The 125794-nt window shown below is 37.0% G+C and overlaps 7 protein-coding genes and 1 long non-coding RNA gene across 10 annotated transcripts in view; 5 read left to right on the top strand and 3 right to left on the bottom strand.

The window, feature by feature from the left end:
• The first annotated feature begins 12900 nt into the window (after positions 1-12900).
• On the top strand, positions 12901-42736 carry LOC145232154 (uncharacterized). Its single transcript, XM_080096676.1, has 19 exons — positions 12901-13671; positions 14272-14378; positions 14476-14552; positions 14901-15044; positions 22339-22398; positions 28107-28181; positions 28416-28554; positions 29069-31579; positions 32867-33517; positions 34013-34140; positions 34212-34268; positions 34767-34975; positions 35733-35976; positions 36702-36848; positions 37482-37634; positions 38505-38716; positions 39219-39870; positions 40561-40734; positions 40848-42736. Exons 1-19 carry the CDS (start codon positions 13130-13132, stop codon positions 41682-41684), a joined length of 7119 nt encoding a protein of 2372 aa, XP_079952802.1. The 5' UTR covers positions 12901-13129; the 3' UTR covers positions 41685-42736.
• Positions 42737-43669: 933 nt separating this feature from the next.
• LOC145232155 (DNA replication ATP-dependent helicase/nuclease DNA2-like) lies at positions 43670-65952 on the top strand. The gene is made up of 24 exons (XM_080096677.1): positions 43670-43978; positions 44097-44229; positions 45152-45760; positions 47760-47903; positions 49217-49415; positions 50160-50329; positions 50799-51012; positions 52616-52789; positions 52850-53008; positions 53576-53727; positions 54332-54526; positions 54584-54676; positions 55910-56056; positions 56508-56663; positions 57695-57837; positions 60067-60203; positions 60879-60995; positions 61332-61543; positions 62192-62281; positions 62711-62906; positions 63692-63781; positions 63850-63937; positions 65266-65378; positions 65517-65952. Exons 1-24 carry the CDS (start codon positions 43933-43935, stop codon positions 65676-65678), a joined length of 3939 nt encoding a protein of 1312 aa, XP_079952803.1. The 5' UTR covers positions 43670-43932; the 3' UTR covers positions 65679-65952.
• An 858-nt stretch (positions 65953-66810) lies between these two features.
• On the bottom strand, positions 66811-84883 carry LOC145234394 (BAI1-associated protein 3-like). The gene is made up of 19 exons (XM_080099131.1): positions 84255-84883; positions 82844-82979; positions 81663-81806; positions 78657-78803; positions 77948-78157; positions 76967-77213; positions 76283-76486; positions 75480-75632; positions 74475-74698; positions 72818-73021; positions 72401-72467; positions 72203-72330; positions 71408-71596; positions 70608-70720; positions 69806-69965; positions 69183-69349; positions 68187-68420; positions 67587-67671; positions 66811-67281 (listed from the first exon to the last, which is right to left on the bottom strand). The coding sequence occupies exons 1-19, from the start codon at positions 84845-84847 to the stop codon at positions 67066-67068; spliced, it is 3621 nt and encodes a 1206-aa protein (XP_079955257.1). The 5' UTR covers positions 84848-84883; the 3' UTR covers positions 66811-67065.
• Positions 84884-90331: 5448 nt separating this feature from the next.
• LOC145232006 (uncharacterized) lies at positions 90332-107585 on the top strand. The gene is made up of 14 exons (XM_080096491.1): positions 90332-90525; positions 90634-90724; positions 90879-90947; positions 91674-91733; positions 91842-91935; positions 92292-92396; positions 92933-93158; positions 96032-96179; positions 97491-97669; positions 101690-101864; positions 102355-102452; positions 104672-104851; positions 105464-105507; positions 106205-107585. Exons 1-14 carry the CDS (start codon positions 90505-90507, stop codon positions 106626-106628), a joined length of 1914 nt encoding a protein of 637 aa, XP_079952617.1. The 5' UTR covers positions 90332-90504; the 3' UTR covers positions 106629-107585.
• Positions 100120-101176, bottom strand: LOC145232009 (uncharacterized). 2 transcript variants are annotated; one of them, XR_013860806.1, is made up of 3 exons: positions 100843-101108; positions 100672-100783; positions 100120-100608 (listed from the first exon to the last, which is right to left on the bottom strand). It is a non-coding gene; the product is annotated as an uncharacterized LOC145232009 (long non-coding RNA). The 2 variants fall into 2 exon arrangements; XR_013860805.1 differs by having other exon boundaries at positions 100120-100783; positions 100843-101176.
• Positions 107586-108283: 698 nt separating the features above from the next.
• Positions 108284-119223, bottom strand: LOC145232005 (uncharacterized). 2 transcript variants are annotated; one of them, XM_080096489.1, is made up of 14 exons: positions 119114-119223; positions 118642-118835; positions 117950-118405; positions 117382-117617; positions 116866-117027; positions 116191-116312; positions 115518-115665; positions 113040-113218; positions 112618-112719; positions 111303-111444; positions 110403-110500; positions 109786-109941; positions 109174-109214; positions 108284-109107 (listed from the first exon to the last, which is right to left on the bottom strand). In XM_080096489.1, exons 1-14 carry the CDS (start codon positions 119117-119119, stop codon positions 109041-109043), a joined length of 2109 nt encoding a protein of 702 aa, XP_079952615.1. In that variant the 5' UTR covers positions 119120-119223; the 3' UTR covers positions 108284-109040. The 2 variants fall into 2 exon arrangements, with proteins under 2 accessions (XP_079952615.1, XP_079952616.1); XM_080096490.1 differs by lacking the exon at positions 119114-119223 and adding an exon at positions 118911-118957.
• A 491-nt stretch (positions 119224-119714) lies between these two features.
• LOC145232008 (large ribosomal subunit protein bL27m-like) lies at positions 119715-121684 on the top strand. The gene is made up of 4 exons (XM_080096493.1): positions 119715-119863; positions 120117-120251; positions 120455-120525; positions 121295-121684. Exons 1-4 carry the CDS (start codon positions 119788-119790, stop codon positions 121496-121498), a joined length of 486 nt encoding a protein of 161 aa, XP_079952619.1. The 5' UTR covers positions 119715-119787; the 3' UTR covers positions 121499-121684.
• Positions 121685-121755: 71 nt separating this feature from the next.
• Positions 121756-125794, top strand: part of LOC145232007 (rhodopsin, GQ-coupled-like) — a 4841-nt gene continuing 802 nt past the window's right edge. The window contains exons 1-6 of the mRNA XM_080096492.1: positions 121756-122813; positions 123677-123816; positions 123951-124113; positions 124176-124318; positions 125293-125525; positions 125791-125794. The exon at positions 125791-125794 is cut by the window's right edge and continues 150 nt beyond it. Of these exons, the coding sequence (XP_079952618.1) occupies positions 122599-122813; positions 123677-123816; positions 123951-124113; positions 124176-124318; positions 125293-125525; positions 125791-125794 (898 nt within the window). The 5' untranslated portion in view covers positions 121756-122598. The remainder of the gene's footprint in view (positions 122814-123676; positions 123817-123950; positions 124114-124175; positions 124319-125292; positions 125526-125790) is intronic.

Raw genomic sequence — 125794 nt, 5'->3', positions numbered from 1 at the left:
AATCTTTGTTTGATGGCAAGCGAAGTTAATTGATACATGCCGAAGCGCTAACAATGTTGCTTATCTCATTGCACAGGAAAACTCAGATATTAAAGATATTAAATTTTATGAAAAACCTCGTACCAGGCGGTTCTTGTCGCCACAAATACTAACCAGACCACCCACATTTCAGCATTTTACCTGTGTTTGTAGGTATTTAGATGATTGTAAAATTTTATTCGAAAACTAGCTTTCTCTGAGCAAGCCTAGTCAGAAAGATGACAATGCCTTTTCTGACGTCATAGGTGTGTGACGTCATCGGTTTGGATTGTCTCTTTAAATATTTGTCACCTGTTGGCACAGTTTAGTTATATTGGCTTGTTTGCGCATATATTTGCACAAAAACACATGTGCCGTGTAACAGCGTACAGTTTTCGTATCTTCGGGTGTTTGCAGTGTGATTGCGCAACAGAGCATGGATATTGACAGCGGTTATTGACGCGGCTTTGGGCCTTTTCAGCAAACAAAGGCGCGCGGCAAAGTCCCCACGTGAGTTAGTCATAGAGAAATCAAGTAAAAAGAGCCACAATAGTATGCGAATGAATGAGTCACATTCGAGGACATGAGGTTGCCTAATGAAAACTCTTGAAAAGCGACAAGTCGTTGTTTGGCGTTCTCTTAACCAGGTATTTACGATTTTGTGTGCTGATATGCCAAAACAGGCTGACAGGGTTGGTTTAGATAAGACTATTTAAACTTGCTAGGGCTAAATAAGGGATAGGCTATACTTTTTATGTTGTTGTGTCTGAGATCAGGTTGCAAGTAAACAGACCAAAAAAAAAATCAATTCGAATAGGTATAAAAAATAATGTCTTTGTTAGAATTGTTTTCACATGTCTTGTGCGAAATATAGATTCGATTTTTTAGAACTTTTTGGCCGAGTTGTTATGGAGTGGCGAGTTCAATGTGGACATGAGACAAACAATATATATTTACGATTTGATAGTAAACTTCTTATCCAAACGCAACGCTTCTTGTGGTCTTTTGGTTTTGCCAAGGGGGAGGTAATCACTGTGTAAGGCAGAAATACTGCTTCAAATGCGATTGAGGCTTTTGCTTTTAACGTTTCATGTTGTTTACCGCAGCTAAGCACGTGAAAACGTTTGATGCCACGCAAAACCCACCAGTAGTGACAAAGCAAATATTGTAACTTATGATTTTATGCACAAAGCTCTTGATGTAATAGTACAAGGAAAATTGTTTGTGCAGGAAAATAAGTACAAGTATGCGCCGATGTGTTGTTTGTGCATGTAAAGTTTTAAGTTTAGGCATTGAACTGTCGGGAATTAAAGGTATTAAAGATGAACTACCTTATGTTGAAGTAGGTAAAATATAATGATTTCTGGTTCAATAACGTGTGGCACGGATAACATGCACTCAAAAATGTTAAAAAGACGGATGCGGTTAAATTTGAGCATTTTTGAAACCACTACTGCACGAACTAGGCGCTAACATTTTTGTAAAGTTTCCGCCGCATCTTTGTTTATCCATAAATATTATTAAAGTTACCTTTTCAGGTAAAATTTTGAAGTGTTGTGTTTTCTGAGGAATGTCAAATTAGGAAATTTTGCTTTCCTCTGCGGGCTATTTGTACGTTCAAAACATATAACTTTTTGCTGATAAATTTAATCCGATTATAACTACACACTGTAATGTCACGGTCGAACTCAAGAGGTACAATTATAAGTGGTAAAATCAGAGGGTATTTCCCAACAAGTTCTGAATGCGCAACATGGTACGATCCTGCAATATGAAAATTACCAACTCCTGTAACAGACTACGTACTTTGTGTATTACATTGATGTTTGTTTATAAACTAAGACTGTTTACGAGAAAACTGACGACCGCATTTTTGTGTTAACATGTGTTTATCAGTACCAGCTGTCGGGTACAGCACTACGCGAAAATCGCCAGTGGTACATATACTTCCAATGCAAATTGAAGCAGTGCGTTGTTCAACTGAAAACATGATAATGTCTGCCCTTTCGCTGTATTTGCCTAACCTTTTTTGCGTGTATTTCGCATTCGATTCTGACATATCTTTACAACGCGTGGGTCAAAACATTTAGGTCTTGTCGGTAGTTGTTTGCATTCCAATGCTATAACTGCGCATATAATGTCAATTTAAACTACCAGTATTGTGTTTACTTTGCTTTGCAAAACTTTTTAGCTTTTGTTTATGGAAGGCAGACGACAACATGGTAAACGATAAGAATCGCATCTTTGGTTACATCAAAGACGTTTTCTTTATCATAACTCTTTTGTGTTGCATTACTTTATACACAACTTTTTGGCTGAAGCCACTGTTGCTCAAGCTTGAATTTACTGGTAAACTGCTTAAAATGTGTTTAGTGTTTGCTAAGCGCTGATGGCGAAAACTTTTAAATTGTCAAAAATGTATTAGATGATTTTTAAACTTGTTTAGCATACAGTTTTAGTGGATGTTAATTGGACGTTGGCTGGAATCTATAACAGTATTAAGAAATTGTATGGACTAAAACGCCCAATGTTGTAACCTTTCAATACATTAATTATTGTGGGAACGAAAAACTATTACATCTTACATCTTTTTTTCCAAAAAGCTCTTGTTCAGCATTTGACCCCTGCATCGCCGCCAATGACCCACCACGAAATACAAGCATATACAAAGTACAGACGCTTAATTTTACATAACTTGAAGTACTTAATAGCAGCAATTTAATTAGCAGATTGTCACGAGTTAAATTATAAGGCCATAGGCGTCCCATTGAAGTTTATAACGTCCATTTTTCGATTAGGATTTTGCATGGTTTTGTGTAATGTTTTTATGTTGGTTTATATTAAAATAAAATGAAATTAAAGCGTTGCTTTCACCTGTTTAAAGAGGAACGCCGTTTTAAATTCGTTTATTCAGTTGTTAAAATTTGCTGAATTATTGTTGGCATTGCGAAGTTTTTACTATTATGCATATTTATGTCCCCTCTTAAAAAGGCCGGAGAGGCAAACAAAAGGTATTTGCTCGGTCCCCTTATATTGGGCTATGTTAAAATAAATACCCTGTTATTTTGAATGACAAAAAGTATTTTATGTGCTGGGAATTGGAAATTATAGTTGGAAAAACAATTCTTTGAAAATGTAATGGTGTTGTTATTTTCCCAACCAATGATTTTAGTTTTTGCTGTGTATAATGCGTTTAATTAAATTGCCCTTTAACACAGAAAAGTTCAGGGAGGAACCCGACCACTATAGTCGTCTATGTGCACATGTTTGCATTTCCTAATATTTTGTTTTGTAAACCATCGTAAATCAACACGCACTGAAACTCTGTGAAATCTGAACAAACATTTATGACATGCGGTTTCACCTCATGATTTGACTGCAAACGTATGTTTAGAGCCCGATGCTGAAAAATTTTCGTTTTCACACAGCGCAGAGCACATGAACCGTTGTGTGAATTTGGCTCACCACACGTTTATTGTCAATGAAATGTACATCCGAAAATACACAAAGATTGCATGACCATATATACACTGGCGCCAAATGAAAATCCAAGATTTGTGAAATTAAGTCGTTTGAGCGGATATAAAGATCGATTGTTTGTTCGGAAAACACACGAAACACCTGCGCAAATGCCAGCTCTATGTCATTTCACAACCAACAAGACATCACTCAACATAGGCATGATTGCTCGTGTATAGCAATATGTATGTGGCCCTTTTTCGCCCAAACTTGCTGGGTTGTTTCTTTCCCAGCCTGGGCGACATGTCATTAAGGGCCATTAAATAAATAGCCCTCGGGCATGAAAGAGAATTTTCCCTTTGTGATAACGCCATGTTAACATTAGTCACAATCTTATCGCTTTTAATGCGTTTTTATGGCTTTTTTGCTGGATATGCGTCAGTGGCTCAAGTGATGAAAGACTTCCTTTCTGACAAGTGTACGCTTTTTCACCTGTGATTAAATATTTAGGTCAGCGAAACGTATTTGTTTTTGTAGTAGCTGTTTAAATGACAGTTTGGACTGAATATTTTGATTGGTCTAATGTTTATCGTATTGATAGTGGCATTTTTTGCAATGGAGTTAATTCACTTATGTGAGATATTGCAGATCAAGGAAACAGGTAAAGTAGATGCTGGAATGCATACACTGAACAACATTAATATAACGTTGCGTTCATAGTTTGATGTTGTATGTCATTTTGCGAAAAGCGGTTTTCTTAAAGTTGCTTTTAAATGTAAACAATCGATTTTAGGTATGATCTGTTTTGGATTTAGTTTTTATCGAATGAAGATTGTTATTTCGGTGTACACAAACTAATGCATTTTTTCAGCATGTAAAAAGATCGTTGTCAAAACGAGAAATTGTGATACAACTTGTTTCAATTTCTTTGTTGAAATGTCAGATTACTAACGCCGTTTAAATCTGTGCATCACCACAATAAACGATACATCAATTTTGCCGTTATAAGACACATTTTTTCTCAATGTTAATAGAAATGCATGTAATAGATGATTTCACAATTGACACAAGCTTTTGTAGCTTTGACTAAAAATGCATTTTCAGGCCGTCTTTAAGTAAGGTTATTAAAAACAGGGATTTTGGGACTTTTTAACCTTCAATGAGAAATGTTTATTTTGAGAAGTTATTAGTTTTAAACAGTTGTTCACAAAGTAAGCGCAGATTTTGGTGATTTAGCATTAGTTGTTTTGTTTTAAACATGCCTAATAAGCGTTATGTACATGAGGTCGTTTGCGGAAAATTGTGCATGGCTAGTTTGATCTGGCAAATTTGTGACAAGTATATTTTTCACATAATCCTTTTCAAATCTGACATAATTATAGCATTGCAATCGTTTACCATTGGCGCCTTTGCAGAAACAAATAGCGAATGTCTAACCACACACTCACACAGCAGGTTCCTTGACCACGAAAACGTTTGAATTTGTGGCGTTATGTAATGAAAGAAATTAGCAAGCACATACATTTGCTTTCAGTCTTCAAACACCTTCAAACACCTTCAAACACCTTCAAACGAGGCTGGTATATTTTCTCGCCTTTTGATTGACAGACGGTGCTCGACGTGGCCGCGGCAAGATCTATTGAAAAAATGACAAAGCAACATTCACTTTTTGATCGTTATCCGGCAACACTTCGCCTGCAGAGGCTCCTGCTAATTATAGTAGCTGGCCAATTTTCATTAGATTTCAATTGCCTACAGGCCCGAGGGGCTGAATTCCGCTGTAATGGATACCTTATTATCGTAAAATGGCATCTGAGGAAAATATCCCATCACTTGTCACTCTCACACGAGCGGGTCGCCGTTACTAATCTGGATGAGTTTGTCATTAAATTGCCTTGCAAGGTGCACAATTGCAACATGCACAGGTGTCTTCATATATCCACTGGGCAACTCCAATAGTTTGTTTCCTTTCTTGTTAGTTGCCTACATACAGCCGTATTGGACTCAAATTCATTGTAATACAAACTATATAAATTAAAACGACATGGAGTTTAGTAAATGCAGTTATGTGTAAACTGAATACAAAATATATATTTTTGGCAATACAAGAACCTGGTATTATTTTGTTATCATACATCGCATTGCCTGCATGCGCAAATCCAAAGTCACTGCCAACGGCTGGTATGAAAATCACCTTATTTGCATATTGTGCGACCTTTTACTTTGTTTGAAAGGTCGGAGCTATTGAAATGACTGAGCCACCCTCAGTGACAAGTTTTACAATACTGCAGGTTTGAATGATAATAAACAAAACACATACTTAAATCTTATCAGGACATGAATCTTTCATAGCCCTGTCGCTCTTTAGCAACGAAATCTCCAATTTCGCTAGTGTTCTGTTTGACTGTGACCGAATTACTGTGATGAAAACATATCAAATATGGTGGCACTCGCACCAGTGGAATCAATTCCCACGCTGCCCAGAATCAAATTTGCGAATTCCGATCTTTCTGGCTCGCTATTTCTATGGCCCGTGCTTGGCCGACTGAGTGGCGAGCCGCACCAGCAAAGCGTCTTGTTAATTGCTCCAATATTTTCCTGTGATGCGTTTCCTGTATTGTGTATGCAATGCGCTCTACATTTGCACTATGGCTTGGCCAGTATGCAGTGATGTGACTCGTCTAAGTAAGGTTTGAGGACGCAAAATGCTAAGAACAAAGCAAATTGAATCCTATAGTACCTATACGCGGCCTGTTTTATGCCAGTCATACTGTATAAACATTCGGTGTGCTTAGGTTACAGATGTGACAGTACGCGTTATGAAAGCTAATCACTTTGTATGAGTCACCAGGACCGGTAGTGCACTGGGCAGTGTTTGCAAGTGACAGGATATTACACACCACTTCAAACGATGCAGCAACAATTACTGCAAACTGTTGTAAGTACATGTCCCGTGCAGAGCAGTTAAGGTGTGGGAAAAAACAAAAGAAAAAGCGTTAGTCAACAGCCAAATATACCAACAGGGAATGGATGACTTTTTGATTTTGGCAACGTTTGGCAGTTTTTCAGATCGTGCTATGTAGAGCACTGGGAGACCAAAAAATGCCAAACAAAGGTGAGTTGCAGTTATTGCAGTCATTTTAGAATGAAGCATTGTATGATTATATTCATTTCCGTGAATATGTCAATCTAGCGAGCATTGATTAGGAAGGTATTTAAAAAAAAAGTTTTTGCTAAACATTTTTAGTGGATTTGGTTTGGTCATCAAACACTTTAAAAGTTTAATAAACGTAAACTATGTTGTTTATTATTTTAAAAAAAGGTGACATTTAAAGGTTTTTTTGAATAGGTAATCGGGCCACGTTTCTTTATTTATCAGCAGAATTGTTTCAACAAATCGATTTGTGGACTTTAACATAGTAACAACAACAAACTGCAGCAAACTTAGCTTAAGAAATGACGTCTTACGAGGTCCCAGTCATTCATCTTCGCTAGCAAGGAAATTGCATGACAAACTAACGCAATTAGCAAATGTCTTGGTGTGGATGCCATCGGTTTTGTTTCCATTATGTCAAGAATTTGCATTGATTTTTTGGAGCCATTCCCACATTACGATAATTCATGCTTCGCAATGAGGGTGTAATCCCGACATTTAGTTATTTCCAGACAAAAACAGACAAATCGATTGTCTTTTTCCCACAGAGCGCGTGAAAATCAATCTTACTATACAGGGCGCGCTAAAATCAAATGTAATCAAACGTTTTACCTGTTTGCTAAGGTTGGGCCATGCGCGATAACGAAGATAGTCGTCTTATGTATGTTACCGCTTGAACTATGACCCTAAACATGTTTAAGGTGACGTTTTTTTGTAAAAAAATGCTTTTTATTTTTTATTTTTTTAAAAAGTTATTCCGTTTTGTAAAACCTGCATGTTGAAAACATTCTTGTAGCGCTTCTAGCACTGAAAGATTTGGTGTGCCGTTTTTACTTTTTGCTTAAATTAAATCAAAGTTTAAAAAGATGTGCATTTTGTTGCGTCAATCTCCGCATGGGGGATATTAGCTTAGCATTTTTTTCGATTATGTCGATAGGGATGTATAAAGCTAGTATCGATTTCATGTATGATAATGAACAACCGATAATGAAAAATAATCTCCGCGAAACACAATCAGTCAGTAAAGATAATTAAAAGATATAAATTTTGCCTAAATGACATCTTCGATTACTTATTCAAATAGATTCTATTTGTTTGAAATTTTATCATAGGCTTTGTAACCGCTAACAGAAACCGCTATTATTTTATCCCACATTGTATCTCAAACGTTTGTAGTTCCGTCTCACTATTTCACACAGCCACAGACGTCACAACACTTCGCATCGCCGTTTATTTTTCAGCCAATATTTGACCGCTAGTTTGGTAAATTCGGTATACTGTAAAACGAATACCTCCTTGTTGGTAGGCTATAATTTTGCGACATCAGCAAAACTTATTCTTTTTTATCATACAGCATCAGCAGAAATTAAATGCTCTTTGTAATTTCGTAACTGATTGTGCGTTATCACAGATGACATAGAGCAGAAGGTCTTGTCCGTTTCTGTAAAAAACGACAGTCAAGTTTATGGTGCTTGCAATTCTGTGTGTCATATTTTCAAAGCTGGTATGCAACGTTTTGAATCGATATTTCTAAATAAAAAAAGATAAAAACAACTGAGATAATGTAAGTATTGTGTTGAAATTAACGTTCTTGCAAACAAAACAACTTCATGATGTCACATGGATTTCAAAAAAGAGTTTATTTATCGGTATTCGGCTGTATGCTAAATCAAATGCTAATTTGCGGTGTCTGTTGATGTACTGTCAGTCAGTCAAAATACATCTTGTGAATTTGTTTACGTTTGCATTTTGTCGTGTTGTGCACAAGCACAAGGACTAAAATGTTAAGCTCGAATTGAACTACTCTTGAGATAATGAGAAACGTCAATTTCGTGGAAAACAGTGAAACGACTTTCTGCACTTCGGAAATCGTTCTTTCGCCGAAGAGCTGTCAGTGAGATGTGGTAAACCTCTGGTTATGAAATCTTGTACAATAACTGGCCTTGCCCTCATTCTTTTGATTTGTGTCAGACTTCTCTCAGAGTGGTAATATTTAAGTTTTTTTGCTCTTCCTGGAAATAAAATACGAAAATTCTATCCTTGCTATTTCTTGTTTTCAATTTAAATAAAGTTGTTTAATTGACTTGATTGAGTTTAATTATACGTTTTCGCAAACGGATTAATTAAAAATCGTTGCTCAGCGGTCACTTAAAAGTAGAGTTGTACCGAATATTCGGTTTGCGAATCGGCCACTTTTCCAAAGATTCGGTTTCGGCCGAATAATTTGTTGCGATTCGGCCGAAACCGAATCTTTTACAAACCCACATTTAAAGCGTTAAACGTGTTTTTTTGGGGGCATTACCAACGAAAATTGCCTCAATTACTATATTTTTAACACAGTAACGTTTTTGCCACTGCAGGCAAAAATCAGTAATTCATTGTCTGTTTGGAAATCATGCTTGAGGCAATGTTAAACCCCACAGAACTAAAATTAGGACGAAACACAACCATTCTACACTAATTGCCTGGTGGAAAAACTTATGTTTTCATGTCAAATGCGCAGCGTTCGACTTCGCGTGACGTCATAAATGATTCGGTTGATTCGGCCGAATTTATTCGGCAAAACCGCCGAATATTCGGTTTCGGCCGAATCGAAATTTCGCCGATTCGGTACATCACTACTTAAAAGTTCTTTCTGATTAAAATTACACACTGTCCCTAAAAATGTTTTGTAAGTGAAAGAGAACTTTTATGTATGTTGTTCTTTGTACGTTGCTTGATATACACCTGGCATTGGGAGTTTTATAAAACCTACAGTTGACATCAGTGATACAGTAGGACTTACAGATACGCAGAAATGTCATACCAAACAATCCCAAAAATTGAAATCATCTATGCAAACCAACTGTAGTGTTTGAAGGCATCAATTTCTATGTTATTTGTATTTTTCAGTTGTAAAAGTCTTGAGAGGAATACACAGGTTGTTTACCAATAACAGGACATTTATGGACGCATTTCCGTTTGCCTGTGCACGTATGTCCATTGGCGCACTTAGTTTGTCGGAAGTATCTGGCTCGGTATCACTGCACGCTATCCAGGCTATTTCCATGACTTGTGTTTATGTTTCGAAGTGACCCGGATGTGAGCGATGTGAATACGACAAACGGTACAATATGTCAAAACCTACGGTGTAACTTCTTACTGGTTTGACAAGATCTTGTGGGCTTAGGTTTGTTGTTCTAGCCGATGTAAATGGATTTGTGCATTTTTTAACTTCAAGAAACGTCAAAAATATCTGCTACAATTGTTCTAAATTCTCTGATGGCTTTATTTGCGGAAATTATCCAGCAATATATCCTGTGAAAAAGGCTTGATGAGGATATGATCCAAAATACATGTCTTTAATCATACTATGTAGCTTAATGTTATACATCACACAAGCGTGTACGAAACGTGTGTTTGTTTCATATACTGTGCTATGTTTCGTATGACGGAAACGTGCTGACTCATCAGATTTTCTGTTCCAGATGGCAAATGGGTTCAAACCTATTGAGGTTTTTATTAAATCCGATTAGCATATTTTCGAAAATATTTAGACAAAAAGTAGGTGCGCGGTATATACGTGTACATATTTTGTTTTTGTAAATATTTTTCGCACTTCCTTTGCACACAAACAACAACATAACAATCTTGTTGTTTTCCATTTGCATTGCCTTTTTCGCTGTAGCCTTCGGCGAGAGTCTGCCATTGTTTCGTCAAAATGGCTGCAGTGCCTCTCGATTGGGTGTTCAAATTCTCTATTGTGTCTATTGTGCAGTCAATTGCCAAATAGTAGTTGCATGCCATTGTTAGTACTCGATAACTGGGTCACGGCATGTCAACACAATGGCTACAGAAAATGGCTAACTGCGCCCCGGGGGCAAATGCTTGAGCATAGATGTAGCCCCCAGCGGGAAGCGGTTATGGAGACCTGGTTTTCATGTTGACCCTATTGTAAGTGAGTGTGCTCATTTGAGATTTCAAGCATAGATTTGGATGTGAAGGCCGCAATTAGTGGTCAAAAAAGCTAGTGTTGCAAGTTTGGAAAAAGTACCTGAGCGAGCAGTCGTGCTGCTTGATAAGAAAACAAAACAGGTATGTCATTAGACGAAAACGGCAAGGCAGAGAATGCAAGTAGAATCTTAGTTCAAGGGCTTGGTATTCTTAAAATAAACAGTTCTAAGTTTCAGACCATTCAGTGTTAAGGAATTCGGCTTTAAACTGAAATTGTATATATCAGTATGAATCAGCATAAAATAACGTTTTGATATTTATGACCATTCAAATTTTCCCGAATAGAGCCCAGTTCCTGATAATTTGGTATGTTTGTACATGTCTTATGACTTACCTTCTGCGCAGTTGCTTTCTCAGTGAGTCAGGGCCGCCAATCTGTGTTGGCAACTGCTTATTTCCGTACGTGTCCAATTCGGTCACGCAGCGGAAGATACTTGATGACGAACGTGATTGCGTCAGAGAGTTGGGGGACGCCACTGATATAACTCACGCGGCATCCAAAATGCGTATTGCGTCGTTTTCACAGTATTTTGCGTGCTCTATATAGGATTACGCCATGTGATAGAGGATATATTTAGCACTTTTTTGGTTTATAAATATACAGTTAGTATTTAGACTTGTTTAGTTTGTTTCTATAGTGACGCTGCGTAAAAATTGGCCAAGAATACTACAGTGTAAGTTAAAATACCGTTTGTTTACTAGAAACGTAGTGATCTTTGAACCCTTCGAAATTGGAAAGAAATGTATCAAACTACGTCGCCTAATTAGGATTGGCAACGACATTTAAAACCACAATGTTGCGTAGCTCGTAGCTGCAGTGTATAGATCATGTCGCAATCGATTGTCCGTGGGAAAAAGCAGACTTGCAGGGCAGGGAGAGGAACCCCATTCAATGGAGCTATGTGATGTGACATATGGCACATGCTGTTTTCTAGGGATGATTAACTGCAAATGTCCATCGCTTTTCTGTCAACACAATGAGGTTTTTGCGTGTCAGACATTTTCCGCATTAAGGCATCAGTGTTGTAGTGAGTTGAATTGCCTTTTTGCTAGAGCTCGACCTTTTCTTCTAGGCCTGTTTTAAGTGCTTTTTGTCACAAAGGCGCAGTGAGTGCTGTGTACACAGAGAGCTTGTGAAAAACAACAGCAAAATCAATAAAGGTTTGATTCGCAACTCAATCTCGCGTTTTCTCTTTTGCCTGTTCACGTATAAGCATTAACCAGTGATTAGGTTTCACTGTAAAGCTTTGCTCAAAGGAGTGGCCCACTGTTTATAATCTTATTCATTGCGGCCGTGTTACAGAACAGTTGTATGGTTAAGAGCAAACGAGCCAGTTCTACAATCATTTATTTGCTCGTGTCATTAAAAGATTGGCCTCTTTGCTGAGTTGTGGGCTTGAAACAAGTCTAAGACCCGATTGTTTGTTGTAGCATCATTGATCTGTGTGGCTTTATTGCCTTTTCGGTTAGTTGCATGGCAAAAGTCAACATTGCTAAACACGAAATATAAAGAACGAGTTTTGTTTGTAGCTGGACCCAGTTAAACATTAACCAAAAGCGCGCAATTTTGTTAGTTTGTTTTGGTGTATGCTAAAGGTTGCGTTAAGCTATTATTGTCATCTTCGATTTTTTCCCCCACTGTCCAATCGTGCCACACCGCTGGCACTTTCGCCGAACTTGTCGTCATTGAGAAAAGTTGTCGAGTTATCTTATTTGCTCTGTGGCAGGGATAATCAGATTTAGAAGGTTGACTGACAACAAACTTGGCCAATGTTTTGTTTGGCCAAGCGGTTCGCTGTGCTCATTGAATGACCAACTTGGCAAATCATTGGAGTATCGGCGATTGGGTGACGTTTGACATTGTTTTGTTGTTATAACTGACTTGTGCCTGTTGAAATTGAGATGGTCGCACGTTAGGAACTACAATGCGATGTTAACACTAAAACAAGCGCGCAACGGATAGGTGTGGTTATGATGGGAACTTTTCCCCGCTTTTACCGTTACCTGTATTGGCAGCCCAGAACAGTTTGTATTGTGAGGTGTCACTGGAAGTGAGCTAAATGAAGTCAATGGAAAAGGACAGTAATTTGTTGAAAAGCCTGACAAGCACGTGAGAAAACAAGTACTCATTGCAAATAGCACAGAAGCATTAAACATGCATTAGCTCTAGTTCGCTGCAGTGTGTTTCTCTCTGTAACAGATGTTTTGTGGTGCAAACACAAGTACGAAATTCAAAGTAAAACGTAAAGATAAGGTTTTATTCTGGTAATCTTATTGATATTTATTTTACTTATTAAAGGTTAGGGGTTTTATTTATTTTTCTGAACACTGTAGCTCGTGCACAATGAATTGTCAGTTTGTGATCGTAACTGATGGATTACGTTGCTGACAGCCCGTCATACACGTATTATTATCGACGTCAAGGCACCAGAATCGCTTCACTGATTTTCAACAGTAGACGGTCAAAACAAGCGCTTCAAATATTTTCGTAAACGATGAAAGCACATGAACTTAAATAACAATGTATCTGTAATGAAAGACGCAGGTCGTAAGTTATCCGACCATTTATCTGGTACCATGCAAAGTGTACCACCTGTACCAGCTGTTGGTTACTCGCCATCCACGCATGGTGCTGATCCCGGCTCTGCAGCCACGCAATCTTTGTACCCACAGTCCTATGTGCCACCTTACGATGGCAGTTCAGGCCTCGGAAACCCCTACAATCGTGACAGTATGTTCCCAAATCCAACAAGTAGTGCATCGTCCCTTCCGTTTGGCGGGATCAACGATATCGGCCAGTCTCTCTTTGGATCAGGCATGCTAGGGTCGCATCCCTACCATGCTGCAACCCACCCTTTGCACATAACACCAAGGACGAATCCCGGCCTTTTGAACTACGGGCAATCCGGCATTCAACCCCAGACGCAGTCTCCTCTATTCCCGTCGCCTTCCTATCCTGGATTTTCCAACCCTTTGCCCATGCATTTACCACCAAGCCAATCCATGACCGACAGAAACCTTCTATTTAATCCACACATGATGACAAGGTAAACTTTTGTACAGCACAAACAATGTTTTGTTACACTTTATACGTTACCTAGTAACACTCAAATACTTCGGTGTCAATTTTATGCTCATGCATGGACAATTGGAATGAATGCCCTTGTTTGCATTACAAAATGTAGTTGTGTGTTCTGCAAAAGCTTTGATGCCATAATGCATTGTGCTTTAAAGCTATAGAAGCCCTCATGTGTTATAACTAGATTTGCTTTCCCATTTCAGTGGCTCACAACTGACAATCTTATCAATTATTCAAAACCAACTGGACTAAAAGTATTCTATAAAATGTTAAGTGTTGCTTTCTCAGCTGTAATGACATTCTGCTTACAGTGCCATTTGTTGTGTACTCTCAACTACTTAAAATACTTTTTAACCCTTGATGTACAATTTTGTTTCCAAGCATTCTGGTCTTCTTACTTGGCATTACATTTCAATTGTGTTTCCTTAATGAGGCATGATGTTTGACTAGATTTCCTTGTGATTAATTTTCGGGCTGTTAATACGCCTGTTGAATTCAAATGTCAATTGCCTTGTAAAACTGTTTTTTGCTGTGAACTTTTGTGACCAAACTTTGGTTTGTCATGTAGGTTTCCGGGATTGCATCATCGTGGAAGTTCACCACTTGCTGGGTACGGCATGGGTTCTGATGCGTCGTTAAGGCCACCATTTCCATCGCTATTGTCAGGGCACACAGGTAATACTTCTTCAATATACTAACTTTGTTGAAAAATACAGTATTTTATGTAAAATACAGTATTTTAACTTAGTTAATTAATTCATGTTATTTACAGATCGAAAAGGTCTTGTCCCATCTCCAGCCACTAATCCAAGCAATGGATCAGACATGGACCCTCGTGGAGATATAAATGTACGTGTTTTCTTAAATTGGTAACATCCAAAACATTTTTATTCTATTTTTAGCATTATTATGTTCGGTAAATTTTCCTTGCTGTCAAACTAAAGAGGCACCATAACTAATTGATGTGTCAAGCTTCTGTGTGATGCTAATATATGTGATGTTCAGTGGTAATGTTATCAGATTTATCTGCACTTTTATATTTAGTTCAGTGTGCAAACATTCAGGGAGTTTAATAGAATGTTGCTTATGAATAATTAATGTTTTATAAAGGATAAAAAGTAAGTTCATCTCAGATGGTGATGTACATAAATTTAATATTAAGTCATTTCTTATGAAAATATATTCAATATTTTGCAGAACTCTCGAAAGAAGCGAAAAGCATGTGGGCATTGTGGACCATGTCAGCGTAAGGAGAATTGTGGATCATGTATGAACTGCATCAATCGTGCCAAAGGAAAGCAAATATGCATTCACCGAAAATGTGAAATTTTGAAAAAGAAGGTAATTGTCTACGCTCCATGTCTTGTTTGGCTAAGGCAAACATTGTCACTTAAAGCGAGATTTACAAGTACTGTTAACATCAAATTTGTTCCCAAATGAATTTCATGGTTGTTAATTTATATATATATTGCACAAAACAATACTACTAGGGTTATTTTGCACTTCACTCGCAAATAACAGTTTTTTTGTTTGACTAAGTTTTGACCTAGTAACCGTGTCCCAATTTTGAAAGGCAAGAGCTAAACTAGTGATTACAATCATGATTATCCACTGACATTTGTTGCTAAGCAGAGGATTAATGACCTGTGCAGAGTAGAAGATTACAAGTGTAGATGGGTGGATGGCCCTTTAATCACTGTCAAATTATGGTGGGCTACTCCACTATGCTATTATCCAAAAGTATACCTGTAACTAAGATACATTTCTGGGTAATTTAAAAAAAGTAACTTGTTTTGTTTCAAACAAAATGTTCTGTTTAGTTTTTTGAAAAGATTTTCCTCTATCTTTATTGTGATAAAAAGGACTTAACCGAATTCTGATCCTTTGTGTGGAAAAACAACCTTTATGACAAAAGAGTCTGTGCCATTTATCTGTTGATGGCTTCTTTGTTTAACACAGGAAGTCAAGTAATAAAGGTTGTTGTTGAATTCGGGGCATTATTGCTTTGCCATGCTGTGTGCCGCAAAGCTCTATTATGTTGACAGATTGAGTTCTTGTATATCAATAGATTTGTTTTCACTGTCCCTTTCTTGCCCATCCAAGAATAATCAAACGTTTATCTGTGGTCTTTTGCAAACATAGTCTTACTTGTTTGTTGTGTTAAGCTTCCTTGTTGTTCCAAATGCTCCCCATATCAATACAACATTTTAAAGTTGTAAATAGGTCAATGTTGTGCTGTTAATTTAAATGTTTGTCGGAAAATGTTTGAAGTAATGTTTTTTTCATTAAAATTTGGTTAAAAGTTTACTCAAAAAATTCAGCAAAACAAATTTTGTCTTCAAAATTATAGTTTAAAAACAAATTGTGCCAAATACATCCAACTCAAAAGTCATGACATTTTTAAAAGAAAGCAACTTGGGCATGTAATTGGAATTTCCTGGTCTACTGTTTCTATGCTTGAGGGCAAGAAAGGTCAACTTACGGGTCATAGTCAGTAAATATGAGTCCACCAAAAAAATAACAGGCATCAATCAAAATGTTGTCAGATGGCATTTTTCTTTGCCAAAACATTATGGGTCAAATAGTAATCTTAGCTTTCTGAATAAAAATAGAATTTTAGCCTTCTATGTGACAAATTGCTTTGTTACATTTTTGCAATTATTTTTTGTCACTGATTGCTTTTGGACATATCTAAATGCAATTACATCATGGGAATTCCCCTCACCTGTCCTAGGGAGCCTTTTTATGTGATTGATTTTAATCATTTTAATCCTTTTCAATTTGTTCGATGCTGTGGCAGCATTTCGACATTGCCAGTTGACCTAGACAGCAGGACAAAATCAATACTCGGTTTGTTTTGTGTTTATTGGTCATGAGGTTTTGATTGATTTGTCGGTGTTTCGTTTTAGGTCAACTCAGCAAAGTATTGTCAATTGCCTTGTAAAACGATAACGTTAAAACTTCTGAAATATATTAGTTTTTTTGTAATTTTTTTGCGTTATTTAAATGAAGTAGAAAAGCGATTCAGTTTTCAGTCATAATGTGTGTTTTAATGTTTGGACGGCAGTCACTTAGTTCGTTGACAAAACTACAATATCGATTAAAAGTTTGACATTGTTAGGCAATTCCAAAACTGACGTAGCTCTAATGTTGACATTCAAAATTCCAGTCAAATATTGCACGCATAACTACAAACTGCTTTTATTGTAATAACCCCGCTGGAAAATTATCTTTCGCTTTGTGGGGCGCCAGTGTAGCTCTAATACACCACGATTCAGTTGAAGTAGCCCATTCACGTCGAGTACCCTATTTGACCCCATTAGCTTTTATGGAAAAACAGTGTTGTTGCACCAAAAACAGTCGAATCGGTCTGCTTTCTCACGGCCACTTAGAGCATGTTGTGTTGTTTGCTTTGTCTCTTTTGCCAACATTACCACATTCACTTCAGCGAGGGATAGAATTTCAACACTTAATGTTACTTGGCTTTTCTCGCCTTTACAACGCATGTTTGAGCATATAGGATAGCTGCTGTTTCCATTTTACGTTAATTAATTACCGACTGGACCCCCTTTCTTGCAAGCCGATTACGTTTTCGCGGAAACAAGGTGATAAGTTTATGCAAGTGGACCGCTTTATTTGCGTGTAAACACAATTCATATTGGAATTAGTTTATGTTGGTTATATTGTGAATGTGTCTATTGCCCGAAGGCACGATCAGTTTGATCAATTGTGTGTTAATATTACCTGAACGCACCACATACACTCGCTTTTCATTTCCGTGTCTGGATATAGATGAACGTCTAGTAAAACCAGCTTGAAATGGACAAAAATTTCCCTTGACCGACCTGTTATCATGCGTAATATTACTAGGTTGTCGGTAAAAATAGCGCCGTCGTTAAAATGTCCAGCAATTAAAATTCGTTGAAAGTGGCACGCGGCATCAGTGATGAATAAGTTCCTCGGCCATTTTCACAGGCCACACAATTTTGTGGTGACTTTGATGGCCCTGCCACGAGCTGGTTGTGGTCAATACAAAAACCAACCTTACAATTTGGGCCACAATTAAGTGCTAGGCCGCGTGATTATTCTGCGTACATTTCAATTAATTACCGCCGTACGCGCCATGCTCAGCACGCGTCGCGTTTAGCTGTTGAAAATGGAGATGTGACGCCTTTTTTCGTGCCATGACAACAGTTTTTGGACATTGAATTATGCTTGCAGTTTAATTATTACCCAAATTAACATTTCACTTGCGGGTGGACTTTGGGATTTGGGGTAACCTCAGTACGCAGTAGTTTAGGATTTTATTTTAGGTAATTTTTTAAAATTTTGTACAACAGCAGATTTACTTAAGTTCTTGCGAAAGTGGCGTAGTACAAGACCAAGAAATGTGTCCTACCGGTTTTGGTGTGCATGCCCTTACATCGAATAAACGCGGTTTCAAATTAAGACTGGGAAAATGTTCTTTAAGTGGGCTATGAGCGCGCCACTTCGACATAAAAGCCCATATTTATCCCTTTGAAAAAACAATACTGTAATGATAAATCGTTTTGGAACGCCGAATCGTTGGCTCCTTGCTTGTGAATGTTGGGAGGAGTGGGAGGAAAACGAGAAAGGGCGCTCCTCCTGAGAGATAGAGCCGTGCAAACAACACTCCAAGCCACTCGGTCCAATTGAAATTTGTGTCAGCGAACAACAGGAAATTTATTTTGTGTAAATAGAGCCTTATTTCAATGGTTCTCTCATCAGCCACTCACCCAGTCGTGCAGCCTTCATGATTAATTTATCTGCCCATGCTGTTGTGGCGAGTTTGCGTGAATGTGTATGTGTGTAAGTGTGCGTATGTGTAATTCCAACCGCAGTGATGTATTGTTTTGTGGCGAATTGGTTTGTGTACACTGGACTTTCGAGCGTTGAAGTTGTATTGTAAAAAAATCCATCATAGTAGTGCCTTGCTCCACGCCCTGGAAAAACAGCCGTTAGCATAATTGACTTGTTCTTATGTAAAGTTTACCTTACTAATGTTTTTATCCATGTAACGACCAAAATGGACCAATTAATGCGGTTTGAATATAAAATAATGGTAGGAATCATTATCTTAACTGTTGGAAAATAATACTTTTGGTATTTAAAATCTATGTAGCGATTAAAAAACTGTGCAATGTTCAATTAATCAGACAAGACTAAAGTGTTGTTTTAATTTAGTTGAAATATCGATGTGGCAAAACATTGGGTAAAATAATGATTTGACGTCTACATGTCCACCAAAAAAATATAAGTTATAACATTTCAAGTATATTCTAGCGATATGGAATTGACCCGTTAATCAGGTCTAATGCAGCGCCCCTGGTGAGATTTCTAGAAACTTCTTTTTAGCGATGCTGCAGTCATTTAACAAGACTGGTATCATGTGTCACTCGTTTGCAAGATTTCGGTCATCTGATATAGATGCTATCATTGCGGCCTTTTTGGTTTGGTCGCAGCATATATAGGTCGCTAACGTATTCGAATGCACAATGCCTGAACTTGATAACAGGCCGCTGGATTTAAATCACAGTGGCTGTTGTTACCCCTTGGGAACGCCTGCAATTAGTCCTTGCATGTTCTAATTTCTCCTACTAGGTCACAGTATGTAGTTTAAATATGCCATTGCGAAATAGCTATGATGCTTACTGGGAGCATGTCAAGGGTAAAAAACGTCAACTATATCAAAATCGATAAAAATGACAAGCGATTTCCTTTACTTTTTTGTGGTCAAATTGACAAGGTATCGATGTTACGAATCAGTAAAAGCGTGTTATTAATGCGCCCCGGGAGTTGAGGCATACCGAATGCGGTTGTTTTAATTACACGCCTCAATTGCGAGGTACATAGACCAAAGCCATGTTTTTGTTTCCCTGTAGACCGGACAAGCCGTGTCTGACCGGCTCTGAAACTTTCAGACACTTTCTGGTTTGCGACCGAACATGTATTTCACATTGCCACGAGACCCATTGTAACTAAAAACCGATCTGTCACTGTATAATGGGCCTTTGAATTTTTCTCAGGTGGGCCCGTTTCGGGTTACTGGGCTTCTCGCTTCATTCGCAATTTGAAAGTGTAACGAATCCAAGCCGACTTTTGTATCGTTTGTGCTGTTGTCTGTTGATAGTATAGGGTCTGAATCTGAATCATTTGCGGACAAACTCTTACACCCTTTCTGCCAATTTTGTTTGTACTTTTGTGTGTTGATGAAAACGTTGATTTGGGCGGTTCTTTGAAATCGTACGTTACACGGGCAATTTCGAATTCTCGAATAAACGTGACGATTACGGTATATCTAGGCAGGCAATCTTAAACTGTGACTAGCCGTTAACATTTTGATTTAAGTTTCGTGTTTTGAACTGAAATGCGGTCATTTTACTTCGGTATCTTGCATTCATTTACGGCGTTAACATGTTTTGTTTTCGAAAAGGTTCAATTTTCTCCTTTTAAAACAACGTGTATCAGTAAACAATAAATGTTTTTGTTGCCTATGTTAAACATTTTCTATGTGTATTTATGGGTCCCCTTCTATGAAGGGGACGCATATTGTTTTTGTCCGTATTTTTTTTTTCTTTTTTTCTTTTTTCTGTCTAACGCTAGTTTGTTAAACGCGTTTGGTCAAGAAAGGGTGCTCCAAATTTATTAAAATTTGGACTGATGTTACATATTAATCCAAATTTGATCCTCCTGGAGTTTGACCCCGAATGACCCAGCAGTTCACCCGCAGGCCCCCAAAACGTAAAAATTTGAAAACGGCTGTACTGACTAAAGTACATCATCTAGGAGTTATGTGCTCTGTTGGTTGGTGCAATGTGAGGTTTTCTAAAGAATTGTCTAACTTTTAACAGAATTTACCCATTTTTACCCCTTAAACCCCGAAATATTCTCCTTTTAAAACAACGTGTATCAGTAAACAATAAATGTTTTTGTTGCCCATGTTAAACATTTTCTATGTGTATTTGTAAAATGTAGTAGCCTTAATATGTATTTGTTTGATTTTCCTGTGTTTATACAGCATATATGATTTTGGGACACATAAAATGTCTGCATCAGGCCGTTTTGACCACGCCCTGAGCCCAGTCGTTTCGCTTAGTTCCCTCTTTGGTGTTTAAACACCGTTTGCCAGTTTTGTAATTGTAACATTTGTCCGTTATTTATTGCGCTACGGGCGAATAACGTTGATTCAAATGAGAGCAAGTCTTCTATTCAGCCTTTCGAGATGACTGTTTACCTTTCCATTCACTCTGGGTGTGATTGACACGCGAGCACACAAAAGGCATAATGGCCGGCGGGTTAGAGATTTTTAATTAAACCAGTCAGCGCCTTGTGTGTGCTGAGATTTTTTCTCATGAAATTTTACCATTTTTTCGTCAAATAAACTTACACAACCTAATTTCACCGCAAAATTGTGTACAACTGTGGCATCAGGCGTATGTGACTTGCTGTTGACTTTGTTATCATGCCGCGAGATCCTATCTTGCCGTTGCATTGCAGACTAAAATGTAAATTAGGCAAACCACCACCTTTTTTTCGATCAAGAGGAGATTATACTTGCGAAAGAGCGATATTTTAGGCATCCGGCCTTCAAAACCGTTGACCTTTTGAAACCAGTCTGGTGGTTCTAAGACTTTGAAAATGGCATTTTTTAGGTTCCATAAATCTTGTATGCTTTTAAATACTAAAGTACTCATCTTTCAACAAAATATGTCACTTTTGCATTTTTATTGCTGTTGTATCAACGTAACGGGAAACTTGACTCAGCGTGACTTTGCACTTTTATTGTTGCCTCCCAAAATGACTTGATTGGACCCTTTTTAACGTTACAGTTGGCTTCCCAGCTCTTTGTGGTAGACTTGCAAAAGAAACTTTTAACAATACCCACCGCTTTTACAAAGTGTTGAAGTAGGCTAAATGCTAAATACAGAATTTTCAATGTATCAGCCATTTTACGATTTTGACTTCGCATTTTTTAAGCTGGTTTACAAAAACGCATTGATCCGCAAAACAGGCCATACGTACTTTTGTGTTTTAACTATTGTAAAAATACTTTGGGACTAACTTTTACCAAAACAATGAGGTGTAGAGGTATGAGGCGTTGAAGCATTGTCAGTGCAATAAAGTACCTAATAAATTCAGCGCTCCTTACAAACGCAAATTTCTGCTTTCATCTGTCATAAATATTTCAACGAAATATCTATCGATTCTTAAAACTCCCATTGCCCGCAAATACTGATCACAGGCTCCTGTATTGGGCTAATCCCATTGCAGTAATTATTTAAAAATCGACCATCGTGAGTCAGTTTTATGAGGCACATATTAATTTTTAATGGCCTGCGCGACCACATACGGTAAAAGTGGTGTTCAAATTGCCTTGGTAAGGTTTCATCATGTCAAATCGAAACATATATCTTCGTGTGGCTCGTTAATGGTGTTTGGTCGCATACAATGTTGGAACTAAGTAACTGTATGTGTTTTTATTCTTAATTTATATGCCCTGCTTGACCACATACGATTAAAGAGCTGTTCAACTCGCCTTGGTCATCATGTCAAATCTTCATATTGGGCGCATATAGTTTTGCAACTAATTAACTGTTTGTGTTTTTGTCAACAGCCTGGAACAACCCCTTACATCCCATCAGCGGAACCCGCTCCGAAGCAAGAAAAACGAAAGGTAGGTGTTTGTGGTTTATATTCGACAAGGACTTTCGATCCTAAACGGCCGTTTGCGGACCGATTTTGTTTTTCCTTAATTGTGACAGCGCATTTGGCTCAAGGCGCGTTTTTATATTTACACAACAAACACTCATGTCAATTACCGCGCTCAGTTCTATTTGGAGGTCAAAACAAAACGTAAGTCATTACCTTTCTGACGTAACCTGATATGATTGATAGGCAAGCGGCTTTCAAAGCACACTTTGAAAACAAACTTAACTACAACTTGACCCGGGCAATTTTGCGTTGTTTTTCCAAGAAAACCACATGGTATTGGGCTTACATCAGGCCAGCGGAAATTAAACTAGTCTGTCACTTCCATTTGAAAGTCAAGGGATTTTTAATCAGTCACCAAAAATTTTCGTACACATTCACGCCCTGAAACTATATCTATTAATAGTATTATATTTGTGTATGGTTTAGCCAGGTAGGGACTACAGTATAGCTTGAATCCTATTTTTTTTTCAATCTGTCTGTAACTTTTATGCTACTCGTTGTTTTGTGCACAAATCACGTCCAAACACAGTATCTATTATTAGTACCATATTTTTGCATTGTTTATCCTGTTTAGGACTACAGCATAGCTCGAATCTTGTTGGTGAAATCTTGGAACGCTTTTTCGGCAATTAAGAGTCTGTACGCAAATGATTGTCTCAAATTAAGCATGTTATTCTGCGTAGCGTCGTCTCGCTGCATGTGGAGTTATAAACTTCATGCAAAACCACTGTATGCAAAAAGCTCTCGGTCGAATTCACAAACAAAAACACGAACTTAATGCTAAACTCCAACGGTCTTTAAAAGTTTTGTAAATGCATAGATAGGACGTGCTTGCTTTGTTATAAATGAATTTGCCTAAAAAGGTGCATATGTAGCTCTTACAGCAGTTTTTTGTTATAATAAGCCGACGTTTCGACGTCCCATACATCTGGGTAATGACATAAATTAAAACACGAAGTTGTTATAAAGCAATAAAGGCGATAAAATACACTCAAAAACGCAGTGATAAACGGCTTATTTATGGTAGTTCTTTTAGTGCTGTTTGTTTTCGACAAAACTAAGTGTTTGAAATTTAGTTTATAAAAAGTACAATATGGCAATTTTGTCTTCCAACGTAAATATATATATATTTTGTTGCTACAAACAAAAAGGTACCATATACGTAGCCATTTAGCACTGTGGTTTCGACAAATTCAAGTGTTGGGATTTAGTTGACAAAATTACCACTTTTTTAGCTACGTTATGTCAATTTTGTTGTCAATATATACATTGGTTTGTTGTTACAAATAAATTTGCCAGTAAGGTGCCACAAACGTAGTCATTTGGTACTGTTAAGTTTCGACAAAACTATAAGTGTTTAAAGTTTAGGTTAAAAAATAACCACATTTTTACCTACAATATTGGTTGTTTTTAATTGTTTTTTAATTGCCTGTATGTACCCTGTACTAGCAAAACCCCACGCATTGTCGAATTGCTTTAATAGGCGTTCTTCAGTACCCGCATCTCTTATCTGTCACATCAACACTCATGTACAAAGGAATATGGCTTAACGCTGTAATTTTTGCCCACTGTTTACGGCCTCAATCTAATTTCGGCGTTCAACGTCTAAACATGCACACAGCCGGGCGTTGTAAATGCAAACACATTGCCATGGACTGTACGAGGCACGAAAAGCGCCGATTTGTATACGGATTAGAAAGACACTGCATCAAGATAATTCCTTGCCCGTCTGTCAATTACGCAATACGAGATTTTTGAGTTTTTTTGACCGTGTTGGATATTTTACGAGTTTAGGCAACGGCGCTTGTGACAGTTGTAACTTATGTGTTTTCATAATAGAGGGGTTTTATTGTGATAAATAGTGGCTTGAGTAAGGAAAACACTTCCACTAAACCTTATTCGAATAGAATAATTCAATAGAATTACGTTTTATTTCAAAAATCAAGAAGGGTCTTTTTTAGTAGGCTAATACATTTTGGGCAGTTGAAACTTCCCTGTTATATATCGGCCTGTTTTTAGTCTACCTTAAAAAAAACATAATTTAAATTTTTGAGTGTAAAATTAGATCAAAACCTCGTTAAATGCATTTTTTGTATTTTTTTTCGGTTATCAAGCTATCTGACAAGATATCATGTTGATTTAGATAATAGTGCCCTAACCTCGGTTATGGTTCACCCGTTGCAAATATTTGCCGATGGGGTTAAGTCATGTCAAAGTGTTTGACCTATAGTGCCCTTAATCCCAGTTGATGGTCATAACGAGAGTTAAATTTAAAATTCCCAGCTTCAAGTTTCTCTTGTCAAAATAGGTCATCTCTAAAGTACATGTTAATATTGCAATGTCACGCAATGTATTATTTTGCGTCGCCAAGTCTGACATGCTATTTCTACGCCTTTTTATTTTTGCTTCGGGTCTATAGTAGGAAATATTGCATGCAAATTAGCGTTATGAGTAACATAGAAATAGCTAATGGTGTTTTCCCATTAGTCCGTGATGTTTTGTGTACGCGGGATATTAAATCAATTAATTACTTCCTTGGAAAAGTTAAGCGTAGTGATATTTATATCTCAGTCGCGATATAGTGGCAGCATTGACTGTGTTTCTTTAACCGCGAGGTGGCGCCATAGAGTCGATTAATTAGACGCATGTCAACTTGGTATTTATTCGTCTTGGGAGATAAGATATTTGTGTACTGGCAATCGATATTAAAAGTGTAGCTTTCTTTGTTATCGATACGCAAAAAGTCAATATTTTTTTCACGAATTAAAAATAATTTTGAGCCCTTAAATTACCTTATGTTTTCTAATATTATTATGTCGATGTAATTTTTGTCGCAGTGTATGTCAAATGTATCGAAACATCCGATGTACCTGTATTTATTCAGTAACACTAACAAGAGCGGTAACAAAAACCATGACATTATGTGGGTCACGCAAACAAATCGAAGCGTTATTCGGACGTTGTTCAAATACTTGGCAGGGCCGAGAACCGTTACGCTACACCAACACCAACCCATTGTAACTTGGCATGGTTGATACGCCTGTTTGAACACAGACCTGTCGTAATACTCCAACGAACACAAAAACGAGTTCTCCCTCGTAACTGTACGTGCATGACGCTCAGCAACGTCCTTCTTCGCGTATAGCTCTCTCGTTTCACTTCCTGGGAGTAGAGGCTATCGATTGTATGTCGCCATAGGACAGATGCCTCGTTCGCATCTGCGGTTTAGTTTCCCGGTGTATGCTGTTAGCCGAAACGGTAAAGGGGCTTGAATAACGAGACTTTTTTGTGTGCGTGCGCTCTCAGTACTAGCCTTAGCTTATAGAGTTTGTACGTTGTAGTCATAGCCCTAGGCTAGTTTTTTGTTGAACGCAGTTTGCTGGGATTATCAAAACCAGTTCTATGGCAAATGGAAATATTGTCCTATATGCAGTACAAGTGTAGAGTTAATGCTGTGCGCGGACCGTGCATCGATTGTTGCAATATACATGCTAAGTACGGGCAGTCATGCTAGTAGAAGAAGAACGCGTTTGCATGAACAAACCAGCTTGCCGTGCACTGTTGTTGCGCTTAGTGGATGTGTGTTGCCAGAAGGATATCCTGCCAAATGCATAGTACTGACGCTAAGCTGCACAACACACTTCGCGGCTTTAAAACATTACTTGCTATGCTTTTTACCAGTCACTGATTTTTTTTACCAGTCACTGAGCTTCATGAACAGTCAGACATACATGAGTTGCTCGCACTTGTTGTCAGATACATGTTGGTCGCTAAAAGGTGGTGTGTGTTTATAAAACATTTACCCTTATGAGTAATGTGACATTTTTTTAAAGGTGTGGACTTTTCTTTAGGTTTTTATATATTTGTTTAGTTTGCTTATGCTTTGTACCCAACTCAGCGACAGTCAGGCTTTTGTTTGATGCAGCATATCAAATTTATTTGTTCAAATGTGCCTCAAAGACTTCTTGAGATTATTTTACTTTGTTAATTTGTTGTAATGTCAGGTAGGTTTTTGAAAATTATTTAATGACATTACTTTTATAGTTTTTTGTTTGTTTGAATTTTGCAGATAGTTGGTTCTTTACTTCTTTGTGATATTGTGTCTATCTTTTGTTATGAGTATTTATGCAAAAAGTTTATTGCCTAAATGCTAAATGTATCCACTTGTTAAGTTACATAAAAACAGATATTTGAAAACAAAAATGAAAACATTTAAAATGATCAAAATTTAAACAAATACAATTTTTAATGCTATTTTTACCCGGTATTTAAAAATTACATGATTTTATTTGTCTCACAAACGCGTATAGTATTTCATTTTAAATTTGTTTATGTGGACTAAAGAGAATGGCGTCGCAGAAAAAAATCCCCTTCGATGGTTGTAATTACTGATTAGTTGTAATCAGCTGTGGAGGTCTTATAACCGTCCGCTCCATAGAAACAATAAATAGTAAATCATAAAATATAATTTCAGTAAATACATGCAAATTAAAAATTTACTCATGCGCAATGTAAATTTAAGATTTCTTTTTACAAAAATACTGAAACTGAAAGTTCTGTAAAAAAAATTAAAATGACAAGTTTGAAATAAGTGTAAGAACTAATTACAAACTCACATCACATTTTAAGGTTGAACTTTAACCTCAGAAATAAAAAAAACATACTAATTTCCTACCTTAACTATTTTCATAAAATCCCACTAAAACCAAATTCAACATTGGTAACTGAAAGTGCTCACTTCGTGGCGTGGCTTTGTTATGGAGCCCTCGTGTTACACAAGGTCCGTTGAAGTTTGCATGGGAACGCCCAGTCAAAGCGCACAATTCAAGCACAGCTAACGGAGCGTACCCTTTGTTCGGTTTCCTACGTCAGTCGTGTTGAAGCGGCTCACGTGACACCCGTCATCGATTATCAGCGGGCGGCAGCTGTGTCGGTTACTAGTAGTACCTGGTATTTGCGTACGCTAAACCTGTAACAACCCTGTGTAATTTGAACAATAATGTAGCTTCTACTGTAAATGCTTACATACAGAACATTAAGTGCGATTTACTCTAATTTAAAGCTGAACTAATCTTGCAATTTTGTTTATTTCTATGTATTGTTTTTTGGTGGAAATGCTTATAGAAACGACTTTGCACGATTAAGGCGAGGCGGCTTTTTCAACGAGATTAGTGCAGTAAATCGCCGTGAATGAGTTTAAATTAAGCAAAACAAACAACCGAATTTTTCAGAATGTATGTCAAATGTTACCAAAAATGCATTTTACACTGCCATAACAATTACAGTTGTTCAACTTACATCAAAAGTATTGTGTGCAACAAATAACATAATGCGTGCTTTCAAAATCATCCTGTTTCCAAATGTGTTCTTGTCAAATATTAACTACGAAGGTGAAAAGGTCGAACGACGCACATTTGCAGCGCAGGGTAGTTGACTTTCTCTTGTTGTTGCCATAACAACCGACACTACAAGGTTCTGTTTCCAGCGGTTCTCGCGTTTGTTGCAACAGATTTCCGTGTTGTAACGGATCAAAATACGATTTGAACTGTTGTGCTGTTGCTTTAAAATTATTGAATTTGTTTTTTTTTCTGATTTGCTACTTTTTTTCTTGTTTTGTATTAAATTGCCTGCTGAGATTTCGTTTTTAAAAACTTTACATATTTTTTGCAGGACGTTGATGAACTTGCACCAAGCGAGTCAAAACGAAGCAAAACCGACGACTCGTTACCAACCGATCTACCTCAGGTAAAACATTGACTTGCTAAAAACTGTTGTTGTGGTGCACAGTAAATTTCCTTTTTTTCATCCTTTCACAATTTTATGTAAAGTATTTGAAAAATATTAAAATGTAAAAATTCTAAAATGTAGAAGCATAAAAAAGCCAACTCAAAGATGCAGAAGCATAAACGGCTAATCTATGATGTAGAAGTACCGGGCATCATGTCTTGACATGACTTCTAATGTATCGTTTTTCTGCAGGGACTTGTACACCCAACTTTGCACCCAAATTTCGCCGAGTTTGGAGATTTGGGCCACGGACCGGGTCAACCCATTTCCAGAAACCCACCAAGACCCGAAAACAGACTTCCAAGTGCCAATTCCTCGGCCAATCGTCCAGGTACAACCTTGTTTTACTAGGCCAGTGGTTCTCAACCTTTTTCGGTGAATTCCTCACTTAACAACTCAAAACTTTCTCATTCCTCCCCAATAGACTACAAAGTAAATACTAAACCATACAAATGTCCATTAAAATTGGGTCTTTTACCAACTTTACAGGTTATATTTCCAAAGCTAAAGTGTCTATTTACAAACCACATGTAAAATTTGAAGTAAATTCTTTACCTCAGGTTTTAAAATTCTTCCCTTGCTTAGAATTACTCCCTGGTTGGGAACAACTGTAGGCTAATGCAAAATCTATTACAATGAGGTCCCGTATACAATTGGCAAAAAAGTATAATAAAACTGAACTCAAATGAACTGATAAACAGATTTGTGTATAGTTTGTGCACAAAACACTTTTGCTAAAACAAACTGTGAAGTTTAAAGCAATTTAATACACTAGCTAATAAGAGGCATTTTTGCTGCCTTAGTGGTGAAAATGTAAGCTAATCTAACAAAAATTACCTTTTTAGGAAATCCTCCATTTTATCCGAACGAACCAAATTCAAACCCACAACAGCCGCCCTATCACCAATCCAACTTTCCTGCCACTGAGCAAAACCCGCGCACTGAAGCAAGTGTCCCAAGTGGCGACCCTCCTGGTCCAAACGAGGAGACTGACTTTATTAACCAAGCACTGCAAGCAATTGAGAGCAACATCAGTGCCAACCAACCAAGCGCCGCTGGTCCAAGCTCGAACAGTTCGCTAAATGATACTTCAAGTTCGGCTATCGGGGCACCATTACACAACCAAGGAACCCCTTCTGGTCAACCACAGTTGCAACAGCTACAGAGTCCACAACAACGTCGGGTGTCACAGCATGATAGCAACTACTGGGGTTCGTCCGTCCTCGAAAAACCGGCAACATCATTAAGTACTGACCAAACACAACTTCCAGGCCGACCACCACCGCCGCCTACTGGACCAGGACCGGGACCACCAGGGCAAGGGACAGTTGAAAGCCAGGCCTTACCAGACCAATTGTTAAATAATCTTCGGAAATTTAACTCCTCCACGCCTTTTCACGGTCAAAGCAGTCCGGTTAAGGATCCTTCAAAGACAGCGCAATATTCGAACAACAATTTACCAGCACAGCACCAGAAAGGTTATGCGCCGAACCATCCTACACACGGCGCACCAACTGAAACCAGCAAGCTAGGCACGCAAATAGCCCGGCCATTCGACCACCACAACAGACCATTTCCAGCCACACAAAGTACGGAAAATCCATCCTCGGCGCACCAACAGCCGCGTCAAGTCAATCCCAACGAAGCCAATATGTTTCAACGCGAAAACAACCAGTACCAAAACGACACCATGCCTTCCGAAACGAACGTTCGTATGATGCCAAACTCGTTTAACTCCACCAATGGTGGTTTTCCGGGAAATACCCCACCTTTTCCGCCTCCCAGTGGTGCTGATCCGGTCAGGCCATATGGCAGACCCACATACCCCGGTGGCATAGAGTACAACCCATCTGGTGGCGAACAGCAATTTTCGCCTTACCCGAGCAATGCTGATCCAAACGCACAAGGTAATTTTAACCCTAAACCACCTGGCCACCCTCCGTACCAGTTTAACCACCCAACCAGTAAAGCATCGTACCCGCACCAACCAAACCAATATGGTGCACCTTTTAACCAACATTTCGAACAATTTGGTGATCAGCGCTTTCCGAACCAGCAACCAACGAGACACGCTCACCCTCAGACTGGTGACATGGGTCATTCCATGCCGAACGGCAACAGCTGGAATTTCAGGATGCCGTCCACTGGCCAAATACCACAGCAGTCGCCGCACGATGCGACCACACCTAACGACCAGCCGATGCCTCAACCTCCGCCTTCTTACCCTGCCGCTAACCGGAGGGTGAGCAGGAACACTTCAAGCGAGTGTTTCCCGGCTCCACGACACATATCGGAGCAACCATCCAGCAACGGAAGTACCAGCCGTAGTCCCATGGTGCAGAGCTCTCCTGCTGGACCAGGAGTGGTTTCACACAGTCCCTTTGCGGGCTCAGCTGGAAGCAGCCTGCGCAGCCCGTTGATGACTGAATCTCCTGTGTCCCAGTATCAAGGAGCCACGTCGAGTCCATCCGTGGTCAGTATGCCTCACCTCTCGTCGTCGCCGAACATCGGGCACTGCGGCGCAAATGCTCCCGGAGATACCCAACCGATTCCCGCCAACGTTCAGACCTACCGCCCGTGGCACGAACACCACCAGCAACAAGGCAACGCAGTGCCGAGAACAATGCCAATGCACACAGAACAAGCAAACAGTGAAATGGCGCGCAAACCTGAATCCCATTCCTCCGCTACAAGCGCCGCGGATCATTTTTTAGCCCGACCTGGCAGCAGTCTTGACAAACGACCCCACCCGCAACCAAGCACCGCCCTGCCGTACACCCGTGCGAACATTGCCAACAGACACCCTTCCATGGAGGGGCGATATGTGGGCAATGCTTCGTTCGCTGCTGCCAGGTTATCTGTTCCAGACAATCAGCAGGCGAGCACGACAACCAACAGCAACCAGCTTGGCCACCATCACAACCAGCACCACCCTCAGGGATACGAGAGCTCGGACAAGCACTTTGCCGAAACAATGACTACAGTGCTATACGGCAAAGCCCCTGAGCACCACCAAGGCTTTCTGCCTAACAAGGACCGCCATATGGGGCATGAGGCCGCACAAAAATCCGCCTCTTCGCCAACGGACGTTCACTCGACAATATCGCCTGGTGAAAGCGGGTACGACTCCGCCGAGTTGTCTTCGGTCCTAAGCGAGAACTCACACCATCACCACCAGGCGGCGCAGTCGCTGAGCGTGGAGGGTATTATACTGCCCCATGCGGACAAAATCAATCCAAGCGAGCAGCCAAAAAACTTGCATGCGGCCTCGGTGGGATCCGAAAACCAGCGGACGCTCGAGTTTAACGCAAATGGCTCTTCGGTGGGAACTACGATCTTATCCCAACCGGTTGAAGGTGAGAGAAATTAAGTTTTCTTTTCACCGCTGCTTATTTTTTTCTGTCAAGTGTTTTTGTTTTTTTGTGATCGACGCTTTTTACTCCATAGTTCGCCGGTTTAAATTATTCTCCCTCGCTAGACAAGGCAATAATAAATATGTGAAAAACGAAAACTTGTGTGATGGATTTCAAATTCTGGTATCAGTGGCGGATCTAGTTTTCAGCCCACCACAATCGCCAGTGTGTTAGTTTTTTGAGGCCAATTCTGCAGTAAACGTTTTTCTGAAAAAAGTAATGGTTGATACCAAGGTGTTATGTCAGTTTCTCCACAAAGAAACTAAAAATAAAATTTTGTATGACAATTTCAAAAATGTTGATATAAACAGAAAATGTTTTGGGTTTCGATGAAGTTATAGTATGGATAGAATTAAATTTGACAAAATATCTACCAGACCTCTCCACAGGGATTTTACAGTAGATCCGCCACTGGGTATAGAATTTGTAATCATCTAAATCAGTGCTCTTCAACCGTTTTCTTTTATGGTCGATAGTGCGATTTCATGCACCCTTGTGGGTAATATAACATTTACGGACAGTTTTGACCTTTTAGAGACCCTGAATAAAATGTCATGCTTAAAAAGCCTAATTATAAATAAATAATCCATAAGAGAACTGTTTTAAAGTAGTTGCACACACACACTGCAAATACTTACACTTATACAACTTTTTTACATACTTGATGCCTCTGTACCTCTGTGACTGTTAAAGTTACCCCATGCATCCAAGGTTGAAGATCGCTGATGTAAATCACAGATAAAACTTCCAAATTGCACAATATACAGTAAACCTCGGTTAATCCGGACCCGTTAGACCACAAAAAATTGTCCGTATTAGGCGAAGATCTGGATAAACCAATGTCGATTAGTTTAAGTGATGCCACATTACAAATAATTTGTACCTCATTTTTTCTCCAAATTAGGCGAAGATCTGGATAAACCAATGTCGATTAGTTTAAGTGATGCCACATTACAAATAATTTGTACCTCATTTTTTCTCCAAATTAGGCGAAGATCCGGATTAACCAATGTCGATTAGTAAAGTCTTACCACATAACAAATCATTTATACCTCGAGCTTTGTCCGAATTAGATGAAGATCTGGACTAACTGAGGTTTACCATACCTACAATGAGACTCCGGCCCAAAATAAACATGTTTAGCATTGAATTTAAGCCTATAAAGTATTACAAAATCTCCCGTAGTAGTAACAATAGTGCAACGTATTCTGAACTGACTGATTTGTTCAGAGCCGAGCCGTTCAAACTCTCGTCCACTGCCCGCTGAGGCCGCTTCCTCTGTGGTGAACAACACCGCACCTGCTACTAGTCTTTCAACCTTTCTACTCACCGCACTACCTCAAAAAGTCAACTTAGCTTCAAACGCATTGAGTTGCACCTCGGTGACGACCACGTGCTCTCTGACGTCACCCACCGTGGGAATCAAGCCCAGAAGCCAGTCACTTGATCTGGACGAGCCGATAAGTAATAAATACCCGAAAGTGATTTTACGACGGTACAGCTTTCAAGGGGTATCGAGTTCTGAGACTGGAACTCATAAAGTCGCGAGTTCCACAAAAGTCGCTACTATTCATCACACAACAGCACCTTCAGAAAATCTTTGTTTTACTCCGGCGTTTCGGGGTCAACATCAAAAGTGTACCGTTTTGGATACACCACCGCAAACCCCTTTGAGTTACTTGCATAGAAAACCCAGTGATGAGTCTCTACCATATTACGGAAAAAACAGTGCCCTACCAACACCCCCTCATAAGCCCGAAGAGTTTTTGAAGACTCCGTCGATGGGCTCCGATGATCTCCGCGGTCGTGTGATAACGTGCAAGGGACCTAATAACACTGTGGTTCGGAAATCGGTCTTCCCACCTTGCGCTTGTATACCAGGTAAGGAAAACGTTGTAGTATTACTTTTACATTGAAATTTAATTTTGTGCAACTTTTCAAACCCAAATACCATTCTAGGTTTCTTGTTTAGGAAAAAGTTATGATTCATTCTGTTTTTTTTTTGGTTTTTCTGTGGCGTATTTATGAGTTTTAGCCTAAGATGTTTGATGCATATTAATGAAACTTTTGTGCCTAGATATATACATGCATTTAGCTTTGGCGATTCTGTCGAAAGAGCAAGCGTTTTTCATACTGCAACGCACCACAAACGAATTTTTTATGAATATCCCAGGTTCAAAGTGCTGCCGCATTAATAATTTCTGATCAAATTTTTGGTCAGCATTCAGCTCAAAAGATATAATCTAAGATATAAATAGGATATATGAATGTAAAACCTATTTAGAAACCAACTTTTTGTACAAATACAACTACCTTGTAGCGGGCATAGTGTATTGTTAAATATTATGTGTAAAATAAAGATTTTTTTTGCATCAGATTCAGACGGTACAGATGATGACGCTCCTTACTACACACACCTGGGTGCCGCGTCGTCTATTCCCGAAATTAGAAAACTTTTTGAAGAAAGATGTGGCCATACTGGGAAAGCTCTTCGCATAGAAAAGGTATGCAAATAAATGTTTATCCTATTTGATTTTTGGTTTGTCAAGTCTTTATACAATTTTTGTCCTTTAAGGTCCAGTACACTGGCAAGGAAGGCAAAACTGCTCATGGATGCCCAATCGCTAAATGGGTAAGAAATATTCGTTTTCAGGTTGTTATGAGACGCACTTTATACTGTCCATATCTTTTGAAAATTCATGTAAAGAGTTTGGTTAAAAAAATCGTTTTATTTTTTGTAAGATGTACTGCACACCTTTATGTTTTTCAAAAGCCAGTTGAAATAGATGATTAGAATATCGTTTTTTATTTTGTATGATGCACTGCATACTTCAATTTCTTGGGCTATTTAAAACGTTTGATTAAAAAATCAGTTTTATATTGTTCTTGTTGGACCTACGTTCATTTATTAAAAAAACACATTTGAAACAGTTCGGTCAAAGAAATCGTTTGTATATTTTTGTAAGATGTGCTGCATATCCCTTTTTTGATAAGCCATTTAAAACATAGGTCGAAACATCGTACACTGTCTGCAGCTTACTTGTCTTTTATTGGCTTGATGCACTTTCGTTTATACCAGTTGGGTTGAAAAATATTTTGTCTTTTGCTGTATATCACAAATACTTTTTAGGTTCTGCGAAGATCTGGAATAGAAGAAAAAGTTTTGGTTGTCTGTAGAAAACGGTCAAAGCATCATTGCCCTACAGCAGTGGTTGCATTAGTTATCATGTTATGGGAAGGTGTGGAACGACCCATGGCTGACTACGTCTACAGCAAGTTTACTGAATTAATTCCTACAAACGGTGAAGCTACAGAAAGAAGATGTGCCACCAATGAAGAGTAAGTTTACGTTTAATTGTAAAAGTGCTTTAAAATGGGGATAAAGTGTAGGCTCACTTATAAACTAACCCCTAAAACAATAAAAAACTATGAAACAAAACTAACAGTTTTGCTAAATTTGCAAACCGTTGCAAGGACGCATAAATTTTAAAAGCGGAAAAGCGAATTCTTTATCTCCTATATTTAAAAAAAACTGAAGCATTTGGCCTTGAAACCTTAACAAAGTACCTCATATATACATAAGCTTGATGTGGTTTGTAGGTTTTCCTTATTAAAATGTGTTACTTGCTTGATGTTACAGTTTCACTTTCTTCATATCACTGAATAGGATAACGTTTTGATTTAAATATTTTTTTTTGGGGGGGACATTATTTTACTTGATTGCACATTTAAAAACTGTTGAAATGATCACAAATGCATTTTTGGTTTGTTTTGCGTTTATTCTCCGTGTTGCAAGTTTTCCTAACACACTTTTAATGACTAACAGCCGGCATATAGTTTTTTACACAATCGTTGTGTATGATGACTCAGTTGCGTCAAGAAAAAATAAAAACAAACATATCTTTAAAATATGTTTTGTTTTATGCCTAACATTAACAATAAACAGACCTTCCATTTTCCATGGTACAATTCTTATGACCTCAAATCACAAGGAAAAGCCAATACCTGTTCGAAGCTATAAATAACAAAAATCGATGAATACAAAATTACATTTTGCATTTCTAACGTTGCGTGTAACCGTTTTTTTTTCTTTTAGGAGAACCTGTGCTTGTCAAGGCTTCGATGATGCTTCGGGCGGGGCCTCCTTTTCTTTCGGTTGTTCCTGGTCGATGTTCTACAACGGCTGCAAATACGCGAGGTCCGTGAACCCGAACAAGTTCAAGTTGAATGGCACCAAGGACAACGCCGCCGAAAAGTTTGTGGAAAACATCTGTCAACGATTAGCGACTGACATGAGTTCAAAATACAAGATGGCCGCCCCTGATGCCCATAAAAACCAGGTGTGTTACGAAAAATCGTGCAGGTCACAAAATTTAAGAAAATCGAGTTATATGAATATTAAAATAGGTTAAAATACAGTAAACCTCGGTAAAACCCGAATCGGTTATAGTCCAGATCTTCGCCTAATTCGGACAAAACTTGAGGTACAAATGATTTGTAATGTGGTCAGACTTAAAATATCCGACATCGGTTAAACCAGATTTTCGCCTAATTGGGACAATTTTGTTGGTCCAAACGGATTCGGATTAACCGCGGTTTACTGTAAATATGTTCAGAGGTTGTCTTTGTTCAGCTTTCAGAGGTTCTAAACTGTTTTTGTCTCATTTCCCCTTGGCCATGTTGATAGATAAAATTTACACCGTTTCTTCCTTTCTACTGATATTTAAAGTTCACATAAATGGAGAAATTTAATAAGGAAATAACGGCCAAATGTAAAGTAAAAAGCGTCATGCTCTATTATTCAAACGTTTCGGCAAATGCTTATGACATCATCAGTAATACGTTTAAGTTCTAAAACACATCGCCGTTTACGTATATTTGTGCCGTTATATTCCTAATTAAACTTATGAAGATATTTCTTTATGCAAACTAGCTATAAAATTCCGGGGCTGTCACTGTGAAATGTTTGTTACATCAGAACCTGTCTTTGTTTTCACGATGACTCAGCGTTTTCGTGTAATTTAATTGCCACCTCGTTTAAATACGATTTGTTTATCACGCACAGACCGAACACGAGTCAAAGGGCACAGAATGCAGATTAGGTGAAAATTCCGAGCTCGAAGGAAGACCTTTCAGTGGAGTAACTCTATGCATGGATTTCTGCGCACATTCACACAAAGACCAAAACAATATGGACAATGGCTCAACTGTGGTAAGCTTCCAATACAAGACATTTTATATGTGATTGATTAAAAATGAGTTTTTTCTTGTTTAAAACAGGTTAAAAAATATTTACTCATTTGGTATAACGCCCTTGGTAGGCCTGGCCTACTATAAAGTTTGAAATGAACATATTTGGTCTAGATTGATATAACATTTTTATTTATTTCTACCTAGGGTATTTAAAAGCCTTGTTTGGCTTTTGTATTTCTTTTCTAATGTTGACAATAGTTTTTGTAACTTTTTGATTTCAATTTGACAAAGTTTTATAACACTTCAACGGCTTCAATTTTTCTCAGTTTTTCGTTAACAATCTTATCTAATAAATATGTATTTAACATTGAATAAATCTGCCCAAAACAGTGTAAAGGAGTAATATGAAAAAGTTTGGTCAACGAAGACAACACATTTTTCCTCGCTCAAAGTTTAACACAAAGTAAACCTCGCTTAAACCTTCACCTAATTCGGATAAAAGTCGAAGTGCAAATGATTTGTAATTTGTTAAAACTTGAACTAATCGACATTGGTTAATCTAAAAGTTCGCATAATCCGAATAAATATTTTGGTCCAAATAGGCCCGGATTCACCGAGGTTTAGTGTATATTTATATTTTTACTATGTATAGGTTTTGACACTGACGAAGCCTGAAATGCGGGAACTTGGAAAAAAGCCGGCCGACGAACAGCTTCATGTTTTACCCTTGTATAAACTTGACCTTTCAAATGAACAGGGAACTTATGATGGAGTCCTGGACAAAATCAACAGCGGTGCCATTGAGGTGTGTATATTTGACTTAGGCAACTTATAGCATGTCCATCTTGCTTCAGAGAGCATACAAACAACGACCAAATGCGCCCAATCTTTTTTAACGTTCAGTTATATCTTGGTATAGACTGGCAAGCAGAAAATTTGTTTTGAGTATAAATATAAAAGTTACATATTACTTTTAATCATCTGTGATCTGTCATATATGACGAGTCAAAAAAATTGAAGTACTGATTTTTGATCAGTTTATTTTACCACTTCAATTCTCTCTGTTGTTCTTACATATCGGTCCTTAAACACTTTTTTTCCTTAAACACCCCACAAAATGTTTGACTCGGGTATATTATATTTGCTGTTTGAGCATAGATTTGTGAAAAAAACAACGAACAGATGACTATTGGATATTTGATATCAGTGTCAATAACTCTAAAAAAACTAAGATACACAATTGTTCAAATAAGTCCAAATATTAAATGCATAAAACAAGGGCCATCATCGCAGCTTATCCAAGAAAAAAAACAGCCATTGTAGTCTGGGTTGTGAAGTCGGTGAAGTCAAACTTTTCATGGTGAAATCGGAGTCGTGATACTTTTGGCGAGTGCAACTATTGCAAACATGTTAAAAACAGAAGTTTAGTCTAGGTAGGATTTTTTTTGTAAAGATTTAAATCGGAGTCGGAAATTTTTTAATGAGTTGAATCAGAGTCAAAAAATGTGTAACCAAATCTACGATTCTGAATATAGTAATCATCTTATAGTTCATGAGCACCCATCCGAGATCTTTGCTAAGAGCCTACGAGTTCAAATAGTTCATCGTTAGTGGAGTAACTAAAAGATATTTGTGTTTTGTAAGTTCTAATGTCAACTCATCTTTTCTCAAACAGATTCTGTCAAGCTTCCCAAGACAGATTCGACTCCGTGACAAACCGCTTGGAACTTGCAAACAGCGCAAGGACAAGAAGCGTCGTGGTGAAACGTATACGACTCCGCCCAAGAAGAAACGCGGAAAATTTCCGAATCGTTCGATGTCTGTGGAAGACACCGCGTCCATGGATAAGCAACCTCAAGTTAAAATTCAAAGACTCGAAAATACTTGGTTAGTTGGCTGATTGTTTTAATACTAACGGGACGTTTTACTACTTGAAGCATGATAGGGCACTTGTTTTCTGTATATTTGATATGTGTTTTTTTTTTAACAAAATTGCTGAAATAAACTCATTATATATTTTGGCCCAAACTTTCTCGCGGATGTGTACCACTTTTTTTCGTTTTCGAGATTTTTATATATTTTATAAACTATATATTTTCAAATTCCACATTATTGTAGCAACATTTGCTGCATTTCGATTAAATGGTTTGAAAGGTACTCCTATGAAAGTATTCTCAGTAAATTGCAGTGTTTTTGTGTTTTCTATGTGGTTAATAATAGTAGCAACGTGTCTAAATTGATTTTGTTATTTCAACAAAAACGTCAATAAAGAGAAATAAATTAAATTAAAATTTCACCAACACTGAAAAAGAACGTATACAGAACCCAGTGAACGCAGCTATTGAAATTAGTGTAAAATTTATAGATAAATTTTATTCATATTTTGTAGGTTTAACCAACAACAGCAACAACATGCTTCACCCATGTATTCATCTTTCAACAAAACCATGCACATCAACCCCCAAGCCCCACAAATGGACCCCATATATTCACCCCCTCCGAGATGGCCCTACAGACGCCACCCATCTTTCTCACCCGCCCCCTCATTGGATCACAACCTTCCATCAATCGGCAGCATTTTCAGCCCCGGTGGGACCCAAATTCATTCCAAAAGCCCCTTGCCCCCATGTGGCTTTACCCCACCTCTTACCCCAAGGCAACAGGCCCCATCTCCCATGCAGGCCTCCTTCCAATTTGGCCGAAGACTTTCCACCACTTCACCCTCTTTACCCCCTAATTCACCCCACGTGGGAGCGTTACCCCATATGGGGTCCGGTCAAAATTTTCCACCCATGACCCAACCTGTACACATGGTAAAGAGTGAGCCTTATACGGAAGAGTTGAATTACCCTGGTCATAAGATAAATTTGAAGAGCTACGCTGCGAATTCGTCAATGTCTCCGAATACAGCTTCTCTGCATAGTAATGTGCAGGTAAAAACCGAAGACCCTAAACCACAAACGAGGTTCTTTTCGGATGCAACGGAAAGTTTTGGAGACGAGGAAGTGGGTGGTGTTGCCATCGCACCAATGCACGGATCGGTAAGAACTTTGTCACAAGTATATGCTTTCTGTTTTTCATAGATTTTAGTTCATGCAAATACGTATATTTTGCTTTAACAGCATCGTAAGTACCTTATTTTAATACAAGCTCTTTCGTAGAAATGTAAAAATGAAAAAAAAATCTATTTGAAAAGTTACTGACGACGCTGTTAAGCGAAATACATATGTCTAAAATTTAAAAGGTAATGGACCTAATGCTTTTAACTTAAATCTAATGACATAAGGTTTGTTTTGTCTTCATTCGCCAAACAGAAGTAATCTTGTCCTATTATCGCCGTTACTACTTTGTGATTACGCATGTCTCACGTGGTTTTGCACGTGTTTAAAGAAGCTATGTACAATATTATCAACATAGGTCTATAAGTGATTAATACACCGCAAAAATACTGTCATAAATACAACGCTGTATAAATAAGTGGAAATTATTATTTTTTTTCACTCTTAGTTATTTATTGTCATAAACAGTGATATTGTTTTTGTACATATTTTTACATATTGTTTTTGTCCATATTTTTTTTTCTTTTTTCTTTTTTCTTTTTTTTTTACGAAAGACACTATAAAGGGTGTATTTAAAATAGCGAAATAGAAACGCTGACCTTCTGGTTGGTTCTTAAACATTCCGCTTAGTTATTATTAATTTAATACGTCAACGCTTACTTTTCGATGTAGGTCTTGATTGAATGCGCAAAACGTGAACTCCATGCCACCACCCCTCTCCTAAAACCCGACCGTTTTCATCCCTCTCGGATTTCGATGGTTTTCTATCAACACAAGAACATGAACTACAGGAATCATGGTGCTGCCGAGTACGTGGAAAAAGAAACTCAACGCAACATTGAAAAGGTAAAACAACAATTGTCCGTATTGTTATGACTGGAAATATTACAACAAAAGTGTCCTACTGTTGAGCTGTGTGTATTATTCTAAAGTTGTTTATAACCAGTGTTCTTATTTAGGCCAAGCTAGCCGAAGAAAAAAGGAACGAGGACATGCTAAAACAACAACAAAAACAGCAGCAGCAACAACAGCAACAGCAACAACAGTTGATGCAGCAGCAGCAGCAGCAGCAACAATATATTTCACAACAGCAGCAACAACAACAACAACAATTAATCCCAAAACAAGAACCATTACTACAGCAACAGATTATACAGAAACAACAAATGATTCTACAGCAACAGCGACACCAGCTGCATGGACAGCATTCCTCTACCATGCAATACCAACCAAACCTTTCCCACAGATTGCCGACCACGCCTACTTCTGGCGCCTGGTCACACCCACCTCCCGTGACACGTCACCTGCCGCACGCATCTGCACCGATCCCGCTCCCGCAGCATCAAATTCCCAATCAATCAAATTCGTTGCCCTACGGCTTGGAATCGTCACCGCTTGTGCGGTACAGCCCAGGCGCGCCCTCTAGCGTCCAACGTCCCATCACTGTGTCTTATTCTCCGGGCAGCCGACCACAAAGCACCTACACGGCCCATACGGCCCCAATGTGGAACCAAACCTCTCATCAGCAGTACTACAACCAACATGCCCACGCGCAACAGCCACGTCACCCAGTGATGACGTCACAAAGCAATTACCACCAGGCCTACCACTACCCCGCTGTTCAGCAGCAACAACACCAAACTCAGCAGCCCCAACAAAATTACCCTGTCCACAGACAAGGGTACATGGGAAATATCCACCCATCTGCTTGTAACCCACAAACACCCCATTTCAGCCCGGGAATGCACCAAACCCCAGGGCTTAACAATTCGGGACCTAGAGGACCTATAACGTAGCGTGTACTGTGTCATATAAAAGCGCAAAAGCAAAAGGCGTTTATTTTTGTACATCGGTACACTTGCGGCGCTGTGGAGCACCCCAAAAACTTTCCAGGCGCCAAATGGCACAATTCATATAAATTTGTTACTTTCCATTTGTACACGTGTACTGATACAATATGATATAATGTATATTTTGCTCTAGTAGGTCTTAGTACCAAACCAAAACTGGTTTATTTCTGTCGAGAAATCGCAGTGCAATATTTCTCCGTTTAGCAGCTTTTTTGATGCTCTGAGCGCCTTTGCTGCGATTGAACTAAAAAAGTAAACACGAATTCTGGCACAAAAAGTCGCAGAGATATTTGTTGATTATGCCAATTTAGTTACAGCCAAAGCCACTAAATTCTGGTAATAAGAAGTTGCAAAAAAATCCAATGCCTATCATCCTATTTTTTCATACCTCTATGTATGTATATGAGTCGGCAAATATTATTTATTTTCATCCATTAACTGCGTACTGGCTCCATTCCCTGTTGTGTTTTTCAACTTTTTCGCATTCTCTTCCGTGTTTTTCAATGGAAAGTGAAAATTTTGCACTGCTTCGCTTGTGTATATTTTTTTTCCATTTGGTGATACCGAAAAAATTATTACGTTGCTCCGTTATTTTTTGCGTCCAATTTTTTGTTGCTTTTTTCTGTTTATTTATTTTCGCCTTGCTTTTCCCTATTTCGGCGATGTCAATCACAATATGTTTTTGCGTTTGTTTTTTTGTTGTGGTCGTATGAAGCAAATTATCCACTCATTAGAATCGGCCATGGAGTAGTAATCAACAAACATTTACTGTTAAGTTTTAATTTGTTAATATTTAGCAATACTGAATTAGGGCATCTTGCTTTTGATATTTTTTTGTATTTCGGGTCCTATTATGATTGTGTGAACAAGGTCATTTTTCCCAGTTCCGTGCTATGCTATATTTTTCGTCTGGAGGAAAATGATTCTGGCCTCCTATTTGTTTTTTTCTTTGTGTCAAGTGATTATCAAGGAAACAATGAACAAACTTTTGCGTGAAACTCGTTTTAAGCTTATTTACAACTGAAAGCAAATTAGTTTTTAGTCGAGTTTGATCAGAAATGTTAGTGTTACTGTCTTACCAGAAATTTAGCAAGAATGGACAAAAGTTTACAAGCTTTGTATTTTCTAAGGTTTTGCAACCACTGCAAAATAAGTTCGGTTTCAGCAGCTATAGAAAATGTAAGCTACAACTTGACACGGAGTAAACATATGAATTCAGACCAACACAAAAAGCATAGTTTAACAAAATGTGGAAAATATTTTAGTTTACACCACTCTTTCAAACCGGAAAGATATAATCTAATACAGTGATTTTCAACCTCTTTTACTTTGCGACCTTAGAGGAGGTTTTCTGGCACAACGAGACACCTTCACAAACACATAGAAAAGTTTAATTACCGGAATGTGATCATCATAGCAGCAAACCCTGAAATGTGGTCATGGCTCACGTCACCACAAACCTTTTTACCATTTTCTACATTTCATGTCAAGAAAAACCAACATCCAAACTCATAGAAGTATTTATTCGCAAATACTGTTGTACCAATTCTAAATCAAATTGACGTGCAAGTTACCATGCTAAACGTAACACACGGGGAAAGTTTTTATGATACGGATAAAATCACCCAGAGTTGGGTTACGTCTCCGCGAACCCCCCAAAAGTGCTTACAGCATTCTCTGAGTTAGTGGCTTCTGTCATAATGCAAAAATAACGTTTTTGCACGCTTGGGGTCACCAAATGTATCGAGGTGTTTATTCGAGGTACATCGTAATAGAATAACACAATGAGCGAATACGCCGCATAAGACGAGAGTCAGAGAAAGAAGGCAATCTGTCCGATTCGCTGTAGTATGAAAGCACATGATAACGGTAGTGAGAGAGGCCGCTACATGGCGACCGTCTGGGAGTCGCGACACCCAGGTTGAGAAACACTAATCTAATAACTACATTTTAATTGCCCTCGCATTCCTGAACGGAACCAAACAGTTACGTATAAAGTTTTAATATTTGCACAAAGGGTTGATTATTTTATAATAAAAAGAAAACTCGTTTGGATTCGCTACGTTCAAAATAGGGGAAAAACCCCAATTTACAAATCGCGGGAAAATGCCTTGTGTTTCCGAGTTGACTGTAGTAGGTTTTAATTTCAAAGTAAAAATTTCTGGCCCGAACACTGACGTGGCAGATTTATACCATGCCAAAACATGAAGTACCCAAACGGCCAGCAAGAAAAATACAAGGTAATATTGTAAAATGTGATGTCAGATAATATAACTAAATCAAAAATGTACCGTAATTTGTTGTAAAATATTTTTTCATGATTTACATAATTAAAAAAAATTTTGGTTGTATGTATAGGCAGCATAGAATCGTTTGTTGTGAACCAACCAAGTCATAATATACTAAAAAGCAAAGACGGACTAAAACAAGGAAAACTTGATTTATTCATGAAAAACAAATCTTCTGCAGAAAGTTCTGAAGAAACAAGCAAGTAAGATAAGAATTTAAGAAACCTAATTGTTGTTCATTTACATGCTGAAGTTTCTGCTTGTTTCTTTCTTTTGGTTTATAATGTGCTTTGTCAACTTAGAAGAATATTTCTACCTTCTATACCAGTGGTTCTCAACCGCGGGTCCGCAGACCGGTGCCGGTCCGCGTCAACTTTCCTTCCAGTCCGCCAATATATTACAATTTTATATCTCAATTGCAAAATGAAAGATGTTGAAGGTTTGTCTATTGATTAAAGAAATAAAACATCATTTTAAACTGATTGAGTTTCTCACGTTCCGTAATTTGCAGCATTGTGAAGTAAGACAAAGTTCAGAGTCTGCTTTGGACGATGTCGTATGTCACGATGCTGTTAAGTGTGATGTCATAATGTTTAAAGTGCAACTCATTCAAGACCAGTTGTATGTGAAAGCTAAAGAATTTATCTTAAAAATGTGCGCGCAGTGACCAAGCAATCCTGAGCGCGGTGACCAAGCAATGAAATTACTGCTGATTTTTTGTACAATTTACCTATCTGAGAAAAGCTTTTTACCATTACAACACCAAACAGAGAAATCGTGTGGAAGTCAACACTCTACTTCGCCTTGCAGAAACTTCATTAGAACCGCTTTTAACACATATGATATCAAACAGACAGCAGCAAACTTCTTATTAAATTGAATTTTTCATACTTCTTTTGAATTGCGTATTTTTGTCATAATTACATTTTGGTTTGATTTTAAAACTCTCCCGGTCTGCAAAATTTGTTCTGAAAATTTACCGGTCCGCAAACTGAAAAGGTTGAGAACCACTGTTCTATACAAACCTTTGCATGATTTCTTGTGGTTTTAAAATGATTTTACACCTTTATAGAACAAAAGTGATTATCAACCATTTAGATTATATAACTAATATTGTTTTCCTAGACCTGGACGACAGAAAAGAAAAATGTTGTCCCATGATTTTTTTGGAACAGTGTCAGCCAAGAAATCAAAAGCAGCCAAAGAATCCACTGTTGATTTAACAGAAAGCATCAATGTAAAAGTTGAAAATCCATGTTTAACAAAAACAAGCAAGACTACTGGACTAGAGCCTACTACCCCCAGCAATGATTATATTTTAGGCAGTGAAAATAACCTTAAATCCACCAGTGACAGCCATACACCAAACCCAGTACTAAGGCCGCACAGTAAAATATCCAAACATCACTTGAAAGTTGATAATGGCGGAAACAAAGATACTGAAGATGCAGAAGCCACAGTAATCTGCTCTGAAGAAAAGGATTTCAGTAATGTCATGGCAGAAGAAAAGAAAACAAATGAAATAAACCCTTGTGCTTCTTCATCCATGGTAACAGATGGTGATGCATGTGCTGCCATATCACACCAAACAGTTACAGACACAACAAATACTGTTACTGGGTTTGAGGCATTTGATGGACTTGATGATGATGATGACTTATTTGGTGAAGCCTTACAAAAACTAGATACATTGTCTGAAATAAATTTAAAAATGCAGAAAGGGCCAAGATTAAGGTCAGTTTATTAATTTAAAGTTTCTGTTATTTTTGTTCGGTATACTCTAAATCAGGGCTACTCAAATGGCGGCCCGCGGTCCAAATCCGGCCCTTTGGGGCATTGGATTTGGACCCCGACGGTCTTTTGATTGCAGCCACATACGCTATATTGTGTTTTAATTATGGGTCCCCTTCCCTGAAGGGGACACATATTGATTTTACTCAAATTGTTTTTTTGTTTTTTTCTTTGTTTTTTTTCCTTTTGTTTTCTTCCCAAAGTTTGTCCGACTCGTTTTTCTATCAAATGTTGGATTTGGCTGAAATTTACACAGATGGTAGATATAGTTATGTAGATGTGCATCCCACTTTGTTTTTGGTGATAACCCCAGTATTTACCCCGCTAGCCCCCTAAAATGGGTATTTTTCACCCGAAGTTTGTCCGACTCGTTTTTCCATCAAATGTTTGATGGATTTGGCTGAAATTTACACAGATGGTAGATATATTCATGTAGATGTGCATCCCACTTTGTTTTTGTTGACAACCCCAGTATTTACCCCACTAGCCCCCTAAAATGGGTGAGTTTTTAAACAGTGTCAGAATTGGCTGAAATTTGGATTTCTTGTATAGTATGCCATTTATAGGTGTCGATTGTTGTGTTCAACCCTGTAGTCCTAACATTTACCCCACAAGCCCCTAAAGTGTAAAACGTATTTGTATGTTACTGGGCACCACAAACAAAAGATTTCTTAGGAGCAATAGTGTTACAAGGGCAACCAGTTGTATGTTGCTCGTTGGTGGGTTGCTTGGTGGTCGTTTTTGCGCCATGGCAGTTAGGGGCTTGTTAACAGCCCTATGACGTCAGAAACAGTAACGGTTGTTGCTCAAAACACCTCTAGTGGTCGAAATTTTAAACATTGGCAGATTGGGCTGAAATTTTGCAGTACTATTTACTGAGTCATTGTGGTTTTTATATATTTTTTAGTTTGTGTGTCGAACCCAATTAGTTGCCCTACTAGCCCCCTAAAATGGGTCAGTTTTTTAAAACGTTAAATAGGACATACTTCAAACAATACTTGGGGTGAATCTAATTTTATAGTTTGTATTCTACATAGTATTATTATTTAAGCCCAGTGCCGATCACTGTGTTTTACTTTACAACACCCGACTTTCTCATGGTTATCTCTTGAATTGCATTATTTTCAACTTTGCATGTGTGGGGACCCATGAGTTTTTGCCTGCAGAAACGACTAAAGTTATAAAAGACGATGGCTAATATGGGACCCAATACAAAATAAGCATAGGAAATATATTTATGTTTTAAAATAGGTTATAGTGTATATGCAAGGGCAATATGTGCTAAGCCACCCTTCTAGTTTCTTGATAGTTGCTATGTAGCGACAGTTAACTCGAGTCCGCATAGCGATTCTCGGAGTACTGCTAGGATAGGAGCATGAAATATTTCCAAACTCCAATAGACTATTAACGAAACGGCGATTGTTTCCGCACAATTGTATCTATGACGCAATAACTGAATTTTGAATTACTACCTTAGGGCTTAGGAAGTAATCCTGCAAAACTAGATAAACTGTATTTTGTATGTCGTCGTGCCAAAACTTAATTTATGGTCAGTGCCCAATTCAAGCTTTTGTTTTGCTGACAGAAACATTTGGCTTGAAGCAATGTGTTAATTTTGTACCACTATTTTCCTCATTACCTATAACCAAAGTTGACTAAGACATGTTGCATTATTTACAGATGTGTCTGGACCTTTGGTATTTTTACCTTTTCTATCTGGACCTTTCACAAAACTAATTGAGTAGCCCTGCTCTAAATACTTTCTAGTTTATACATTTCAAATAATTTTTGTATATTTTTACAGTATTAAATTCACTATATTTACAGTATTAAATTCACTATATTTACAGTATTAAATTTGCAAACTTCTAGTAAGGAGTGAAATTTAAAAAAATTATACAGTTAATCACACATATTTTTGTGTCTTTGTTTTGTTTTACAGCAAAGACAACCCACTTGCAAACATTAGGTACAAAATACTCGATGTACAAAATGCAGTTGATGAAAATGGATGTACAGCCAAACAGTATTCAGCTGTTCATGAAGTATCACAGCAATTCAAAAACATTTGTTTACATGACCAATGGTAAATGATTTGTTTTCTTACTCACTGTTGGAATTAGATTTGAACAACACCCATGGTTTTATTTGGGCAAACTGGGGTCATATAATTGCTGGTCCCGTAACATATTTTTGTGTTGGCTATTTTTCATTTTTGTTGACTGAGCTCAAAAAGTTTACTAACCTGTAACCAGTGTGCCACAAAGACAATGCTTCCATAACCATAATTTGCACCAGCCTAGCATGGGTCATGTTGCTTGGCCCATATACAGACATAAAATCCTAACTAGCCCAACTATCTCAAATAAATCATTGGGTATTTGCTGGTTCGATTTTCACAAGGGCTCAAAGATGCTTTCAAGTACAAATCCTAGTCAGTGTGTTATGTCTGTGTATAGTTCAACCCCAGCAGACCATGTGTCTAAATTCCTGACAGTTGCTTGGTATTGTATTTTAAGTTTGTTAACAGAGACTGAGTGAAGTAAGGTTGCTGAGCACTGCAACGCTTGACCAGTAATATAAGTTCTAGTTTCATTCTAGACTTGCAGTGTCTAGTTTGTATAAAAGCGCGGACAACACTACATATGTTTTGTTGTGCAACTGTGGGGTTGCATATTTTTTTTACACAGAACCACCTTGACTGTACATCTGCAGGCTGTGCACCCTTGGTGTAAAACCAACTTTTACAACATAATCACATTTAAAAGCATGAACAAAGTCTAACATATCTTGCTAATAATGTAAACAGTGAAAAGAGTGTTTATATATCTCAATTATACTTTTTTTAAGTGCATTACCTTACTTGTGGTTAGCAATCCTAGGTTATGTTTTGGGTATAGGTTAGTGATGGGACGAGTACCCGGTACTCGGTACTCAGTATCGATGGTATCGAACGATTTCAGTGGTATCAATACTCGTACTCGGTATCGAAATATTTTGTCTCAGTTTTCGATACCAACGTGCGAGTACCGAAGGCCAATTTACACCATAAGAATACGGGCAACTTATTGCCAATATTTGCTTCGGACAGCACCAACGTGGAAAAAAGTTCCGCCAGTTTACGTATATCTTTTTCGCTATCATGTGCAGATTATATTTTTCGGTATGTGTCTGTGCACGCCTGTACCCCGACCATGGCAGATAAATTAGCCAGTGATATACAACTAAGTACAACACTAGACTTAAGTACTCGGTCATCGTACTCGGTTCTCGGTATCGAAGTTATATACATGTGGTACTCGTACTCGGTATCGGTACTCGCTTCAAAACCTGGTATCGTCCCATCACTAGTATAGGTAATCAATTTTTTTTATCATTTTAAAGTTAGCTTGTGTTCAGGCAAGATTTGAACCTGGAGCCTGGTGATGTTGTCAATGTTATTCAAGATGAGAAAGAAACTACATTGCCAGAAAATGTAATAAACGTAACTACAAAGAAAAATTTGCTTGTTCACCATCCTGATGTGTTAATCAGTGGAACAACTGTTTCTAATGCACTTGGCTGTTTACGGAGAGCTGTATTGTCTGAAAGATTTAAGGTATTTCAAACACATTTATTTATTAGCTCACAGACCCCTGCCACAGTTATAAGTGCAAAAGATTGCATGCAAAATGGCATTTCTTGTATGTACAGAATTAAATGTATCAGCATTCACACACTCAGAAATGGAACAATGTTAATGTGTAGGTTTAAATCACAGTAGTTGCTTTGCAATCAGTGAGCCTTAGAAGAAATGTCTGACAAGAAGCTTGGTGTGTATAATTTAAACAATGACCTATGTTTTTTAAAAAAAACTAGTCAATTCAAAGTATCTTTAGTTAAAGATAAATGATGCCTGGGATACAATGTAAAAATTGGTAAGTCATGTAACTATGATAAATAAAAAGAGAAGTGTATTATTTGGGTAGGCATAATTTTGTAGAATCTGTCATTTAACCAGTATGCAGAACATGGCAGTTCCCACCAAGATCTCAGGTATGCAGGACCGATTTGTCCCGTGTGCGCGCGTGCACAACCTGTAAGTTCGCATGCAAGGCCAATTTCAGCAAACGCAAAGCAAGCGATAGATATTAAGACAGGACAATTAATGCCTTTGGTGCAAAATTTTGCAACCCTAAAAATCCTGCCTGCAAAATTTGTTTTTCAAAAAAATAAAAAAAATGCGCTTGCAGCTGCCATACTCGGCAGGCTGGTCAATTTAAGCTTACTTCGAAAATATGATGCTGAAACATGCCCTACTTTTTTATAGTGTTGAAAAAAAACTGTTGAAATTTTGTAACAGAATACTGAAAGAGCAACAGAGGATTCAAAGATCAGTCCAGTGATGTTTGTTGGAACTGTTGTACATTCTTTGTTTCAATCAGCAATTGCTTACAATGGTAAACTCAATTCTGAGGAACTACTGAAAATGACCAAAGAAACTGTGCATGATCCACGTTACATGTCAGACATGTATGTTTGTTTGAATATGAATCATTTGATGCAAAAAGGTTTTTAAATGTTGACATGATTGAGTAATGACATTAAGGCATTCATGATGTAAATTTGTATCTAAGTTTTATGGCAATTATTTTCTTACTTTGTATGGCATTTATTTTTATTTTTTCAACTTTAAGTGTTTTTAAAACTTGTCAAATTTCAATTTGATTATGTTCAGGAAAAAGATCATTGTGAATGTTAAAAAGGGAAATTATACTAAAACTAAAAGAAATATTTAAGAGTCAGAATAAAAATGTAAAAAATTCTGTTTGAGTTTTTTGTCAGCTTTTTTTCATACGAACGTAAATAACATTAAAAGTATAAAGAAAATATGATACTGATTGCATTTACTAAATTTCGCTAAAAAAGGATTCAGACATGCCGAAATTCTATTTGTTAATTTGCAATTACACAAAATTTACTGTTTTGAGTATTTTTTCAGCATAACATTAAACACAACACATGAAGAGATAGTTTCTTTGGTGCAACCATACATCTCATACATCATTAAATGGATTGATCAATATTCAAGTATAGTGGTTCCAGCCAACAGTGGTCAAATTCAATTCTGTTTGCCTCCAAATGTTTGGGAATCACAACCTTCAGGAAAAAGACAAATGACCCACAAGTTTAAGGCCAAGATAGCAATGAATGAGGTAACGTACAGATTGTTCAAGTTTGCTTTGATTATTAATCCAAACTTGATCCTCCAGATGTTTGACCCCGAACTACCCAGCGGTTCACCCCCAGGCCCCCGAAACGTACAATTTTTAACGCTGGTTTGGTAAAGAAGGAGTGCTTCAAATTTATTCAAATTTGGACATATGTTAGTTATTAATCTGAACTTGATCCTCCAGAAGTTTGACCCCGAATGACCCAGCGGTAGAGTAACTTGACGTCGGACAGACGTTTTACGAGTCGTCGTTTCGGTGATTAGAAATCAGCTGTTTTTAGCAATGCTATGTCGTTTTATTAAGTTATCACTCACATTTGTAGTTTTGGCGAAGGTTTTACACCTATGACATGATTTAAACCTAATAAGCGTGCTTCGGTTTTGTATATGTCAAGCAAAACTTTGTTAATCAAAATAAAGATGAAAAAATAAACTTGACTTTTTTGCAAAATAAATGTTTTTTAAATGCTCGTTGTCAGGTTGGCCGCCGCATGATCACGGGTTACTTAAGGTCAACTAGTAGGTATTACAAACACAGTTCAGGACTTTCTTTCGTCATAACGTAGCATTTTTTGACAATCAATTTGGGAAACAATACTCAAGGCATGTATAAATTAGCCTTAACTGTATTGTTGAACACTAAGGACAGTGTGCTATTAAAACGGTGTCAAAGGTCAAACAGTCGTTTGGCGTGTGCACCCTGTGAGGTTACTGCAGGTCAATGGTACTTGTTTTGCGAAACAAAGTTCAATGAAAAACAATTTGTTATGCATACACTTGTAGCAAATTGCTTTTTAATTTAAAGTGTCTGTAACACAACTGTTACAGCTTTCTAAAAAAATTTTGTTTAAAACCCGACCTTGGACGACAATATCTTGGTCAAAGCAAGAGATTAAATTAAAGTATTTGTTTTTTTTAATGTTTTTGTAATTACACGACAATAATAGTGCAAAAAGAATACGAACAATTTTGTTTTATTGTTGGGTTAATGCTTTTTAAAAATTTGACCTTAAGAGTCTAAAAATCACTGCAACATTTGTTTACCGTAAATCCGCACAAACACGTGTGTGGGGACCCATTAGTTTTTGTTTACAAAAACAATCATATGTGTAGATAAAATGATGTGTGTAGTAAATTGGTAAATATCGTATAGAATATATAAAATGAAAGTATATCAGAAAGCCACTCTTCTAGTTTTTTTGTAATGCCAGCAATGCATGATTTTTCTTTCAAAAACTGTTTTATTCATTTTGTATTTTTACTGACAAATTTAAACTGTGAATGTAGTTTAATGAAAGTGCTCAATAATTTTGAAATTAAATCAAAGAAAAAAAAAATGAATTCCAAAAATATGGCACATTATTAGACTGCTGTATAATTGTCTATTTTTCTTTTTTTTACGAAAGCAATTAAATAAATTGAATATTTTCAATGGCAAAATGTGCTAAGCTGTCCTTCTAGTTGGTAAATAGAATCAGTAAAAAAAACAGCTAAATATATGGCACATCATTAGACTGTCGTATAATTGTGTGTTTCATTTTTTTGTTTGGTAAACCATAAAAAATATGGGAATACTTCATTTTTAGATCAAGGATATTGAGGAAAATGTATGGTCACCACGGTATGGATTGAAGGGAAAAATTGATGTTACTGGAGAATTTACCATTAGGGAAATAGGTGGAAGGATCCAGAAAAAATCTATAATCCCTCTTGAGCTCAAAACAGGAAAAGATAGCCACTCGATGGAGCACCACCTTCAAGTATGAGCTTAGTTTATTTAATCTAATTTTCATTTTTTAACAATTTTAATCTCATTATAGGTTGGAGTTTATGCAATGTTTTGCGCTGATCGAAGAAATATCATTAATCCAACTAGTTCGCTCCCAACTGGCTTGCTTCTTTATCTGAAATCTGGAAACATGTCAAGCATTCCACTGAAACACACTGATAAACTGGGAGTGATAATGCTTCGAAACAAGGTAGTGTAGTGTAATGTAATGGTGCACTGATCAGACAAAATTCAGATGAAATCCTTATACATAGCCTTAAACTTATTCAATTTCATCAGCTTACACCAAACCTTATACAGACGAAACCGGTTAGTCGCAAGTCAGTTAGTCGGGAAAACCAGTTAATAGTAACGGTTTTGCTAATCCTGGACTTTTGATGATTTCTTAAGAAAAAAGTTGATTAAATGCAATGTGCTTAATCGGGAAAACTGATTTGTCAAGGCAAAATGCTTGGCAAATTACAATCCTGATTAACTGGTTCCATGTGTACTTGAAAAATTCATCAAAAAAAACGAATCATTTGTCATGTATGGTCATATTTTGATACAAATACATAAACTTTGCTGCCCAACAAAAGTGGTGTTACTACAACAGGATAGTTATGTTGCATGATATTAATTACTCTTAATTACAAGTTTTTAGAAAATGGTTATTTTCATTTTGAGTGTGTTTTTAGTTTGTCTCTGTAAAAACAGTCAATAGAACAGTTTTGCTGTAAATACTGTTTATTTATTATCATAACTTTGTTTTTTAAAGGTGGCTGACTTCTTAAGAAAAACGGTCAAGAAATCAATAGAAAATGGTGGCACAACTGAGAGTTTTATCACTAAACCATTGCCAGAGACAATCGATAACCTTCGAAGTTGCAAATGGTGTTCACAACTTCGTAACTGTTCCCTTGTTTATCAGTAAGTATTTTTTTTTAGTTTGTTAATGTTTATTAAATGGGTTAATTATGAAGGTTTTTTTTCAAGCACTTGCAGTTTGCCTGTAAGAATGTCTGATTAAGTCAATATCAATTTAACTTCTGTTTGCCCTTTACTGATAATTTTCTGACCCACTGTCCATAGTATTTTTTCTCACAACTAGTTGTTCTCTTTGGTCTTATGTTATTGGTGCACGGCTGAGGATGCTTGGTGTATTGTGATGTCACAAACATGTCCAATCCTGGGGTAGCTTTCCAAGGTCCCTTACATCACCACTGGTGTGTTAAGCTGTATAGGCCCCGGAAGTACTGGTTCCTTTTTGTTCTTGGATACCCTTTCGACTACTAGTTTCGCATGTGAGCATAAACATGCCAATTTAATGCTCGAGTCAGTTTGTGCAACTGCCTGGCCAAGAACCGTGTTACAAAAATAGTGATGCTCAGATTCGAGTACTCAGGTTCAGGCTTGGCTTGTCCCATCCCTAGAAATTACATTACAGCAAGTATCATTTTATGTTACAATTTTGAAATATTGACTTTTTTTTAGATTTTGTTTTATTTTTCAAACATAATTTATTTATTTGTAGCTCTGTTGATAAATCACAGACCAGACACCAACCTGCACCAGAGCTTAATCTTCTGATGACTCAATTTGTGTCACATCTTAGCGACAATGACTTTGCATACTTTGAACACTGGATGACTTGCATGCTGCTCGAAAGTCAAGAAAGCACAAAGAAAAATCAAAAACTTCGCTTCTGGCTCAAAACACCTGCAGAAAGGTAATGTTAAAAAAATACTGTGGTTCTTCTGCAAAAAAATATAATTTTTATCATTAGATCTTCCGAGGGAACTTGTTTAACAGATCTGAGATTGGCTGGACCACCAGTAAACATAGATAATAAAAATGTTTATCTGCAGACATTTAAGAGGTTAGTGATATCAATCTTGAATTTTGTTTGCTTATGTAGAGTGTTGGTTTTTTGCTTCTTTGTTATTTGTTTAGCTTGAAAAAGTGTGTTTGAGAGGAATAGTGTTCAGCCTCTAATGGATTTTAATTTAAGTTTTTGTCAATGTAAAACTTGTTTTGTTTCGAATTTTAGTTTAAAACTTATAATTGATTAGATAAAAGAGATTTATATATGTTAGGGCCGTTATCAAATAAATGTTTTCAAAATTGATATTGTTACCGAATTATTTCGGCAGGGCTCATAAATTGGTCTCCTAAACCAAACCTGTTTACTTAATTCGCTACCGGACCCTGCAATAACGGCTCACCACTGAAGCCAATTACTCCCGCACATTGGTTTAGCTTATGGGCGCGGACTTATATTTAAAACAATGTAAAAGCAACGTACGCACCGGGCACGTGGCAACACACCACCAACACGTTTCACGGCGCCCAGAGAAAAAGCCATATCATCGACTAGTGATGCCCTATTTAAGACATGTGGAACAGGAAGGCACATTCAGGCGCAATCAACGCTTTACAAACCAATCACCCCAAAGGGGAAGCAGCGATGGTACCATAACACAAAAAACGTAATTAAGGTGCCACAACGAAAAAGAGTGAAAACAATACGTGACGGTGACAAAAACCAACAAGCAAATAAAATTTCGCTACAATATCACATTTTAAAAAAAATTTGTCAAATCGAATTAATAAAGCCAGTATAGCAAGACCCATACACCCATGACTGATGTTAAATGTTTTTTTTTTGTAAAATTAACTATTTCCAACAAACAAATAAACCAAAAAAACAAACAATAAAAAGCCCAACGTTGTGACGTCCATCTTTTTATGTGGATGATTCTGTTGACTTTTGTAGATACATTGTTGCTATTCATGTTAAGTGTATCAAAACTGTATGTGTAATATACCGAAAAAAACAGACTTCCAAACAATTAGTAGACATTTTTAGCTGTGTTAACTTTTTTGTTGGATCCTATGTTACTGAAATTTAGTTTATAAAAATGTAACATTCACATTTTTATTAACCACAATTGTTACTCGGCAAGAGGGTGTACTTTAAACAGAGACTGCAATAAATTGTCATGCTTTTCTCCCAAAGAATCTGTTTGTAATTAGTATGTAACTTGAAAGCATGTGTTTCATCAAATGTATTTTATGCATTCAAATTGTCTCATAACTATATTTGCTGCAGAAACAAAATTTCTGAAATCAAGGAGAAATTACCATTTTCACCTGGGGAATCTGTACTCATCAGTGGATTTGAGCCTGAGTTTATTGCTCTGGCTTCTGGGACGATTATCAAGATTACTGATGAATTTATTACAATTCACACAACGCGGTAATACTGTGCAATTTTTTTCTTTGGATAAAATGTCTTTATTTCTACATACTTATTGATACTTATTTTCACTATTTAATTGCATACATTTAAATACAGTGTTTTGTGTGTTTTTTTCAAATCAAGACAACTGGGTTTGAACTGCAACAATTGGGTTTAAAAAATGTTGTAACTAAACCATGTTAAGTGTATTATGTGACACTGTTGACACTGTTATGTGACACTTTCCAAAAAAAAACTGTGCCTAAAAGATGACCAAGTTAAAATCTCCTAGCCTAATTTGATCTGACTAATTGTAAAGACAAACATGATTTATATATATTTTTTGCAAAGAAAATATGTACAGTTTGTTAAATGCACATAAAAAATCTGCAATTATACCTGGCAAAAATCGCTAAACTATAATCCACACTGGAATATTAAAAAAGCGAAAATTATGTTTTGCATTAAGGGACCTAAGCAAATATCCAAGTGATATGAAGTACAGCTTAGATAACCAAGTGTGGATGAGTCAAATCTCACTGCAGTCATCGCTAAGCAACCTGTCCCTGCTCATGGACCTTGATGAACATTACTATCGCCTTAGAAGACTTATTATTGGCCATGAGTATGTTACTTATCAATATGTTTGTTTCAAAATTGATGTTATCTAGTGTTTAAAAAGATGTTGCTTTTAAAGTGATTTTTATCTACTGATGCTACCGAATAGGGATGTGCCAAAACTGCAAATGTTCTGTTTGGTCGAGCACCGAACATCTCACTTGAATGCTCGGTGCTCGTCCGAGCACGCTCGGTGCATTATGACGTCACAAAAAATCCCCTTTGTACGTTTTACCTCTGCAAGGCCTCTTACGTCATCGGCGGTGTTTTATTAAGCTGTACATGCCCATAAAGTACGTGTTTTTCCACCATCTAGTGCATTTGAAAAATCATTCGTTTTTGTTTGTAGACACCCTTTCGAACACCAGTTACATATGTCAGCAGGGAAACTGCTCGGCCGAGCACCGAGCATTAAAAACAGTGATGCTCGGTACCGAGTACTCGGGTTCTGGCTCGGCTCGGCCCATCCCTACTACCGAATAAAGTTGCCACAAATAGTTTTGTTTTAGTTAAGCTTATTTTAAACTTGAGCATTAAGTGTTTTTATTTGTTGTGTACTTTAAAAATTCTTGCAACCAAATGAAGAATTGTGAATTATAGGTAGACTTTATGTTCAATGGCATCTCAAAAATTAACAGTTTTTTTGTACCTTTTTTTACCATTTCGTGGTTGTTTTATTTAGCTAAATTACAGTACTTCATCACTGCAATCTGTAATAATAGTGTATAAAATTTTGTAGCCTGTTTTTTTTTTGTACTATAAGTTCATGTTTAGTGGATTCAACACTGGTTTAAAATGTGTTTTGTTGAGAGAATTAATATAATTTCAATTACTCTTAACTGCAATTTGATACCTTTTGATGCTTTTTTTGCCAAACAGTTGATAAAAGGGAATAGACTCTTGTTTTTTTTTAAGACCCATGTTTAGGGCTAAGATGCGAAGTTTTTGATGCCATCTTTTCAAATTGGTTTATTGCATGTATAGTTTTCAAAGAAACAAGTTTAAGTATTTCATATTGCTGATTTCTTGTTTGTGAAGGGAACCGACATTTGGAAAGAACTTGGATTTTATTCCTCGCTCAGCAAAAGAGGAAGTTGCCTCAATGTTACGTGGGCTAAACCGAACTCAACGTCAAGCTATTAAACGAGTTCTGCTATCAAATGAGTACACCCTTGTGGTTGGTAAGTGTTTGCTCTAGATTGAAACTACTAAAAGTATTTTATTTTAATATTTAAGTAGCTGGCTATACTTTTAATGGAACACTGACATTTTTGTATATTCCATCATTACTCAGCTGGGTGTTTCATTGCCACAAAAAGTGCTTGTGAAACTTGTTGTCGTTTTTGGACATGAAATAACTGTTGCATGTGTTCACCTTCATTAATTATTGTACATTCAGTTTGTATTTTAAAACAGTATAAAACATGGGGTTTCCTTTTTTCAGTACTGTATCGGTTTTGGACACTAAATTTCAGTATTAAACAATAAATTTCAGTATTGAACGAAAAATTTCAGTAATAAACTCAAAATTCAGTATTAAACACAAAATTTCTGTATTGAGCGCAAAATTTAGTATTGAACGTGAAATTCAGCATCGAACGCGAAATTCAGCATTGAACGCAAAATTTAGTGTTGAATACGAAATTTCAGTATTGAACGCAAAATTCAGTATTGAACGCAAAATTTAGTATTGAACACGAAATTTCAGTATTGAACACAAAATTTCGGTGGAACGCAAAATTTAGTATTGAACACGAAATTCCAGTATTGAACACAAAATTTCAGTATTGAACACAAAATTTCGGTGGAACGCAAAATTTAGTATTGCACACGAAATTTCAGTATTGAACGCAAAATTTCAGTATTGAACACAAAATTTCAGTATTGAACACAAAATTTCGGTGGAACGCAAAATTTAGTATTGCACACGAAATTTCAGTATTGAACGCAAAATTTAGTATTGAACACGAAATTTTAGTATTGAACGAAAATTCAGTATTGAACGCAAATTTCAGTATTGAACGCAAAATTCAGCATTGAACGCAAAATTCAGTATTGAACGCAAAATTCAGTATTGAACACGAAATTTCAGTATTGAACGCAAAATTCAGTATTGAACACAAAATTCAGTATTGAACGCAAAATTCAGTATTGAACGCGAAATTCAACATTGAACGCAAAATTTAGTATTGAACACGAAACTTCAGTATTGAACGCAAAATTTCAGTATTGAACGCAAACATCAGTATTGAACGCAAAATTCAGTATTGAACGCAAACATCAGTATTGAACGCAAAATTCAGTATTGAACCCAAAATTTAGTATTGAACACAAAATTTAGTATTGAACGCAAAATTCAGTATTGAACCCAAAATTCAGTATTGAACGCAAAATTCAGTATTGAGCGCAAAATTTAGTATTGAACGTGAAATTCAGCATCGAACGCGAAATTCAGCATTGAACGCAAAATTTAGTGTTGAATACGAAATTTCAGTATTGAACGCAAAATTCAGTATTGAACGCAAAATTTAGTATTGAACACGAAATTTCAGTATTGAACACAAAATTTCGGTGGAACGCAAAATTTAGTATTGAACACGAAATTCCAGTATTGAACACAAAATTTCAGTATTGAACACAAAATTTCGGTGGAACGCAAAATTTAGTATTGCACACGAAATTTCAGTATTGAACGCAAAATTTCAGTATTGAACACAAAATTTCAGTATTGAACACAAAATTTCGGTGGAACGCAAAATTTAGTATTGCACACGAAATTTCAGTATTGAACGCAAAATTTAGTATTGAACACGAAATTTTAGTATTGAAATAAAATTCAGTATTGAACGCAAATTTCAGTATTGAACGCAAAATTCAGCATTGAACGCAAAATTCAGTATTGAACGCAAAATTCAGTATTGAACACGAAATTTCAGTATTGAACGCAAAATTCAGTATTGAACACAAAATTCAGTATTGAACGCAAAATTCAGTATTGAACGCGAAATTCAACATTGAACGCAAAATTTAGTATTGAACACGAAACTTCAGTATTGAACGCAAAATTTCAGTATTGAACGCAAACATCAGTATTGAACGCAAAATTCAGTATTGAACCCAAAATTTAGTATTGAACACAAAATTTAGTATTGAACGCAAAATTCAGTATTGAACCCAAAATTCAGTATTGAACGCAAAATTCAGTATTGAACGCAAAATTCAGTATTGAACGCAAAATTCAGCATTGAACGCAAAATTTGGTATTGAACACGAAATTTCAGTATTGAACACAAAATTTCGGTATTGAACGCAAAATTGAGCATTAAAAAAAATAGTATTGGACACAAAATTTGAGTTAGCCTCAAATGTATCACACTATTCTCAACAATCCATACGTTTTATTTCTTCAGGTATGCCCGGAAGTGGAAAAACAACCACAATTGTTGCTATGATTCGAATCCTGCTGTTATGTGGTCTTCGAGTTTTAGTTTCATCTTACACTCACTCAGCTGTTGACAATCTGCTTATAAAGCTTGTCAAGTACAAGGTTGGGGCAGAATACTATTTTCAGTTTCACTTTACTTATATTTTTGTGCAGCGATTCTTAGCAGTATGATCCAGAGCTGATCGTAATTTTAAACACTTTTTATCCAGCCCCCTTCTAGAAGATAATATGTGCAGAATATAGGTGCAGGCAACGGTGCTTGTAAGTGATTTTTAGCGGGACTACAACCGAGCTTGTGAAGCCACGAACGCCACGGCAGCCTTGATTTTTTTAGCCTTTGCCTCGCCACTTGGGGGACGATATGACACCTTTAATATAGACCTGGCATTTTACGAAAATGGCTCGTCTGTGTGCCCCTCTTGTGTTAAATACAGAATTGTAAGTGGTGCCGTGTTCGGGCTACATTCTGTGTCCGTAGGTAAAAAATGCCAAGCTAGTTTTTGGATATAACCTAATGCCCAATAGTCCCACGTCTAGTTCAAGTCATTGTCCATTACGTATGTTTTCTTTATTATATATAGTCAATCAAACTTTCGGGCCAAAACAGGCTGCTTAATAACGATTGGGGTTCGGACTCAAGTTTCGTGTCCGTTTACGACTCTGTTTGAATAATTGCAAAACTGTTTTATGGGTTCATTTTTAGCATTTTTTCTACTTATGACATAAAAATGCTAGTAAAGTCGATATGTTTTACATTTAAATTGTTATTTTGTCCAGGTGGACTTTTTGCGACTTGGACAATCTTCTTCTATTCATCCCACTGTTCTTCCATTTTCGGAACAAGCATCTGAATGCAAAGAACCTGAACAACTTAAAAAATTGTATCACGATGCGGTAATACATATTCGTTTATTTTTATATGTTGGATGACTTGTAAAATACTTGAGGTTATAGCAGTATATTCAATTTCGATTTACTATCTCTCTGTAACCGCATAAAGAGTTTTTCTACTAGTCATGGAACATCTGGTGTCGTGTAACTTTTTTTATCGTGTAACTTTTTTGTTTTTTGGTGGGGTGAATTGTTAAAAACTATTTTATGTTGACCCACATGAGATAAGAGATGGTTGCGCTCAAAACGAATGTTTCGCGGCACACAGTTCTATTATCAATAGTTTAATCAGTATCAAAATCATATGACAATTGGTAAAGTTTGAATTCTTTTCTACAGAGAGTGGTTGGTTGTACTTGTCTTGCAATCTACTCACACGCATTCTTCCAAATTCCTGGCCAACCTCATCCCTTGTTTGATGTTTGCATCGTTGATGAAGCGTCTCAGATCGCGCAGCCCGCTTGTCTGTCGCCTCTCTTGCACTCCAAGCGGTTTGTGCTGGTCGGAGACCACAAGCAACTTCCACCGCTAGTGGTCAGCAGTGAGGCAAGGTAGTACTTTTTGTAGTACAGTACTTCAAAAACAGTTAAGACACTTGGTATCGTTGTACGTATAATAAGTTGTAAGCAAGAGGGATTTAAACTAGTGATGCACCATAGTTTCGGTTGGTCAAAACATTTCGGCCGAATACGTTTTCTAATGTTTCGGTTCGGCCCAGCATGGAAATAATACCTAAACCTTCAATTTCGCCCATACGAAACATCTTAAATTACCTATTTGTGGTATTTATAAAATACGAGCCATGTTGTCTGCAAAATATTACAAGTTTAGTAAAGCTTCCGCATTGTGAAAGTGATTTTGGTTTGTCATAACTGAGTTTACTTGCATCAACAACACAAGGTTCAGTTGAAAACGTCCATAAGAAAGAGGATTTTAGGTTCGGCCTGATTCGTTCGGTTTCGGCCCGAACCTTTTTAGGCGGGTTTGGTGCATCACTGATTTAAACCCTATGCCCAACGAGTTGAATCCGCTGAGCTAAATAAAGTATTAAACGTTTCAAATGGGCGTATTACGAAACTAAAAAATTCTGGTTTTACTCCGACCACCAATTACAATAATGAAAATAATAAATAGGGAATTTTGCTATATTTAAACTTACCATAAACAAATATTTATCAATTTTTGATGTTACATTGCAGACAAATGGGTGCAGATGAAAGCTTGTTCCGTCGGTTAACCATCCATAAACCTGCACTTTGTGAACTTACTCTACAGTACAGAATGAACAGGTGAGTTTCATTCGTATTTATTAAAGCTCGTACTGTTTCAAATACAGCAGTACGCCAAATCAGTTCCAGTTGTTTATTGCAAAGAAAACGACAAAACGTTTTTTGGTGTAATTCATTTGAACAAAAACCCGACTTGTGTCAAACGTTGCTACAAGAAAATAATAAAAAGTGCGTTAAATTATTATTATAAAATGCTTCGTGACGTTTATACCGGCGCAACTGGACGTAAAAAGCGACATGCTTTCTTATTCAAACGTTCGCAAATCCTTATGGCACCATCATGATATTTGGCTACACAACAGTTTATAATATGAAATGCAACAATGAAAACCAAATACAAATCACAAGCGGCAAAATAACCCATGACAACATTTAGTCAATTGTTTAATCGGATAAAAAAAAAACTACTTAAAAAAATCCTATTTTCAGCGACATTATGGCTCTCAGTAATCATGTGACATATGAGGGCCGGCTTGAATGTGCTCACGAAAGCGTTGCCACAGCAACCGTGAAACTCGACAATATCGATGCAGTAAAAACGGAGCTTAAAGACGAAAGTGAAAATAGTTGGTTAATTCGAACTTTGGATGTCAAAACTTCGGTTCTGTTTCTTGACACAAGCAAAGTAAGTTAACATATCTTGGAATGTGTGACATAATATACAATATTAAAAATTATAGATAATTGTGATATCTTTTCTGAACCTAAAAAATCGTTACTGTCTGCATAGGAGTTTGAAAAAGAAATTGAAACAATATTATTCTTCAATATATGGGTTTTTGAATTAGGGATTCGATTGTCAAAACTTTTCGAACTACAGCAAACCTCAGTTAAACCGGATTCGGTTAATCCGGATCTTCGCCTAATTCAGTGGTTCTCAACTCATTTCGGGCCATGGACCACCGGCCCAGTAAAAATAATATCGTGGACCACATCTTTTTGGAGCAAGATTGAAGTATGCATCCGAAACAACGATTTGGGCTTAAAACAGAACTCTTTAAAGCCGATTTTCAAGAAGTGAGATACCATTATTAACAGCTAACATTTTGATGCACTTTCAACATGTAATATGCCATCATCTCCAGTTTATTAACAAATTTAGTGGATGTCCTGTGGACCACCCAAAAAGTCATCATGGACCACTAGTGGTCCATGGGCCACCAGTTGGGAACCACTGGCCTAATTCGAAAAAAAACTTGAGGTACAAATGATTTGTTATATGTTAAGACTTGAACTAATCGACATCGGTTAATCCGGATATTGTTTTTCGTCCGAACGGATCCGGATTAACCGCGGTTTACTGTATTTACCATTTGTATCATTGATGGTGATATGAGCGAACAGTTTCATTTTACCGGCTATTTGTGCCATTTTTTTCTTAATTCTTGTCTTTTTACCTCGGAAATACAGACTTCTCACTATGAAGAAGCAGTGGACAATGGTGTACGAAATTTGCATGAAGCAAAAGTTTTGTCCAATATAGCTGCAAAACTATTAAAGGTAAAAAGCAATCGTGTTCATTGTTATTCCATCAAATTGTTTCAGTAACAACTAACACTTATTTTTAGTGTGGTTGTCGTGGGTCCCAAATTGGTATTATTGCTCCATTCAGAAAACAACTGCAAACGATTGAAGAAGAAGTTCAAAAAAATGCTGGTGGGTCTGATTAAAAACACACATTTTATATCCTAAACAATTTGTGACGGCCTTCGAGTTACCCAAAACTGCAGTACAGTTATTATCTTACAGAAGTCTCACGGTGTGTCTTTGTGCGGGCTTTGTCAATCGGGCCGGTTTTCGTACCTTAAAAATGTGTAAACTGTAAACCTTTATTCCATCACTGGCAATGTGGTTGACATACACTTTTCCATTTCTGATGGTGGTTCTCGGCTGAGGAACATTAGAAATATTTCGGCCGGGGTCACTGCCTAATGCTCGCAAGGTTGTACAAACCAACCACGTTTCGACGTTTTGTGTTGCTCCAAGAAATGTAAACGACGTTTCTCCAACCAAAAGGAACCTAATAGGTTTTAACAAAATTCACGACACCAATTTTGTAAAAGTCTAAAAATGATCGAACGAATTTAATACCAGACAGACAGCTAACATTAATACGTTCCGATCCACCAAGGATAAAAAAACTTACATAATCTATTCTCTGTCGGTTTGTTAACCGCCAAATGGAAAACATATCGGGCAATTTTGTTTTTCAACAAAACACGCTGTTTTGTTCAATCCTATTAGATGTAGCCCACGCTTTTGACGATTGTTACTAGGGTTCTGCACTTTATAATGAACATACTTAGGAACACTATGCACGGACTTGAAAAGTAGTTTAATCAGGTTTTTGATTGTGACGTCACGCTCACTCTGTTTCTGCGCAAGTTGGTTGTAAGATTTATCTTGCTCTTCCACTAACTGCGTGAGATCAGAGACACTGCTTTCCAACTCAACAATCCTCTTGAGAAGAGTAAGACGTTCTTCTTCTACATCTTCTAATCGGGATGTAGCTCTATGTAGAAAATGTGTTTTTTATGTTCTTTAATTATACGAAATGATCTGTTCGCAAATCAATGTAGAAGTTCAATCACAAACATTACTGCCAAGGTAGTGGTGTATATAGAATACATCGTGTAGACGTTTCGACAATCTCTGTTGTCATCATCAGTACACTATGTATTCTATATACATCACTACCTTGGCAGTAATGTTTATGATTAAAGATGAACATAAATTTATAACTGGGATCAGCCCTAAAGCGTTTCTGCAGGTTAGGTTTTTCTAGCCTACGCCTTGCCACATGGGGATGCTTGGCGATCGGTTGAATCGGTATAACGCCTTCAATGGGCCTGACGTAGCGTGCTAAGTTCTGTCATAGTTTTACCGTTTGGAAAATATAACTTGTTTTTCCACACATTTACCATTGAATAATAAACTCAAATTTTTCACAATTTATTAATCCTTACCGTTTATGACGTATGCAGCTGATGACGTGGGTGATATTGAGATCAACACTGTGGACAAATATCAAGGAAGAGACAAAAGTGTGATTTTGTTGTCGTTTGTTCGTTCCAAGAAAGATGAACTTGGTGAAAAAGTAAGTGGCTTCATTTAAACTTTTTTTTTTCGACTGTCTGTATTTTTACTAAGTTCACTTAAAATTAAACAAAACATTGCAATTTATAACATAAGTTTTCTGAAAATCACTGCTATAACAACTTTGTTTGTTTTACAGAAGGGGGAATTGCTCAATGATTGGAGAAGGCTCAATGTCGCCCTCACGCGAGCAAAACACAAGTTAATAATGGTTGGATGCATAAGAAGTTTAAATGAATACGAACCGTGCAAAAAAATGATCGAGTATCTCCAAACTAATCAACTAATACTCAATCTGTAGTTGTTTTTAGGAAACTTTTTGTTATTTGCAATCAGAAAATGCCAAAAAAACTGTAAAATATTTTCGGTGAGCTTGTGCACTTTCAAACTCCACACCAGTGGTTGTCAACTCAGCCCATGTCTGTTCAAAAGAATATCATGGATCAGTCCATAAGTGTAAGGATAAAGAAAGCATCCATAACAAGCATATTGGTTTAAAATTTATTCCTTTAATGCAAAAATTTGAGGAGTCATATCAAACAACTTATAGTTAACAATAAATAGCTAATAACTTGGATACGCCTTTTCCTATTGAATGTTCATTAGATTACATGCAGCTACCCCTAGTTTGTCACAAATATAATTAATGCCCTGTGAACCACCCAAAAAGTCGTCATGAACCACTGCTCTACACTTCAATGCTTTTGAGAAGTTGTTGCCTTCTGACTTACCATTTTTGAAATGGTGATACAACTTAATATTGAATATCCATTGCTTCAAAATACTTTTAAACAGTTTAATTCTAATCTTAACTGAGTGACTTGTATACATTACAATTAGGATAATTGTAATACTGCCCGATAATCAAACTGGTGCAATAAACGATTGCTAAATTTGTGGGTTGCTTATGACTTCAACAGCAGCATGTTTTTGGGCATATTTTGTTGCAATGCTTCTCACCGGCATATTTGACAAATCCAAGAATTAGTTGGGGTAATTTACCTACAGGTCAAATACTCGCACTTTCTGTTGATATATTTGCTGTCGATAAAACAAGTAAGCCGTTTTAGGACATTGTTTAATAAATATTTTTGCACCACGTAGTTGGTTAAACAGTGGCGACAATAAAAGAAGCAGTTACGGATAATTGAAAAAAATAACTCTTCACGCAGCGACGAAAACATAACAAAACAATAAGTGTAGGCTACAAACAGGACATAGCGATCAGTTATTTGCCGTTGTTAAAAAATATAGTCGATTTGCTTGGTCTGGGACAAGTTATTTTTTGTTTGGGTCGTGACGATTAGGAAAAACATTAATTATCCATCACTGGCTATCGAAATTTGTACTGTATTAGGACTTTCAAACTACCTTGGCAAGAAAAGTGTTAAAATTGCTTGTACAAAATTTTCTTTGTACCTGCACTATACCACTTGAAGCAACACTAAAAAAATATTAGCATGTTGATTAAACAATGCATTATTTCTCTGGTCTTAAATGTAGAAAATACTTTTCCGATATAGAGATTACTAAAATCTCCTAGTTTGCAATCAAATACACGGTTGTATCATTTACAAAAATCAATACTACAAGGTACAATCAGTTCAAAGTATTAAAACAAAATACAAAAACCATGGTCAAAACGCACTGAAAAAGTTAAGTGGTAAATAATAAAATTGGCCGAAAAGTTATTCAGCAATTGATTTTAGTCGTCTTCTGCCTCTGGAAAACTCATCAGCGTCTTTGTCGTAGCTGGACCTGGCGTTTATTAAAACCAGTGGGCTGACTGCTAAAGTGGATTCAAAGTCAAGGCCATCGTCGTTCAGAGTGAGATTAGAGAATGACGTGGCCAGCTCTAATTCGTTCTGCTTAAAACCGTTGCTTGTTGACGAAGATGCACGAACCTGTCGAGATTTTTATTGGATGTTGTTTAGAGTTTTGAACTTTTTTGAATAATATTTAGTTTTGAACTTATTTATATTCAGTTTTGAACTTTCTTTTGAGTGAAAAAATAGCAAAATTTGTTGAAGCCAAAGGTTTCATTTTTATATGAACGCTAACAGCAAAACTAATATGAAAAAAAAAATCTAAAATGTTAAAGTTTTCGCGGGTCTTGTTTTATGCTAAGCTAGTCATTGTCAACAAAAACGCATTTAGGATTTCAAAATAAAACTACATTGGGTAAAATACACAAAAACTTTCCAGTTACCTGTTTCGGTTTTGACTTATTGGTTTTCGTGCACCATGAACCTGGTTGTGTAAGAGGAAGTCGGTAATTTCTGTTTGCAGTTCCCCTGTCGTGTTAAAATTAGTAAGCTTATTATAACTTATCGGTTATAAACTTTTTTTCAGTTATACAAGAGTTTTTTTGTCAAATACGCGAAATATAAATACACACAATACATACAAAACGCATAAAAATAGAAAATATTTCTCAAGTAAGTAACGAAATCAGTCAATGAATATCGTGGAATATATATATTTTGTCTGATTTGAAATGTCCCAATTTAGGACTATAACTGGCATCAGCCCTGAAGTATCAATGCGTACCAGCGATAACGGCCGTTCATACAGAAATCGCCACCGCGCTCAGTTGGTAAAGCGCAAGTCCAGGAAAGACTCCTGTCGTGGGTTCGAATCCCACCGCAGGCTAGATTTTTCTAGCTTACACCTAGCCATATGGGAATGCTTTGTGACCGGCTGATTCGGTATAAAGCCTTCAATGGGCCTGCCACTCTGTGATTTATTTATTTGCAAAACGATTCACATTTGAGACAGGTGACATAACCTTTGCCCTAGTTTAACCTACCTGACAGCGCCATCAAGAATGTTGAGGGGAATCACCGCTTCGCCTTCCAAGTCGTTCGACCCGATGACGTCATGGTCGAGCACGGTAAAGTGTAGCACAGCGCCATCTAGCGCCACTTTGTCTTTTGAAATTGAGAAACAAAAGCTCTCGTTGTCAAACAAAGGGTCTAAGGTTTTCTTCACCACCAGAGTTTGCTTTTCACGATGTTCACGAAACATCATCACTGGTGAAATTCTGTAATATGAGACAAGGTATAAAACCGGTTTGCTTGGAAATGTTTTTTTGTTTGTTCGGAGTTGAGCTCTCGTTTTATTGCAAGTCTGTTAAATCAGGGGTCGGCAACCTTTTTTGCACTGCGGACCGTTTTTGAAAGTGAAATTTTATCGCGGACCGGTCTTTAAAAAAACTATAAATATTTAGCAATAAAAACGCTTAAATTAGTTTATCATCCAGGGATACATGGGCAAATTGCTTTATAGCATTTAACCTAAAAAATTATACGGCCCGGTAACGAACTCCTCGCGGACCGGTACAGGGCTTTGGTTGTTTATTATATGTCCTTTGTGCACGAGCAACGCCTGAACGCGTTACGCTTATAATGAGTACGCCGTCGAGCTGCCTGTTTCATTGCAAGTCCGTTGAATAATTTTTTGTGGATTTTTTTCGACTTAAACAGTTGGTGACTTCAATTTTAGTTCAACCCATCGAGGACCATTGAGTTGGAACAATGCCGCTTAACTTTACTTGCTCAAGGAAACTAAAGCGACCGAGATAGGATTTAAACCCACAACCAGTTACAATATGCATATGTATAAAATTTCGCTTAAAATAGCCTAAAACCACACATGGGACCTTGAAGCGAAATGATATTGTAACAGAATTCAGAAATCAGATAAAAAAAACTCCCGACTGCTAATGTTTTAGATTTCCGAATTCACGGTCAAACCCTTGCGACTGTGCAAAAAGTTCAGATAAACGAAACAGGACAGCACTCACTTGATTGTGACGAAAGGGTCGCTTAACCCGTTTACATCAAGTGGCTGTAGTTCATTTGCACTGATGACGTCAATGTTGATTTCCTCCCCGAGTTGGTCGTACCAAGCATGTACGTTGAGATAGCCGTAAGTTGGGTCACTCGCTAAGCGTTGTTGTTCATCGTACATCTAAATAGTAGGACAAAACATTCGAAATGGAAACACGGGCGCCGACAAAAAAATCGCAAAGGGGCAGATTTTAACACAGTTACTCTTAAAGGGGCAGATTTAATCGCAAAGAGGGAGATTTTAACACAGTTAAGTTACTTACGACATCAAATAATTATGTACATAAAGGTAATATTATGCGCTGTATGACGAAAACTTGAAACACTTTACCATGAAAAAAATTCTCGGGTAGTCAGCGTCCACAACAAGATGCGTTAATGTAGGCCTACATTAAATTTCTAGACTTAGTGGGTGCTACGTGCCGGCGCCAGCGACTGGAAACCGTCTTGTTTTAAATATGGAACTTTTAATATTAACATATACTGCTGTTGTTTTTTCAGTGAAATGTTTCCAGATGATCACTTTTTTTTAAATATGCCAGTAGCTGCAGCAATTTAGCTTTAGCAAAATACACACTTGCATATAGAAGAGTCGCATCAAGTCTTCTGTCTTCGCGCAACGCATCTTTAATTCGGACTCGAGAATGCGGTAATCTTCACTACCATTCATGCGGTTCATAGAAATGCCTGAACCTTCAGCATGAAAGAAATCGACCAAATGGTGGTTAAGGATGTGCCTGCAAAAGTAATTTTACGTGTGTCTGTCTAAATCAGTAGTCCTCAGCCTTATACGAATCGCGTACTATCTGACAACTCTTATTTCTTATTTTCTATTCTATATTTTTCAAAACTTCAAGGGAGGAATTCACCTTAATTTTTACATGATTTGTAAATTGACACTTCAGCTCTGGGGATATAACTTGTGAAGTTGATAAAAAAGACTTAATTGAAATGATATTTGTATAGTTTAGCATCGACTATGTATTCCATTCCATTTTGACTCAAATTGTGTATGACAGGAAATTAGTGGCGTACCACCTGAAGGTAGAGCTACTAACACCATACCTCACGTACTCCCATATTTAGCTAAATGTCGATAGGTGACGCAAAGAGCTGAATTAATTATTTAGCAGTCAAAGAGTGGTAGGGCAAAAAACTAAATTTTCAACTTTTATGTTAGAAATTTGTAGAGACAGGTCGTTTCAAAATATGGTTAAAAGTGCTCTTTGCCCCACCTATAAAAAATTAGCTAAATGTGGGTATGCCGTGTGGTATGGTGTTAGTAGATTTTCACCACCTGAAAAGCTCAGTCCTACTACTAGTAGTACGCGTACCATAGGTTGAGAACTACTGACTTAAATGGAAGTTTGCGGTCTTACCTGCATTGGAAGAAGAAAAATGGCCGATGTTCAGAATACTCCGATAGCGCCAACTTGCGTAACACCTGTACTGTGACCTTCCACAAGACTTCAAGAACTCGTTTGAAATTCGGCTGAAAAAGTATTCTGGGTTTTGTATAACCTACAAATTGAGCGAACCAACTAATGGCCCCAATTCTGCGATAGAGCTACTAACATAAGAACTCACAACAGACAAGTTTGTTAAATGCCGATAGATGGCGCAAAGAGCGCAGTGATTTAAAATAACAGTGAGGCAGCGACAGGGTTATGAACTAAGTTTATCAGTTGGGTATATTTTTTTTACAAAACCTTACGCCAACCCAAATATCCCTAACCATTAACCTCCCTATACACATTTTGCTTTTAATTCGCGAATGCTTTTTGCGCCATACATCGGTAAACTTTGTCTGATGCGAGTTCTTATGTTAGCAGAAATGCCTAGTTTGAAGCTCATTACTCTGTTTAACATTGAATAACGAAGGGGAGAAGTTTTAATTCAAGTTAAAGTTACGAGCGACTTTCAGTCCGAAGCAATAAAATACCCCCATTACATACGCAATCTAATACAAAGACGCAAAAATATTACAATGCGTTTGTTGTAAATGACTGTTTGCTTTTATACTCCTCTTGCTTTAAATCCTAAATTCATTTAACCATTGTGTAAATATTTTTCATTTACATTGTCTATGGCCGTTTTAAACTTCAACAGTGAACATTTCCTAGTCCAATCTTGTTACTTAATGCACATCAACTTTAATTTTATTACACAACTTACTAACCGCGCACAACCATTCATTGAGTGTCAAAATGTTGTTGTGTAAGTATTTCATAAGTGGGCGAATCGCTTCGTTCGCTGCGTCCAAAAGTTTCTTGCGGTCTCCTTGATTCTGATCTTTGTGGAAGTCAGCCCCATGACCACATCTTGATGCTTGCTGGGCGTAACTTCGCAAGTATTTTCTGATGTCCGGCTAAAAGTAAGGACAGGCTTTGAACTAACTTTGTCATTATTTTAAATCTGTTTAAACGATACAAATTTACAGTGGAAAGTATAATTAAAATAACATTTATGTTTACAGCAGTGGTTTTCAAACGTTTTCATTATTTTTTTAAAACCGTCCCTTTGCCAATATTTCGAGGGCTCTCGGTCCTTTAGCTGAAATGTGCTTTTCAGAAAAACGAAAGTTGATTGCACGATTTTAGCTAGTTAAGAGTCTTAGACAAAAACATTACGATGCGCGCACCATTGCGTTTTTGTTAGTTGTCATGCGATTAAGGCTATTGTTTAGCGATTGGGACAGTCGATTCTCAATTCTACTTTGATTTAAACTTATTCAGTGGCACAAACTGGCGCAAATAAAAGTACTTCAACCTTTTCGCGGTGCCCCCCAAAATTGTCTCACGGACCCCTAAAGGACCGCGGACCCCAGTTCGAGAACCGCTGGTTTACAACATATAATTTTGAAGATAATTTTCGCATGTTTTTTCAGGAACGTTATGTGTATGTGGATGGCGTTTGTGGAATTTATTCTTTTTTCTCTCTATAATTCAGTTCTTTCAATTCACAAGTTGTTTACCTTCATTTTCGATCCAACCATGCTTGTGATTGAATGAATCTTCTTGTCCATCCCGATCTGAGCAACACTTGTCAGTGATCGAAATGTGATCAGAACACGTTCCCCACTTAAACCCTCCTGGTGTTGTTCTGTAAATTAACGAATTTGGCAATCAGTTGTTTTACGGCGTTTGCAAAGTTTTATACAGATCTTACTTACCGACGTTGTTGGCAATTACTTGGAAATTCATTTTTTCTGGCAGGTTTTCGACAAAACTTTTCACATACTGAAAAAATACATTATTTATGATTAAGGCATTTTGAATGTTCTTTTTAAACGGTTAAATAGTTTTTAATCTAAAAACAAACTAACGGACTAAAAATGAAAAGGGATTATTACCGGATGCAAAAAATACCCCAAAACGCCATTTTTTTGTTCATTTTAAACAATTATGAAAAAGTTTAAATTTCTGTTCAAAACACAGATGTACAGTAAACCCCGGTTAATCCGATACCGTCTGGACACAAATGTGTCCGAATTAGGCGAAGATTCGGGTTAACTGAATCCGGTTTAACCGAGGTTTGCTATATAACCCTGAGTTACAGTACTTCATATACGTCGATTATTTTTACGAACCTGGAGGTTATTAAGGGTCAAGCAGAGTTCCTCAGTGACGTCAAACTGTCCTTCGTCATCGAAGAATCCGACCTCTCTTAGTTTTCGATGCACCAAGTCGGCGTAACGTTCGATAGCATTTGCGACATCATCAGTCATACGGAGGGCGATTGTATAAGCATCAACTGGATCTGGCCAGCTCAAACTTTTCCAAAAGTCCACAACGTGCTGAAATATGAATCAAGGTAAAGCCAATGTTTGTTGTACATTTCTTTGGACCCTAGAGCAGTGGTTCTCAACTAGTGGTCCATGATGACTTTTTGGGTGGTCCACAGGTCGTCCACTACATTAAGTGATAAACTAGAGATGATTACATATTACATGTTGAAAGAGTATCAAAATGTTAGCTGTTAATAACTATAAATCACTTCTTGAAAATTGGTTTTAAAGAATTATGTTTCAAGCCCAAATGGTTGTTTCGTATGCGTACTTAAAAAAATGAAATGGTCCACGATATTATTTTTACTGGGCCGGTGGTCCATGGCCTGAAACGAGTTGAGAACCACTGCCCCAGAGGCTATTAATCTTGACGACTTAGGTTGTAACAAGGTTGATGGTCGAATTTTACTTCTTAAGGTTGTTTTCCTAAAGTGTTGTTCTGAGTAGGGATGGGCTGAGCCGAGCAGAACCAGAACCCGAGCCGAGCATCGCTGTTTTTTTATTCTGCTTGGCCGAGCAGTTGCACAAACTGACATGAGCATTAAATTTGCATATTCATGGCCTCTTAACATACGAAACTAGTGTTGGAAAGGGTATCTAAGAACAAAAATGACTGTTTTTTAGATGGTGAAAAACCGCGTACTTCTGGGGGCTGCACAGCTAAATACATCGCTTGTGACGTAGATGATTTTGGAAAGCTACAAAACTAGCGTGGAATTCTAAATGTTTGTGACGTCACAATACACCGAGCGTTAACGTGAGATGCTCGGTGCTCGACCGAACAGAACATTTGCGGTTTTGACCTATCCCTAGTTCTGAGCACAATTGTTCAATTAGTTTACGCATATTGCATAAGTTATAGAGGTAGTGGGCAATGGCGTATACTCCTTGTGCTCGTACAGGTGAAAATTCGACTGATGTCTCGCTATATTTGAAGCAAGAAACTTGAGCGGGCGTACTTGAACCCAGTCATGCCAGGCAGAGTTGTCAGGTCGGGTTCGGGTTCAGGTTTCTTTAAAAAAGGCTTGATTCGGGCCTGACTTTACACTCTGTGTCAGTATTTTTTTGAATAAAATTAACTAGCTAAGCAGCTCGAGGTATCGTTGCTGGACCTGACCTTATGTCAAACAGCCCTAAAATGCTTCGTTCAAGGCAGTTGTCTATTGTGTCTTTGTCTTACGGAGGCTTCAATGTATAGCCTGTAAATCAAACATTCGGGCCTAAACCGCCTTCTCAAAAAACGATTCGAGTTCGGACTGGGTTTCGGGCTTGTACTGTCGTGTTCGGGTTCCAATTTCAGGCCCGTTTTTAAACTGTGAAACCTGGTACGGCGACAAAAATGTTTTAGAAAAAGACGGAAATTAAGGAGTAACACGCATTTTGCAGTTCGACGGCGGACTCATAATGAGCGCACCATTTGTTACACCAACATACAAACGAAAATGCAAATGTAACTTATCCCGGAAAGACATCCAATGGTGTCCACTGCCGACGAGGTATGTTTCACAATCTCATCCACTGCTTTGGTTTTATCGAGAGCCACCGCTTTCCGTAACCTGTCGTGCGTTCGTCCTCTTGACATCTGGAGCCAACGGATGACAGTGGGCCGAAACCAGTCGTAATATCGGGTTAGGTCGGTCGTGTTGCGATTTTCTTCATCAGTTGTGTTTTCGGTAAGTGTACCTAAAAAAAGTAAACTGTCAGATTAGATTGGTGGTTTATAAAGTTTCTGAAAACAATCTTTACAACCGCCTATTCGCATTTTTTACAAGTGCTTACAGTCCAAACGAAACACATTTGAAAGCCGAAAACAGCATACCCCAGTAAAACGATAAACTCTGTAAAACACTGGTTTTCAACAACTGATAATATTGTATGGTCATACTGGTGCGCTCATTTTGTTGTGCCACAGTCATCTTATTACAGGAAAACGACCGAACAGAATGATTGCAACTGTTGTCAAGCAACATAAAAAAGCCTATTTAAAAAACTGCTTTAATAAACCTTTTCCAACATCTAACCCAGTGGTTCCCAACCAAGGAGAAATTCCTCCCAAGGGAAGAATTTTAAAACTTAAGGGGAGGAATTTACCTAATTTTTACATGTGGTTTGTCAATAGACAATTGAGCTCTGGTATAACCTAACCTGTAAAGTTGACACAATACACAATTTTAAAGGGGTGCACAACCTGCGGACGAGCGGCCACAGAGACAAGTTTGTGCGGCCGTGAAAATGTCCTAAAAATACATGTACTGGCGGCCGTGACGTAATTAAAAATCCGTTTCCAAATATTCTGATTTTCAATCCGTTTTAAACAGATTTTGTGTTACTGAATAAAGTATTACCAGCCTAGTAGCCATATGCATCAGGCCTTTTTGTAATCCGAACCGTTCCTTCAAAAAGCTACACAGTTTTAAATTTAAAAAAGAATAAAACAAAATATTTTGTGAAACACTGCACTCACTTGAGTTGGATTTGATGGATGAGCGGGCCGATAAGCACTTGCTTTCAATGTCAATCAGCTTCGCATGTTTGGCGAGACAGGAAAGATCTCGCATGGTGAGATACAAACGAAACAGAAGAATGCTTTTCGTCTCTGATTCCACGTGATTTGGATCTAAGCAAGGATTTAAATTAATTCCAAAACGATTATTTAAACAGCCGGGTACAGAAATTGATAACCGGTAACCTATCATAACAATTATATGTGGTTACCATTTTTTTGCATTTAAATTAAACTGCACACAAACTAAAAAAACGCCTTTAAAATAGACTGATATCGAAATCAGTGCCGTGATGGCCGGTCTACATGAACGCTTTAGGGCTGATCCAATTTATGAATTTATGTTCATCTCAACTGTCTACTGATCAATCTGGCGATCCCCTACCTACCACGAATCTGACATGTGCGGCATACGAGGCAAGCAACGGTGCTTGTGCTTCGACCTTGTGATCACCGTATAGAGCCTGTGTAGATCAGTTGGTAGAGCGCAAGTCCCAAAAAAGGCTCGTGTCGTGACTCGTGAGTCCCAAAGCCAGTTTTTTTCTGACCTTGCCATGTGAGATGCTTGGCGACCAGCTAATTTGGCGTGACGCTTTCAACAAACCTGGCGTACTATGTATTTCCTAATTGTCACATCCAATTTAAATTCATTTGATTTGTTAAATGTGATTACAGAGTAAGTAATCGCCATAAAAAAGAACACAAATCCTTCCATTCAGTTCAACAAAAAAAAAATCTAATTTCAAATCCATTTTATCTCTTACCATCAATAAGACTGAGAGTCTTGTTTACGTTGTACATCGATTCACCAACGTCGCGGGCAAGATTTTTTTCCACTACTCTGTACACGTACGAGTGATAATCGATGTCGAGAATTTTGCTGAACACGTTGTGATAGAACGTCTGGGCAAACGATAAATCACGAAACAGTTGCTCAGCAAGACGGATTAAAGCTCGACAATCTTGACCTGCAAAAAGATGTATTATCCTCTGATACAGGAAAAATCTACTAACTCTATAACTCATGTCATCCGCACTTTAAGCTTAATTTCGATAGGTGACGCAAAGAGCACAACACCATCAAACCTTGGTTAATTCGGAACTGTTGGGCAGGAACTTGGCCGAATGGCCTTGCGCGCCTGACCCACATACAGACATAAAAAACCTGATCGGGATTTGTCCCCGGGAGGTTCCTGGGTTCGAACCCCGTGAAAAAAAATTCGGAACTGTTTGAAGTTTAAACCAAAAAAATGTCTGAAATAGGCGAAGATCCGGATTAACCGAGGTTTGTACAGCATTTGAAACGGTAAATCTCCCTAAATGCTGACGGTTAGGGTTATTAGGGTTGAGGTTAGGTCTTATCTTTCAAAGATCAATAACACCAACTTTAAAACTTAGTTCTTAATGTTTAACTCTTACTTCCCTTAAAAATTAAAAACAAATCTTACCACCAAATGGCGGATCCTCAGCATTTGTCTCGTGATTCTGATCTTCCAGTGATTCGTCGAGCATTTTGTCATAAAGCGTGACGTAATAATCCTCGGTGCCAGCGATAAGGGCCGCTACGACGTCATCTCTTACGTCAGGGGAGGTGGGCGGAGAAGGGGTGTGTTTGTGAAGCCACTTGTACAATGACATTGATCTGAGCTTGTTGAATGTGAGAAGTAAATTTCCAAGATTGATGATGTAATTGTTCTGCGTGACGTAAGTGTGGTTACAATTAGCGTTAAATGGACATCATAATCATTTTTTTTTTCAATTAATAAATTATGTTTTTAGGAAAAAATAGGTAAAAAGTTTATTTTTAATAAATTACATTGATGGTTTGCAAGACAATTTCCAACGGACAATTTGTCAGCTGTTTTAAATGTTAAATTTCGTTGAAAAGTAAAGTATATTGTTTAAGCCAGTGGTTCCCAACTTTCTATCGCTGGGTATCACCTAAAACCTGTTGTAAAGGGTAGAACAAAAGATAGACCTAGTCTTCTTCACTTGGACGGCATATTTCTAAAACCAGCAAGGTTGGCAATTTCAAAATATCCCAGACAAGAGTTTTGCGCAAATCAAGGGCTATTCAGTTGGGCCACTAAATTTGCATTTCATAACCTGACTTGAATTGGGTACACCGGAAGGCTTTTCGCATACCACTTTATAAACCCAGGTGTACCACAGGTTGAGAACCACTATTTAAGCTGAATATAGGGGAAGGTATTATGGGCGACATAGGTGCAATAATTAAATCTGATTGTATGCATTTGTATGAAGTACGTTAAACAAAACCGAACTGTAACATTTAGTGACAACGGTGCAATTTTGCCACGTCATTGTAACAAACTTTCCATCAACTACACAAGGGCTTAAAGAATGCTGTAAAGTGGCCTTGATGTTTGCCTAAGTTTTCGTCTCCATGCAGCTGGCCCAATATTTACCTGTTGCGATGAAAATACTGTGCGGTGATTTCGGATCTTTTCAAGTTCTTTCTTCACGAACTTAAACATCGAAACTTGCAGCAATTCGACGCCGTATCTGCCGGGCACCATACTCCCGCTTGAAGATCTTGGTTCCTTCAAACCTGAACTGTTCGCTTCCAGTGTTTTTAACAAACCGTCGACGAATAACGCGTCTAGGCCAGGATCTTTCTACAAAGCAATCATTACATATGAACAGTAATACTGTATGTTCACAAATTTTTAGCTATTTCAGCAGTTTTTATCATAATATATGCCGACGTTTTGATGTCCCATACGAGAAACCTTCATCAGGGTAATGACATAAAATGAAAACACACAGTTGTTATAAAGCAATAAGGTCGGTGAAACACACAAAAAACGCAAAACTTTTAACTAGAATCTCTCAGCTCGTTGCTTGGTGGATGAAGCCTATAAAGAACTTTTTGCTTATTGATTCAAATTTTTGAAAACATTAAGTCATTCATCGTTATATGAATTTAAGATGTTTATATTTCGCCTTGCAACATCCTAGTATCTATAAGCAAGCACAAATATATGATATCGGTGATACAGTACACATAAAACAACTGTGAAAATGCATAAAATTAATATAATGAAAACGAACGTTTAAATCTGCCGGTTCTGATTTTTTACATTAGACGTTAAATTGAGTTAACATATGACCTACCTCAAGATGAATCTCCATGTATACTTCCCAACGTACGATGGCGCGCGTAAACAGCTTCATAAGATGTTGTTCGGAATAAGCGTGGACAAGAGTCTGGGCAAACTGGGAAAGCTTTCCATTCCACTCTTCTGAAGCTCCTTCCTTTTTCTAAAATGAAAAAATCACATTAATAAGGATTTGTATCCCTAATTCAGAGAGTACTGGCTTGTTTACCTTGGCGCTTTTGTTTTCTGTATAATGCAACATAGGTTGGTTTTAATACTACTCATTTTCGTGCATAGGAGGCAAGATTTGTTCTTTTGAGGAAAAAATGTTAGATTTCTATCCAAGTCACAAGAAAAAACAGGCTTTTCGGACTGGATTAACACTTAGATTTCACATTTTAACTTTATTGACTTGATTGTGCATAAAACTTTATATCTTTGTGCATAAATTTCATATCTCTTTATATAAGCCTGTCTGCCGAAGCCCCAATTTGAACCATATATAATCCACGAATCTTAACATTAGCACGCTTTTGTGAACCAAATTTTCTGTTTACCAACAGTATGATAACGTACAGTGTATGCAAACTACATTCTACTTGATTCACAACTAAACCACGTCAGTTTTCAGGTATTGGATAAGAGTATAGATTACCAGAATGATGTTTATAAATGTAGTACTATTTTTTTCTGTTAACAATGTCCTACAACCTTAATAACCCTATTAGTGTTTTTCATAGAGTGTGGGTAACGTTTGCTTTCGCAGAACAATGGTTTTGCAGATGCAGCACCAAATCAACAACAGTTATAATAAGCTGCAAAGTTGTGTATCACACATAGCATAGCAACTGCCGTTCAGGAAACTACGTAGCTGAGTCAGCAGGTGACCTCATAGCCACTCAGGAACAGCCTGATTGTCGATAGATTTGAACAATGGCCAATTTTCATCCTATTTTTATCAAAGCAATTTTCAAAATACAACGCGCACAGCATACCGTGTTCTGAGTCAGTCTTGGGGCCCTTGCTTGGGCCCTGGTGTGCTAGGCAAACAGAAACTGGTTGCCTAGCAATGTCACTTTTCACCAGTCGCCCTAAAATATTTTGTACCTTGACTACCATTTTGAAAGTCAAGTTTTCGAGATGTATGATATCAGTACAAAGACATGTAGAATAACAAACGAGTTACCGAAGCTGATACTGTTGGTTTAAGCAGGTTTAAATAACCAAGGATAAGTAACCGGTCATGTCCAATGTAACTATGCAAACAAAGATAAGTTACTGGCATTAAAGTTTATACGTTCCGTCAACCAAGTAAACAACCCAATATCATACACCAAGTGTAAGGGTTTGCTATGTTAGGATTATGACAAATCCACCGATACTGCCCAAGCTGTGCCAAATTGCGTTACGAAACAAGGAAGACGCGATGCTGGAAACCCCTATTTTCGCTTTGTCTTATATTTATCGTTGTCTATCCGTTGAGTAATAACGAAACCATAAACCATAAGCTAGCCTTCTGTACACAGTGACTATGCATTTGCGAAAGTATGTAGGGGACTTCATGCAAAAGTAGGTAGTAAAATCGGTCTAGGATAAATAGTAAGACAATAAACAACGCACTAGAACTCAAAAGCTTTATCCCAAACGTCCAAGACACCCTAACTCAGGGGTTCTTAACCAGGGGTACGTGTCCCCTTTGGGGGTACGAAGCACCAAAGCAGGGGGTACGACATGCAGGGTAAAATTATACGCTATTTAGGCATATTTGTTAAGAATGCGTACCAAGTTACTTTGTTATATATCTAGAACGGCTTGGTTTTGTACTACTTGCATACTGTTTTATTGCATGCATTCAACACGCAAGTTATAAATACGCTGAGTTTAATTCCTAATATTAGAATTTTATTTACTTCCGTCGGCCATTGTAAACAGGGGGTACGAGAAAATTTCATGAAAGCCCAAAGGGTACGAGCACTTAAAAGGTTAAGAAACACTGCCCTACCTTAACAATCAACCCACTTTAAATCATCCATTGCTGGCAATGCCATGAGCTTACAACAATAGAGTAGTTTGAAAACACAAGACAAGGCCTTGAAAAGTGGCCTGCTGGCAGTACCCTATTACCTTACGTGAATACATACTACATGGTTTAGTATTATCCGGCAGTTTGCACGGCTGGAATAAAAACATTTATAGAGGAAAACGTTTGCAACGATATCTTTTCACTTTCAACTAGTTTATTTTATTGGGCTATGATACAAAATCTTCCATAATTTGTGCGGTTTATAGAATTTTCTATTTGAATTTCAAAAATAGACGGATAAAATAAAATCCTATAGTGTTTTCGTCGTGAAAAAAGTTTGTAATATTCTAAAAATATCTGCAAAACGTCTAATACGATTGGCACTTAATGAAGCACAGACGGTAAATGTATCTCTGATTTCTATCAGGAAAGTAATCAGTGAAGGAAAGTGGCCAAGTTGAATAATACATGAAGCGTAAGTAAATATTTACAAATTCAAACGAAACTCTTTTAAGTGTTAGGCGTTAGTTTTGTGTCTCTGTTTCTGTACCGTTCTGCACATCAAAAAAGTATAATTTTAAGCTATTTTGTCACGGTTCAAATTAAACCACGTTAAAATATGGGTGTTAATTTGTAAGTTTTGACTAAACATGTCAGACAGTATATGCTTGCACAACAAATCAACACGTTCATGCTTGATATCTAAGTAGGTTCTAATTTTCTGTCAAAAAACTTATTTTAAATTGTACAAAAATCACCAGTTGTGTGTGTTTTGAAACTCTATGTTCATTTGAGCAATGGTTTGCAAATTTTATGAGTAACTTATGACTACCCGGAAAGAGCCAAACAAACACATTTGAACCGCTGTTTTATCGTTTGTGTTTTGCTTAGCCGACACCCACCGACTGCAATAAACCTATCATGACAAATTAGCATGGCAAGGTCCTTTAAGTCCAACAATGGCTGCTGCTTCCTGTATTGACACAAAAACTTTCCCACCTTAATTTCGAAGTCCGCGTGGTCCCTGTCCACTGCAGCCGTTAGCAGAGCCGCCAGGATGACGTCATCAGGATGTTTTGCGTCACCGGTGGACTGAGTTAGGGGGTTTAACTCCAACTTGAATCGGATACGTCCACTGATTTTCTGAAGTTATTAACACTCGATTTGCGTTGCAAAAAACTTTACAAGCTAACTATTTCAAGTAGCAATGTAGATTGTTAAGCTCTGTTGGACAGCGTGCTGTTCCACAAAGTTATATGTTCATTTGTCCCCTAATGCAGTGGTTCCCAACCTTTTTCAGCGAATTCCTCCTACAATTGAAAACATTTTCATTCCTCCCCAATATACTACATATTCGATGCTAAACCATACAAAGATCATTAAAAAATGCGTCTTTTATCTTATTCACAGATTATATTTCCAGAACTCGAGAATATAATTACATCACATGGAAAAATAATCTTTTCTCCTTAAGTTTTTAAATTCCCCCGGAACCACTGCCCTAATGTTTGAGTTTTGAACGCTAACAACGATGGACTGTTTAAAATGTTTTACGCGGCTCAGAAAATGTTTGGGGAGCCACTGGATTAGAGCAACAGCGCAACTTATCAAGAGCTTAAATTTGGGAATTTCAGTTCCATGTAAATATTTACGTATTCCCTAAAAGTCCCGCATTTCCCTGTTTTGGGCGATTCCCTAAGTTTAAAATTCCAGTTCGGGTAAGTCTCAGAATCACCACAGTAATTTCGTACTTTCTGTGACGCGAAAATAGGAGAGAACGCCACTCGATCCAATTTAACAGTTGCCGTTTTTAGTCCCTCAACTGCTTTTGGTCTATCAGCGTACGAGTGTATAGCGCATTTAATAATGCATAGACCTCAAACAAATGTTCACTATCTCGCTTTAAACGATATTGACTAAAAATTATTTGCTCTAAAAACAAATTTTGACTACCTGTTTACATTTGACTTGAAACTAAACCTAGGTTAATCCGGACCCGTTTGGACCAAAAACTTGTCCGGATTTGGCGAAGATCCAGATTAACCGATGTCGATTAGTTCAAGTCTTACAACACTACAAGTCATTTGTACCTCAAGTTTTGTCCGAATTAAGCGAAGATCCGAATTAACCGAGGTTTACTGTGCCTATTATTATTACTAAACATTCTTTCAAATATGTACCTGTAAGGAATGAGAGGGACGAAGTTTAAACCAACTATCTAATCCCTCCGTGGGTATTTTCGTCAAAGGCACAGAATTGAATCCCATAAAGTCATCTTCTTCATCATCTTTGTTAGACACAACCTCTTTCATTTTCCTGCGCAAAAACGATAACTTTTCACCTCAAAATTACTTTACATTTCATCCCCAAAACAACTTATTTGATAATATTTGGAAGTTCGTTGCTGAGAAGGGTGTTACATCTAAACCAGTGTTTCTTAACCTTTTTTGCGCTCGTACCCCCTGTCTAAAATGGCCGACGGGAGTAAATAAACTGTAACAATCAAACTCAGTGTATTTATAACTTGGGTGTTGAATGCATGCATGAAAACAGTATTGTAAGTAGTACAAAACTAACCCGTTCTGGATACTGTATGTAACAAAAGAACTTGTTACCCATTCTTCACAAATACGCCTAAATAGATAGTATATAATTTCACCATGCATGTCGTACCCCTGCTTTGATGCTTCGTACCCCCAAGGGGTACACGTACCCCTGGTTAAGAACCCCTGATCTAAACCGTTTTGACATTGTATTAGATGGGGTGAAAAAATGCTTTATAGGCCTAATGTTTGGCTAAGTCAGCATCAAATAAGTAATAAAGGTCATAATCTATATTTTTGCCGGTAGAAATACTCCAAGATTGATACCAACATGCACGAAAATGTATATTGTACATTTAGCTGCACGTTATTAAAGAAAAAAGTAGGCGAAGGGAAATAGATCCATTTTGGTTTCGTTACGCTTCATGCTAAACTGCTATTAGGTCGGGGTCAAAACGTGCTTCACCATCATTTTGCACGACCGGCAGAGGCGTTTAAAGTTCGTGGAATGCTAATATTTTTCTCAGCAGCATCGTCTTGGTATATACACAAAAGTTCTAATTGTATGTTAGGGTTGTGATTCGTTTTTTTTCGTGTTTTTTTTTGTAAAATATGTACACGAACCAAGTCTGAAACAAGCCTTTTTAAAATGAGGTTCAAAATTAACACTAGAATGCAATTGAGAACATATATCGTTTTGAGATAATGGAACTAATGTAAAGTTGACTTGTCATTTAACTAAGGGATCTAATTGGCTATTAAAGTAACATCCGTTATGTGTTTAACAATATACAAGGAAACCAACGTCATAGGAAATATCACGTCATACGTAACGGAGAAATTGGTTTTTGCATTGCCGGTAGCGGTTTCATTACGACGTTGACAAGACGCATGTCACGTACGGCAGTTTTTATTTGCTATACTGCGAAACAAACTTCGTTCCTCAATAAAAATGTTACTGCTGTTAAAATGCTACGCGCATTATAAAACCTACTGGTGATTTAAGACAAAGTTCAAAACACCCAAACAAACTACATAAAAATCATACCTTCCCACGCCCTTTACGCCGCTGAACTTTTTTGAAGAACCCTGAATGTTTCCATCATAATCCCAGACTTGAAGTTGAATGTGGGAGTCGTTAATTTCGGCACGAGGAACAAAAAGGTCAAAGGATTCATTCCATTCGGGACTAAGCGACGATTCCTTAACGGTAGTCGATTTTACAACGTTAAGCTTGGCAGTTTGCAAGTTGACGAATTGTGAATTGCGCACAACTGAAAGCATGCAGTAGGGATCCGAAAGTCCATTTGCGTCTTTTGCTGCAAGCTTTTCAGCTTTCTGTACGTGTACCCTCACCACGCATTGTTGCGAAAGGCCATTTTGTCTGGCCCTTTCAAGAAGTTTTCGATGTTCGGCCGGTGGAATGCGGAACAGGTGCTGGACGTATAATAGCAGGTCATTCTCAGCTACTACTCTTGTCTGACTTTCCAGTCGGTTTACAATCACTTCAAGCAAACTGCCATAAAGTTCAGTACGAAATCGGTCTTGTTTTAAGAGTTCTCGGATTTGCGTTTTATCCACGTTGGCCATCTCTCTTTCGCGCCTTCCCCTAGTATTGGCTAGTTTCTTTTTGCGGAACATTTTGCAGGTAACTGAAGTAAATAACGTAGAAAAAAGTTCACAGTCTATCCTGTTGAAAAAAAATGAATAGGTACCGCTCTGCTGAACACATATGACTTATAAATGTTTGCTTTAAAGGCGTAGGCTAAACACGGCGACAAAGATTACTCTGCACATCCAGTTACAGGCGTACAGCAGAAAGAACGCTATAACTGAGGATGAATCACTTGTGACCTCACAAAGCGCCTTTCTTTGCTTATTATTTGACTTTACTGGATTCAAGGCACGCTTCTAGTAGTCTCTTGTTTATTCAATACCAGTGATTTTGACAATTGAATAAATATTCATCATTGTGAAGGTACGAAATAGGCAAATATACACCCGCAGGATTTGTATTATCCACTACATTAAATAAACCACGTTATGCTATGAATGCAGCAATAAATTACAGAGCGGCAAATAGCAGATAAAGGTCTAATAATACCAATAATCATCTAACCTAGTCTTAGTCACATAAAAATACAATCGTTAAGGAAAAACTCACAATAGAACCAGCAATATTTTTTCAAGGTATCGATATGCACGCACTACTTCTTTACGCGGAAGGCGTCTTTTCCCAGCAATGCCTTTGACCACTTTCGTGAATATGAGAAACTTATTGGCCAACTGCCTCTGGCTTATCTAGGTAACTTGGCATACATGACTACTTGACTGCGCGTCCTTAGGTTTACTAGACAAACATTACTGGTAACAACGGCCTATTGTTCACATCAACGCAAATTGACTATTCAAAACTATTACCGCAATAAGCAGTCCATGAATTGATGAGCGTCATGTACGCAGGCCTAACAGGAAATTGGTATAGTCAGGTTATAGGTAGCTCATTGCGGCTGTCGAGGAAAACTATGCAAATCTCTACTTTAAAAAGAGGATTAGTCGACGGCAGTTTGCAGTGATACCCTAACTTTCACCTTTATTTGTTTGCAAAATAGAAGCGTAAGCTTTAGTTTAACTTTGATGTGATGTTAACAACGACCACATCTGCACCGTCTCAGTTACAGCTACGGTTAACATCGCACGGTTACAGATGGTTAACCGCACAAGTGTTGCTGTCTGGAGCCGAATCGTTTGCAAAATAGGCTAAACTTTGGGATCAATTATTTATTTCGCAACTAAACATGTGCATTACTTTTTGTGCTTGTCGTGCTATTCCAGAAAATTAGTCTTACATAATCGCATACAGCAGTTTTGATAAAACACGTCAGTACCTACCCTGTAGTTATTAACTACATGGGTTAGTATCTGTTATCTGTTTCGCTACTTTCCTTACCCTGTAAGCTAAACAGTTTTAGTGTAAAAACAACAATACGTCATACGCGGGTGCGGATGAATGACGTTAGCACCCTTTTCCTATCAACATTTTACAGTTCCAACACCTCGTCATTGTTTACTACGACTGAAATCCTTACTGCATGCACGTTACTCGGCAAAGAAGTCCGCCTACAGACTATATACGGGACTTCGTGACATGATTCGATTCAAATTTATATATTTATTGCAAACTGAAACCGTAAACAAGAAGGAGAAACAGTATGAACCAACATATACCCTTTTTCTCAGGGTATAAAGGCTGTAAACCCGTTCATACCCTCTATATTGTCCAACTTATAGCTTCTCTATATGGCTAACTTTTTTGTCCCATGTAACGCGACGGTCTCAGCCTGAACGTCACGACAATTGCAAATTTTTACCAGTACTGCCCAAGTTTGTTAAATTGGCGCAAGAATTTATTATTTATATACTCCAAAGCAAAATGTATTCCAATAAATAGGATACAACATTTAATTGTATGCCCCACCAAGCTCTCAAAATTAGAAGCTTGCGAGTACCGAACCTAACAGTCCCGCGAAGGGTTTTAGATTGGTTGACCGCTACATTAGACCAAGAAAAAAGAATAAATTTTAATTCAGATATTACACCAAATCGTCGACGTGATTTGAAACGATTTAGTTTGAATATATTTTACTTCCATGACGTTTCGGAAGTTTGAACTCGTATGTTTGTTTTACAGAAATCTGACCAAAATAAACAAAGTGGTCAAAAAAACCTTATTGTGTCTTGTAAGATGTTTTAGAGCCCCAAAACAGACGATAATAGACTGAAAACCATAGGTGAAACAGAGCCACTTAGCTCTGGGTAAACCGAACGCATATTTCCAAAATGTTTCCGAATTCGAACCACAGGGCTTTTTCAGCCAATCACAGCAGCGGAAATCTGCGGGTTGTCGATACGTCACGTCCAGGTTGCTAAGCGGTTACTTTGACTTCAGTATTGTCGACGTTGCAAGTTTTATGTCAGTTTTGAATGAAAAAAACATTTTTACAAGTCGGAACATAGTAAAGACTGATGCATTTTGGATGTTTAAACTGAAGGTAATGTTTATTAGGTTAAGTATAGCAGTAAATTATACACACATAATTTTTATTGGGTGTAAAATCACTTTTGTGCAATATATGCTCCATTAATGTTAGATTATACACTGATACTTTTTATTAAGTCTGAAATAGCTTTTGTGCAAAATATTTTCTATTATTAATGCTATGTGTTTGTTTAGGATAGCAACGCAACCCCTTCAATCCATCAATGTCAAAATTTTACTTTGTATATGATGAGCACTGCATGCAGGAAAGTTTGCATGGCATAAAAACAGTGTATTATGCCTCATTGTCTCTAGTGCAAGCACCTATGATCAACGCAATTTAACACATGCATAGCATGCCATACCTTGGGATCAACAAACTGTTCCTAACCTACGGAGATGAATGGTTTATAATTGTACACAGTGCAGTTCTAACATAAGTGTACACTAGGCATGCCATTTGCATAGTTGTTCCAATTACTCCCCGTATTTTCAGTTTTGAATGTTGTTCTGTGCCACCAATGTATATGTTATTTTGATTGTGCATGCTGGAATTCTGTCGTAAGTTTACAATAAAACAGAAGCGATTTTAAATAGCAAATTGAAGTAGTGTGCTTGAGAACAAATGCAGGATTAAGAAAAACTACTACAGTATAAAGTAAGTTATGAGAAGATTTACTTGTGCTAGCAAATTTATTGTTTTTCTTGTGACATTGAAATGATAATAGTCCCAAAAAATGTTGTACAGAATAGCTGCCATCTAAAACTATGCAGCAGTGTCAGAAATTTATTTTCTTATCTCACCTGATGTGAGCAGCTTTTTCTCAGATATTTTATTTTTCTTGTTTACACCAGTTTTTTTTATTCATTTATAATCACATGTATAATACAAAACACCATTTTACTTACAATACTCTAAATTAGGGTAAGCAAGCTTGGGTAGTATTGACAGCACTCTATATTACCAGTCATATTTGTCAGCAAGTTAAATTAGTTTGTCTTGACCTTGCTACACAGGCTATTTATTTTCCTTCATGGTTTACATTAGTTTATTTAATTGCAACTCTTTTTTGGAACAAAACAGTTGTACCTAAATTAAAACACTATATCACTCATTTCAACAGTCATCCAAAAGTTTGTTTATTATTCATGCAGTAACCACAGTCAAAAATAATCAGTCAACAGTTCTATAAAGTAGATCCAATGATAATCTATTGGTATAATGCAGGTTCTGGAATAGCAAATAGGTAATAACACAAAAATACACGGAAAAGCTGCAGGAAAAGAGTAAAACACAAAAGGAAATGAATTTTTGTACCAACCATACCAAGAAAATATATCATTTTAATGTCAATACCAGAAATACAATGTATTTTGCTATTAAGCATTGCGGTTGCCAATTGAGTTTCTTCCAAATGAATGAAGTGCTGATCTTATTTGTGCAACAAAATGAGCAGAAGAGATAAAGTTCTTAAACCTTTCTACTGCTTCATTAGTTTTCTTTTAATGAAAGTCACTAGAGTGCTTGTAAGCTCAGAATGCTATCAAATTTAAGAAAAGTTCTCTGCAGTGTAGTCTGGACATTCAGTCACTGGTTTATGTTTATGAGGGTCCCGCAATGCCATCAGACAATGAAGTGGGTGGATTGATTTCCATGGCATTTGAACAGCCACCATGATCTTGTGTAGATGTGTGGTGGCCAAATCACTAATGAATTCCACAGATGGTGCCTGCTACTGACCAAAAGCAACTACTACATACATATGCTTCTGAGGTGCTGATCCCTGATACATCCCCAATTGGACTACCACATAACAGGACTGTAAGTGAGGCATTAGTCCGGTCCAGATTGGTTGTAGAAGCCACAAACACCATCTCAGAAGATTGTAACATCATTTTGTCGATTCTTTCCATGATCGGACTTACAATGGCACGAACATAAAATCCTTTAAACTGCTAAAGGCAGATCCTAGCCTCAGATTTATCGGCATACTTCTGTATAGCACAAAACAAATTTATACCACTTGATGCCCCAAAGTTATATTTACGCCACTGATCCCAGAGATAGTACATAGAGCAGGGTTTTGGATTATGGCAGTTGTTAGTGACTGCTGCACTTATTCCATCTGTAACAAGCAACTTGGTCTCATGGGTTTGAACTTTTTAATGCTTGAGACACTAACAATCATTGCCAAAAATTTTTTGTAGATTCACTGATCTTTAGCTAACCAAGGTTTCCGGCAGCTTTAAGCAAGTGATTGTGGTTAACTGCCACACTTACTATACATGGATGAGTAGAAACCAACTTATGTGATGTTTAGTTGACTTGGTGTAAAGTTTGATTTTAACATCCATAGACACAGGACACAAAGTGTTGAATTTGATGCACCAATTTTATGTTGGCAAAACTGATTAAGATGGCATTTAAAGGTTTCCCCAAAATACTTTAGGGTTGAAAAATATTATAAAACCACGCACAACCTTAACTTTCAAATATAGTAACTCAAGGCAGATTGACTGGTTACTACGCAAGCTGTCTTCTGATTGGTTCAATGAGTCGACTACGCTGATTTGTTAAAAAGTCACATGACCCGGGAAAACCCGCCTTTGTGATTGGCTTAAAAAGCCCTGTGGTTCGAATTCGGAAACATTTTGGAAATATGCAAACCGAACACCTTTTGTGGACTTTTTCAGAATGTTACAAAAGAAAACATTTTTATTCTGTGCAAAGCTACACCACAATATGCAGTTAAAATCGATCTTACATGAAAACTAAAAATACCAAATCGGTCGCCAACGCCAAGAGGATCTAAAGATCTTGGACACAAGTGGTCACTATTGCCTTATGTGACTCGAATGCTGACTCAGCGTTTTTCCAACTAGGCACCGATTGTTGAACTCCACCAGTGAGTTTTTTACAGCCTTAGCTGTCTAGGTATATAAGGTGCAACGCCTCCACACCAAGGTAGAGAGAAATTCATCAAGTGTTGGTCGTTCTCGTTAAAGCAGAGCAGAGAAAACATTTTTAAGGTCATAGATGAGGTGGTAAAAGTTAGCACAATCTTGCATAATTCATCATTTGAAACATATTTATCTTCGTTTCAGACGATTTTTAAGTCAACTAACTTCCGTATAGGCAAAGAACACAGATTGCTGTTTACTAGTGAGACCATTTTATTATCCTGACTTTATTTTTAACGTGAACTTGCACCCACTCAGAACATTTATTGGAATTAAATTTGGAATTGATTAATGTGGAATGATGGATGAAGAGATTCCGGTAATTTTTAAACCTATAAAATTTTAAAGTAACAATGTCAAGGTTAAGAACTGACAATAAGAAAAGAGTGTTGGAGATTAAAATTTGGTTTTGTTATGTTGGTTTTAGACTGGCATGCCCATAGTAAAGGATACAGTGGATGCTGGCACCTTTGATGAAGATGATATCCCATTTTTGGAACCTGACTCGCATCTCTCAGGTACACTGAAATAATACAAAATGTTGCATTTTTTTAGTTTAACACTGAAAATGTTCAATACTTGCTACATAAACTATAATATTGTAAATTATATCATTGTAACATGTCAACTTTTGTGTTCATGTATTTTATTAGCCCCATCTATTTTTAACAGGTTCTGGATTTAACCCACAACCAGAATCACCTGCATTAGTTGCAAATGGATCACCCCCAAAGCCTCCAGGTTTGTTTTATGTGAAAGTTTACAATTAGGTACCTGATAAAGTGTACAAACTTAAACCCCAGTCCCCAACTGATGAAAACTGGCTTCTTCCCCAAGTCATGTTTAACCACAGTACACCGACCTCACTTTCTTGTGAGCTCCAGTCATGTAATGCTTTATAATACAGTGTAGCTGCAGCCTGTTTAGCCATTATCTACATTTGTGCCCTTCACTGTTTTAAACGCAAAACGTCTCAACATTGCACAGCTCTTTTATGCTTGGTGATTGTTGTAATACTATTGTGTCACCATGTTTTCTTTCACCAAGTGAAATAAACTCAACTCAACTAGAAAATTGACCTTCTTGTCTAGAAAACCAAACCAGTTTATTCTAAACAGTTAAAACACTGTTCTGTAAAAAACAAGATATGTAACTTGATGCTTTGATATTTGATAGCATGTAACAAAGTTATGGTAATGATTGATTAAAGTTGTTGTGGTAATAATTGTGATGCAAGTTTTCAAGGAGTAATGATCTATATTTGTTGCGATTTATTGTTTTTGTGCATTTTCAAATTACATCACATCGTTCGAAGTGACCTCATAGGAAATATCATAATGTAAATGCATTTGTATTATATATAAGCTCTGTGTTAGAGTTAAGTGAAGTCAATTGTTTAACAAACAGTCTAAACCAGTTGCAGCAATTTCAATTGTCATTTCTTTCATTGCACACAATCTTTTCCAGGTATGTTTTATCCGAGTCCAAGCACAACACCAAAGAGTGCCAGTTTAAAACCTTCTGCAGGTATGTATGTGTAATAAGCAAACTGTGTTGTGTCTATAATAAATTTGGCTTGAAATTTATTTCTGAAATTCATAAGTTTTATATTTATAAACATTATTCTTTTTTCAGGAGCGGCTTTGTTTGCTGGTCCATCACCTAAACGTGCAACTACTTCATCTGGAAGACCTGCTGGAAATGTTTTAAAAGAAGGCCTGCGAAAAAGGTTTGTTTGATACGAAACAAGTGTGTGCATTTAATGGTAACACATAAAACCACACAAGAGTGTTACGGTGAGAAAGGGAGCAGTGTCAAAAATGAACCTTACACAGGGTTCCCGCGGGTTAGGAAAACCTTGAAAAGTTATGGAATTTAGATTTGTATTTGGAAGGCCTGGAAAAGTTTTGAAAAAAGCCAACTTTTGCAAAAGTCCTTGAAAAAGTATGGAATTTGCTCCATTTTTTTCAAAAGGGTTATGGAAATTTGTTTTTTTTTCCTTTTGGAAAAGTTTTGGAAAAGTCATGTAATTTATGAACGAAAATTGCACGGGAACCCTGCTTACAGGAAAATTTAATTTTACAGTGGAGACTTTGAGGTACAAGCGGACGATGTGTTTAAAGATCTGGACACACAGGAAATTATCTTAAAACCTGAAGGAGCAACTGACTCAGTCAAGCACTTCATGGGGTAAGAGTGATTGCTTAGATAGGTAATTCACAAGTGAACCAAAATTTTTTAAAAGATTTATGTTTTCCCGTGCCCCATCGATGCTTGATTACTATTATAGTTTCTTTTGTATTTCAGAAACCAACCATGTTGTTTAAAAGTGTAATATTCACTGTGAAATCACTTGCTTTTCCCTCGAAACTGGTAAAATTAATTCAAAAGTCACCCAATATTTGGCCTAATCCCATGCCTATGTCAACACTGTATTTAATGCATCTCTAATGTCTGTGCAATAGCATGAGAGGTCAAAATGATTTTAAAATAGCATGTCTTAGTAAAGTTGTAGCTACTTGTTTGTTCAGCCATTATCCGCGAATTGTGCCGTTCAATGTTTTGCTCCATAACATTTTAGTGTTGCAGGGCAACTTCTGGCTGGGTGATTGTTCAGTGCTATTGTGTTAATGTATTTATTCACTAGCGAAATGAACGCAACTTATCTTATTACTATTCATTAAAAGGATACTTAACTGAACTAAATGAAAAAATATTTTGTGCAGCCACATAGTAACCACACCGATAGCAGATGTACCAGATGCTGGAGGTGAAAGTGATCCAGATTGGGAAGATAACTCAAAGTTTCCACAACAAAGGCTCATGACACAACGACAACAGAGTGGTGCAGTGCCTACTGAACCTTCTTTAGTAGCAAGCGCTACTGAAGAAGAGTTTAAGTACAAAATGAACAACAAAGAAAGAGGATGTTTTATCATATTTAACCAAAAAGTAAGTTATTTTTTTCATTGTCATTGAAACTGGTTTGACAGAAGCAAGCATTTCAACCAGGACAAAGCTTTTAAAATTAAGAGCTTTCAAGTGATGACGGCATTTAAAAATTGCACCATGTTTCTCATTCCTAATTAAGTATTGTGGTGCCACATCAAAATGATTACTTAGGCTGGTCTAATTCATATTCAAATCGTCATTTCAACCAGGAAAAAGTCTTTTAATATTAATAAGGTATTTAGACTTAGCTGAAGAGTTGCTTTTAAATGTTGATGACATGTACAAATTGCACCATATTTTTATTCCTAACCAAGTATGGTGGTGTCATGTTAAAATGATTAATTAGGCTGGTCTATTTCAGACTGCACTTCTGATTAGAGTTTGTTGAAATGTTGTGTCATAAGTTCGACATTGGGTAAACATGTTATCATTCATGGAAAATTTTCTAATCAGCTTGGTTTGAGTGACTTAGAATCAGGACAAAGGATAAAAATCTAGTCGCTGATTTGTCTAAACTGAAGTAGCTAAATTGCTTTATCTAGATCTGTGGTTCTTCACCAGTGGTGGGATTCAGCCGGTTCGCACCGGTTCTATAGAACCGTCTCACGAAATTTTATGAGATTAGTGAACCGGTTAGCATTACTGGTTACTTTCAATGGACTTTTTGTAACAGAACCGGCTGAAAAATATGACTTTGTGATAGAACCGGCTGACAAAAAAATTGAATCCCACCACTGTTCTTAACCTAGCTGGCATCTTATGATGATATGTTTTGTGTTTTACATTCCCAACAACATCCTTTATTCCAGAAAACACTTAAATTTGTGACAAAATAATCAAACCTGTTACCTTTGGATATTCAAGTAACAATAAAACAGCAATTTAGGTAACCTTGACTTGACACGGGAAATTTCCTAAGGGTTAAAAGCCACTGCTCTAGATTCAATACACTCGTGCTACTTTGTAAGTGGAAATTTTAACTTCATGAAAGCAGAATTGCAACCGCACATGGCATATTAACTCACAATTGGAAAACAATAAGATTTTGTAGAAATGTGCCTTGTGAACAGTAGAAAAAACCTGTTGTGTGTGGGTTTTTAACAAACACAAGAAAAAACTGTTTGTTAATGGTTTTCAAACAAACTTCAAAAATACTGCATGAAAATGTGCAATACCTTATTGGTAATGCTTGCTTAAGTGGTCAATAAACACGCTTTGAAATTGTTAGGGGTATTGAAATCAAACAGTTGTACCATATGCTGAGCGAGACATTGGTAGTGGTGCAATACCAAAATGTATTTACGCACCGCATACAAAGCTAAACTTGTAGCATCAGCAAAGCAGGCGTGTCCTGGTGTAGCAGGGGTTAACGACCACGTAAATATATTTCTATCTTGCAAACACTTAATTGCTGTTGTCTGGTCTGTGTCCAAGTCATATATAAGAGTCATATGCTGACAAGTGACAATCATATGTTGTGACGTCTAAATCGTAAACAGTTTCTCCATTTGCGTTTGTGAACCTGTATCGAAATCAATAGGTGCAAGACTGGCGTAATCGTATATTTGATGTCAGCGTTATAGTGTGCAACGTTAGGGCTGTAAATCATGTGCCTATTAACAGTTGCTATATTTAGACGCATTTGAATGTGAATAGTGTACACCTGTTAGACATAGTAATATGGCTTGTAGTACTCATTTTGATTTTTACCTCTAGTCTTAACTGTCGATTCTGAATTAAATGTATTGTTTTGACAACAGTGAAGATTAAAGAAGCTAATTTCTCTTTTTGTTCTTAGACATATGTTTATTGGGCACTTCCAATTAATATGTTATGTACTAAGGCCCTTGAAAGTGTAGGGGCCATGATATAATCACTTGAATAGCTATTGGAATGACTTAATAACATTGCGCCATTTTTTGTGATGTCACAATGTCCTTGATGTAACCTGACTGTTATGGCGTCATTGCTTGGGAGCATGGATATGAATCAATGTATTGTCGTTCGATTTTTGTGCTAATGAGTTTACTTAACCATGATGAAATTAGGATTATTGTGTGTCTGGCATTTCATGACTCCCGGTCAATTTAAATGTTGATGCAATACATTTTGACGTGGTACTTATTGCGTTCTGTTTTATCGTTTTAGGATCTAAAGTGTTGTTTTTTTACAGTTGCTTTATACTACTTTTTAACTGTAAAAAATCCTTTTCTCATAAACACTGACCTTAAGCATAAAGGGATTTTCAGATAATACCCTTTGCAGTATATGTAAATAGTTATTTAGTGGCGTTTGCATGTACAGAGGTAAAGCTGTTTTATTTTGGGGAATTTCCTTACGAAACTAAAGTTTTGCGACTTAGTTACGCCTGCTGCTGTAACCACGCGTGTCTGGTACAGTTTCGTATGAAACCTCTCTGAATGTTGGGTCGCTTTGACATGACCGTTTCTCATCACCTGTGTCGAGTGGCAACCGCCTAAATTTTGATTCAAAAAGCCAGCTTCAGTTAACGTGTCGTAAATTGAGAGCAACTATAGTAGGAATATGATATTTTTTTTGCAAATCTAACTAAAAGCTTTTCAAAACACAACTATTGGTTAAGTGAACTTTCACTGGTTATAATTTATTTTTGTCTGTTTAACGGAATTTTTTAACGTGTTTTGTATGGATGAGCGATTTTAAACATTTAATGCGTTGTTTTTTGCTGGTTTGCGTTCCATGTTGTATTGTATTAATTAAACTTACCAATTTCTCAAAAAAGATCTTTCTTCTCAAATGAAAATTAATATTTTATGGAGAGGGTTCAGCACATTCTGTGCACAACATTTTTAGCATTTGAACATTTATGTCTAAAATTATCATATTTGTTTTAGAAATTTCTAATAAATAATTTGGAAGAGCGACACGGCACCGAAAAAGATGCTGCAAACCTTCAAAACACAGCTAAAATGCTCGGCTTTGAATATGTTCGAGTTATTGATGACTGCACCAAAGAGGACATGATGGCGTGGATTGAAACAGGTATGTGGATTACTGCGCTACTTTTGTATGCGTTTTTAACAGTTTTTTAAAAACTAAAATAGCATTGGTAACAAACCCTTACCAAACGCAACGCCGCCAATTTCCCTAGACAGTCCACAGCGTAACATATCTTCCCAAAGTGATTTCACCCTTTTGAACGTCATGAAGTGGTCTCTGACGATGAATGTGTTCGCGTGGGGCCCAGATATTTGAGTCATAGTGTTAAAAAAAATCGAATGTAGTTACTATTGCAATCAAGTCTAACGAATTATTTTGCACTCGGAAGTCCCAGTAAACTATATAATTGTCTCGTTTTAAACAGAGCTGACTTAAAAAAGGTTGAATACCAAAAAGATTCGCAAAAAACGAAGATCGTTCCTATATGTATATTATACTACATTTTGTGGTTCAAAAAATATCATTTTTATAAATCTCAAACCCTAATGTAAAAAATGTATAAACAACCGTTGCAAGCGCTTTCGCTTAAATTGGTAGGATATCGCCTTCCAAGCATTCCAATGAACCAAAGTTGATTTTGACATAATTTTAAGCGCGCAAAGTAACCATAGCTTAACAGGTACCAACTAACTTAACCCAGTTACACAGGGCTAAGTCTACAAGACAATAAAACTTGAAAAGATCGTAGGTTGGTACTCCAATCGTTAATGATTAATATGTAGTTTCATCATAATACCACCAAGGCTTGTTCTCAGTAAATTCGGCAACACGAAACCTATAAACTTACACTAAATCCCCCTATCCTTTGTGAAAAACGGGTTTCATGTTACGGTTTTCCAAGGAACTAAACGGTTGGATACCATTGCACTCTTAATTGGGTATAGATTTTCATTCTGCGACTTGTGGACAGTAGTATCATGTTTTACTACCGCTTTCTAAACACAATCAAGCTGTAAATGCTGAATCATTACAATGGCGTCTCAAGTAGCCATAAAAAGCCAAATTTGGAACCATATGTGTCTTATAGCAAACCCCCTGTACTTTTCCCAATCGTTTTGCTTTTGTTGGTTTAATATTGAAATTATTTGCTTTGCTCTTATTGGGACGTGCACTGCGTGGCGTGCGCAGGTGCTTTAACGGGACAAAGCCTTGTAAAGCCAATTGGAAGTAATCTGTCTGGTTGGTCTTAAAACCAAAGCACCATAAAACCAGTTTCTAGGAATGGTGCCTACAACTTAAATTGAACGACTGTAGTTTCTTGAATTTTTTTTTTTTGAACTTGATTTTGTGTGCAACATAAAGCTACTTTTCATGAAAATGTGCAACATTTACATTTTCTATTTCTTTATACAGTGGCCAACGCTGACCACACAGATTACGATTGCTTTGTGTGTTGTGTGCTGACTCATGGTGGAAAAGACGATGTCCTCTATGCAAAAGACGGCTCATTTATGCTGAAGGAATTGACCACTCCATTCCGACCGGACAAATGCCCATCGTTAGCTGGCAAACCCAAACTCTTCTTTGTCCAGGTAACTTTTCACCTTTTTGTTTTTGTAAAATGGTGCCTCAAGAATTATGTTTTATAAATTCCTTTGCCAGCTTGCAATGAGCATTTTGTAAATTCACCATTAATAGCATGTAATACACGGTTTGTTAGTATACTTTTCGTTTACCACATACTGAAAGACGTATGGATGTCGGTTTATTCAGCAAAGAACACTGCGAACTAGTACTTTTCAACCTGTGGTACGCGTACTACTAGTGGTACTTTTTAGAAACTAGTCTAGAACAATGTCTTGTTCTACCTATTCAAACAGGGTTTAGGTGGTACACAGCGATATAAAATGTCGTCAGGTGGTACGCGATCAGTGTAAGGTTGAGACAACTGCTTAAAACGTATTAGCTGAAAAATATAGTTGTCTCACAAGCGAGCATTCGGTCTAGGTCAGGCCTGTCAAACTCGCGGCCCGCGGGCCGCATGCGGCCCACGAAGCCCTCCAATGCGTCCCACGAACAGTCAACAACAATTGTAGTATTTTGTCAGATTTTTATCTAATTATACTAATTTTTTCTTACTTTTCAAGTTTAAAGCTATTGTTGAAACTGACGTTTACCGAAATTTAATTTATAAACACAAATTCATATGTTATGAATAGAAACGATAGTAATTAAACCGTTCCTTAAAGTTTCAGTCAAGGGTGTACAACCCGCGGCCGTACGGCCACATTAAAATATATGTACTGGCAGACGTTATGTAATTAAAACTCCTTTGCCAAAATTTTTGATTTTTAAACTGCCCTAAACAGATTTTGTGTTACTGAAAAGAGCCTAATTGTGTGCAAACAATGCGAAAAAACAGGTACGAAAAGCGTCACAGTATAGATTATGACGTAATAATAGAGTTAAAACTGCTGGTCTTCACATTGTGTAGCTTAATCTGTACATTAAGTTGGAAATTAATCTGCGCTTTTGGGGCGTCAGTAGATGGTATATATATGATATACCTTTTTCTTGTAATTTTTAAACAAAACCAGTAGATAATTGGCGGCCGTTGGTGAAACAAGGATGTGCAATGCGGTCGTCGTAGCGAAAAGGTTGTTTAATTGTATAAAACTAGACTAAAAATTACATGCGGCCCTCGGCATAATTCCCAAACTGCAATGTGGCCCGCGAACCACACGAGTTTGACACCCCTGGTCCAGGTGTTTTTTTTGCTATTGCAACATTGGACTGTGTGCTTAATGGAGGGATATGTTGACACGCCACCTTGTCACGGGGTTAGGCGACAGTCAACACAACCGTCTGATTTGACGAACGTTACAACCCCCTGAAAACCCCCTTTATTCAGCCGATATGCTTGAATAAAAACTTACAGTTTATTTCAAGCACATCGGTTGAATACAAAGAACGTGTAAAGCACAGTGACAACTATTTTTTTGCGAAATAATCTTCAACCTTTTTTTCTGTTTAAATTCCTATTTACCACGAAAGCATATTGACTTTTTCCCATTTGAAAACCTATTTTTCTATCTTTAGTTAGGGCAATAAAACTGTTAATTTTTTTTATGAACACGCTTTTTTCTTTATGTCTCTGTACATTTCAGGGCATTTTGGCATTTTTTATGCAGTTGTGCAATTATTTTAGTGGATTGTTTATTATTGTCCATTGCGCAGAAAAAATGATATAAGAACTAGATTCGATATTTTGGATTCGAAACAGTTATTATAGAATACCCAGTTTTTCTACTTGAGACATCCCTTTGTAAACTGTAATGTAACGCAAGAAAAATGATAAAACGAATAGGAACCCGTCCATATTGCAAACAACTTTCTAAAAATTGATTACCATGTTGTCTAACCCCCGTTTTCATTGCGCAATCAGCAATGTTTACCATATCCCGTGCCACTATGTCAGCGCTAAAAAAACGCAGGAATAAGGACCGGTTTTCCCCGCCACACCCATTTTTTTTCCTGAACCATGTGAGAAAAAAGTTTTACGAATGTGACAACCGTGTTTTTGGCGGTTAGGGCACGAGACTTTGTCTGTTGCATCACAATAGCCTAATTCGATCTTACTTGGTTTCCCGCCGAGCGCGAGGTTTTTGTGTACACCTCTCCGCTGTCCAAACAACATCAGTCGTGTGTTCCTTGTCCGTCACCGACCGTACACGTCGTTCTAAAATACAGCTGTGGTTTTGTTCGTTGAGTCTGTTCGCTTTGTCTTGTGTGATATGACCTCAGCGTTTTAAATTTGGGATTATATTTTGTTACACTAAAGGGCTCTGCACACCAGACGCGGTTGACGGTGGCGGCTAGCGATGTCAGCGCCGGCGGTTGTTGGCGGATTTTGCGCGTAACGTTTGACGCGACGTTGGCCCTTCACACCGGCAGTGCGGTTGCCATCGACGACTTTTGTTGCTAAGAAAACTGGGTCAATGTGCTTGACATATTGAGTGTTTCTACGTCTTAAGAAAGTTCCTACAAAATTCCGTTTAGTTTATTTTGTGACAAAATATAATGTTGATCATCATTCCACGGTAAAATGTTCCAAAAACAATTACAACAGCAACATTGGATTAAGTTTACTTCTGTCATTGCTGTTGAAACACACTTTCCTGTTTTACAGACACTTTATGTTTCAAAGTTGGTAATATAATAGCAATAACATAAATGAACACATTTTAGAAAACACAAGATTGCAGAAACGCAAAGAAAACAATCATATAACAACATACAAAAAAACTTAAATGCAAAAAGATGCATTTACATTAAACTTGCACATTGTTGCACAATTACAATGATGCTAAATGTTGTCAAATGCGAGAAAAAAACTTGTATTCTTTGGCTTGTGGCATACTTTTCAGAAGTTTGTAACTTCATCAATTTGATCTGTGATGTTGGATGAGGTTTTTATTGGGAATTTGATTTCCAAGTCTGACAAACATGTCACAAATTCATATCTTGAACTCTATGGAAATATATATGGAACAGTTGATCGGCAGAAACTACATTTTTATTCAAGTATACCAACCTGGAAATACATATATAACATTTTCTTTTCTTGCCATGAAGTTTATTGAACAGGTGCACTGGAGTTGCTGAATCAGTCATAGACATGTAGATTAGTAAAAGTTCCTACACTTCTGCAACAAATCATAGTTGTTAAAGGAGCAATACATTTAGAACTTATACCAAAACTCACCTACGCATAGGCTCATATGAATAGTGATTCCATCCTGGTAAGATTTCAACAGCAGCACCTCTCTTGTACTTTTCTTTTTGCAAAGTAGTGATTAGATAATTACAAAATCATTTCGAAAAAAACCAAGACTAAACAAAAAGCTGTGAATAAAAGTTCTTTAAACCACTGGTAAGAAAATTTTAGTATGTTTGTGTTCAGTATTTAATTTCAAACTGTTTAAACGACCATTTCAAACTAATTTACTAAAAGCAGACAAAAAACAATTAAAACAAGACAATTTGTACCAATACTATCAGTACTTCATTCTTATTTTCTTGGTAAAAACGATAAAACAACCCACCTACAAACAAAAAGACCTAAATCAAGCAGAAATGTATCTTAAACAAGTCGAGCACCCGCCGAATACCGAGTTTTTCATCCAGCAGTGTAGCGCGGCTGACGGAAAAGTTAAATCCGATTTAACTTTGCCGTCAGCCGTTTCAACCGAGAAAATCACGCCGTCACGGCAAGTCGCTGTCTGGTGTGAATACCCCGTCGCTTGCCGTCGAACGCAAAAACGCGTCGCTATCCGCCAACCGCGTCTGGTGTGAATCTTGCTTTAGCGTTTTTTTTAACAATAACCCTACAAGTTGCCCTTTTCCCCTGCTGTTCAAGAAAAAACGGCAAACTAACATTATTTACCAACTATATGTGATTTTAGAAATGTATCAGATTAGCTTATTATGTGACTCGTTTCGTTTGCTTGCTCGGTTGAAAAAATGCGATGCTAAAATGAAAAAATACGTGTTTTGACAAGTTTCTTTGATCAAATTTGTTGCTTTTTTGATGAAAAAATCCTCATTTTTAGGCTTGTCGCGGTTTCAAGTTGATGGAAGGTGCAAAAGCGCCAACTGTGCAGTCCGATTCACTAGACGGACTAAAAAATCTCGCCTTTGACCAAGTGGACGGTGCAGGTGACATGGTGGAAGTTAAGACCATCCCAGTTGAGGCGGATTTTCTTATCGGACAATCTACTGTTCCCGGTTAGTTGCCCCTAGCAAGAAACTTTACCCCAATTTTTTTGGTGTTATTTTTTTCATGTTTTTTATTGTACACAACCAACTATTAATACTTATAGTGTATTAGCATGTGGAGATTAGTTCAATGAGTTAAGATGAACATAAATTGAATATTAGGGTAAGCCCTAAAGTGCCGGCCGGCGATAACGGTAAACTCATATAAATTGGAATGGGGTACCATGGTTTATTGAGTTGGTTAAAGCGCTCTAAAGTTCGGTATAAACAGAAATGTTTGGTAAAATTGTATGTAAGTATATGTGGATTTTTTTTAACCAATTATTTCTGGCAATTTTAATTAAACCAAACTTTAAAAAAGTTTTCCTGTCTAACAGACAAAAATGCAACTAACAAAGTAATTTCGCTCATAAACTAAAATGGAGCAATTGGGCCGCGTCAAGAAAGATTAGGAACCATTGGTCAGTACACAAGATTATAACAAGCACTCTATCTGCAGAATTTTATTCCTGGCGAAATGCGAGCAACGGTTCAATTTTCATCCAAAATCTTTGTGCGGGATTTCACAAATGGGGACACACCATGGAACTTATGCAGGTAATATCTATTTTACATGAGGCAATGATGTACAGAGTTGTTTATGCCAAACAAGATAATGTGCTTGTAATGCGGATACATCGAAGGTTATTTTCACACCGTGAAGTAAATAAAAAATTTGAAATAACTACTTCGGGATTTCACAAAAAAGCTTGTTCTCGGGTAACTTTTAAAGACATGGACTGATAACAGCAAAAGTTGAACTCTGTGTAGCCATTCGGTTGTGTAAATGTTAGGCAAGCCCCTTAGTTCCTGTTGTTGCAACATCTACGATTTCAACAATTCCCACGCTATCATGTTACACAAATAATCCATATCGTCATTAAACTGGCAATTACAAACTCCTACAGTCCGATATTTTGTCCCAACGATTTCCGCCGGTGATTTTACTTTGGGTAATCCCCTTTTCTCGTCAAACTTTGCTGCTATCTCTACAATACTGGGCAGTTTCGCAAACCAGCTGCGTTATAGTGAAGGGGCCAAAAGCTACGGTGGTTTCCCTTCGCTGACAGGCCTGGGCAAGCCATAGGGTTGTTCCACCTGTCAAGCATTTTGTTACACGACAAGCTCGCACGTGACTGTATTACGTAAGTGACGTTTTTGTCTGGGCGGCATAGATTGGACTTTTCTTGAAAATTGATACTTCCGCTTTGTTTTGAATTGATTCTGTAGGTTTTTAATTTAAACAAAGCGTTTTAAAGTGGAGGTTGTAACATCACCGCTTCGAACAAGCCCTATACATTGACAATATACCATTTGTTTGGCTGTGAAATATATTGCGATGTAAAGATTATTTGATTGTGTGTGCTGTGTAGCAAGCAAACTACTTGAGTCGGTTGCTTTGGTAACCGCATAAAGATTTGTGTTTCCTTATCTAATGAAGACTATTGGAGCATTTGATATGAAATCGTTTGCGATATCTTGATGCAAACATTGCTAAAATCGAAGCAAAATTCGTACTGCAACTGTTACTAAATCCTTTCGTATGCACAGTTTTTGCTTAAGATATGTACCAATAAAATAAAACTGCCTATTTTGTTAGGGCTATATATTTTCTTCATCAAAAAACCAGCAGTTCCAGTTAAATGACGTGCATAAAAGTTGTTACCAAGTAAATAACTAAAACTTTTATCAAAATGATTTTAGTGTATAAATCTTGATGTTTTAGTCTATTTTGCCTTTGATACAATTTAAACTCCATAGGATTGCCGCAAATTTGTGTACCCTACACCCAGATTCAAGGTGAATGGGCATGTATGGAAACCCTTTAAGCAAGGTGAATGGGCATGTATGGAAACCCTTTCAATATGATATTGCGCCACATTCATTTCAGTTCCGCATTTATTCCATTGAATTCAGAAGGCCACCTGCCTGTCGTGAACAATTGATTTTATGACATCAGCAAAAATCGTGTGTGTGTGTGTGTTTTGTTCCTTGGGCGTGTATTTCAATTAATACTGCCATACAAATGAGTATATTTGCATGGCTATAATTAATAACAATAGAACATTACGTAATTTCCCACTATGTAGTTTTTCTAGATAACTTTTACAGCAACCCGTCATGCAATTCGAAAATCTGAAATCTTACAAAAAAGCCATGCCTCGACCAATTCTGTTCGATGCCACATTTTTTTTATCGGTGTTATAATAACATAACACTCTGAAAGACTTAAATCGGTATCATTACAAATGCAGATTTAGTGAACCGTAATGTTTGTAACAGCTAAATTGCACATGACTTGGAATCACCAAAAGCTGCCTTTTATGGTTTGGACTTAGTTTTGCGTACAAGTCACTTACGTGTTCACAATGAAACTGTTGTTACGCACGGGGCTTCGTTGTTGATCACCTGTGTTGCCAGGGTGGCGGTTTTTCTGCCCAATTGGGCTAGTTTCTACAATAGAGTTGCGGGCTGATGACTTATCGCAGGTTGTCAAACAGGCTATTTTACTTATTTTTTTATATTTGACACACACTTTGAAATGATTGCGTCTTTACAAACACTTTGAAGATAGTAAAGTTGGGCACGTTCAGGACTTGTTTGTGATTTACTGAGGAGTTGCGGTTATTGGGCTAGTTTTGACAGGTTGGTCGCGGTTTTTGAGCATTTGACCTGACAACACTGTTCATCAACAGTCTATTACTCACTGATTGACACATGTAGTGATACTTTTCACATTTGCCTACAAGTCATACCGTATTTCACTCTGTATGCAGATTATGACTCGCGTGAACCGCATGACCGCGTACGATTTCCAATCTTCAGCGCAAGACCCAAAGATGAGCAAGAAAAAGCAAATCCCGTCGATTACCACACGTCTTACGGCCGAGCTGTATTTCACCAGCAAAACCCGACAAGAGCCCATGGAAACTGGGACAGATCATGCTTCAGTGGAGGTGTGCATTGGTTCGTTCAGTTTTCTGTTTGTATGTTGCTCAGAGTTGTAAGCGGCCCTACAATTTGGACCCAAGACCGTTATTTTGAACTAAAGCCCGAATCAGGACAAAAAGTTTGTAAAAATGCGACAAAATAATGCCTAGTATAAAGTCAAGCCCGATTTAGGCCAAAAATTTAGTAAAAATGAGACAAAATGATGCCGAGTGTATATAGTCGGGCCCGAATTGAGCATGTTTATTTAAACTTAAGCCCAAAGTCGGTCCGGCTTACAAGGCCGACATGCTTGGTGCGACGAAATAATAACGAAAAAAACTTGCTTCCTATTGTACTTAAGCTTGGTGGAACACAGAAGTATTTTACGAAATTGATAATCTCTTTTAAATAGGTACTGTTTTGGAAAATGGCAAAGCGTGTTACGTTTTTTTTGTTCAACCGTATAGTGAACATTGTGTGTAAACAATTTCATAAAACGGTATATACTGGAAAAAGTAAATTGCGCCTGCCTTGGTAAACAAACAAAACAATTATTTTATTATGCAATGCAATTGTTCCGTTAAACCCAATACTTCGGCAACGTAAGTCCTTAATATAGTTGTTTTTTGTCGTTCCAGGTGGCAGACCCCGCAGCCCGAGGAACTGAAACCTACCACATTGTGTAAGCACATGATTTTGACTTGTCTTTTGTTTATTGCTTGGATTAGTTACCCTATGTCTGAGCCCTGCCTAAACACGTTTCCGTTGTTTCGTGCTGAGCTAAGTATTGAAGCCTTATCGAGCAGAACTTATCATTTTTAACCGTCGTCGAGATGGCCGAGTGGTTAGCGCAACCGCCTTCTGCTCACAAGTTTGTTGGTTCTATTCTTGTCTCAACCCCTCGTGTTTTCCTGAGCAAAAAACTTTAACGACATTGCTCCAATTCAAAAAACCGAATGGGTTGAACTAATTTAACCAACATCCTAAGAAAATTTAATAAAAAGAGATTCAACAAACATGCAATAAAACAGGCAGTTTGACAACAGGCTTTTTCCGGCCAGAGTTGTCAGTCGGGCCGGGTTCAGATTTAGGTTTTTAACAAACCGGCTTGATTCGGGCGAACTTCACGTTTTTTGTTCGTTTTTATCATGATACAACTTATCTACCCAAATAGCTAGTTACTGGACTTAATGACCAAGAGCCCCAAAACGACTTGTTTAGGCCATTGTCTATTATTGTCCATTGTCAATCATACTTTCGGGCCTAGTCGGGCTTACACTTTCGTGTTTTGGGCTCCGATTTCGGCTCCGCTTACAACTGTGGTTCAATAATAAAAATATGAATCAAACAACAACAATAAAACCATTTTTTCTTTGAAGGAACGTCCCACGCATTAAATCCGCCTCCGATGCGCCACCTAGCTACTCAGCTACGACTTCAGAAGGCACTTGGTGTCCTCCCTCCCAATCATTCTACCCGCCTCCTCTTCCACCGAAAAAACACAAACTACCGGCAACGCCTAATTTTAGCCGCAATATTCCCAATACTTCTCAAACACCTACAATATCTATTATTGCATCGAGAAAGACAAGTCTGCCTGTGAATCAATACAGCAGATCGGCAGACTCGCGAGGAATCCATAAAAACGAAACGACCCCTAATGTGACCTTGCGTAAACCCAGAAGTCGTTCTCAAGACCGAAGAAGCGTCCCTGGCGATGTCACACGCGTCGTGGTTACCGACCAACGGCTAAAAATCGGTTTTAACATGATTAACAAGTCATATGAAGAGACGGACATTTGAAATACGATGGGAAGACCATGTTGTGTCTCTTAGAAATCATGCTGCTTACGAGATAAGAGGACTGTCGTTTTACTTCATGCCTTTGCATCAACATTTCACCACGTTTTGTTTAATTTACTTGCTGTTTTGATATGTTCGTTAAAAAGACTGTACAGATGCCTTTTTAACTCATTTTCCGTATGTATTTTTTAATTCATCACCTTGTCATGTATTTGTTACAAAATGGTTTTTAAAACTCTCATTTAATTCATATGTTTTAATACATTGCGCACAATTTCTGTACATTCCATTTGCCAACATGGGTAGGTTTTAAACTAGTACATATAACAGAAACAGTATAGTTCATTTTAGCTTTTTCTTTTAACCTGTGTTTACAGTCATGCTTAAACCGTGGGCGCTAAAAACCGTATCTTAATAAACTTTAAAAATTGAAACCTATTATTTTTGTAGTATCTGTGTTTTTGTGTATAAATTATTCCCTATCAGTATTGTACAGCAAACGACGCGGTCATTAACTTCATAAAACATGATGTTTTGCTTATTTTGAACAAATGTTCCACTGTTTTATTGGTTTTACTTTGTCAGATGCTTGCAAATTTGTTATTGTGCGCGTGAAACCCAGCTTACAATCCAACTTGCACTTTTTGGCGAAAACCGTTTGTCCTCCCTGTTACTAAAGTTTCTACTTAAACTGCAGGTGCCTTTCCGCTGTTTAACAGTTTGCTTTTTCTCTTCAAGCGTTTATTCGCATGAAACGCGTCAAGCTACCTTAAACTTGTACAGTTAACTTAATGGGATCTACTAGTTTATTTATTAGAAAACTCACCCCAAAAAATATTTTGAAAACTGCATTGGTCCTCGAAAATGCACATTGTTTTCTACAAGCCTTGAGCGTGCAAGAATTCATTTGTTTGACTTTTTATGTATCATTTGGTGATTAAAAGGAAACTAGAATGATTTATTTCTCAAACTGATTCTGTATTTATTTTTTGGAAACATTGTGATAAAACGCCTGGACTCCTATGTGTTGTCAAACTTCAGCTGTAAAAATATAACAATAGGTCATATTTGTACAAATGCTCTTGTGTACAAAACTGTCATTGCAACAGAACAAAGTCTGTACATATTTCATGACTTAAACTTAATTTCAGTCCATTGTAGCCTAAATTTTTTTTAAAAATCTTTCATTTACCCTTATTTCATCTCATTATAAGTCGTATAGGTAAAATATATTAAATTTTTATTTTACAACGAACAGCCGTTGGAATATTTTTTGAATAAATGGTATTTGCACCCTTTTGAAAGTCATTTGGGGTAGTACTTTTACGTTTTTAAATGGAGTTTTATGTATCGTGGGGCATCGTTACTTTATTAAACGCCAATTTTTGCTCTTGTTTCGTATGCATTGGCTGATGACAGTGCAATAAAAATGTTTGAAATGCATGGGCTTTCAGAAAACAAGGACTGTCAAAAACCTGACATACGTAAACGTGTATATACTTTCATTTTTTCGATCAAAATTTAACAATCGTTTTTTTCTGTTTGTTTATTATGTTGCTTTGGTTTTTGTTACAGAAAAAAAATGAAAAACACTCATTATTTGTGGTCGATTATTCACAATCATTGTTACACTTTTAAAATCTAAGAAAAATCAGTAACAAGACCAAAAAAGTAAAGTGCACTTACACAAAAAGAAAAATGCAGCGAGAATATAAAATGGACCATCACAAGAACAGTCAATGCAGATAAAAATGCAGAAGCACTTACCAGATCTTATCATAAAAAAGGTTTTAAAAAGGCAGAACCTAGTTTTCAAAAAGTGTATTGCATATATTGTGAACCTTAAAAAAGGATCTTTTTTGAGACAAGTTCGTCCTGATCGCCAATGCGATGATGCTGCTTGTTGAAAATTTTACCAAATCAGCTGAAATGTTTGTTAGCAAACATGCAGCAATAACCAGCCATTAAATCAACAAATATCAGTTTCAGCATATACTGACTGGTTTTAACTAAACATTTAACTTCAAGCAGTTTTTTTTCCATTACAGTATTTTCTTTCGGATTCAATAGAAGACGCAGAAGTGATCAGAGGTGGCTTGTTTGTTTGTATGTTTCATTTTTATCATCTGTGGGCGGGCAACGACTGAATGCGTTATACTGACAAAAAGTCCGCCGTCGAGCTGCCTGTTTTTATTGCCGTTGATCATTTTTTATTTGATTTTTTTTGGTCTGTTGATCATTTTTTATTTGATTTTTGTGGTTTAGCCAGTTGGTGAATTCAATTTAGCTCAACGCATCGGGAACCAATGGGTTGGAGCAATGTGGCTTAAGTTTCGTGCTCACGGAAACACAAGCGACAAGATAGGACTAGAATCCATGACCTTGCGATCACAAGGCGGTTGCGCTAACCACTCAGTCAACATGGTCGTGAGTGGTCGGTGGTGGTTCATCGTGAGATGTTCTTTCATGGAAAATTTTCCTGAAATGCAAGATGCAATTTAGGACAAACAGTGAACGCCTTACGATCTTGATTTGTTATACTTACGCCAGATCACTCATATCTTCCTCTGACTCGGAGTCAACGATCTTAAATGAACAGAAAAGAAGAATAAAATTTAAACCAAATATAATATGATTAAACCACTTTCAGGCAACTTAGCGAGGTTTTAACAGGCATTGAATAGATTTGGACTGGAACAATACATAGGCCTACAAATACTGTTTATGTAGTAGATATTTCACAGCTCACGAGCCTAATAGGCCAGTAAAGGTTTTGACAGTTTTCAGCAACGCCGATCTTTGCCAAAGCGTTTTGTCATTTGGCATTCTGGACTAGATCTACAGATTTCGTGACATCCAGTGGTTAACTCATTACTTTTTCCATATATTGCAGTTTTAAACCATGTATGCAATTAATTTAGCTAATTTTAGTGATTTAATTCGACCTTGTAAGGTCAAATGTTTGTGTTTGAAACTCTAACACTGTTTAAAAAAGTGGTCGAGCTAACAAAGGGCCTAAAATCACCTAACATTTAATACTTGAATAAAGGCTGGTTCAGGTATGTATTAGTCTGAATTGCGTTAACACTTTGTCAACCCTGACAGAAACACCAACAAGCGCAAACACGAAAAATAAGATATAGCATAAAGTGTGTACCTCGGCTGTACTTGTCGATTTCTGCTTGCGAGTGAAACAAAGTGCCGCAGTCAGGCGGGATGTAATGGAGGGAATTTGCTTTTTTCCTGTGAAGTGAACATCTGCCGTCGATGACTCAAAATGATGGGCCGTCATGTAATTCACATTGGTCAAAATCTACAAAAACAAGAAATTGTGCAGTGTTAGAAATTTCGGTTCCCAACGTATGCGGTTTGCGCCCAAATGAATCTGCTTGGTTTATCAACTTTCTTCAAAACAAGCTAAAAAATAAACTAGGACTAGTTAACAGCATTTTTCACTGGCTCATTGTTAAAATCGTTCAGTTTTGTCATCTTTTGGTTATACTTGGCCATCAGTAGCATTTTTTTAGCTTCAAAGCATGGTTAAAAATTTCATGACCAATTGCCTATTTCAAATTTGATATCCATGGTCTTCCTTGAACTGTCAAAGGCAGGATGCGGGTCACTGTCCGGACACTGTGGGGCTACTCCTGCTTTACCTTGTCTTTTGAAAGGTATAATAACAATTCTACACAAAAACCACTTCATTGCATTTTTTACTACAAGTTTAATCTGATGCATCCAACCGATCTTGGAAATTTATGTCTTATTTTTTACCTGCATTAGTTCCATAGTAGATCCCCATCTTTGCAGAGCATCACATAGATTTTGAATAAATATCGATCCGTTGCTCATATTTCGCCAGGAATAATAACCTGCACATTGGCACACAGAAATTGTAAAATATGTTGCTAAATTGTGTTGTTACAATTTAGCAACATATATCAGTTGTCCAGATTGCATCACCAAAAAGGACTAATGTGGACATGTACACTTTAATGCAAAAAGTCATTGCATTTGTTGGTTATTATGGGTCCCCTTCCATGAAGGGGACACATATTGTATTTGTCCGTATTTTTTTGCTTTTTTCTGTCTAACACTGGTTTGGTCAAGAAAGAGTGTTTCAAATTTATTCAAATTTTGACATATATTAGTTATTAATCTGAACTTGATCCTCCAGAAGTTTGACCCCGAATGACCCAGCGGTTCAACCACAGGCCCCGAAACAGAAATTTGTTAATGCTGGTTTGTAACGCTCGTTTGGTAAAGAAAGAGTGCTTCACATTTATTCAAATTTAAATAGATGTTAGTTCAAAACTAACGTCAAAATAATGTGTATAGTAAATTAGTAAATAGGATAATATATATTTACATAATGGAAGTATATCAGAAAGCCACCTTTCTAGTTATGAAATAATATTACAAGTGATAACACACAATGACAAGTGATAATACCAACAATTTAAAGACCAAAGAAATTTACATGACATCAGAAAAAGAGCTTTGATTATACTTTCCTGTATATATTACCATATTCCATCACAAATCTTTAAAAAGAACTTTTCTTGCCTAAATTAATCGTTTACAAGGTTTCTTGGTCTTTAAATTGTTTGACAAGGAGAGAATGTCATAGTTTAAAAAATGTTGTGCAAACATAGGTAAACAATAAACACAAACCAGGAGCAGTTGAGTGTACAATAAGAAAATCGGATTCCAGTGGAATAGTGTCTCTAAGCATAACATTTGACTGTTCATCCACTTTATTCAAATTTGCATGTGTATGTTCATCTGATGTTTTTGTCCCAAATCTTGCAGTGAACTTTAAAATAAAAAGAACCAACTGAAAAAAAGTCTTCCACACCAAAGAAGATGGCTTTCACCCCTAACAAACACAACATATATTCCTGGTAATTAGTGTTTACATCACGACTCTATTTAATGTTGGATCCCATATGTAACCAACTATGATATGTGTTGCTTGTTTTGTATGCATATAATATGATATGTAAACCTTTTTGTGTCTGATATATACTGACAACTTTCTGTTAAGGGCACTATGTATATAATATATATTCAGCTAATGTTCAAATATTGTCAACTGCTCAGGCGAAATACATCAATTAAAGTGTGAACAAAATTTAATGCTACCTTGTTATTCACCAGTAGTTTTGGATGATGATCTTACATAGATTTTGTGTAAATCACAATGCATCATTTTTCGGGGATTTTATGCACTTTAGAAGCAAAAATAGCAGTGAGTAGTTGTTCAGGGTATATTGTGCTGTGGTGGTGTATAACCGAGATCAACCCTCAGTTGTCAGCCCACATAAGGTATCAGGTTAAAAGCAGTAAGCACTGTCTGCAGCGTGCTGGTATCATGTTGAATTATCAATAAGCAGATTTACATTTAATGTGCTAAAACAGTGTGGTCCAACTTCATTTTGTTGAGGGCCATTAAAAGTCGTTAACTTACTCCGCGGGACAAGGTATAAAATTTTTCCAGGTGAAACTTTTTTCTGGCACAAACATCAGGGTGGCTATTACAGCGTTTTCAATCAATAGATAATTTTATTTTTATCTTTTATGGTTGTATACCAGTAGCATCCGGTAAAAACATTCAGTTTCTACTCTGGCGCAAAAATGCCTGAATGGTTTATTGACGCAGGACCCTTTGTTACACATAACAATGCCTTGTCATGCCTCACAATAGCATATTTTGAATTGAATAGTTCTCACATTTTAAAACAATAAAAACAAAGTTTATAGTTGTTGTTAAAACGCTGGACTTTCGCGGGCCAACAAAATTATCTCGGGCTTACATTTCGACCACGCTGTGCTAAAATATAGCTGATAAAAGAACAGGATCTCTTTAACGCATTGACATTGTTTGTGAAATAAAACTGTTTTTTGTATATTGAGAGGGGGCTTTAATAAATAGTGCAGAGGTAAACAGAGTAGTACAGGAAAAAAGGCTGAGAAACACTGGACTAACTGATTTAAATGGATCATCCGAAACCTCATCATGATGCAGCTCTGTTTCGCTCTCCAGCAATTCAGGTTTAAGTCCATTATCTAGTTGATTTCCTCTACATGCCTTAAACACACAAAAATACGCACTTCAAAAATATTTTTATAATATGACATTTAAAAAAAATATATATCTCTTTATTTTATTTAAAGTACAATCAAGTTGCAACTAATTTAAAATCACAAAATTGAAATTTAAGAAGTTTTGACAAAACAAGGAAATTTAGTTTATGCACACATTGCAGTGACCTCTGAAACAGAGAAAAACTTGTATAAAGTTGTAATTCAAAAACCAAATAAAACTAATGTAGCTGACAACTGATTATTAACTTATTACTCACACCGTATTCTATTCTTTAAAGGTAAAAATTACATAAAAAATCATACCTGAACAAAAAAGAGTTTAGGCTTGCCTGCCAGTGAGCGACATATATCTGGTCTAAATAGTTTGGTCAGTTCTGTTAGTTTGAAGGAGCCATCACTTGCATAAAGAACATCATCTTTGTCACCATTAGTCAGCACACAACATACAAGGCAATCATAATCAGTGTGATCAGCCTGGGCAACTGAACAGCAAAATAAAAGAGGAGTAAGATGTAATCAGAGAGGTTTAGTTGCTACAAGCAAAAACTATTGTTGAAAGTATGCCTGGACATGCTCTCATTATGTATGTGACAATTGGTTTGGGCATGTTCATACCTTAGCATAGTTTTATGCATGTTTAATACATTAGCACAGGGGTCAGCAACCTTTTGGGCGACGCATGCCAATTTACTTGTTAATTCCATGTGCTAATGAACTTGTGTGCCAACATTTTTCTAAATAATAGCAGTTTGTACCAGCAGGTATCAATAATAAAGAGAAAGCAGAGTGCTTTGTGCATGTAAGGCTAATTTTAAAACAGCGGCATGATAAAAACTGAAAACAAGGCGTGTAACAGGTTAAATTGTTACTTCAATATAAACACGCAAATTGGTTGGCGTGCCATGAAACACCACCTCGCGTGCCAATCTTGGCACATGTGCCAGGGGTTGCCAACCCCTGCATTAGCATAACTAACATTTTAAAGGTTTAACAATGTTAAACTAGAAGAGTGGCTTTCTGATATACTTCCATTTTATATATTCTATATGATATTTACCAATTTACTATACACATCATTTGATCTACACATATGATTGTTTTTGTAAACAAAAACAAATGGGTCCCCACACAATTGACAGTAAACAAATGTTGCGTTGATTTTTAGATTCTTAAGGACAAATTTTTAGAAAGCATTAACCCAACAATAAAAAAAAAATTCGTATTCTTTTTGCACTATTATTGTCATTTAATTACAAAAACATTAAAAAAACGTAACAAATACTTTAATTTAATCTCTAGCTTTGACCCAGATATTGTCGTCCAAGGTCGGGTTTTGAACACATTTTTTTTAGAAAGCTGCAACAGTTGTGTTACAGACACTTTAAATTAAAAAGCAATTTGCTACAAGTGTATATGTAACAAATTGTTTTTCATTTAACTTTGTTTCGCAAAACGAGTACCATTGACCTGTAGTAACCTCTCAGGATACACACGCCAAACGACTGTTTGACCTTTTGATACCGTTTTCAATAGCACGCCGTCCTGAAAATTCAACAATACCGTTAAGCCTAATTTTTACAACCCTTGAGCATTGACTCCTAAATTGATTGTCAAAAAACGCTACCTAACGGGCGAAAGAAAGTTCTGAACAGTGTTTGTAATACCTAATAGTTGACCTTAAGTAACCCGTGATCATTCGGCGGCCAACCTGACAACGAGCATTTAAAAAACATTTATTTTGCAAAAAAGTCAAGTTCATTTTTCATGTTTACGTTGATTAACAAAGTTTTGCTTGACATATACAAAACCGAAGCACGGTTATTAGGTTTAAATCACGTCATAGGTGTAAAACCTTCGCCAAAACCAAAAATGTGAGTGATAACTAAATAAAACGACATAGCATTGCTGTGAAAAACAGCTGATTTCTAATCACTGAAAGAACGTCTCGTAAAACGTCTGTCCGACGTCAAGCTGAGCCCTCCTGCTATCGTAAGCCAGTGAGTTACTCTCTTGGTACTTCTGCCTACAGTGTCTTTCTAGACCAAACGAGCGTTAGACACATTTACGTTTAGGGGGCCTGTGGGTGAACCGCTGGGTCATTCGGGGTCAAACTTCTAGATGATCAAGTTAGATTGATAACTAACATATGTCCAAATTAGAATATATTTGAAGCACTCCTTCTTTACCACACGAGCGATAAAAACCAGTGTTAAAAATTTTACGTTTCGGGGGCCTGTGGGTGAACCGCTAGGTGATTCGGGGTTAAGCTTCTGGAGGATCAAGTTTAGATTAATAACTAACAAATGTCCAAATTTGAATAAATTTGCAGCACTTTTTCTTTACCACACGAGCATTACAAACCAGCGTTAAAATTTTTATGTTTCGGGGGCCTGTGGGTGAACCGCTGGGTCAATCGGGGTCAAACTTCAGGAGGATCAAATTTGGATTATTAACAAACATATCTGTAAATTTGAATAAATTTGAAGCACTCTTTCTTGACCAAATGCATCTCATAAACCAGCGTTAGACAGAAAAAAGAAGAAAAAAAATACGGACAAAAACAATACGTGTCCCCTTCGTGGAAGGGGACCCATAATAATCTGCATAAATGGCACAGATTATACTTTCAGCATAAAACTGTGGGAAACAGTTGTTTTGATCAGTGGCAAACTAAAACACAAAAAGTTTTGGGGACACATTTTTCATGAAAGTATTGCTTGATTTGTCTTGCATATGTTATGACAAGCACATAGAATAAAACCAATACAGTAAAATACACACTTGCTGTCATCCATGTCATTATCTTTTCTTTGGTACAATTATGAAAAGTCCGTACAAACTCAAAGTCAAGCATTTTTGCTGTGTATTCAAGATTTATTGCATCTTTCTTGCTACCATGCCGAACTTCCATGTCTTTCATAGTAAAGTGCTAAAAATGGCAAACAAATATATATCAACAAAACCTAGCACCAAAGCAAAATAGGAAATTGATCAGCTAATTTAAGAACTTTAATTAAAAGACCCATGGTTATTGCAAATACACTCGTAATATAAAGTCACATGAACATTGAGAAAAGTTGTGCCATCTTAAACATTACAAATAGTTTATTTGTTAGATGCTGGTTCATCCCCTTTCTTAGGTTATGTTGTGCTCCAGGCATCAGTTTGTGTAATTTAAATTTTTGTCTTGCAATGTTATTTCGATGAAATTAAAAAAAAGTTTAACAACCCTTCCTTGGCTTGGTATTGTGCTTATGGCACAAATTCTATGTGGAACTACAAAATATTTTAGATGTTTAAAGAATCAAATAAAAAAACTGCAGATTTTATTATACTGTCTTAAACATCATTTTTTTGTTATCTACAGAGAGCTTAATATGTCTCTGAAATTGATTGAGCGTATGAACTTAGGTTTAAATTTACATTTATGTTGCAGAAGCATCTTAAGACCTACCTCCTGGTTAAAAATGATAAACACGCCCCTATTAGGATGGTTCATGTTGTATTGGAACATGCTCAAATAAACTGGAGGTAAGTGAGACATAACCTCAGTTTTTTCTGTTTCCTTTTTTTGTCCTGTTTTAACATTGTTTGTAAGCAATTCGTTTACGAGGCAGAACACAAAAGTAGCAACATGGAAAATGTTAATTTGCCAGCAAACAAAAATAACAATGGTTATGACCAGGGCTGCTATCGACATGGACCCCAAAATAAGGACAACACAAAAATTAGTTTTATCCGTAATGAAACAACTGTTTTTGAACAAACTTTTGCATTTAAATTTTGCATTTCATGATATATCACATGCCAGATGTTTTGCCATAAATAATCTGTTCCAGCAACTCCTTGTTCAGAAAAAAAAAATACTTGGTGCACATTATGATAGCTCCGGTCTGTAGGTTTATTTTTACTTGTAGCAGGGATTCGACTTGTAATTAATGCAAATAAGACAAAATAAGGACCCAAGAGAAAAACAAGGAAATTCCTTAGGATATAAGGACAATAATTTTTTCTAAGATATTGTCTTCAAAATAATGAGAAATTAAAACAAAAAAGGGCTGGTATGGCAACCCTAGCTACGGCCAATGTTAATGAATAAAGTGACAACAAAGCAGTAAGCACAATATACCTTCGATTAAGTTTTCACCAGTGTCAGTAAGTTGATTGGATGTCATAAATGGAGCAGAAAAGTGGGCAAGATTTGATTTGGAATTTGGTATGGTAGGTGAAGCTGAAGTAATTGTTGGTGCAATGAAACCATCATCACCACCTTCATTAAGTTGTTGGAAAACTATACAATAATTTGTTTTAATTTAAAAGGAAAATATATGTTGTGTTGTAGTCATTAAAATTATTTTGTGTCTAAATTCATAGGTCGACAGTTAACTGCATATAAGTTGCAGAAAATGAAAAAAAAATAGTTAAAAAGGTAGCAAAATACCAATTTACATACAACAGTTATTATAGTTTGCCAGGCCTATTAAAGGCGTTATACCAAATCATCCGGTCTTCCAAGCATTCCCATATGGCAAGGCACAGGCTAGAAAAATCTAGCCTGCGGTGGGATTCAAACCCACAACAGGAGGTTTAATAGAAAAAAACTACAATTTAATTCAACAGTTAAGTTCTTAGGTAAATCAGGTACCCATATTTGCAGAAGGCCTGTTTGATGCATTCCCATCCCAGCATTTTATCATAAGATCCTTCAACAAGATCAATATAGACAAATCCTCCCCAGATAGTTTTGTTGACACATTGTTGACATGTTCTTGTTCAGGTCTTAAACCAGAACAAACATGCACCATCATTATGTCAAGTGGCAGTTGATATCCATTAAAGATGGGTAACATTGTGATAATTTCATACAAAACCATCCCAAAGCTGAAAACAAAACAACTCAGTAAGTTGTTTACTGAATAATGATTTACCTAAGTATTCCTATTAAAACAAAAATTAACTACAATACTTACTGCTCTAGTACTATTGAGCTATGTTTTTTTCTCACTAAGCTAAATAAACTCAACTAAAGTCGACATAACTTGCGAAATATTTGCAATATCTAAAAGTCAGTAAACTCTAATCATGACCTTTTTGCATGTTTTATCATAAATTATTTGCTTACAGACACATCAGTATATCTATATGAGGAGACTTTATCCAAAAGAACTACATTGATACAGATTTCTGGAGGGTCAGTTTGCCACTTTACCAACCTGTATATGTCTGATGCAGGGTTAGGAACCCCATGTTTGTAGAACTCTGGTGAAACATACAACTCAGTGCATTGCCTTGTCCGAGGCACATCGATTGAGGCACATGTCGGTACCACTCTAGAACCTCTTATAATGTTGACTGCACCAAAATCAGACAGCTTTACCACCCAATTGAAAGTAAGTAAAATGTTTTCTGGCTTTAGATCTCCATGGCAGAACACTTTTCCTTTTTCATAATTATGCAAGTATAATAGTGCAGAGGCAATTTGCCGAGAAAAATGAAGCCTTAATTTCCAACTTGTTTTGCCTTTGTTTTTCTTTATGTAAGTGGAAAGATTTCCACCATCAGCATACTCCAATATAATGGAAAACTCATTGTTCCAACTGGCACAGCCTAATATTGTAATTATGTTGGGGTGAATAAGGCGAGCATGAATGCTAGTCTCACGTTGTATGCTGAAAAAAGGGAGGGAGTACAAAAAGGATGAACAAAAAAGGTGATTTCAATTTTAATTTGTTAAGTGTCAACTTTATGTACTGTTACAAAATACTGACATTTTTACCTGGAAATAAACATTTCCCAAACTTGAAATCATACTTAGTAACAAATTTATTTTTAAACAAAAAGAAAATCCTCATTATTGATACATCAGTCCCACCTTTTTATGTACTAACACAATTGTTCAACTTACTTTGTAATGTTTTTTTGAATTTTATCTTTATCGCCAGTCAATGAAATGCATTTTGCAGCAACAAATTTTAATCTTTCATGATAGCAGCGACGCACAGCTCCAAATCCACCACAACCCAAGTAGTCTGTGGCATCAGAACTAGTTGAAAACTCTTTTGCATCATACTGAATCAATTTAGAAGAAATGGTGTTGGTCTGAAATAAAGCAAATAAGACAAACATGTCATTGTTTTAACATTATAAAGAAAGTGTCATCAAACTTTTTTTTACCATAGATCAGCATAATTTTGACATATTTTGCAAACCGGCATAAAAACATTAAAATAAAGTTTGGTGCACTGCATGGCAATTTCCAATTTGCACCAATTTATCACTCCTTACAACAAATGCAGTTTCGTTGTTAAAAACAATTTACAAAATTAAACATAAGAGTCAACTAATTTAGACAAATTCGGTACAAAGTAGTTACTTACATCCATTTAACAAACTACTGTTTTGTTGCAGATTTTTCCTTTTGTTCACCCAGGAAATTGGAAAATATGCGTAACATTTGGGGAAATTCCCTAGAATGCGAAATTCAGTTTGAGCTAAAAAAGCTTTGCACAAATCAGTTCAATGGTTTATTTGCCAAAAAAATATATTTGCGAAAAGAAATTAGATAAGAGAACTAATTAGGTGACCGATCAGCAAAGGACTAAACATTCGGCGCTAAAATTAGAAAAATCTAGGGGCACATGCACATCATATGGTACGCATATTTACAAAATGTTTCCGAATCCGACGGTACATGTGGCGACTATGGTAACATGGGATGATGAAGGCTAATAAAACGGCCATTTAGATGTTTTTGATCATACTCTTTGTATAAAGCATTTGGTGGTAAAAAAAATTAGGATACCGTAAATTTCTATACTGCCTCAAGTGGCGAAGTTCGAACTTTCAACCCCGTGAAAACATTAAACACGGATCATTAGCAGCGGTGAGTGATAAATAAAGGAGGCAATACTCGTTGTGCTAGTGTATCTTTTGTTGTTTTACAAAGATGCTTTCCTGTTTAAAAACCTTGCTCTTAATATTGTTAATTGCTTCAACAGGCAATTTGTATTAGAATTTAAAACTTGTGTGATGTGATTTTACTTTAAAGAGGATGAACTGTGTTTTGCGATTGGAAACACTTTGGAAAGCAAAACAGTTAGCCGGCATAAAGGATTTTGGTATAAAAGGTCAGTGTAACTGTAACATTAGAACAAAAGTCAATGCTTTTGAATTGTATGAAACAACACGATAACGTTTAAAGCCTACATAGGGCATTGTCGCACCGAAAGCCCCTTCAGATGAATTAATTATTTGATTAAGATAGTGGAATTGAGTGTTTCAGTTTTTCATCTTCAGTTATTTTAGGTTTTGGTCAAGATTTCCAATATGTAAACAAAACGAGCTTTTTTTGCACAAAACATCAAATATGAATTTTAACAGCCCTGCAAATAAATCTTCAACCCACAAGTAGTCGTGTTATCCCATCATGTTGTGCAACGAGTGGTGTCAAAGGAAATACCAGGAATGTTAGTAGACCCGACAAAAGAAGATACAGGGGATGGAAAGTCATAGATGGTTGGTTTTGTTTACCTTCACTGTTCAACTTCATTATTTGTATTTTTAGTTATTGCAATAATAAGTGATGGCAAAATGTTGGCCATATGTTTATTGGTTTGTTTGGGCCTCATTTGTGACCCTATAATGAAATTGAAAACCTTTTTTAGGTTTGTGTTTTTGCTTAAGTAAACTGTTATCAAACTACTGCATGTGTTTTACAGGTGATCATGTACATAATGGATATTTACTAGCCAAACAAATTCACAGTTTCCGGTGGTATCCTGGTGCTAATGTAAGTACATGTCTTCAAATGGAAAAACATGGTCTATATGTCATTGCTTACTAAGCATGCTTTGTGTATACTGGGCAAGTGATTACTTTCATAGCAAAGACCTATTTAAGATGGCAAAGAATTTATAAATTTAAATGTGAGTTTTGCAAGTACAAACACAAGTTTTCTATTTTATTCACTCTATGCAATGTTTTCAGAAAGAAGCAAGCTAGTATATTAGTGTAAAACAATGTTTCGACAGCAACATTGTGTTGTTCTTAAATAAATGAATGTAAAAACCAAGAAGCAAGTAAAAAACAGTAAAAAGGCGAGAACAAGCTCATTACATGACAAGAAACTATATGTTGATTGTGTGCATAAACACCCAAGAAAAGTTATAATTACAAGTGAAAATTCTCTAGCCTAACTACTATCTATCAAATTGCAATAACCATGCTATTATGGAGCAAGGTAAATTGGCTTATACGCTAAATTATTTGAAGTCGGAAACTCCAAGGAATTTGCCAATTAAGCAGACAGGTCGAGTATGGACTTTAGGCAGTGGTGGGATTCAGCCCGTTTAACGAAATTTTATGAGATCAGCAAACCGGTTAGCATTACTGGTTACCATCAATGGACTTTTTGTAACAGAACCGGCTGAAAATATGACCATTGTGATAGAACCGTAACAGAACCGGCTGAAAAATATGACCATTGTGATAGAAAAAAAAAATGAATTCCACTACTGACGTTAAGTGTAATAAATTTTACATTGAACTTTTCCATCTAGGTTGTAGCTGGGAGAAGACGTACTTTAACGGCTACCTGCAGTGGAACAATCCGATTCACGAAAGAAATTTTTATACCTGGAAGATTTACCAAAGATGCGACGGTCGCCGCAAAATTGCCACGAGGGGCGCTGCTTTATAAAACTTTCATCAACATTGTGCCAGACAAAGATGTTGGCCGATTTCGACTTGTTGAACAAATTTGAAATCGGATTTTTTCTCTACTTGTTCTCATTGGTCGCTGTGTTGTAAAAACGGCGTTGTGATTTTGCAGGACCGTTAAAACTGTTGTTGACATTGGAATGCAGCAGCCTTAAGTGCGAAGGGTTTTTGGTTTTCTGTTAGCTAGCCTATATAATTTGGGGAAAAACATTAAAAGCGAAATGGTTTTATATTAATATTATCAGGCAAGTTACTGCGAGCAACCCAACGGTACGTTTAATAGCACGCCTTCAAATTGACAGTAATGAAGTGGACTTGTACATGCATATTGTCACAGAACAACCCGGCTATTTCGACTTAATTGGTTGTGATAGTCCGTTAGTACTCCTGACATAAAATAGGATATCACATTTGTGACAAAAAACGAACAGATTTTTTACTTCTGATTAGAACAGAAAACTTCCTCCACATCACAGTTAAACACGCATGATTTAAAAACTTTGTTTTTGCCCAACGCAGGGCTGTGGTATTAGGCTATTTGAAGACCAGAATGTTTAATACTTTGATGGTCCAAAAATGTTCCGTGCGTTTGTTAAGCCAAAATCACCTTCGCGGGCCAAATAAACAGACGCCTAGGGCCGGATCCAATCAATAGAATTCTGTCCGAACAATCAAAATTTTGTTGTTCCAAGGAATAAAGGAGAATTGCTTGTTAATGCCGTCGAACGACCAGACATGAAATATATTTTTATATGCTTCTCTGGAAATCTTTGACCTCTATAATGAAGCCCACTGCCCTCAAATGCTTATTAGAATTGCAATGTGCGAAACAAATAAGAAATTCACCCAACTCAGCGCCTAATTGGGAGCTTGCTTGGTTGACAATTACACTACAACACAAAAACATGTTGTCACGGAATCAATAGCTGTCATGTATATTCTTGTGCAATCATTTGTTCATCTCAACAAAGAAAAAAATATGGACCTTTAGTTCTTTCCGAATATTTCCAAATCACTGTTACTGTTATGCAGCATTTCAGAGTAATTTTACTCTTAAGAAACCTTGTCTCATTGTATAAACGGCGCAGTGTCTAAAACAGTTACTAACTAGGCCCATTAATATTTTCACTGCACATTAAGCATCATGTCTGGTGAGAATAGCACTGATTCAAGATGCTACGGAATTGAAAAGCTTTGTCGTTTTGCTTTTATGTTTGAATCGCCAAACTTCGGTTTTCAGTTTCTCAGAAGAAGCCTAAATTTCGCCAAAGACTGGTACATGTTGATTGGTTTGACGTGTTGCTTTGTTGGACTTATTAGCATCAGCTCCAATTCTATCATATTGTACTTGTATCGACGGTAAGAAAATGTTGTGATGAACTAAGTCTAAAATACAGTATAAGCCGAAACCGAAAAATTGTAGATACCAATACGACTTGCAAATAAAAGTTTTGCAAAATCGTATGATACTTATACATGTAAACGTGTTTATGATACTCTAAAAAACTCTTTAAAGCTATAAGGCTACAGACAAAAACCTAAATATTACTGCAAAAAATGTATTTTGTGGTTTAAAGAGAATCTAAGCTGTAATAGGTTTAGACTGTTCAGATGTGGCATTGATTTTGTCGTGTAAATCAGTGGTCGGCAACCGCCGGTCCGCGGCCCGGTACCGGTCCGCGAGGAGGTCGTTACCGGGCCGTATAATTTTTCATGTTAAATGCTATAAAACATTTTGCCCATGTATCCCGGGCATGATAAACTAATTTAAGCGTTTTTATAGCTATATATAAGTTATGTAGTTTTTTGAAGACCGGTCCGCGATAAAAATTTTAGTTTCAAAACCGGTCCGCAGTGCAAAAAAGGTTGCCGACCCCTGATGTAAATGACTTTCGACTGGATTTTTAAAAATCTTAAAAATGAAATTAAAACACTCAAATAACTGTTTGAAACATACGAAATATTTAAACTAATACAAAATATTGAGTAATTGCGCGCTATAATTTACACATGATATTTAGGGATTATATAGATAATTTTTTTTGTTACAAGCCAGCATTAAAAGTTTTTACCCAAAGCAAAAGGATATAAATCAAGTTTACTTTAATTTTACTTAAAAAATCTCTTCTATTTTAAGATGCAATTGCTTGCGATGAGATAAAACACCCTAATTTTTGTTAGTTAAGGCTACACGTTAATCAAATATTTTTGGTCACGTTTAGAGTTTACAAAACAAGGACATTGAGAACCAACCATTTACCTTTTGTATCATTGATTATATCCAATATTGGAATGAGTTGCACCAGTATACCGCTCACAACATGGTCGAGTGTACATTCAGTATGGCAATTTAGCGTCGCAGGTTGAGTTTTTGCCTTATATTTGTTAATTTTAGTGTTTTTACGTCCCATGCATAATCTCCATCTTTAACTAATTGGGTGAAACATTATTTTGATTTCCTTGGCCCCGTGTGCTGCTACCAACTTTCTTTTACAGTTTGCAAAGGCCAAGCATTTCTGGCAGGAATATTTTCTTTCGCTCAGATTGGCAGTTTATGTTTGTTAACAATACAACGCTACTACGCCATCTTATCAAACAGCAGATACAAACCATCCCTGACCAACCAACTAATGAGAACATTCGCAGTGTGGATTGCATCGTAAGTTATTTCAAGGTTTAATTACGTTCCGCAACAATTTTATTCACGTTACCACGTTTTAGATGTTTCTTATCGGGGTTACCATACATTGGAGTGGGCGGTTATGTTTTGGACGGCGTTTTGGTCAGTTGTACATTTAATTACTTGGAAAGGAGCGTGTCCAACGTTGTCCATCTAAGTTGTATGATGGTATTTGGATATATAGGTAATCGAACCAGTGGTGGGATTCAAATTTTTGTCAGCCGGTTCTATCACAAAAGTCATCTTTATCCGGTACGAACCGACTGGATCCCAACACCGAATCGAACTTATAACAGGATAGGCTTTTTTGTTGTACAGTCCTTTAAACCAGTGTTTCATACCGGAACGGAACGAAACCAAATAACGTTATTCGTTCTGAGCAAAATATTTATTTCGTTATTTCGTTCTGGACCGATATTTTCATTTCGTTCCGGTCTGACCGAAATAAATTTATAACGGTATTTTTCGGTATTTCGGTCTTAACAAACTAACATTTTTTTGTGGTCTTTGCAATTATTAGGCGAAAAAGGAAAGAAAGTTGCAACACATAAGAATTATTGTCGGTAGTTGTAACGTCACATAACATTTGTCAATAATGGTCAAACGGATGTACATTGTAGGAGCTTCAATTTTTATTCCGGAACGGAGCGAAATACCGTTAAATTTTATTCCGGTATTTCGTTCTGGACATTTGACATGATACAATTGCTCAAACATTTTGCGCCGTTAGGCTATAATAAGAATTGAAGCTCCTACAATTTACATCTGTTTGACCATCATTGACAAATGTTATGTGACGTAACAACTATCGACAGTAATAATTGTGTGTTGCAACATTCTTCCTTTTTTCGCTTAATAGTTGCAAAGACCACAAAGAAATGTTCGTTTGTTAAGACCGAAATACCGAAAAATACCGTTATAAATTTATTTCGATCAGACCGGAACGAAATGAAAATATCGGTCCAGAACGAAATACCGAAATAAATAATTTGCTCAGAACGAATAACGTTATTTCGTTTCGTTCCGTTCCGGTATGAAACACTGCTTTAAACCTTACGAATTCCTTAAAACCTAATTTTCGTTGCGTTGCGCTGTAAAATTTAGAGTCTAAATGACACATGCAGATGCCTTTGTATTGATTTCATTGTTTCGTTGCAGGACCCTTGTCACTCCTATGTTTTTGCTACGTGCGCATCATTTGCGTTGTCAAAAACAATCCTTTTGAGCAGAGCGTAGAGGGTGGTTTATCGCAGTACCTTCACCAACGAAAAAAGTCTTTGAGGTCAAGCGAACTCATTTTGACAAAATGCGCTGCAAAAAGCGTTGCTTGTTTTTGCATTTCCTGGACTCCATACGCAATTATGGCATTAATATCCGTTGTGGCAGAAATGGTAAAAAATTACTACTATATTAAGTTGATTGTGTAAAGTGGTTATGTTTCACTTCACATACAATTTTTACCTGTGTTCCTGCTGTTTTTTCTAGTTGGTACAATCTGACAGGCTACTAGTTTTGTATATTGTATGTCAACATGTCTGTGTGCATTTTACTGCGCCCGTACATGGCTATCAACGAACACTATATGTCCTATTATAAATTATCTAATTTCGGCATTTCGACATAATCATTCATGCTGTCAACATATTTTCAATGCAGGAAA

Source organism: Phallusia mammillata, chromosome 6 (assembly GCF_965637545.1).
Source record: "Phallusia mammillata chromosome 6, kaPhaMamm4.hap1.1, whole genome shotgun sequence".
NCBI lineage: Eukaryota > Metazoa > Chordata > Ascidiacea > Phlebobranchia > Ascidiidae > Phallusia > Phallusia mammillata.
This window is presented reverse-complemented; position numbering and strand designations above follow the sequence as displayed.

Excerpts from the sequence above, each read along its gene's own strand:
- LOC145232154 (XM_080096676.1), top strand. The coding sequence starts at position 13,130 with ATGAACTTAAATAACAATGTATCTGTAATGAAAGACGCAGGTCGTAAG. Across the intron at positions 31,580-32,866 it reads CTTATCCCAACCGGTTGAAG|AGCCGAGCCGTTCAAACTCT; the intron begins GTGAGAGAAATT and ends TGATTTGTTCAG. Across the intron at positions 35,977-36,701 it reads CTGATGCCCATAAAAACCAG|ACCGAACACGAGTCAAAGGG; the intron begins GTGTGTTACGAA and ends TATCACGCACAG.
- LOC145232155 (XM_080096677.1), top strand. The coding sequence starts at position 43,933 with ATGCCAAAACATGAAGTACCCAAACGGCCAGCAAGAAAAATACAAG. Across the intron at positions 47,904-49,216 it reads ATTTGTTTACATGACCAATG|GCAAGATTTGAACCTGGAGC; the intron begins GTAAATGATTTG and ends GCTTGTGTTCAG. Across the intron at positions 53,728-54,331 it reads AACTGTTCCCTTGTTTATCA|CTCTGTTGATAAATCACAGA; the intron begins GTAAGTATTTTT and ends ATTTATTTGTAG.
- LOC145234394 (XM_080099131.1), bottom strand. The coding sequence starts at position 84,847 with ATGTTCCGCAAAAAGAAACTAGCCAATACTAGGGGAAGGCGCGAAAGA. Across the intron at positions 77,214-77,947 it reads CAGTATTTTCATCGCAACAG|AACAATTACATCATCAATCT; the intron begins GTAAATATTGGG and ends TACGTCACGCAG. Across the intron at positions 68,421-69,182 it reads GACCCTTTCGTCACAATCAA|AATTTCACCAGTGATGATGT; the intron begins GTGAGTGCTGTC and ends CTCATATTACAG.
- LOC145232006 (XM_080096491.1), top strand. The coding sequence starts at position 90,505 with ATGATGGATGAAGAGATTCCG. Across the intron at positions 90,948-91,673 it reads ATCACCCCCAAAGCCTCCAG|GTATGTTTTATCCGAGTCCA; the intron begins GTTTGTTTTATG and ends AATCTTTTCCAG. Across the intron at positions 105,508-106,204 it reads ACTGAAACCTACCACATTGT|GAACGTCCCACGCATTAAAT; the intron begins GTAAGCACATGA and ends TTTTCTTTGAAG.
- LOC145232005 (XM_080096489.1), bottom strand. Across the intron at positions 117,028-117,381 it reads CAGGCCTTCTGCAAATATGG|TTTTCCAACAACTTAATGAA; the intron begins GTACCTGATTTA and ends ATTATTGTATAG. Across the intron at positions 116,313-116,865 it reads TGGTGAAAACTTAATCGAAG|GACAAAAAAAGGAAACAGAA; the intron begins GTATATTGTGCT and ends ATGTTAAAACAG.
- LOC145232008 (XM_080096493.1), top strand. The coding sequence starts at position 119,788 with ATGAACTGTGTTTTGCGATTGGAAACACTTTGGAAAGCAAAACAGTTA. Across the intron at positions 119,864-120,116 it reads AAAGGATTTTGGTATAAAAG|CCCTGCAAATAAATCTTCAA; the intron begins GTCAGTGTAACT and ends GAATTTTAACAG. Across the intron at positions 120,252-120,454 it reads GGGATGGAAAGTCATAGATG|GTGATCATGTACATAATGGA; the intron begins GTTGGTTTTGTT and ends TGTGTTTTACAG.